Source organism: Epinephelus lanceolatus, chromosome 19, assembly GCF_041903045.1.
Source record: "Epinephelus lanceolatus isolate andai-2023 chromosome 19, ASM4190304v1, whole genome shotgun sequence".
Lineage (NCBI taxonomy): Eukaryota > Metazoa > Chordata > Actinopteri > Perciformes > Serranidae > Epinephelus > Epinephelus lanceolatus.
In genome coordinates this window covers 13,707,239-13,829,134 of record NC_135752.1, presented here as the reverse complement: position 1 = coordinate 13,829,134, position 121,896 = coordinate 13,707,239, and the positions used below count along the sequence as shown (strand labels likewise).

The 121,896-nt window shown below is 42.0% G+C and overlaps 8 protein-coding genes, 1 long non-coding RNA gene and 2 other non-coding genes across 18 annotated transcripts in view; 7 read left to right on the top strand and 4 right to left on the bottom strand.

Moving 5' to 3' along the window:
- Nucleotides 1-263: 263 nt before the first annotated feature.
- Nucleotides 264-20,817, bottom strand: st8sia5 (ST8 alpha-N-acetyl-neuraminide alpha-2,8-sialyltransferase 5). Of its 4 annotated transcripts, none has more exons than XM_033646040.2 (9): nt 19,891-20,817; nt 13,776-13,883; nt 13,361-13,447; nt 8,614-8,706; nt 6,544-6,630; nt 4,353-4,497; nt 4,091-4,203; nt 2,649-2,741; nt 264-2,535 (listed from the first exon to the last, which is right to left on the bottom strand). In XM_033646040.2, the coding sequence occupies exons 1-9, from the start codon at nt 20,034-20,036 to the stop codon at nt 2,073-2,075; spliced, it is 1,335 nt and encodes a 444-aa protein (XP_033501931.1). In that variant the 5' UTR covers nt 20,037-20,817; the 3' UTR covers nt 264-2,072. The 4 variants fall into 4 exon arrangements, with proteins under 4 accessions (XP_033501931.1, XP_033501930.1, XP_033501932.1 ...); XM_033646039.2 differs by having other exon boundaries at nt 6,544-6,702; nt 19,891-20,811; XM_033646041.2 differs by lacking the exon at nt 13,361-13,447 and having other exon boundaries at nt 6,544-6,702; nt 19,891-20,810.
- A 2,822-nt stretch (nt 20,818-23,639) lies between these two features.
- On the top strand, nt 23,640-27,867 carry rpl37 (ribosomal protein L37). The gene is made up of 4 exons (XM_033647720.2): nt 23,640-23,780; nt 24,551-24,686; nt 25,459-25,543; nt 27,757-27,867. The coding sequence occupies exons 1-4, from the start codon at nt 23,778-23,780 to the stop codon at nt 27,824-27,826; spliced, it is 294 nt and encodes a 97-aa protein (XP_033503611.1). The 5' UTR covers nt 23,640-23,777; the 3' UTR covers nt 27,827-27,867.
- Nucleotides 24,401-24,480, top strand: LOC117270254 (small nucleolar RNA SNORD72). The gene has a single exon (XR_004502791.1). It is a non-coding gene; the product is annotated as a small nucleolar RNA SNORD72 (small nucleolar RNA).
- LOC117270253 (small nucleolar RNA SNORD72) lies at nt 26,645-26,724 on the top strand. The gene has a single exon (XR_004502790.2). It is a non-coding gene; the product is annotated as a small nucleolar RNA SNORD72 (small nucleolar RNA).
- Nucleotides 27,868-32,978: 5,111 nt separating the features above from the next.
- Nucleotides 32,979-44,620, top strand: LOC117269916 (prostaglandin G/H synthase 1). Its single transcript, XM_033647279.2, has 11 exons — nt 32,979-33,206; nt 33,292-33,375; nt 36,733-36,849; nt 38,568-38,708; nt 38,799-38,942; nt 39,385-39,566; nt 39,875-39,958; nt 40,262-40,508; nt 42,281-42,567; nt 43,439-43,586; nt 43,881-44,620. Exons 1-11 carry the CDS (start codon nt 33,200-33,202, stop codon nt 44,234-44,236), a joined length of 1,797 nt encoding a protein of 598 aa, XP_033503170.2. The 5' UTR covers nt 32,979-33,199; the 3' UTR covers nt 44,237-44,620.
- Nucleotides 44,621-46,628: 2,008 nt separating this feature from the next.
- On the top strand, nt 46,629-50,204 carry pdcl (phosducin-like). The gene is made up of 4 exons (XM_078161944.1): nt 46,629-46,767; nt 47,942-48,139; nt 48,252-48,433; nt 49,102-50,204. Exons 2-4 carry the CDS (start codon nt 47,965-47,967, stop codon nt 49,663-49,665), a joined length of 921 nt encoding a protein of 306 aa, XP_078018070.1. The 5' UTR covers nt 46,629-46,767; nt 47,942-47,964; the 3' UTR covers nt 49,666-50,204.
- Nucleotides 50,205-51,185: 981 nt separating this feature from the next.
- LOC144458752 (uncharacterized) lies at nt 51,186-54,238 on the bottom strand. The gene is made up of 3 exons (XR_013488138.1): nt 54,027-54,238; nt 53,475-53,543; nt 51,186-52,122 (listed from the first exon to the last, which is right to left on the bottom strand). It is a non-coding gene; the product is annotated as an uncharacterized LOC144458752 (long non-coding RNA).
- Nucleotides 54,239-55,305: 1,067 nt separating this feature from the next.
- rpl28 (ribosomal protein L28) lies at nt 55,306-57,838 on the bottom strand. Its single transcript, XM_033646369.2, has 5 exons — nt 57,787-57,838; nt 57,171-57,258; nt 56,304-56,427; nt 55,581-55,699; nt 55,306-55,445 (listed from the first exon to the last, which is right to left on the bottom strand). Exons 2-5 carry the CDS (start codon nt 57,249-57,251, stop codon nt 55,356-55,358), a joined length of 414 nt encoding a protein of 137 aa, XP_033502260.1. The 5' UTR covers nt 57,252-57,258; nt 57,787-57,838; the 3' UTR covers nt 55,306-55,355.
- A 246-nt stretch (nt 57,839-58,084) lies between these two features.
- On the top strand, nt 58,085-60,564 carry LOC117269477 (uncharacterized). Its single transcript, XM_033646494.2, has 6 exons — nt 58,085-58,502; nt 58,613-58,727; nt 59,026-59,138; nt 59,352-59,451; nt 59,580-59,701; nt 59,803-60,564. The coding sequence occupies exons 1-6, from the start codon at nt 58,412-58,414 to the stop codon at nt 59,925-59,927; spliced, it is 666 nt and encodes a 221-aa protein (XP_033502385.1). The 5' UTR covers nt 58,085-58,411; the 3' UTR covers nt 59,928-60,564.
- A 1,326-nt stretch (nt 60,565-61,890) lies between these two features.
- sec16a (SEC16 homolog A, endoplasmic reticulum export factor) lies at nt 61,891-81,312 on the bottom strand. 5 transcript variants are annotated; one of them, XM_033646569.2, is made up of 32 exons: nt 81,234-81,312; nt 77,213-79,510; nt 76,079-76,609; nt 75,802-75,953; nt 75,463-75,551; nt 75,157-75,280; nt 74,682-74,874; nt 72,816-72,999; nt 72,517-72,659; nt 72,112-72,173; nt 71,655-71,793; nt 71,311-71,553; nt 71,130-71,227; nt 70,932-71,013; nt 70,675-70,792; nt 70,455-70,566; nt 70,227-70,332; nt 69,474-69,614; nt 69,259-69,372; nt 68,735-68,936; nt 68,141-68,631; nt 67,936-67,983; nt 67,522-67,686; nt 67,337-67,429; nt 67,142-67,198; nt 66,911-67,031; nt 66,580-66,717; nt 66,316-66,398; nt 65,880-65,951; nt 65,393-65,452; nt 63,447-63,515; nt 63,145-63,358 (listed from the first exon to the last, which is right to left on the bottom strand). In XM_033646569.2, the coding sequence occupies exons 2-32, from the start codon at nt 79,433-79,435 to the stop codon at nt 63,284-63,286; spliced, it is 6,528 nt and encodes a 2,175-aa protein (XP_033502460.1). In that variant the 5' UTR covers nt 79,436-79,510; nt 81,234-81,312; the 3' UTR covers nt 63,145-63,283. The 5 variants fall into 5 exon arrangements, with proteins under 5 accessions (XP_033502458.1, XP_033502460.1, XP_033502455.1 ...); XM_033646567.1 differs by having other exon boundaries at nt 61,891-63,358; nt 65,414-65,452; nt 76,079-79,510; XM_033646564.2 differs by having other exon boundaries at nt 76,079-79,510.
- Nucleotides 81,313-101,551: 20,239 nt separating this feature from the next.
- Nucleotides 101,552-121,896, top strand: part of notch1a (notch receptor 1a) — a 25,205-nt gene continuing 4,860 nt past the window's right edge. Inside the window, exons 1-26 of the mRNA XM_033646753.2 lie at nt 101,552-101,809; nt 102,949-103,030; nt 110,804-111,066; nt 111,152-111,490; nt 112,527-112,649; nt 113,643-113,876; nt 113,982-114,137; nt 114,234-114,419; nt 114,557-114,670; nt 115,293-115,406; nt 115,513-115,746; nt 115,838-115,948; nt 117,164-117,356; nt 117,536-117,681; nt 117,804-117,917; nt 118,491-118,610; nt 118,733-118,885; nt 118,980-119,208; nt 119,305-119,506; nt 119,609-119,762; nt 119,885-120,069; nt 120,202-120,334; nt 120,449-120,706; nt 120,817-120,929; nt 121,033-121,604; nt 121,711-121,896. The exon at nt 121,711-121,896 is cut by the window's right edge and continues 255 nt beyond it. Of these exons, the coding sequence (XP_033502644.1) occupies nt 101,752-101,809; nt 102,949-103,030; nt 110,804-111,066; nt 111,152-111,490; nt 112,527-112,649; nt 113,643-113,876; nt 113,982-114,137; nt 114,234-114,419; nt 114,557-114,670; nt 115,293-115,406; nt 115,513-115,746; nt 115,838-115,948; nt 117,164-117,356; nt 117,536-117,681; nt 117,804-117,917; nt 118,491-118,610; nt 118,733-118,885; nt 118,980-119,208; nt 119,305-119,506; nt 119,609-119,762; nt 119,885-120,069; nt 120,202-120,334; nt 120,449-120,706; nt 120,817-120,929; nt 121,033-121,604; nt 121,711-121,896 (4,772 nt within the window). The 5' untranslated portion in view covers nt 101,552-101,751. The remainder of the gene's footprint in view (nt 101,810-102,948; nt 103,031-110,803; nt 111,067-111,151; nt 111,491-112,526; nt 112,650-113,642; nt 113,877-113,981; nt 114,138-114,233; nt 114,420-114,556; nt 114,671-115,292; nt 115,407-115,512; nt 115,747-115,837; nt 115,949-117,163; nt 117,357-117,535; nt 117,682-117,803; nt 117,918-118,490; nt 118,611-118,732; nt 118,886-118,979; nt 119,209-119,304; nt 119,507-119,608; nt 119,763-119,884; nt 120,070-120,201; nt 120,335-120,448; nt 120,707-120,816; nt 120,930-121,032; nt 121,605-121,710) is intronic.

The window sequence follows — 121,896 nt, the reverse complement described above, 5'->3', positions numbered from 1 at the left end:
TGAGAGGACACTGACACCACTGCTTAATAACTGAGGTGTTGACAGTAGCTTTGCAGAAGAGCTAATTGGAGAAGACAAAGCAGAGGTTAACTGGCCTGAAATAAGACAGTTAAATTAGCATTGTGTGTGCTCTGTGGCCCTTTCTAAATCGGGCAGCATATTAATGACTCATGTTATATGAGGCAAATGTATCTATTATTAAATAAAAATGATTGGATACCTTTGGTACACACACAAAAATAATTCAGCCATAAACATACAAGTGAGAAAATCCAAACAAGTTTATTTACAAACACAATACCAGTATAAAGAATGATCTAGAGTCAGTTAAGAAGCACTGTGTTATATATATATAACCTCCATAAAGTACACAGACCAGTTCCCTTCCTTTTCCATTCTTGATTCAGTTGTGTCTGTGCAACAATTTAGTGGTGGAGCCAAAACATTTTTGGTGTTCATTTGCTGAACTCATATTTCTTGTGCATAAACACAAAGAGTCTGTATAAATGATCAAAGAAACAACATAAATCTTATCAGCAATGATGTCCTTCAAATACAATGGAAATAATGGACACAGCAGAGCATGAACGGAGGAGTGACAAAAAATTCATTTACAGTCTCTTTTGCAGTGTACAACAGCATAAACAGCAGCTTTCCAGTGTGTCAATGCACACTGCCTTCGAGAGTGTTAACTAAATGTTCACAGTTTAAAGGGGAAGGTGAAAGAATACAGTGGTAACAAAAGCACTTCACAAAAAGGGCAGCAACCGTCTTCATACGTGCATCGTCATTCAATGGGGACTGCATCCACTATTATACAATTCAACAAATCCATTCGTCTCTCTGTGAAAAGGTTTGTGTATTTATCTCCAAAAGCACTGTGAGCTCCAGGGGAGGCTTAAGTGTAAACATATTTCAGTGATCATTGAAGCAGGCACACACAAAGCCAAGTATAGACTAAAGTCATGCAGAGCGTTACATGATTATGAATGGAGTTTACAGGGAGTAAGACTTCGCTAATTCCAATAGAATACAAGCTGAGAACCGCACATGAATTCCTACACCTTAGAGAGTCTTAAGTGTCCTTTGATTCGAGAGACAAACTAAGATTTAGTTTGAAATTAATGTATTTGTAGATAAGCAAAACACATGGGTGCATTGCATATCATATCGAGGGGTTTTATTATCTCATAAGGCAGCATGGCTTAAGACATGAATGACAATGAGAGGCTGGGTGGCTCAACAGTACTCTGAGTACTGTATCGCTTTACAAATTGGACGGCCTTGAAAGCCAAAGTTTTGCTCAGGTGGAGTCATTTTAAAATATTTATCTGGCTTTTGTCCAAAATCATGACAAGCCAAAAAAGCAAATGAAAAAGAAAACATCCTTGCCTCGCCTCATACTTTAGGACTTTTAGACGGGAGAAAGTAGGCCACTAAAAACAGGCCATTTCAATGGTGTTTTTAAAATATTCACCCAGTGAATCTGGTGAATAAGAAGTTAATTACAAAAGTAGACAATTGGATGTTACAATTTTTTTCTCCTTTTTCTTCTTAATAACAAGGTTCAGGTTTTGTTTTACACAAACATTAAAAGCTGCCACACCCACAGAGTGTCAAAGATAAAGAGAGAAGAGAGTGGGAATGAGGGGGCACAAAGACACCCACTGCGGCCCGTTTCAGCATAAATATCTGTGCAACGTTGAGTAGAAAACAACACCTCTGTACAGCAGAGCCACTAGAAAACTTCACAGAAACAACATCACTATGAAGACCACTTTTCACATTAAAAACAAGCATCCTATGGTTAAAGAGTGGGAGATAACCATAGTGATCTGATTGGCTAAGTGAACAAATTAAGGTACACATCGAAAAAAGAAGTATGTTGGCAGTCAAAGCAAGCAACCTTCACTGTGTCGTGGAATAAGTGAGAGCAAAGACGTGTGCGCTCTGAAGGCCAACTCTCTTTTTAAATAGGGAGGAAATATTGTTTCATTGACTGAAATAAAACAGGCAAACCTGATTTTAAATAAACTAAAAGATAAACTACACTAAAGCAAAGGAGTGAGGGATCACGTGCACTGCCCCGTGTGTACATTGATGATCCCACGAGTATGCATGTGAATGAAGTTGAAAATTTCGTGAGGCATCGCGTGGAAGCCCGGCCGTGGCTTGACGTTGTCATAGTAATGGTGAGTGATGAAGATGCCAGAGGGGTTCATGGGAAATGCCCAGAAACCATAGAGGTGGACTTCCTCGCACATCTCTAAGGCGGCGGTGACGAGCATTAGGCCGCTGCTGACCCGTTTGGCCCTGACGCCCTGCACTGCCCAGAAACGCTGCACGTTGAGAAGGTACTGCGGGTGGAAGAAGAACACGCCTCTCTGGGAGTCAAAGTCATCCAGCATGTACTTGACTCTGAAAGATACATCGGTGTTGCGGGTGTTGTAAAAGGCGGGAAGCACCACTGAGGAGTTCTCGTAATTCTGGAGGACTTCGTAAAATGGCCGCCGCCATTTCTCCAGCTTCTGAAATCTGCAGAGGAAGCGAAACATGAGATCCTACGAGCCAAAAGAGATGGAGATATAGACAGATAAAGAAAGAAAGAGATAGGCCTGATTTCTCGCTCAGACCCATATTTACAGTACCTCTCTGTAATGATGCTCGGATTTATTGTCACCAGATCTGTTTTAGTGCCAACATCAGCTGAATACTTTTCATTGATGGGTGGTATGTTGCACCTGCAAAAAAGAAAGCACAAGTTCACTGATAAGACATGCTGGTCCGCTGCATAATTGCTCATTCAATGGTTGTGATGAGGAGTTAAGCATCTACAATAAATCAACATTAACTGACTCCTCAACAGCAATTTTCCGATCATAGTTTAGCATCTGTGCCAGAATAGAAAGCTTGGCAGGCATAACAACACTTAGTGGGTTGGGGTTTTGCAACAACCTATTCAGTGCAACACTTGGGTCTCTTTGTGCAAATTAAGTGTTCTCTATTCACATATAAAATGTTGCCCAATCACAGACCAGAGCATTTTAACTACACTGGCTATCCAACTGCCAGATAAATGTTGGCATTGTACGTTTATGTAAACCATGAGTATGTAACATTTGTAATGGATATGTTGAAATTTTACTTTTCTACAACACTGTGGTCAATGTGTGGTTATGTTTAGGCATAAAACACACTTGGTTATGGTTAGGCAAATTTGTATTTTGGCTTGAAATACTCGGTTTTGGTGGCACAATGATGTCTGGAAATGCCGCAGAACACATACACTGCTTTAGCACATGTATGCTTTTTTAAACACGGGAAAACTTTTTAAAAGTAGGTGATGGACTTCTTTCCCATTGCCAGTAGACTAGAGCTGTGTAGACAAGTATACCTTTTTTTCATTTCTGGTGTGTCTCGTTCGACATCATAGACAGGCTGAAAACAGGTTAGTAAACAATAGAAAGCAGCATGGAGGCTACTGAAATTGTTACAGCAGTTAATTCTTTTTTCTATATTTCTTACTTATTGAGTTTCTCTCTCAAAATCACTGCCAACTTAAGCTGGACAATGTTTGAGTGCTGCTTGGTAGGAGATGGACAGTATTTCATGGTGGCCCTTATTTTATCACACTGGCAAATGGGCCAAAATGAGTGCATCCACCCAAATGTTGTATTTCCATGGCTGCTGACTGGGGCTAATTGGAGCTAGAGCCAAAAAATACCTGACTACTGCAGAGTCATTTGTCCAGGGAATGAATGCCAATTGTATCCTTTACCATTAACTATAAAAATCAAATTTTTGTGGGTGTTAATGGGTTTTCATCCAGTGGGTAAGGGGCTAAAATCAGCTTACATACATGTAATCAGAACTACGTACTTTAAAAATGTTAATGTGATACATACGACATGTACAAATGCCCTGTATCTGCTTTTTGCAGAGACGTACAATACCAACATCTTCCTCTGGTGACGGGTCTGAGGAGTAAGTCTTTTTATGTGACTGCATGCTTGGTTGCCACTGACACTAAGTCCCACTTGTATTCGTAGACAACAATAATTAACACTGAATGATTATATCCTGTATATACCTAAACACAAAATCTGCTGAGTCAATTTCCTTTCCACATTTGGTGTTCTTGATGATGCCGCCATTTCCAATAACAGCACATTTCTTGTACTGTGATTTGGAATACGGCATATCCTAGATGACACAGACACGTTTTGTTAGATTCACACAGACAGCATCGCAGGCTCTTGAAATCAAATGGCTCTTATCACCAGGTTAAGTAGCATCAAACCAGTGGTAGAATAACAAAAAACAGTATGGAAAGGTTATGGTTATGAACTCACATCTGGGAACATCTTGAAGACTTCAGTGGTGATGGGAAGAATACCACTGGTGTCCACCTCATACCTCAGCTTGGTCCCTGCAGGAGTGTTCCTCTTGGTGGTGAACAGAAAGGAAGGAGCATTACAGCAGCGAGACAGAGACATCCTTCAGGAGGACACCAAAGAAAAGAAGGAGTTAGTTTCCTTGTAAAAGACTGCATGCCAGAGTCAAAACCATAATTAGCTTTTCCCTTGTGTTGATATTAGCTTTACCTCCTCATTGTTTGGGGTCCCACAGACCCTGCTTCTGTATGTGTAAAAATAGCAATTGCAAAATCAAACATTTTTTTGTGTGAATACATTTTTAATCTTTTCTTGTGATCTTTTTAAAACCAAAACTACAAAGAAGTGTTGTAAAAAAGATTTTTGCCACAAACTGGGCTTTCACATTTAATGAAGTGACAAAAAGCGGAAATGACCATAAAGCATCGTTATTGTACCTAATAAAGAAAGTATTTCATGTTTAATATGTTAGAGGGCTTTGCATGAGCAAGTGCAGATTCATTTGTTTGACAAGACATGTGCAGTATGTCATTGCATAATAATGCTACTTGGGGTGCTTGGGGTGACCCCAGGGGTCTAACTTCCTGTTCAGCTGAGTTGTTATAATACAATATTGGCATTGTACATTTCTGCAAACCATGGATATGTAACATTGGTATGTTTCATACATATCATATCACAATCCTAAAGTGATGTTCAAGAAGTGGAGAGTTTTCCAGCTGTGTTTTTAGCAACAAAAGCAAGTATTTTTAAGGAGAGTTTGGGACATTTCCAGCCATGCTTGTAACAAAAAAAGTGGGCATTTTTTAATGAGAGTTCATGGCATTACCATCAGTGTTTAAAGCAACGATAACCGCCTATTTTTTTAAGGTGTTATTGGATCATCCTTAGCAGGGGTCGTGCTGGTTGTGATGTGGCGTCAACAACCAACAACCAGCAACCAACAAACATGTTTTCCTAACCCTGACTAAAGCCCTTTTTAAATAGGAATTGTGCAAATTTGCAGGAAATCAGTCAATCAGTCTTTTTTTCAGCATTGGCAGTATAAAAACAAAATCGGGGAGTGCGGCAAAATGCCGCCTACCTACTTTTGTTTATACAGAATGTGCCTTTTTCGGGGCAATGGGGGGCGTGAGCAAGTAAGAAAATGTATAGCTCAGCAGTGACGTGGGAGGGAAGCCGCTACTGGTCAGTCCTTTGGTGATTCTCTCTTAAGTCGGTCCGCCCTTCACTGTTCCCGTCATCTGACGGTTAATGACCTCTTCGTTTGCGAGGGCAAGGAGGGCGAGCAATTCCTTGTCTCCCCAGTTGCTCATCTTTACAGTGTCTGTCAGGTTTGCGTTTCCCGCTTGCTACTAGCTGTGCACTAATTCCTGCTATCAGCTGTTTCGTGTTTATCCACCGCCAGTGGCTCGCATGTGCAGCGCCATCAACAGCTCCTCCCACAAGTCATCAACAGTCCCTCCTGTTGTGGAAGGGCGCCTCGGTCTGTTTAAACTAAAAGGGTTCCGCCAATATGTTTACCTTACGAGGCGGAAAATTGGGCACCTCAGATCAACTCACCAATCCGGCTCTGTGTGTCTAAACGCTCGCAACTTGCCGGCAAAACGGCCCAACATTCGCGGAAAATCTGGCAGTGTAAAAGGGGCTTAAGTGTTTTTATGCCTAAACCACATCCATGGTAAATGTACAATGCCACTGAATTGCTCTTTTTGACCTCTGAACAAACTGTTAAAGAACTCTGTTACAGAAATCCAAATAGACTTATACAAGATGTGGTGGGATAGTCTTGTATATGAGGTTCTGTCAACACTAATCACAGATATATAGAGAATATGAAAACTCAAGGTTTTACAACTGTTTCTGACACTTTAATAGAAAACCGCTGAAACATATCCATGTTAAAAATCAAGTAATTCTTAATAAATAAAAAAATCTAAAAGTGATAAGTCAATATTAAGTGTATTTTTGAGCTGTCAAGAACCCCAATGAGTACACAGGTTTAAAGCACCAAAAAACAGAGGCAGTGGGAAAAAAGAGAAATGTTCAATGTGCAGACTGAGAAGTAGTGAAGTCATGTACAAGATTTAAAAAAAAAATCTAGTCATTCATAAGTACATTTCCTCTGCTGAGACTGAGTAATGCTTACTTAAAGTTGCTGGTCTCCTCCTTGTTCTGCTCCCACCTACACACCTGCAGGTTTCTCCATCTCTCAAACAGGTCTGAGGTTTTCACCCTGGCAGACAGGCAGAGAGACTTGTGGAATGAGGAAGGATACCCATGGCCATGTATTTTCCGATTAATGTCTCTACAAGGGTAGTAAATTGAAGAAACACCATAAAAAAGACTCAAAAAGACAAGCAAAGGGGGGGGGGGGGGGGGGGCAGAAAATTGCAGTGGTCACTGTGTGATGGCTCTACTGATGCTACTGGATCTAGACTTCTTAATACGAAGGCAGAGGCTTCATCAAGGATGTCTGTGAATAGCTGTCCTTGAACTGACATTTCCTTTGAGATGATTGGGAGATGGGATTTGCTCTGGGAGGCAGGGTGGCACCATTAGTTTCACTGTCTGGCAGAGTGACAGCAGCTGCTCTCTGCCTCATGGCCCTTCATCAAGCGCCCAGAATGCATTTGACATTAAAGTTTGGCAGCCTGAGGGACACGCACAAAAGGTCACTGGACAATGTTCACATTCATACAACAGGAAATGTACTGCTCAAATTGCAGTGAACACAGCAGGCTCATTGAGGAGGGAAGGCTAATGAATCCATGCATTGGTCTACTCCATAATGTGTCATATATAATGTAATATATATAGGGTGCTGCAGTTAGACTGACAGTAAAAGCACTTTCAGCTGTAAAATATTGGTGATAAAATGGATGTCATGTGGCAAGACTTAGGCATTGTTCTCGCCTTCACTTTGACTTTTGCAGTGGATAAATTGCTGTTTGTTGTTTATTAGATAATCACAGAGTCTCTGCCACTTGATTACTCAATGATTATGATAAAAAGCAGAGTGAAATGATGTTCAAGAGTCATCAAATCCATTCATGGTCACCAATTCAGATGAATCTGCCCAATCTATCTCAATAGCTCTTCAACAGACCTTTTTAACAGGGAGGTCGTTATTGATAAAAACGCATGGAAAATGTTTGCACTGAAGAGGGGACTCTGGCAGACTCTAGAAATGATGAACAATACATTGTGCATCACAAATATTTGTGAGCAGAATGTTTGCTATTACATCAAATCACACTGGATGCTATCGTGTGAAAGTGGAGGTGTAATGGCCCCTTCCCCACTTCCTAATCCCTACATGCCCCCTTGCTCAGACTACACCCATCTTTGAACCTTGCCTTCATTTTGATCTCAACTTTTGTGAGCAAATCTTTCACGATTGCAACGCTATCGTGTTGACAAAATCTGTCCACAGACAGACAGAAAGACAGACAGACAGACAGACAGACAGACATACAAACCAACATATAAACACCTGGCAAAACACATTACTCAAATTGACTTTTGTGGTAGGTTCTCCAGGACCACAATTCAACATGATGACACACACACAGACTCATGAGGTGAAAACAGTACAATCTATCACCACTGGTAAACATCTCTTTTTAGGTTCACAATCGCCATATGTCACCTCAAGAGGTTCGTAGGATAAATTGTAATAACGTTGGTGAGTTTTCACCATCAGGTCAAACGTCAGGTCAAATTTTTAAGCTGTCCAGTAAACTGCTTGTTTCTTGACCAAATACTTGCCAAACAAATGCCATTCCCATCAGCCTCAACTGCACTCTGTTTTGTGCAAATTAGCAAACGTTAGCATGCTCACACGCTAAAATGCATGTTTGCACTGTCATGTGAACATGTTAGCATTCTGACATTAGCATTTAACTCAAGCCTCATAGAGCCGATGGTGAAGCTGTCCTCAGTTGACCCTGCTATATTCTTTATTTTATTCCTTTCTGGACGTTGGAAGAAAATCCTGCAACCTCAAAGTGAACTTAAAAATGTCAACAAGCTAAAACTAAAACGGTGTTTTACAGTTCTCACTGAACACAGACAGTTCACTGTTTCCACAAATCAAGTGGGGGATGTCTTCCTAACTTCTTGACAGGTACTTGAGGATCGCCTGAGGGGGAAAAAGATGTTACTCTAAATAAGGTCGTCCACCGCAGGTGTGGGCTACATCACAAAGAACACTCACATTGTCAAGACTTTGACGTCCATAATCTCCTGTCTGAGCTCCCTGCAAGCAGTGGAGTTGTATTCATATGAGCCATCGTAGTTTTCCAGATACCTGGAGGGATAGACACAGTCATCCTCGGCCTAAACTTCTCCACACACACAAGAGAATCAACACAATTACCAAAAAAAAAACTGTGGAGATAAGAAGCAGTATATAAAACAGTGTGTTGAAAGGACACCATAAAGGAAAAAAGCTCACATTTACTACAAAATGTCTTCATGAATACTAATATATCAGTGTAGCGTTGTGGGATGACAAATGACAGAAGTGATGTAACTGATTTAAGGCGTCACAAACGTGATACTAACATAAGGTTTACTGGACACTTGCACCAGATTTTATTACATCTTAGTCTAAACCAACTAATACACTTACTGAGGAAAAATAATACCTCTCATATTTTCACTTATTTAATGGGTAACGATGAGAACTTGCATGGTTTAAAACCAGTTTGACACTGGCGTTGTGGTTAAAATGTGTATATATGCTGTGTATTAATTCAGAAGAGAAAAAGAGAACAATCAGAATAAGATCAGATAGCAGCATCTGGTTGATGTGAGTGTCTTCTTTGATGTGAAACAGTACAATTATTTATATATTTATATACTTAACTACATAAAAGTAATAATGTGTGTCAGCTGGGCTGGAAATAACGATGTGTCAATACATTGTGCACATAAACACATAACACAGATATTCATGCAAACTTGTAATCATAACATGGAGGCAATTACCAATAGGGTTTTTGTAATTTAATATTTTCAACTAGAGTTAAAGAATCTCATACATCTATCTTACACATATAAAACAATCATTACACTGAAATGGCAACATTAACCAAACAAAAATAATGTCTTCAGCATGGTGGTGTGACTGTGTTTTTGGTGGATTTGTCAAAATGGTCTGCAGAGACAGCTGGAAGGATTCATACTTGATGTTAAATTCATATCAAGGTGTCAGTATGTTGCCATTTATCCGTGCACTGATGCCTCATTTCTTGCAGCATGTTGTATTTACGTGCAATCAGACTGCAGTCTGGATAAAATGTGTGTGTTTCTGTTTTGGGACAGGATGGAGGTGGTGGTTACAATGGAGTTTGAAAGGGGAGAAGGAGGAAACCACCAGTGTAACATTCTTTGTTTCTGTGTTTACAAGATGTGGAAATCATGTTGGGCAGAGGAGATATATGATTTTTCTTATGCTGAAAAGATGAAAAAAAAAGAACAAATATAATTTTCATAACTGCACTTTGAAGAAACAAGCGTAGATGAGATGTAAGTACTTTGTGCACAGAGGGATGTTAGTAAGTTAGCTGTTAATGGAGTGGTTCTGAAATTTGGAATTTCCTTCTGCTTTCAGAGTATTTTAAAGCGAGACTATGTGACTATGTGAAAGAAGAAAGAACCCATTGTTCCTCTTACATATGAAAAGTTGAATTCATAAAATATAAAACACATTCTCCACTTTCTCTAAAATGATCACCTAATGTTGGCTATTGTATGCAAATTAGCATTAACAAGTTTGTTTGCTGACGTTATGAATCCTGTCATTAATTTCCTTCGAGGTCGATGTCGGCTGCGTCCTTTGAAGGCAGCATCAGCCAAACCAAATGGTCTCCAAAATGGGACAGTTTGTAGAGGATTTCCTGGTTGCATCAACAGTTGTTCTCGCCCCAACCAGTTGGTGTTCCTGTTACCTAGCAACCAGCTGCGTTTGACGAAAGAAGGTGTACGCTAATAAGTTAGTTAGCCCTAAATCATGGACCCAGAGACTGTTATTATATATGTTTTTTTTTTTTTTTAAATTTCGTACTTGAGATGATTCATTGCTGGAGACATCGCCGTTTGATATATTTCAGGCTGATGGACCGTTTTCAGGTAAACTTATTAAATTAAGATGGTTTAAGCTCTGTGGTTTTAGCTAATAGTAATGTTATCAACAGTTAACCATTAGCTAGTTAACAACTGTTAGTTTACTTAATATATCATCGTCACCGTTGTGCAATGCGTTTTGGGATAAGCTGGGCCACTAAAGATTCATCCGCTGTGTCCTCCAAATTCTGGGAAAGAAGGCTGGATTTCTGGGGCTGCATTTGAAGGAGCCTTCGAAATGGGACAGCCTTGGTCGTGCAGATGCAACGCAATCAGTCTTCAGATCCAGCCTTCGAAGGCCGCAGCCCCTGAATTGAGATGCAGCTTAAGTACGCTGTAATTTAAACTTCTTTGCACGTGAGTTCCTGTGTGTGTATCCCACTGACAAGCTAATCACAGAAGTGTAAAGCCCACCCCTCAAGTTCCCGCTGCGTTAACACTGTTCGGTAACCGACAAGTTATTGGAAAGTATCCAATTTTGAGAGCTTCTCTGTTTTCACCGGTGCAACATTTGTAGCGCTTGTTTGGCAACCAGGAAACTCGCAGACCAATTACTTGTGTTGGATATCATCTCGAATGAAGCTACTCAGTCAATCAAAGAGATACACACATGGGCGAGACGAGACGAGAGACAATAGTTTGAGAAATAAGTTGGGCCAAGAAAAGTAACACAGAAAAAAGCTTTTAATCAAGAATGGACAGACTCAATGACTTTTACTCATGTTCTTCTTCCAATGGGCAATTGGGGGAGGGGGGCTCACGTATTTCCGTTACGGCACTGCTCGTCTGCCTGACTCATTGATCCATTATCTGTCTGAGGTCTGCAAGTTAGAATCTATGGCCCTGACCATGGCTCTGAAATATCAGTAGTCTGTGTATTGATAAATCAAAGGCGTTGTCTCTGGTGCTAAAGTAGCAGATGGATTTGTAATTTGAGTCCCGCACTTCCATCAGTATTGCCTTGGATCTACATATATATATATTACAATATTCTCTAATGAACTATATAGATGTTAAAAAAAATCAACAAATCGCCTACTGTGTTCTGTTATCTTGTAATCACCACTTGGGGCCACAGTGGCCACTTTTCAGCATGAGTCACATTGTCTCGCTTTGTGTTGATGGATTTAAATTAAATATCTTTCTTTTGGTAGATACTACAGATCAAAAGGTCGTTGGATTTTGTCCAAATTCTGAACACAGTTAAAACTGTTGCATTTATTTTCACCATTGTGTTTCACCAATTGTTTCAACAAAGTGTTTACTTTAAGGGGAATTACACACAAGGGTAAAATAACCACAGAAAGGTACAAGATAAAGTTAAAGCATTACACTAAATAGAAGATAAAATTTAATTACTGTGACCAAAAGTCTTGAAAAGGCCTTTGAAATGTTTTTAACTTGCATGGAAATACAACGTTTCAGCTGTTTATTTCTGCCACACAGGCATGAGGCAATGAACAGGCACTAGAATGTGAGAAACGTGCATTATGTTTTCACATCAGCCAAATGCTTTTGTCCAACGTGTCAATAGTCTCACCCCCAAAGGGTTTCTCTCTTTAGCCCTGATCTATAATTTTCCTTTTAGGTTTGGGCAGAGGGCCACAGGCTGCATTTAAATAAACTTGTTTATATAAATAAAGGTATTGATCCATGCAGCTAATTTTACTTTTAAAGTTTCAAAATATAACCCTTCTGAGGTACATCTGAATCTTGTAAAGCTCTAAATGTCGTGATATGTTTTCAGATTAACCTGTAAAATGCTTCAAGGTTATTGACGAGCTTTGATGCCAAAATGGCAGCGACTGCTGTGTTTGTTAGAATGAATGTTGTTTTTTTGTCTCATTAGATAGAAAGATGGAGTATGGTGTTTTGGACGATGGATAATATTGCAGAATATTACCTGTGGAGGTAAATGAGGCGAGTTTAGAAAGAAATAATAGTAATAAAAGAACACAACAAGCAAATACAATGGAGGGATGCATTAAAGGAACAAGATGCTGGGATGAAATCGTACAAATAAGGAACAATGAAACTGGTTGTCTACATCCACCTGATGATGCAGTGTATTTCTGAGGTTTGACTGAGAGGAGCATCTGTTGAATAGAAAATACCTGACACTTCTGAAAAGGGCTATTCATACTTGTTTTAGCTAAGATGATGAAACCTTTGCAAGTGTTCTCTGTTCAGATCTCAAAAGCAAGACATGTAATTCACTTAATGAGATGAATTTCATCTCATGTGGCATTTTAGGGGTTCATCGTACAATGCTGGTGCAAAAACCAATCCAGAATGAAAAAGACTTACCAGCATTTTACCACAGATACTAACATCTACTGCTCAGTGTGATGAGGATTTGGAGCTTTGGGGAACTAAATCTGGCATGTTCCTGTCTAATTGCAATAAGGAAAGTAAAGTGGAAAAGGGGGTAAGTCCAGGTCGCAGAGAGAGACAATGCAGATGTGAGAAGGGGCGATAGGGGGGAGCAGAGAGAAGTGTCCACACTATGTACATGGCATACACACAGAGCTGTGCAGAACATATGAGACACAGATTGAGGAGGACAAGGCATTCGGAGATGGGTGCTGGATGGGACACAGACGTACGAGGAGAAGCCAGTACATCAACAGGAGACCGTGGTTCAACCAGCTTCTGAAGGGGGGGATGGGGATCTGGGGTCGAGGTGGACGGGATCAGACAACATGCAAGAGCAAATCTGAAGTGCAACCACCACTGAAAAAATATGAGAGTTTATACCTTTCAGAGTAATGAAAAAGAAAGAGGCATTCTTGGGTTTCTGTGAAAGTACTAAAAATGCCTTCAAACTGGCCTACCTTTTTTTTTTCTTCTTAATATCGGCTAGGCAGGGTGTGACTATTACGGAGATCTGTGAATCTGGCTGAAAATTCTGACGGAAACATCTGTCAACATGCAGACAGGTTAAGTTAGAGTTAAATATGTGTCCTGTGACATCACCACCCCCGCTACCTTCCCTAAACCTGCAGATTACAAAACAAGTAGAGCATAAAAAAGTGTACATGTGCTGCAGCTTTGTGTTCTCTCTAAAGCATCTGAGGAGACTGCTGTGCTTTATCAGCGGCCCAGTCCACACATGCAGGGCTGGGTCGTCACTAGGATGGATTTGAAAACTGTTGTGTTCTCTTTCACTCTATCTCTCTCTCGCTCTCTCTCTCACGCACACTCTCTTTTCTCAGAGGTGTTGTGCAGTCAGTCACGCTGGAAAAGTACCTTTTCCTTCCATTTCTGGCAGGCTTCAGAGATCCATCATCCGAGAAATTAACGGGACCGGTCCAATTTCCTGTCTCGTCCCCTTTGAGTCGGCTAAACTGTTGCGCACTAGTAAGAAAATGAATCAGTTTATTTTGGGATTTATTGTCCTTACTGTGCAGATGTCAAACACATACAACCAAGCCCATGTGTTCACTCATAAAATTCAACTGCGCACACACATACACACACACACACACACACATATACATTAAAGGGCAACCAGCTTTTTGGCTCAAGAAAAACAAGTCAAAGTATGACACCAAACATGGTTAGAATGAATTTTTGGTTAATAATGATATCATGGTTTGAATGGTTCATTTATGCCCTGCTGGGCTTTTGCCACTATTCCGAGTGTGATTCAAACATTCACACTCTGCAATATTTGGCCTGCAGGAGTGGTAGACTTTTAGTTCAATGTATTAAAGTCACAGTGATTTAAGGGAGGAACAACAATCATTGCCAGCGCTGCTGTGAATGTCAAATTACTTCTGAGGAAGAGATGCCAACTGAGTTGCCAAGAGCAGATTTCCACGATTTAGACCATATTTTGAGCCAGATATTACTTTTAAAGGCGATTTCTTCAGGGATTATCTCAATTTGCTTTTCAAGACTACAAATTTGCAACACAAATGTGTCCGTGTCTAATAAAAGGCACTACTGGCTGCATTATCAGATATTTTCACTAAAAATATTACAGTGAATTCATCAGAGGAGGCCATTTGGTGCAGGTGCTTCATAGCGCTCTCATAATTAGGATGCTGTGCATTCTGAGTACACCAACTAATTTTAGGGAACGGGGGGGAGCTTGTTTACAGTAATCTACAAAGAGTCTTTTTTTTGGATTTAATCCCCTCACGGGAGAACAAGTGAAGACTTACAATACCAAGGCCTAAAACGTATTTTGTATTTAACAATATCGCTGGGTATATTCTATGCTGTTGACAACAAATCCCATAAAAAGACAAAAACCATGAATGCGTAACTTTCAAATCTCCAGCCTGTCTGTGGCTCTCAGATCCAAGTCCATTAGTTCCTAGTAGACATAAATATATATACTTTTACTCTTTAAAAAACAATCAGCAATTTGCTAAAACAGCTGGATGCTGCACAAAAGCTAACTCAGCTAGCTCACTCAGACGGGACCAAATTGTGTATTTGTTGCAGCCCAGTTGCCAGAAATTAATTGTTGGCATTGTATCTTTCTGCAAACCACAAATGTGTAACATTTGTGTCATCTATACGTATCATATGAATGTTTCTAAAGTGACATAGTTCTGATTACATGTGAGTTGAATTTGTCATTGGGAGGAAGAGGGAATGGCATGACCCCTGGGCAAGATGGCTGCCAAGCAGCAGCCCACTGCTTGAGACCAACAAACAACTAATCCAGTTGTTTTGGCTGGTTTTTAGCCATACATCTGTAACATTTCCAGCCATGATTGTGCCACTAAAACCTATTGTTTTTAGTGAGCCATAAGCAGCATTTCCAGCTGAAATTGTGCCACCAAAAGCAGGTGTTTTTGACAAATCATGGGAGGCTTTTCCAGCAGTGATTATGTATTTGGGTATTTCAAACCCAACAGTCTCTTGCTAATCATAACCAAGTGGTTTCTGTGCGTAAACATAACCACACGCTGATCACAGCATTGTTAAAATGTTAAGTTTCAACATATCCACTACATAATAACAGACAAACATTAAATATACATGGTTTGCAGGAATGTAAAATGCCAACATTTACTCTGCTGATTGTGTGGTTTATTGGGACTATTTTTAGCCAGAGATTTTGTGCATTGGCTAGTATCTAAAGCACCAGGATTCGACTCAAATAAAAGTCATCATAATGAGATAAAATGTCACCATGCACAACTGTGTTGCTCATTTTGTGTATTTTTATCCATTTTTTGGACAACAGTGGAGGTCTATGGATCAGAGGAATAAGCGATCCTTGGTTTTTGGTACACCTGCAATCAATTCATCTTTGGATTTGGTCTTTTCATGTTATTTGTTGATGATAAATATCCTTTGAAATTCCACAGTTCTTTAATTATGAACAGATTATTCACATACCATACATCCAAACATCAGTGGGTGTATAATTTCTCCTATCACCAACTGATTATTATGCAAGTATTCATGTGTGACTCATTTCTGAGAGTGCTCCGTGGGTGTTGTGCTAAATTCAGCAGGGAAACTGAACCCAAAGAGCCTTTCTGGGTGCATTATGTGATTGAGCGTTCATCACCGGGAACTCATGTCAGTACTGATCTGCAGGCGCATTCTCTTAGTGCCACTTCAACTCCTCAGTAACACTCTGTAACCGGCTGCAGAGAAAGAACACGCTGAAATCAGAAACATGTCTGTGCCTAAAAGAGGACAGCTGTTATGCAGAAAAGCAGATCAAACCAGCACAATGTAGTCACATATACCATGAATCATAATCATCAACAAAACTTTACTTAGCCTGTTCAACCTTGATTTGATCAGTATCACATATACAGTACTGATATTTTTTAATATGCGGTCGCCAATAAAACCCAATCAATCTTATGTGACCACCTCTTACTCACTGATCAATCCAGTGCGTTCAGTCCAAACATTAAGAGTCCATTTATCTCCCATTAACTCAATTATGAGCACAGACAGTAATCTAAGCATCGGACGAACAACAAGCACAAGTTGTTCTGTGGCACTAATGTGCTCTGATTCTGCCCTTGAGCGTTGATAATGGGACTTGAAAGCAGGAAGGACTTTTATACTATTGGATTTTGTGACTTGGCTGGCTTTTAGGCAAGGCCTGGCACAATGACTGAGATGACCATTTATTATGTCCTTGGGTATTTCCTGTAACAACTTAGGGCTCCTTAAGTTGGGTACTTAATTGTCTTTGGCAAAACAGAAAACTTAATGCTGTTATTTATGAAAGCAGATGTGATGTCCTCTGGATCTCTGTCTTGTTTCCTCTCTGCACTTTTAACAGGGAACCACTCTTGTAAATGGTGTAGGAGCTGTGTCCTCTAAATTATGAACTAGCAGTTCTATGTGCTGCTATGTGTTAGAATCAATAAATTCTCATATAGCTCTGCAAAAACACAGAAAGCTGCTCAGAATCAGGGGGATACAATGCAAACACATAATACATCGAGAAGGGCTCATAAACAGAGTCAGTATTTGCTGTAAACAGGCTTGTAGCACAAAATTCTGGACCTTGTACATATTCATTCTCTATGGGCCTCTCCGTGCATCTGCAGCTATTCATCTGAGTATGTTATTTATCAAATACCAAATATTTGCTGGTTTCAGCATCTAAAAACATTAAGATTTCTGCTTTTCTTTGTTTTGTAAAGCCCAGTTCAGACCAAAGATTGGCAATGAGATGAAACTGTTGTAGAATGTTGCGGGAAAAAGTTGCAGCGATGTGGACTGGCTCAGCTCGACTCAAGCTGGCTGAAGGTGTCGCCTGCGACTCAACTTGTCAAATTGTCCTGGCTTGATTTAGAACATAAAGCACGTCACCTGTTTCAACAACCATTTGGCTTGTGGCGAAGTCAGCTGGTCAAGTCAGGTACAAACTGTCAGAAAATGGCGTGTTCGCTTGCTGTGGCATTCTCTAACAACAGCTTTCTGTCCCCGCTGAGTCCGTCTCACTTAGATCAGCAGCATCCCCGACCTCACGGTGTAGTGGTGATGCTGCTGGCTGTATGTACGCATTTCAAACTCAAAAAGAACTCTTACAGAGTACAGGAAGTCAATTCTATGTAGATGATAGGCCGTCTTGTCCAGTTTCATTGGTGCAAAGTGGCAAGTTTTCAGAATGTTGCAGACCGATGCATTGCAAGTACTTGCGAGTTTCAACACATCTTGTTATGAATCTTTGGTCTGAACTGGGCTTTAAGGTGTAGTGTGTAGGATTCAGTGGCATATTTTTGTTTGGTTTAGTTTTTGTGCAGTCACCTTGACCTGTGGGAAAGCTGTGACGGACATTTAAACCTATTTTTCTAATGTTTTAGAGATATAGAATTAACTGACAGTCTAGATACCTATTTGTTGCAGTTGCAAAGCCACTAATTTTCGGATGGTTACTAACCAGCCTGGGGCCTTTGGTGCTGCTCCTTCTAGCTGAGAGTATTTTTAGAGATTGCCCTCTTCAAGTCAAATAGAGTTGAAAGTTAATATGTCTTCCTTCACAGAAGTGTGTCACTCACTGAGATCATTTAATGAGCTTCCCTCTTGAATCTGCACTGCCATTTTACAATCCTGCATTCACCGCTTCTTCATCTTAATGTGAGTGAAGGCAGGCAGCGAGCTGATTCATGTGACTCAATGGCCAGAATTATTAAGTACAAGAATGTTCATGACTTAGTTTGACATTAACGGATCTCTTCATACATTTAGAGGAGAGCCCGTTGCCCTTTGGTCATGTGTGGTGAGCTGGTTAAGGTTGATAAAGCTGTTACTCCCAATTTAAGCACCCAAATGTCTCCTCTGCTGCGGTTTGAGCCTATAGATGCCTCTGGTAATTTACAGAGATATTTTTGTCTGTGATGCCCTGAAACACAAGTGCAAGACAAACACCCTGCCAGCATGTTGTCATGCTTGTTTTTCACAGGAAACCAGGCTGGGTGTGGTCGAACCCATGTGGACAACAACTTCTGGTTGATTACGCTTGGAGAGATGTCATAAGATGACGTCTTCTCCCTCTCTCTCTCTGCATCACCCCCCACACACATCCATGCAAACACAGCCATCACATCACTCCCTCTCAGTCTCTCACTTTCATCGTCTCCTTCCTCTCCCCCCCCCCCCCACACTTGCACTGAGGTGTGTGTGCAGACAGACTGTAGCAAAATGGCTGCCGCTGCATGAGCCCACTGGTTTCTGTTGTGTGGCTTGTTCCCCTCTATCTCCTAAGAGGGGGACAGGTGAAGAAAAGGTGTGTGTGTCTGGTCTGAATTCATGCATCTCACACCGCAGAGGTTGGGATGCCATGAATCCACATTGAGCATCATCAGACCAGCCCAGCAGGGTGGCGGGGAAGGGGGGTTAGCTGTGGGGTGGGGGGCGTTCAGATTGCAGCACATGCTGTATATGTTTGCTTTAACATACAGTATATGTGCTGTCTGTTAAATATCTGGAGGTGGGGATAAAGTTTTCAGATTGTTCCTTCTGTTTGGAGTGAGATTTGGTGTTCTTTGTGAGATTTTCTTTTACCACCTTGAGATAAAACATCCCGGCTTCTCAGCATCTGCTCGTCTCACACTGAAATTTGTCTCAGAATCTAAAGATAAGGGGCCTGCAATTTGGTAGATAAATTGGTCTTTAAATGGGGGTGGATGAGTGCAAAAGTGGACTTCCAACCAGCTCAAGAACCTTATGAAGGAGACATATACTGTTGCAGAGGTATTATAAAACATGGCTCTGCAGTGGCTGTGTGTGTACCGAATGCAGCCTGGTACAAATGATTTATTTAACAGGGACCAATAAGAAATACACATCATCTTTATCATGTTGATATCTGTAATCATCATCATCAGCTCCAATAGCTTTCAGTTGCATTCTGATAATCTGATGCCGCTGTAAGATGTAGGCTACGACCAGTCAAGAAGGCTGAAGCGTAAAAATCAAATAAAGATCTTTGGAAGAAAAAAAAAAGAAAGGGAAAACATTACCATACACAGCTGGAGCACTGTGTATGGTATGAATGTGATGCTTCGTTCTCAGAAAATATATAAAAAATAAATCCAATGGAAATTGTTTCTATGCCACTGGGAAAAAAGATGGATGGTTAATTGCTTTTGTTCTTTCCAGCCATGAAAGCTTGTTTTCCCCCATGCGCCCCTGACATGTAGTTCATCCAGGCTACTCCCATTTACACTGAACAGTTTATCATTTTTATCATTCATTACTTATGGTTTTCATCATTCAATTCATCACTGAGCATTAACACAAAGCAGCTATGAAGGCATGCTTTTTAAAGCTGGGTATTATCCTTACAGTGTTGTTATTAACAGCAAGGCCTGCGCTCTAATTGCCTTTGGGTAACGACGACCAAACAGAGATAATCCACACTTACCTCTTAATGTAGTTTTTCCCATAGAGAATCTGTTGCAATAGTGTGACGAGTCCAAATGCGCAAATAAATATAAAGCAAAGAGATCTATTGCCGAGTATATCTTTACCCGACGATGGGTCGGCGTATCCCATTCTTCGGCGCAGCATCCAGGGCTGACAGTGACACCCGGTTAGGTGTCTCTCTCCGCTGCATTCAGGACCAGGAGCTCAGGGGTCTTGTACCCGCTGGACAGGACATTGTCCATCACCTTTCTAGTCTATCTTACTGCTCTCATACCGCAGCATCATTGCTGTTGGGTGATAAGCATCTCAATGTACCGCCAGTTGCGACCTCAATTGTGTCCAATTCGACAAAATAAATTCTCTATATTTGTATATTTTGCAAATGGACGGGTGTAAAGACATTAAATCTTATCTTGATTTGTATCGGGTACCGTGCGCAAACTGGTCTCGACGAGGTGCAGTCGCTCGGTCGGATGTGAGCAATGCAGATGATCCAAAAACGCGCTCAGAAGGTTATTTGTCTGGAATTAATCCCGAAATGATAAATAAAAATAATGCAAATGCGTTGATGCCAAGCGCAATTTTTCTCCCTTTAGCTTAGTGATGCGAGCAGGGGAAAGAAAAAACATTCTCCATGCTTCATCTCAAATCTGAGCGTGACTGAAATGTTAAAGGAGGAGGATGCGCCTTTTCTCAGTCCGGCAGCCGGGGGCGCGCCGCGTTACATTCAGATGCTCCTCGCTCACAACCCAAGGTCATGGTCTCATTTACACGGATGCACCCGTGCTCTCAGAATAGCCTAAATATAAATCCACCTCATTCACCTGATCCCATTAGGCTGTTAAAATGTACCTGCCACTAAACTGTACATCATCTAAAAAGTCTTTCAGGCTGATGCTGCTGCAGCACTACTGTAGGGGAGAGCGGTGTCGGCTGGGACAGGAGGGCAGTTGGGACAGGGTCTTCTTAGCAAGTTAGAAAACAACTATGCCCATATTCAGCCACACCCTATTTACTTTACCTCAGTGGAGTGGAGACCTTTTACAATTCCTATTTATTTACAATGTGAAAGCGTGAAAATAAATTTGTGGTTCTTTGTTATTTTCATCCACAATACTGTTTTTAGTAATGCCACACACACACACACACACACACACACACACAAAGATATTGTTAGAATGCTGATTTTTGGGGGGGCTGATCAGTTGATGCTTGTGTTTGCTGTCTGAATTTTTGTTGGTAGCCAGCACTGGAGTCCAAAGTGTGTCTGCTCTCTCCCTACATCCTGGTGCAGTTGGGACAGTATTGGTTATAGTTCCTACCTTGTTACAAATCAATAAAAAAGTAGATGAAAACAAGACAAAGGCTTGTCACTGAGTGTATTAAAAAATGCATAGACTTCATTTAGGCCCACATTTCAACCCCTGAGCATATTTTCATGTGTTGGATTCATCTATTAAACTCTCAGCTAAATAACATATCTCAGTAATTTATCTTTAATATTTTTGTTTTTCTCAAAGAAACACATTGTTAATATAATGTGTTCAAACTTAAAATTTAGGCTGCTTTTTTACCGATTTACATGTCATCCCAACCATCCCGAGAAGGTGAAATTTGGGGGAAATGCACTGGTAAAACAAATGTGCCTTTCTCATTTGTGTTGGGCTGTGATAACTGATAGATTGTTAGTAGAAACCTGTATCTGTTCAGGGATCAAACTATTTTCCATTTCTGTTCAAGAAGTCTGTGAGCAATGGAGGGTTATTTTGTGTCGATATAAAAACTTCCCACTCTCCCCTATATATTACCCTTGATTCTATATGCTTATATAAGTGAAAGACTAGACAAACAATTTTCTTAATGATACCTCTTCTCTTTCTAATCTAATGGCTATTTGAGTTTCACTGTCTCCTGCCCACTGTTTTAGGGCCCTTAAAGCTTGACAGCAACAATGTGGCTAAACCCTGGCACCATGACAGCGGCACCTCCTCAGGGCCAAACTCCTGACAGAAGTCAGATCTTTACAGCACTGCTGCTGATAATTGTGTTAGTCCCATTGATTTCTGCCAGTGTCCACTATGACAGCTGTTTGAATGTGTCATCAAAGTCCATCTGGTGCAGTCTGGGCTGCTTCAGCAGTGTGCATTAACACCGTTACAAGCAGCAGAGTCGTAGGTGTGTGTGAAAGAAGAAATACCTGATAAAGATTTATTCAGTCTTAATGGTGTCAGACTCTTCAAAATGGGGAATGTGGGAGGATTTCTGCCCCGCACTTTAAGAAGTTATCAGTGAGTGCTTTTGCAAATCTGTTAAGCCTGCTACTTATAATGACACATACTGTACAAGGGACACACCATTTTACTTTCAGTAATCCACATCACTGAACCATCTAGAGATCAGATGACAACACTAAAATTTGAATTCCTATAAATATATATATTTTTACATTTAACCATTAAATTAATTTATTTCCTGTCACTCAGCCTATCTGGGTCGAAGTCATGGAGGCAGCAGGCTATAAGCAAAGAAGGCAGACATACTTTTGTGAAGCCACGGCCCTCAGGACCTGAGGCAGTCCCAGGCCAGACTGTCGTCCCTCCAGCATGTTCAGGGTCTGCCCGAGGGCTCCTCCTAGTTGGATATGCAGAGAATATCTCTAAAAGGAAGCATGCAAGAGACTTCCACCCACTCCTCTCAACACGAATTAGAGCGATCCCAGACACCCCGCTGAGGAAGCTAATCTATATTCTGTCTTGTATTCACAGTCTTATTCTGTATGTCACTATGATCCAGTCATCACAGGTTTGGAACATATCCATGGCTGAATTAACCTGCCAGGCAATGGGGGGTGCACTATGCTGCCTAATATAGTAAGTTAGTTTCAAATACAGTCAAGTGCAGTTCACAAAGCTGACAACACATTGCAGCATTGACCTAACACAAAAGCTTCATACAGGTTATATGATGGCAACTGAGCCATCTCCATGACAATTACTTAAGATGTGAAATACAACTAAAAGCCCCAGAAAAAGCTAGACTTTGAGTTAAGATCATTTTGTCTGACTCAATTATATTTTGCCCAATGCCATAGAAGTAGCCTACTCTTACAGGCCTATGCTAGAACACCCTACCACCTGGGTTCCAGTTTGTTGTGTCAATTAGTTTGTTTTAATTTGATTTAACAAAGATTTCAATTATGCAAATAAAAGCACACTATCAAATAAAACAAAACTATTTTGACATCAAGAGTACATGATACTGTGGGCCCATACTTAGCTGCACAACATTAATCCACCTTTAAATCCTATGCTCCATTTTACACCAATGAACAAACCAGCGTACTTGAACCCATTCAGTTTGGTCAGCAACATTATGCAAGAATGACAGCGGCAATCCACCATATTCTTGGTAAGCCTTCCATGGCTTGACCCTTGACCTTTATTAGGGCATACCTGTTCACAAATGATCAACTATCTTTTAAAATATTTTTAATATATAAAGTTTTACACTAAGTTGTTCATATCTGTTTTTAGTTTTGTTCAACATTATTTTAATATGTAGTGAGTTTCAGTGTAGCAGTATTTTTCTGTTGTTTTTTTTTCTTCTTTTATTTCTATTTGTATTAATTGTCTGCCTCATGAGCAACAGAATCCCTAACATAAATTATTGGGCGTTTTGATAACATTGTATTATGAAGTTTTTTGTTTGTTTGTTTAAATACGTCAAAAACAGGCTCGGGCAGGTAAAAAAGAACGTTTATTTTAGCTTGTTAGCCAAATGCTACATGGGGTCACATTTCTGTGTTACACAGGAAGCAGCGCGGATGTGATTTGATGCCGCACAGGCTCTTCTTCCGGTCTCTTTTCCCTTAGCCCCCGGACGAAAATGGTAAGCTGAAACGCTGGCAGACAAAAATCTTTGAACATCTGCTCAATGTGCCGTTTATCTGACACGGACTGTTGTTGTTTCGATGTCGGATAAATAACCTAACAGTTTGGGTAAAGTATTTTTGAGATGAGGTTTCATTTTAATAAAATTATCGCTGTTCCTGTCGCACTTCTCCAGCATTTCTTTGCTGCTCATAGCATTGAGGTTCAGGGTTCAGAATGGGCCTAATTTAACCGAGAGGACACCAGAGAGCCGTAAAACTACGCCGAATATCTTCGGTTATACCCGTTAGATTACTATGAATTCAGTAGTGTTACTATTCATCTTGTAAAGGTAATGGAAGAAAGCTATATGGCTTTCTAGCTTCTCCATAGCGGTTAGCATAATCGGCTAGTCACTTCGGGTAGCAATGAATGTGCTTCATGTGTACACACTGTCAGCATTAGACTCAGAAGAAAGACATGTAAACGCTTTTTTGTAGCTGAACAAGGAGAACCGAACGAGATTTTAGCTTCTGAAGCTTCATATTAATTTGTTTGTAGTATTGCCAATACTGAGGCTGCGTTTGAGTGTTGTTGCGACCATTACAATCAGCATCAGGTGTGATTGCTGCCACGCGAGTCTTGTCAGTGATGTTTTCAAACACAAATGTCTGAACATATGAATTACTGTGATTCTTATTTCTGTGCTGAGACAAGACTGCCTGAGCATTAACCTGCTTGGAAGTCTTTGAGAACTGTGCCTGACTCCCTAATGTTCTTACACCTCAGACGAAGGGAACTTCATCTTTCGGTAAGCGCCGGAACAAGACGCACACCCTGTGCCGTCGTTGTGGGTCCAAGGCCTACCATCTGCAGAAGTCCTCCTGTGGCAAGTGTGGCTACCCCGAGAAGCGCAAGAGAAAGTGTAAGTCTAATATGTTTAATAAAGAGACTATTCTTTTACTCATAACAGAGTAAATGTGCTGTTGAGTCCAAAATGGGCAGGTGAATATGCAGGTGACTGTCTTCGGTACTTGTGTAACAGGTACAAGTCATGTTTTGACTGTCAGTGTTACAGTCCACATGGACTTAGTTTTTATGTGGTGCCCCAACATAATAAGTTTTGCAGTTGGAGCTTACACTAGCTAAAGTATTTCTTTCATTGTTCTTTGTGTTGCACAATGTGAGAAATTATCATCATTCTCCTCAGATATAATGTCCAGACAGCAGCAGTCATTTATTGTTAATTGTCATCAAGAGGAACATAGTTGATAAGATTTATCATTTCACCAGGGATAGACGTTAATTTTTTAAGCCTTGCCCCTAAAGTTTGGGCCAAAGTGTGTTTTTAATGGCTTGAATGTAAATTTGTGTAAAAAGATACAGCCTGCGTTAAAAAGGCATTTTAATGCAACTGAGCACAGCCTTCCTTAACTGTGACACTTAAGTAAATGAAAAGACGAACAGAATAAACAAATATCTTTCAGAAATGTGGTATACTCAGAGATGGATGCTAATGTTGTTAAAACTGGCCCCACATGCCCCTAAATTTGGTGGCCGCATAGTAACTGTAAGTGTTCACGGGCCACTGGGCCATGGCTAACATGGTTAATGTTGATAATTCAGTGTTATGTTGTCCAGCTCAACACTGATGTGAATGACCATGCTGCTTTGATGCATACTGTTTGTTTTTATAGACAACTGGAGCGCTAAGGCCAAGAGGAGGAACACCACTGGAACTGGCCGTCTGAGACACCTGAAGGTCGTCTACCGCAGATTCAGGTAAGATCTTAAGATGCGTGTATATAATATACTCCGTTGTGATAACACAGAGCAGAACTTGAGTGTTTCTTGAGGAGTTGATGATAGTGTTGGTTTTGCTATGAACACCTGTTTGCTGTCTGTGCTACAGTTCATTGTTGTGCTTTTATGTCAGAAAGGCATCAGTAATAAAAATGTAATGGCATCTTGATGGCCTGTACTCCCTTCTTGGAATATGTCAGCACAGCTTAATAGTTAGTAACAGTAGTAACAGTTAATAGCAATGTTTGTAGTTCAAGTTGATAGATCAACATCATTTACTATAATCACGTTCACTTGAGTGCAGACAGTGTTTATGGTGTATTAAGTTATAGGAGTGATTAAATGCGAACACATTTTCATTTTGATCTATGAGTTAATCCAGTGTTTCGAACTCTAAGCAAGATTCCAGCATCTTACTTTCCACTGTAAAGAGGAAGCTGATGTTGGCTAGTTTTCATATTGATTTCAAGCAGTGATATGAAATAGTAAATGTTAGATAAGCATGCTTATAAGAAATGACACATTATATCAACATATTTTGATCAGTGTTGTTGACATTGCATCATGAAAAGTGTTGTATCTGCAAACAAACATTAATGTAAACAATTTTAAACAAATGTTTACAAAAGCCACAAGACCCATTTCATGACTGAGCTGTTGTGATAGTTGAACTGAATGTACCTAACGGCTTTCACTGGGAGACTATAAACATGAAGCTGTAAACTAAATATCTGTGGTAACGTGTCCTGTCAACATTTTAAGTGTGCCAAAAATAGACAGTTTTTTTCCCCTTTAAATTTTCCTTATTTTTGCAGCGGGAAACTGTAGACTCCACAGATCCATTCCCACCTCCACTCAGCAGAAAGCGAGAGAAAAAGACTATCTGTAATGTTCCTCCAGTGGCAGGGGGGGTCTGCTGTACTTGGTGAACAGCATAGTTTTTTCACAGCATGTTATTTGCTGGCTGTGTTGTCACATCAGGCATACCACAAACTAGAGAACATTTGGCAGAGAAATGTTGGCCACAGTGAGAGTCTGTTGGCAACCTGTCTTTGGTCCTGTTACAAGACTTGTCAGTGGTGCTTACCAGTGATGGTGGAAAAAAAAATGTCTGAACAAATGAATTCAGTATGATATCAGTGTTTTCTCTGAGGTAAGCATCATTGGCAAGATGAGATCAGAGACATTAGAGTGAATTCTCTGTGAGCCCAGATGGTGTTTCTTAAAGTTTTTTTTTTCTTTTTTTTTTCTTTTTTTTTTTTTTTGGCCATTTTGCCTTTTAATGGAGAGGACAGAGAAGCGTGAAGGGGGAGAGAGAGAGGGGGGATGACATGCAGCAAAGGGCCACAGGCTGGATTCAAACCCAGGCCGCTTGTATATGGGGCGGCTGTTTTACCACTAAGCCACCGACGCCCCGGTGTTTCTTAAAGTTGAGCATTGAGAAGGCTCCAGGTGTCTCAAGCAAAGCAAACAACCTTTAAAATATAAATCATGTTAATCACCTTTTTAGTAGTTTAATTAGTTGGCATACTGTAGGTTTTACTTTGATGGCAAGTATCCCCCCATGCAAAACAAACCTATATAGTTTAGTCTTTGTTAATATTAATACTGCCCCTGTTTTCATTTAGCCTAGCTGTGCCAGTTCCAGCAGCCTGGTGTTTATGCAGGCTTGCTGTTTAACTGGGACGCTTGAGTGGAACTGAGCCATTGTTATTAGTTACACCTGTGCTCCACCTGAGACAACAGTGATTTATCAGCACAGTGTGGGCTGTTAACTACATTAATTTTGTGAAAGGTGAATCATTTCTTAAGTTCTTAACCAAAATGACAGTTTGTTTACCAAACGTGACTGTCACTTGTGCATCAGACTTCCTGTTTATCCTTCTGTTTTCAACAAGTCAGTGAGAATTAAATATTTTTTGTTAGGAATTAATCATCAGCTCTCAACAGCTGTGTTTTTTTTTTTTAATAGGTTATGTTGCTAGTTAGCTTAACAGCCTGTAACTACTGTCAGTAGACAAACTGTGGCATTAAGTAAAGCTTTGAGCACATTTTTTAAAAGGCTTATTTATTTTTTTTTTAGGAATATTAATGTGACTTGTGACTCTCAACCAGGGTTTACCTCCATGTTATATCACTTTAATGGTATTTTCCTGCATCGACCTCACCTTTTTGGTTTTTCTGTTTTCCAGGAATGGTTTCAGGGAAGGCACCACCCCCAAACCCAGACGTGCTGCAGTGGCTGCCTCCAGCTCATCTTAAAAGACACATTTTTGGTTAAATAAATGTGATGTTAAACATAAGTTTCAGCCTTGTCTCTTGATCTTTGAGCCTTATTGTCTCACCAGTGATGGCTTAAGTCAGGTCAAGATTGATGTCAACAGATTGAATACACGCACGGTGTTAAGACTTTGTCACTTGGTAATTTTGTGCAAATCTTTAGTAAAGTTTAATTTTTGTCCAAACCAAACACACACCTGAAATAAATGTTTTCAAATCAATGAACTCCTGTTTTAATGTTGGAGGTTTTGTAGCTTCTGGGCTGTTTGAGTTAAAAATTCAAGGTACTTCATCTGGAATGAATGTGTAAACAAATATGCAAAATTAAGATGTAAATGTTGAACCAGTCACATTCAGCTGCACACATGAGGCTGTGAAACTAGACAAATTTTAATTTGCATGACGCCTTTTCAAAAGTCAAATCAATTGGTTTGAATAGTAACGAGCATGCTGAAAAATCTGTTAATCAAAGCGAGCACAATGACAGGCTTCAGGTGTCAAACAGAAACACTTTGCCTTTTAATACTGGAACAAGAATTATTTGGATCCATTCAAAATCAACTGTCCAAACGGCACAAATCACCTGTTCGTACGTCAGAGTTTAGTCAAATGTTCATATGTTATCAAATATCTTGCTCATTAAATACATTAACGCATGCAAGAAAATTTTGTGAATGGCACATTTCACAAATTGCCAAGACTTCCTCAGTGGTATCACACAATGTATTTGATGAAACAGTTTACAGTCATCTTTGTTAATCAAATATATTGTTTAATGACTAAAATGGCTCTTTGCTTTTATCTCCTGCTACTGGCAAACCCTGGTAAAATAACATCCATAGAGATATATTTTTGCAGTCTAGTGTTTTTGGAGTAAATGCGTAAAACCAAATTTACTTGAGATGACCAAAAAAATGGTTTTAGTACCAGACTTGAGACCTGAACATCTTATTCACATGCTGACGATTGATTTAGACCAAGCCATATATTGAGAGAAAGATCATCGAAACATGTTATATTTTATTTATTTATTTTTTATTTGATAGGGATGATGCAGTTAAACATAATTCCAATACAGAGTATGGGACTGATGTGGTGCACAGAGAGTTTATAGCTATTGCTTATTTTAAACTCTTGTCCTTAGTTGGGCTTTTACATATAGACCTAAAATGATATTAAAAATATACAGTTTAAAACATCATGCAAACATGATACAGTAAGTATGGAAGGCACAATAAAATACATGAACCACAATCTACACGCTACAGTACACCAAAACACTAATACCCCTTAAAAGTTTGAGTGCATTTAGCTAAGAGTGGATACAGCTCTGGTTTGCTTTTAGACAGCATTTGACCTTTAAACACAACAGCATCAAGACCCAGAGGACTCTGCCCTGCTGTGACTGCAGACTGAGGGGAGTCTGAATCAAGGAGCCTGCAACATACAGACACTTGAAGGGCCTCAGCACAAATTTGTGACTGAACGGACCTACCACGCACAAGCCCAGGGGCCCAAAGTGTCAGATACAGAAACTTTAATAGGACCTTAGCATGGATGGATTACTGAACGGGCTTACCAGGTACAAGCACAGGGACCCAAAGTGTCAGGGGCCACCTTCACCTGCAAAATATCATTCAAAAAGACAGGTACCAAAATGGAAGAGACTCAAAATTATCACAAAGGGAGACAAAACAACTACGAAGAGATGCAAAGAGACACAAAAATACATTAACCACAAAAAGGGGCACAAAAGGACTACAACGAGATTCAAAATGGCCATTGACAGACAAAAAACAACTACAAAGAGACTTAAAATGACTGCAATGAGACAAAACCTTCGAGAGATGTGTATCGACTCCAAAGAAACGCAAAACAACAACAAAAAAGGCTTAACGACTATAAAGCCTGTTTGTCTCGCTCCCTTGTCGGAGAGGTGGTGGGGGCTTTTGCATGTCTGTACCCAGGGGCCCATTGTTTCATAATCCACCCAGTGGCCTCAGGTGAACTGTCAAGCTGATCCGAACTTCTGGCAAGCTTCTTTTCTTAGAAAATAAGTGCAGCTGGAAGATGAACTGCAATCTGCAGCTTTAAAGGTAGAGCCACAGTTTTCCAAACAACTTTAACCACAAAACAAGTCTAAATATTTAGCAGGAGCCCAAACAATATTGAGATTTCTTAGATGACGACTGGAAGAAAGTCTGTTTACAAATGAGTCAAACAGTGCCATGGTGAAGGGGACCAGCAGTCAAAGGTGGTGGAAATGTTTGCCTGTGGGAATTTGGGGGATCAACTCCACATTGACAAAAGAAAAGTAAAGCTTTATGCTGCGGAGGCCTGACATTGTTGAGGCAGGAGATTAATTTCCCAGCAGGATAGAGACCCTTAACGTGCATCAAAGAAGAGCACAGAGACATTTGAGTCTTTGAAATATCCACATCCTGAGACCTGTTCTAAGACTTTGTGAAAAGTTTTGTTCTAAAGCACAGCAGGTAACAGTTAAGTCTTTTTCAATAAACTGGAAGAATATATTAAGCTGTGTTTTTCTCATTTCCCCGCAGTACCTGCCTCTGCACTGTCAACACATGTGGCTGGTTTATCTGTTGGTGCATCTGGCAAGTCTAACATGATCTGCAACCTGACGCTGCAGAGGCAGAGTGTGGCGTCAATCGCAGATAAGCCTGAGAGCATTTCACAGCAACAGTATTTCTCAACATGAATCTTGGTACTGCCGCAGGTTTTCTCCTCCGCACTGCCAAGATGCTTTCCACCCCTGTGATATACTGTTGTTGTTTTTACTTTGTAAAGCTGCACGTCTGCCAGTTTCACTATTTTTTTCAGCCTTACATGTACATTTTTTGTCTCCAGTTCTTTAACATAATTTAATTTACACATACTATATGTTTCCCTGTTTGCAGTATGCGTACCCAGTTTTGCATGCGCCCTTAACCTTATGTTGAGGAAGCATTTTACAGCACAAACACCCAAATATTGCAGAATGAGACTACTACTACAAAGCAACACCACCTCCTCTAGGCTTTCTTTACTCCAGGTTCAGAGTTGTTATCATTTCATTGTAACATCCACGGAGTCCTGACCGACCTCCTCTGCTCTGACCTTGTGACCTGTGCTGGTGCTGTTTCCTCCTATGTAAACTCAGTGTCTAAAGTAACCAGCATGGAAAATACCAGGACCCTGAAACTGAAGCAGCTAAATGGAATTCAGCCATTATACATTTTATACTATTTACAGCTATGCGTTCCCTGCTGCAAAAAGTCAAAATATCTTTCCTGGAAAATGAATATGTTGTATAAAAAATTCAACTTATTGAGCCGAGAATGTTTTTTATTGTTTACTTCATAAGATACTGCATAGTTTAGCTCCCCCACCCCTTCAACAAATGATTCAGTTCATGGTGACATAAGACAAACAGGATCATCAGCAAGGGGAGACTGTTATATAAATATTGCTCAACAAAATTTGCGCCAACTGCTTTTTCGATTACAGCAACCACATTGGAATTCTTTCCCTATTAGAAAGTGTATTACATTTACTTGAAAAGTCATGGTTAGAAATGATAGAAATACAGACAGTCCTAATGACATTAAAATCTGATATGTCTCTCTTTAAGGGGCAGTTCACCTTGAATCAATTTTTTTTCCCTCCTACCTGTAGTGCTGTTTATCAGTGTAGATTGTTTTGGTGTGAGTTGCAGAGTCTTGGAGATATCAACCATAGAGATGTCTGCCTTCTCTTTAATATAATGGAACTAGACATCACTCAGCTTGTGGTGCTCAAAGCACCATAACATAAATTTGAAAAACTCTACAGCAATGTCTCTTTCCAGGAATCATGACCCAGTTACTCAAGATAATCCACAGACCTTGTTGTGAGCAGTTTCATGTAGAGCTATTTTCTTGCTACTGAACTACACTCATCAACCATATTGCTGCATTTAAGGAGGCATCAATTTACTGCTAGCTCACACCTAGCACCACTGGGCTAGCTAACGTTACAGCTCAGCTGAGAACAACGCCATTAATGTTTACATTTTGTGCTGTCAAGAGCACGAGCCTCTCATCCATAAGTAAATGCACACTTCCTTCTGCATGGTGATACAGTTGTCAGGTGCAGTTCAGTTGACTGAAAATATTTCTCTTTATGAAACTGTTCACAACGAGGTCTGTGCATACTGAACTACACCTGCCAGCCATGTCATCAAACAGGTGGTACTGCTAACTCATCTAACATCACTAAGCTAGCAAATGTTACAGCTCAGCTGAGAAGGACACCATTAATGTTTACATCTCATGCTCTCTTGAGCACAAGCCTCTTGTCCATGAGTAGATGCACGTTTCCTTCTGCGTGGTGATACTATTGGCAGATGTAGTTTGGTAGAAAGAAAATAGTTCCTACATGAAATTGCTCACAACAAGGTCTGTGGATTATCTTGAGTAACCAGGTCATGATTTCTGGGAAGAGACATTGCTGTTGAGTTTTTCAAATATATTATTTTGGCACTTTGAGCACCACAAGCAGAGTGCCATCTAGTTCTATTATATTGGAGAGAAGGCAGACATCTCTACGACCGATATCTCCAACACTCAGCAACTCACACCAAAACATTCTAGACTGATGAATAGCACTACGGTTAAGAGGGACAATATGTATTTTTTATTTTGGGGTGAACTATCCCTTTAATGTATATGCACTAATGTGTCCTACAGGTGTATTTATTAATGTTAAATGTACAATTTCCATGTTGTTTTAATGAGCATTCTGTACAAGCCCAGGGGAAGCAGATGAAAATATGTATTGTGCTATATCTGCTGCAATATATTTATTGCACACTGTCCCTGTTTTAAACAAACCAATATATGAAATTAATTAAATAGTATTTTCTATGCTGGCTGTGGCTTGTAGGCTATGCTTTCATCCTATCCCATAATCTCCTCCAAAATGTATGTCCTGTCAAAGTCATTAGGTAGTCAAGGGAAGGAGACATGTATAAAGCACGCAGTTGCAGTGAGGCCTGTGCGCCAGCAGGGGGCGATAAAGAAGTGTAAGCCGCCCCGCACTGGGCTGAAGCCTCCGTCCCACTTTCCCTTTTCTCCGTATGACAGCAGGTAAAGGCGCAGTGCGGCGGAGCTGCAGCACCCACACACACACACACACACACACACAGGAGTTAACCTGTTGGACTGCTGCTTATGCTGCTCTCATACTCCCCCTCTGTGTCTGTCAGCAGCTGCCTCTCCCCCTCACAACTCTCTGAACCTGCCCTGGATGTTTCTCTACACTCTTCTCACAGTTTTATGAGTTGGAATGAAATTCTCCTGAACTGAGGCTGCTGTAATGAGATGTAAGTACGTCTTATTGTTGCTTGTGTTGCTGCTTTACCTTTCCCTTCCTCAAACACAGATTGATTTCAGACTGTTTTTCTACAGCCTCTGTCCTAGGATCAGTTTGCGCTCTGCTCTTGCTGTTGCGGGAGCCTGCATGCCGCGGAGATGAGGTTACCTCCAACACAGGTAAGTGAGAGGTCAGCGGGGTTGGACAGGGTGTTATGCTTGCATTGTGATATGTGTTAGTCTGGGTGTTTGTTTTAGAGGCTGACTGGTCATATGCAGGAAACATATGTTTAACACGGTGTGAATCAATGTGCGTGCCAGCGTGTGTTTTCCTGAGGTTTTATCAGAACCCCGGGATAAGCTGTCTGTAGGTCTTCAGACATTCCGGTAACCCTGATAACAAAGACAGGTCCTGACAGGCCTGATCCTGGTACAGTAATATAATCCATCAACTGAAGAGTCACTGCCAAGAAAAATAATATGACACCTTATTTTTCTTTTTGTTCCTTCTCAAATTAATAACAATATGGAAAAGGTAGCATCCTAATTGTGGATTTTTCATATTCATATTAAAGGGATAGTTCGGATTTTTTTTGAAGTGGGGTTGTATGAGTCACTTATCCATAGTCAATATATAACATATACTATATTTCTGTCTGCATGCCCCCAGTTTGGAGAAGCAGCAGGAGTACTGACACAAAACTACTGCTGCGGAGGGGTCCACGACAAAATTTATTTTAGCCCCTTAAAAAAAATCGCAAACAGTTTAAGTGTTTGCTATATTGGGAGTATTTGTTCTGCTTTACCTTGCCGTCAGACAGACAGTTTCAATTGGCAAGCTATTCATTGCGCCAGTTCCCCATCTGTGCTACCAGATCCCATTGACAAAAACAGTAATTTTAGCTTGCTGAACATATGTGCTACTGGTTACCACTGCCTCAATCAGTTAGTTAGTTTCTGTTATTGTGTGACTTTGGGGAAACTGAGTGAACACTTTTAAACGCCAAAGTCACACAGTAACACAAACAAACTAACTGTTCAAGGCAGCTTTAGACCAGCAGCTCCTGTGTTCTGCAATGTTAAATCACTGTTTTTCCTAATGGAGTCTGGCTTTGAAGGTAATGATATAATGGCTTCAGATCCTCATTGGAAATTGCTGTCTGAAGGCAAGGTAAAGCAGTGAAAATATTCTCAGTATAGCATACACTTAATCTCATACTGATTTTGTAGGACTTTGTCAGGTGGCGAAAATGTGTTTTGTTACTGACTACTCCACAGCAGTACATGGTTTAGCTTCTTTTTTCTGACTCCTTTTCATGCCAGCTGAGATCTGCTGTATGTAATACACTACGGGTAACTACACTTCAAAAAATCTGAACTATGCCTTTAACTTGTTTAACATCAAATGAAAGGATTATTTGCTCTCCTAGTTCCCTGAAAGATACGGTTTCAAGACTCAGCACTGACAGACTCATGCCCCTGGATGGATGCATGTACTTCTCCCCAGACAGACTTTTCCTGCCTGACCTGTTGGCCCTATGCCAAACATGTAGCCCCCACAGGCCAGGCAGGAAGCTTGGCACATTATATCATCCTGCCCTCAGGCCAACTGTATCAGCTCTCATACACGTCAACAAAAAGTCAACAAACACCTTTTTCCTGTCTTTTGTTTTTTTTATGTACTGCCAAGCCTTACAATTTCTGAATGAGATGCTGTGTCATTGTTGCACTCGAGGGTTCAGAGACAGATTGAGTCACGGGAGGGAAAACGTTTTACATGTAAATTGTTGAGGCAGTGATTCATTCAAATTTATGGTGCAATACTTGAATTTTCCTGTTACGTGTGAGGTTTGAGGTAAGTGTGACCTGTGAAATCACGTAAGGCACATGTAGTTTACATAGCAGTCAGATGAGGTGGCTGAGATGTTGGGTGTGCTGCCAGGAGACAGGGATGGGGGCTGCGTGGGCAGGGAGAGGCATGTTTTTGCATGTGCGGGTAAGTGTATATAATGTCAGAAGAGCTTGCCCTTTACCTGGATATTTTATAGTTTACCATGCGGTTCACATAACATGCTTATCTGTATATCTATAATATTATGAACATGTAGTAATCCGTGCGTAAATTGTAGGATAAAAGAATGTGTGATGTAAACAGCCTTATCTGTCATCATGCTGTAATTTACGAGATTTAATTTCTCGTACTAAAACCCGCATATGTGCTTGTTTTATCTTGTCAATGCGTCTGTTAGACAACACCCTCCCCCCCGTCCTCCCTCTGGTTCTCTGTGCAAGAACAAAGGCCTTTTCAGCCAAAAGTTTTCTTTTCCCACATTTACCACATCATTTACAGATAGTCATAGTCCAGTCTTTGTTACATCTGTGTCGTTGTAAATTTGGGTTTAACATTCCATTTTAAAGGAACATTTCACCCAAAAATACATTTTTTTGGATTACATGTAGCACTATTTATCAGTGTACATTGTTTTGGTGTGAGTTGCCAAGTGTTGGAGATATCAGCTGTACAGATGTTTGCCTTCTCTCAAATATAATAGAACTAGATGGCACTCAGCTTGTGGTGCTCAAAGCACCAAAAAAGTACATTTGAAAAACTCATCAGCAATGTCTCTTTCCAGTAATCATGACCACATTACTTAAGATTATCCACAGACCTTGTTGTGAGCAGTTTCATGCAGGAACTATTTTCTTTCTACCAAACTACACCTACCAATTGTATCGTAGCTCAGAAGGAAGTGTGCATCTACTCACGGACAAGAGGCTCGTGCTTGTGACAGCGTGAGATGTAAACATTGGCGTCCACCTCATTTGAGCTGTAACGTTAGCTAGCTCTGTGGTGCTCGGTCGAAAGAAAATACTTCCTACATGAGACTGCTCACAATATGGAGTGTGAATTTTCTTGAGTAAACGGGTCATGATTTATGGAAAGACACTTTACTGTTGAGTTTTGCAAATGTATTGTTTTTTGGCGCTTTGAGCACCACAAGCTGAGTGATGTCTAGTTTCGTTATATTAAAAAGAAGGCAGACATCTCTATGGCTGATATCTCCAAGACTCTGCAACTCACACCAAAACAATCTACACTGATAAATAGCACTACAGGTAAGAGGAAAAATATGTATTTTTGATTTTGGGGTGAACTGTCCCTTTAAGAATTCCAGATTTTATATTATTTTTTCTCTTAAATAGTTTAACATTTTGGGATATAGGTTTATTTGATTTCTGACTGAGAAGATCTGTCGATTAAATATCAGTCTACAGATAGCAGCCAATTGCTGCCGGAAACAGGGGAATAAAGATAACCAAATGTTTTTCCCCTGGACTCTATGTCAACCAGGCACAAGGGGTGATCCAATCTTTGCTACGACAGATGTTTTTGGGTAGGAACTAAATCACCGTGCAGGAAGTAACCGTGTCAAGTCAATATTTGATCTCACAATGTCACGGCGTCATATATACAGTACGTTTATGTAAGTGTTTCTCACCAGTTTTGACATGAGCTGCTCTTCTTGTTTTCCACAGTGAACCCATGCTGTTATTTACCCTGTCAGCACTGGGGTGTGTGTGTAAGGTATGGCGAGGACAAGTATGAGTGTGACTGCACTCGTACCGGCTACAGCGGAGAAAACTGCACTGTCCGTGAGTCCATTTATCCACATGAGACCAGTTCTCATATCCTCCCTCATTATTGCAGTTTCAAAGAATTTGAAATATTCTGTTATTCTCTCGTACATGGACGGAAGGGATTAGATGGTGGGCTCATGAAAAAGGCTGTTTCATGTTGTTGTCAAGTCAGGAAATAGTGTAACACAACTCCTGGCTCAGAGAGTTAGGACTTCTCGTCTAGACCCAAATATTTGGAAAAATTGAAGGAACAGGAGCAAATGCCAGAAAGACACCAGCTGCGTCAAAGCTGCTTCAGCTGATCTCATTACTGAACCACCAACTAACTCTGCTGCTCTGCTTCTCATTAACAAGGAAACCTCACACATTGTAGTCCCTAATCGGATGTGATGTATTTGGCTGACAGTTATGTAGTTGCATCACGCTCAAAATAACAATTAACCATCGCTTTGATTGTGTAGAGAGAAAAAAGACAGCGAGTGGAGGGGGAAGGGGAGGGAAAGGAAAGCAAAGTCAAACAGTAAATGGGGAAATGGGATTGAATGATAACATTTACCTAAAATAATACTTTTGTTTCCTACTTACGGTACAGTAGCCACACATGAAATTCATGTTACACAAACAGAATTAACTTAGAAACAGCTTTACGGAGCTTCGGGATTTTAGAAACACTGAGGTTGTGAATCAAGCTCCCCAAACAGCAGACAGACAAAGTCTAGCTGGTGACTAGCAGACTAGCTGGTGAACACAGTGGAGTATTTAGCAGCTAAAGAGCCAGATGTTTCCCTCAAGAGTTGGTAGAGACCAAAAACAGAGCTTAAAGGGACAGTTTACGCCAAAATAAAAAGTACATATATTTCCTCTTACCTGCTGAGCTGTTTATCAGTGTAGATTGTTTTGGTGTAAGTTGCAGAGTGTTGGAGATATAGGATAAAGAGATGTCTGCCTTCTCTCCATTATAATGGAACAAGAAGTCACACGGCCTGTGGTGCCACAAGTGCAAAAAAAAGTACATTTGAAACAAAATGAAAAGTAGTGTCTCTTTCTAGAAATCATGACCTGGTTATTCAAGATAATCCACAGACCTTGTTGTGAGCAGTTTCATGTAGGAACTATTTTCTCTCTAGCGAACTTCACCCACCAACCATATTACCGCTCAGAAGGAACTATGCATCTGCTCATGGACAAGAGGCTTGTGCTTGTGACAGTGTGAGATGTAAACATTAATGGCGTCCTCCTTGGCTGTGCTTTAACGATACCTAGCTCAGTGGTGCTGAACTAGCAGTAGATGCAGTGTTGATATGGTCAGCAGGTGTAGTTTGGTACAAAGAAAACATGAAACTGCTCACAACAAGGTCTGTGGATTATCTTCAGTATCCTGGTCATGATTTCTGAAAAGAGACTTGAAGTAATAAAGCAAGGCCTTTATCATATCAGTTAATATTGATCTTTAATGGAGCCAGCTGTATCACAAAGATATTAAAACTGATCAGACTAAAATGCCATTTTGTGTAACTTCATTCACTGAGTTGCAGAGCAAGTCAGAGATGTGGGTGGTTATTCAGAGGTCTGGAATCATGCTGTAACACCAAGGCCAAGACTGCTGAGTGTCCTCATGAACTGTGACATAATGACTTTGTTATCCATGTGCAAATTTCCACTTTGAATTCCAAGCCTCTTCGACTTCCCGTAAGAACAAGATTGTGTTTTTTTCATTTGTCCTCCCACCACAGCGGAGTTTTGGACCAGGGTGCGTCAGTTCCTCAAACCCAGCCCAGATGTGGTGCATTACATTCTCACTCATTTCCACTGGCTCTGGGATATCATCAACTGCACCTTCCTACGGGACGTCCTAATGCGGGTGGTTCTAACAGGTCCAGAGTCAGATGTTCATTCACTAAAATAATAAGAATTCATGACTGTCATATTTTCAATGCATCTAATAACTGTTTTCTAATTAACAGTGAGGTCCAACTTAATACCCAGCCCTCCAACCTACAACTCAAAATATAGCTACCTCAGCTGGGAGTCCTACTATAATCTGAGCTACTACACTCGGCTGCTGCCCCCAGTGCCAGAGGACTGCCCCACACCTCTGGGGGTCAAAGGTCAGTCACTCACTTATGTTTTATCTAGGTATTGATAAATGTGTGGTTTCGATATCTGTACCAAAACCTATGTATTGTATTTACCTAAAATAAGTAAGTACCCTAAAAACCTAAACTGAAATGTGGTACTTGGGTAAATGTACTTTCCACCACTGCATATTTTTTACATTATATTTCATTAAGAGGTGCAAAAATGTGACAGCATCCGTAATATCTAACGCAGAACATGTCTTTTTCCCAGTGTTGTTCCAGCTCAAGTCAAACAGTTCACCACAGAGATATGCGTGCAGATTATTGACCTTGGACAGTTCAGAATTGCAGCGATGTGTTAACTCTATCAGTGCGATGTTCACAGATGCTCTATTTCGGTATTATGACTAGAGGCGGGGTGTATCTGTGTTTTGCCCTGTGCTGCGTTTGACACTGTGGTGTTTCTCTTCAGGCATGGCTGGGCTGCCTGACCCTGAGCTGCTGGTTGAGAGGCTGCTGAAGAGGAGGACGTTCAGGCCCGACCCCCAGGGCACCAATCTCATGTTCGCCTTCTTCGCACAGCACTTCACCCACCAGTTCTTTAAGACCTACAATCGCATGGGTGTGGGCTTCACTAAGGCTCTAGCGCATGGGGTTAGTCCAGTTAAAGCTTTTGTCCATATATATAGGGATAGCAGACTTTATTTGAAAAGCACTTGTCTTGCTTGAGAATTCCTTGAATAAGACGTTGGGGGTTGTGGTTGCTTTGGGGAATTTATATTTTTAAGTGAGGCGATCAGGTCAAGGACAGAGAGACAATGATTTCAGTGTTGCTGCAGTAGAAAAAGCCTCCCACAGTTTGGCTACAATTATATTTTGTTTTTGTCGTTTAACAACTTTGCTTTCTTGCTTTGCTCTCATTCTCTCACTCCATGTTTTGTCCTGTCCCATGACACATGCAGGTGGATGCAGGGCACATTTATGGAGACAACCTGGAACGTCAGCTCCAACTCAGGCTTCACAAAGACGGAAAACTCAAGTATCAGGTGAAAGAATCAAATCTGTGAATAGAGGAAACATGATGCACAACGACGAATCTCAACATGCTGATCAAGATTGGAATGTTTAATTTATATTCCAAAAGTAAATCACCATTGTGTTGTTTCCAGTCAAATCTGTTGCTCACTAGCAGTACTGTCAATAATTTATCATTTCACTTCATCTGCTGTAGAGCTTTTTTGACATAACATGTTGCTGCAGGAATGTGAAGTGTGGTATACTGTCAGATAAAGTGGAGAGGTTTGTATTGAGTTTAATGCATATTCATTAATTACTGTTTTTCCCATTAGTTAGTTGATGGAGAGATGTACCCTCCAACTGTAGCTGAGGCACCCATTAGGATGAGCTACCCTCCTGGGATCCCTCCTGAGGCTCAGATGGCTATTGGTCAGGAAGTGTTTGGACTCCTCCCTGGTTTGGGGATGTATGCCACGCTCTGGCTGAGGGAGCATAACCGAGTTTGTGACATCCTGAAGGCAGAGCATCCCACCTGGGACGATGAGCAGCTTTTCCAGACCGCACGCTTCATTATCATTGGTGAGCTGGACAGAAATTTAAAGGAATAGGAACATTTTGGGAAATAACTTGACTAGATGAAAAGATAGATACCACTCCCATGTCTGTGTGGTAAATATAAGGCAACCGCCAGCAGCTGGTTAGTGTAGCTTAGCACAAAGACTGGAAGCAGGGGGAAACAGCTAGCTTTTCCTCTGTCTAAAGCTCACAAATTAAAACCTTATGTCTCATTTGTTGCTGGACTATTTCTCGTCCAACTTCTTGTCTTACTTTCTGGAATCTCTTGTGGTTGCTGGTTTCTTCCTAGTGCCAGCAAGTCTCCGGGAAAGCACTCCACTCTGCTAAGAAATAGTCTAGCATATTACCCCTGTACTTTACTGTAACTTTTTCACTTTGGCTGTTGCACAAATTAAACAAGATATAACATGTTCACAGATGAGCCTCACAGGGCTGGTAGGCAAATATATTTTACATTTAGCTGGAGCCAGACAAACTGTTCTCCCAGTTTTCAAATTTTATGCTAAGCTAAGCTAACCGACCCCTGACTGTCGGTTTATATTTGACTAGTCTCACATGGCCACACTTACCTCCTGCTGTGCCAGATCTGAGGAATGGCTGAAGTCATCATAACTTCATTCAAAGGGGAAAAAACATACTAGATTGTTTGTATTTCTTGGAACCAATCACAGTCACCTTGGGTGGCACTAAGCCCTTGATGTTCTGATGGTGCCCTTGCAAAAAAATGTTGGTAGGGAACTTGTTTTAGTGGTTAAGTGAGCAGTAGCAATAAAATAGCTAAATCTCTGCCAGAGGAAATACCACAGTCCACGGCAGGGGTGGCCAACCTGCGCAATTTAACATCTTCTAATGTTTTATGTCATAAAACATTAGAAGATGTTAAATTGTGCAGGTTACTAGCTCTGAGGTTGTTTCAGACACACTGTAACAAAGTGTGGAGATAGATCTTGCCATGCAAGACTTGTTTCATGTGGTAAATAGTAAATGGACCTGTACTTGTATAGCGCCTTTCTAGTCATCCAACCTCAAAGCGCTTTTTACACGAGTCACATTCATCCATTCACACACACATGCACACACTGGTGGCCGAGGCTGCCATACAAGGTGTCACCTGCTACTCAGTTTAAACACCCTCACACACCGATGGAAGCATCATCGGGAGCAGTTTGGGGTTCAGTAACTTGCTCAGGGATACTTCAACATGCAGACTGGAGGAGCCGGGGATCAAACCGCTAATCTTCTGATTGGTGGACTTTTTCGTACTTGAATAAAAAGGCATCAAAATAGAGATTGTTTATTTAAAAAAAAAAAAAAAAAAATCCAGAGGATCCCCCAGACCCCCCGACAGAGTCCCACATGTCCTCAAATCCTAGGAACTCCCTTGTATACATCTAACCTCTGCTTGGCTGCTGCGACTGGCCCCTGGCCTCCTGTCATTTGCAAAAGTGGCCCCTGGGCAAAGCAAGTTAGGTATCCCTGACATCCTGTGAGCCAGACTAATATCTGGCATGATATGAGAGTGGTGTTTATCTTCTCATTAAACTATCCATTAATGCATTTACATTTTTTTATATTCTTCTTTTTTGTTCTGTTTGTCTCATGCTGGTGTACTTGATGTTTGATGTCAATCGTTAAGATGTCAGCAACCCCACCCCCACTCCCGCCCACACATAAACTTAAGGATGATAACTTTACTAACGTCAACTTGGAGCTGTTCAGTCATGGCTCAGTAAGTATCGGGAAGGGTGACTTAATCATAATCTGTCTGCCCTCAGGTGAGACAATAAAAATCGTCATAGAGGAGTATGTGCAGCACCTCAGCGGATACCTGCTGCAGCTGAAGTTTGATCCCACTCTGCTGTTTAACTCCAACTTCCAGTACGGAAACCGCATCGCTCTGGAGTTCAGCCAGCTCTACCACTGGCACCCCTTGATGCCGGACACCTTCCTTATAAACGGAGATGAACTGTCGTACACGCAGTTCCTCTTCAACACTTCTGTTCTCACACACTACGGCATTGAGAAGTTGGTGGACGCCTTCTCTCGGCAAATGGCTGGCCAGGTAACAGATCACAGATAGTGCAACATCAGAAACATGAAGAAATAATTACATTAAATCTAGTACAGTTGTTTGGAAGTTCCCATAGTTACAACTAACTCTTAGTTAGGGATATATGGGATATAATCTGCAGTGTTGCTGGCTTCAAGTATCCATGTAGTGGTTTTTGGCATTCACACTTCATGTCTGTATCAAATAACACGTAAAAATCAAGGAAAATCCTTCTTACAGGATACCAACTTTTAAAATCACAGATTTGAAGTGTGCATATGTGAAAATGGGTTATGTCATTTCGACATACATTTTAATGTTTGCTTTATGCATGTTTCATGTTGAACATTTAAAGACATGATGCATGATGTGTGTATTGACTCACTCAGAGGTAATCCCTCTCAATCATCACTTATGACCCCACTCTCTGTGTGTGGCAGTGTATTTATCTGCGGAGACTCTGCCATGTGCCTGTATTGTTTTCCTCTTACTTTCTGTGCTCAGGATGTTTATGGGCGTGTGCCCTCACAGTGCTTTGAGGTGAAGTCAGGGCTTTATAAAAAGGTAGTGGCCAGGTGCCAGAGCGTAAGCAGCAGGCATCTAAGAGATACAGCGCCAAAAAACACAAATAGAGCGAGAAGAAATGCCAAAAGAGAGTGAATCTTGGGTTGGCTTGTGATTTAACTTTTACAGGCGAGTGTGTGCACAAACAGTAACCACCAAATGTGCATAGCATACCTTTGAATATTTTAATTATGTATTAATCTTCCATTTAAAACATTCTAAATAAACGCAGCGTCTCACTGATTTTAAAATCACCATTCATTTTGTATTTTGAATAATGTCTATATTAGATATTTAATTGTCAAATCTTTGTCAACAGATTGGTGGTGGTCATAACATCAACGCTGTGGTGACCAAAGTGGCTGTGGGGACCATAAAGGAGTCCCGCCAACTCCGCTTGCAGCCCTTTAACGAGTACAGGAAGCGCTTTAACCTCAAGCCATACACATCGTTCAGACAATTCACTGGTAAGAAAAGCAGGTCTGTGTAGAGACCACACAACATGACGTGCAATTCAAAGCATGCAATTTTCAACTTTTACAAGCTCACATTCTTGAAATTAATGGCTTCCTTAAAGGCATTTTCTCACAGACTGTTATTGATTGCTATTAGGATGTTTTCCATTGCCATCCCCTGAAGGTTAGCAATGGATACCTAGTGTCATGCTACAGGCATGGCTAACCGGTTATAGCTTAGACCTTAACGCATTGTATTGTGGATACTTTTATTAACTGTGCAATACTCGTGATGTCCTTTTGCAGATAATGAGGAGATAGCGCGTGAGCTTGAAGAAATGTACGGTGACATTGATGCTCTTGAGTTTTATCCTGCTCTGATGCTGGAGAAAACACGACAGGGGGCCATATTTGGAGAGAGCATGGTGGAGATGGGTGCCCCCTTCTCCCTTAAAGGCCTACTGGGAAACCCCATATGTTCTCCAGAGTACTGGAAACCCAGCACCTTTGGCGGTAAAGTGGGCTTTGACATAGTGAACTCTGCCACACTGAAGAAGCTGGTCTGTCTGAACACCAGGACGTGTCCTTATGTGGCGTTTAGAGTACCAAAAGAGGAGCACAGAGGGAACGATGACAGTGCAGTAAGGACCGATGAGCTCTGAGTCTTTGCAGACGCCAGGTGGTTGTGATTTGAGCTCACTATATGAAGGTAAAAGAGGCAGCTGCTAAGAAAACAAACACGTGCTGAAGATGCCCGTGTGGAGAACACACAGTAAAGGTTGTTTGAACAGCACTGGAGAATCATACAGGACTCAGGGCTCAGTATGAAAACCTGTCTCTTCCTTAACCTGCTCACACTCTAACACATGAACACATCAGTGAGAACATTAACATTACATTGTTTTGTTAAATGCTTTGTGCCTGAAGACAAATGCAGTCATGTTCACTGTCCAGTAAAATAAAGTATGTACTGTCTGTAGATTTATTTTGAAAGAAGTGATTGCAATATAATATAACCATTAATTAAAATAAAACTATAGACACTGTGTGGGTTATTGTCCATTAATTTAAAATTTTAGTGATTAAAATCTTTGTTTTGACTTTCCACTGTTCTATACCTCTACATTCCCACTTCCACCTCTCACCCACTGCTTCTGGTGACTCCTGTTTCTTTTGGCTTGAAGCTGAATACTGATGGGAACACAAGAAAGACTCAGCCCACAGCAGGGTGTAGGTTTTCACAGTTAAACTTTTTACAGCAAGGTTTTTAAAGACATAAAGGTGAAGCCTGGTTACCTTGTGTTTTAGAACTTTTGGGTATATCAGGATACATGTGATTAAGCATGTGATGGACCAGCCAGAAAATACACATAAATCCACAGACACCTTTTAACAAGATCTTACAAGGTCTTACATGTGTGCTGTCTTTGCAGATTATTTACAAAATGTAGTCACTGGTATTAACAAAAGGGAGAGTGACTGTCTAATTATATAATTGGTATCATGGTACCTTTTGTTGAAAATATGTAATGTAACATAATAAGTCAAAATGTTTCACTTGGCAACTCAGCCTGTCAGCAGCGGATGTAACAGTTGTAGTACAAGTAGTACTAAGCATTATGTAATAGTCATGTTGTCCTCTAGTGGTGAAGGTGGGAACTGCATAATAACGCCTCCAGCATCTTCCGACGTTTTATACATCAGTGGGAGGAACCCGGATAAACCGTGGTGTCGTGTTGCCTTAAAGTACTCTCAGTAAAGTACAGCTTTACACCACGACCACCTCATAACCCTATCTATTCAGTTCAATGGGCTTTATTGGCATTACATTTAACATGTGTTGCCAAAGCACAAATACAATTAAAAGGCAGTAATTAAAATTTACAACTGATTACACATTTGACAAGAGGCAACAGAGCACAATAGGTAATTAGATAAGCAAAATAGAGAAATATATATATACATACATATATATATATATATATATATATATATATATATATATATATATATATATACACACACATATATACATATACATATATATATATATATATATATATATATATATATATATATATATATATATACACAGTACAGGCCAAAAGTTTGGACACACCTTCTCATTCAATGCGTTTTCTTTATTTTCATGACTATTTGTATTGTAAAATAAAGAAAACGCATTGAATGAGAAGGTGTGTCCAAACTTTTGGCCTGTACTGTGTCCAAACTTTTGGCCTGTACTGTGTATATATATATGTATATATATATACAGTACAGGCCAAAAGTTTGGACACACCTTCTCATTCAATGCGTTTTCTTTATTTTACAATACAAATAGTCATGAAAATAAAGAAAACGCATTGAATGAGAAGGTGTGTCCAAACTTTTGGCCTGTACTGTGTATATATATATATATATATATATATATATATATGTGTATATATATATATATATATATATATATATGTGTATATATATATATATATATATATGTGTATATATATATATATATATATATATGTATATATATATATATGTGTGTATATATATATATATATATATATATATATATATATATATATATATGTGTATGTATGTGTATATGTGTATATAGACATATACACATTCATATGTCACATGTCTCATATATGTTTGCCTATAAACACGTTTTATGTGTTTGTTTATCACCTTTTAAAGTGTACCATGAGGAAAAAAGACATACAGACCAGTACCACACGTACATAATGAGGATGTTCATTAAGAATCAATTAACAGTACATTGAGCTTGTACTTCTACTCACCACAACAAAAGGAGACAAAATAAGAATCAGCAGAAAACAAACAAAAAAGAACGACAAAAAGACAAATAAACAAAGCAAAAAAAAAAAAAAACTCGCATGGCCACACCCTCCACCTCAACAATTAATTTGGTTGCAATATCTGAAAACTTAAGATTCTAGATGTGGTTTAGTTGTTATGATACTAACTAAAAAAATTGAGTGCAAATGTTAGCCACTGATTATTGACGCTTTGCGCTTGCACTTCATAATTACGACATTTTCGGGAACTTTGAAGGCATCATATTCCGGGAGAGTGGTTTGCGACAGCTGAGCTAACGTTAGCAGATTAGCTGGAGTGAGTGGTGGGAGCTGGTGGTATCTTACTAACGTGACCTGGTCATACACTCGAGGTAAGATCGAAATTAGCTATTCATAGATGATTGATATTTTTATCCTCTTGTAGCGGTATATACCGAATAGGAAGTATAGTCAGTCTACACTCGGTTTATGTTTAGCTAACTTAATGTTTACTGGTGGACACAGGAAGTCCGTGGAAGAGAGGCTAGCTCCGCTGGCTAACGCTCACCTAGCTCACTTTCACAGACACTAGCTGCACATACCGGTTTAGCCCGTGTCCTACTTAATAATGAAGCTAATTGGATTGTCGCTATCCTCTTTCCACAAGCGCTTAGATAGTTAATGAAATAACAATAACAGTTCAGAGCTTGCTAACGATGGCTAGCTGAGTTAGCTATGGTAACGTTAGCTGTCACTTCTCCAGGGATTCACAGACAGTTTGGTTAGCAAGGTGTTGGCTGTAGGCCTTCGCTCCTACTGTTAACATATATTGAAGACATGTTATTCATAGGCGGTGGAAAGATATTGTCATGTATCGTCACATAATGGCCACAGTATTAGACAAAGGAGCTGTAGTCTGGCATTATATTGTTGTCCATGTTGGTGCCTGACCACTGTCAAAAGTGACTGAGAGGGATTTATCCGTGGTGTCTGCCTCCTTGTCTCTCCATCTGCGTACACGAGCTGGCTTACGTACGGCTCAGTGCATCATTAAAAGCCTCCCAGGCAGCCCAAGTGTTGTTGACACACTTAATATAAGCTATGTATAGTGTAGATGTCCTATTTTTGAAATGAGCCCTTTCAGTCCGACCTGTGACAGCTTGGATGGCCGTCAGTCTGGATTATTCTGCTCCACTGATTTAATGTGATCTGCCGTAGTGTTGTGTGATAATACTGTTATTAATCTGGAGAGGTTTTTGTCAATGAGGCTTTGAATATAAAGCAAATGATGGCAGTGTTGTGTTACTGCCAACTGCAATGCTTATACAAATTATCAGTCAAATGACCCAACAAAATGGAGGTTAGCGTGCTTATTCAAATACAGTCTGTGAATTTAAGACTGGGTCATATAGACTTACCCTCTGCATACAGCTCAAAGATCAAGGATGAGCGCTGTCATCTTAATAATGATCCCATTTCATATGAAAGCATTCATCAGGGCATTGCGTTTTGTACAAAGTTGTATCAGTGAGTTGCACCGATGCCTTATCTAACTGTTGGCCTCAGGTGAGCCATTGTCAGCCGTTGTCATGACGACTCTGGATGACAAGATTCTGGGAGAGAAGCTGCAGTACTACTACAGCAGCAGTGAGGACGAAGGTAGTGACAACGAGGATGAGGAAGGGGAGAACAAAACCATCCGGAATGCTGACGTCAATGAGCCTGAGATAGACTACAGTGCCGATGGAAGTGCTGTCAACACAGGTACCAATACAAGCAAACACACATTAAGTAAAATACTGTCCTAATAAGAAGACTGTGAGTACATTTGTTTAGGAATCACAATGACAGTGACACTGGCTATTCTCTCTTTTAGGACCAAAGGGTGTCATCAATGACTGGAGGAAGTACAAGCAGCTGGAGGTGGAGCAGAAACAAGAGCAGAAGAAAGAGATGGAAAGACTGATCAAGAAGCTGTCGATGACCTGCCGCTCTGACCTCGACACGGAAAAAGACAAAGAGAAACAGAAAGAGCTGCAGGAAAAAATCAAAGGCAAAGTAAGTTTGACACACTTTTTCAACTTGCACTTATGCACCCGTCAAATATCTGACACATAGACATACTATCTTGTGTCCTAAAAACAAGTTTATCCAATTCATAGAGTTATAATTTGCCAATTTAGAACAGTTAAACAGTCCAGGATAAAGATTGGATTCATCAAAGTATCTGTTAAAGAAGTGGAGACTGTGAGAGAGAGTTTTATTTGTTAAATGGCAATTCACTTTCTTATGGGTTTTGTTTTGGGTTATTTCTTGGCTGGGACCGGTGACTTCCTTGAGTCTCTGCTGGTTGCGTGACAGTCGGTCCTGGCCGGGAAATAGTTCAACACATAACCCATGTAAAATGGTGAATTGGCTTTTTTATGCTTTTGTTCTGATAAAACAAACAAGATATAATATGTTATGTAGTGAGCTTTGGATGTCTTTATAGGTGGATTTTGTTACCTTTGGATGGAGCTACCGTAGGCACGCTGTTTTCCCCCATTTCCAGTCTTTGTGCTAAGCAAAGCTAATCATCATCTGGGTGTAGAGTCAAATTTACGGCACACTTTTTAGAACAGAATCATTCTGCAAACCTAATTCTTGGCAAGAAAGCACATTTCTTAAAACATTACATAGTTCCTTTTACTAACTTTATGCATTTTTTGTCTTTGTCTACTCTAAAGATGACCATGCAAGAATACAACATGCTCCAGGAAGAAGAGGATGACGAAGACTTCCTCCAGCATTACCGCATGCAGCGCATTGAAGAGATGCGGCGCCAGCTCTGCCGCGGCAAACGCTTTGCACAGGTCTATGAGCTCAATAGCGGAGAGGACTTCCTTGAGGCTTTGGACAAGGAGGACAAAAGCACACTGGTCATGATCCACATCTACGAGCCGGACATCCCTGGCTGTGAGGCCATGAGCGGCAGCCTCATGTGTCTGGCTCAGGAATACCCGCTTGTCAAGTTCTGCAGCGTACGCAGCTCGGCCATCAGCACCAGTGCACTGTTCAGAGACAGCGCTCTGCCCGCTCTGCTTGTTTACAAAGGAGGAGACCTGATCGGCAACTTTGTGAGAGTCACAGACCAGCTCGGGGAAGACTTCTTTGCTGTAGATGTGGAGGCCCTGCTGCAGGAGTACGGCATGCTGCCTGACAAGGCCCCCATCGTCCCGAAGACGGTTCGCAATGGAGCCATCATTCAGAACACTGTGAGTGATGAGGACTCCGACCTTGATATAGACTAGAGCCATAATATCTAACATGCACCATATGCTTTGGAAACACGCAAACACAGTCTGCATGGACTATAGACGATTTTTATGTATGTGGACCCCCGAAGTGATGACGGACTGAGCCAGGATTGCCATGTTAACTACTCACACAGCAACATACAACCAGCAGTGATGCATAACCAAAAGTAAATGCACACAAAACATCACAGCTCAGTGAGTTTCATAATGACATCGATCCAAGGTAAACATAAGTTGTAATGATTAAAGTAAATTCTAGCCATTATTAATATCAAGGACCTGTTATACTCAGTGAGAATGATTTAGATGTTAGGTTCTAAGTGTTTTGTTTGAGCTGTGACTGTTGACTATTTATTCGTTGTGTTTAAACACATTCCTTGTTTTGTTTCACGTGCATTAAATGTGTCTTAAATGTGTTTCACTCTGTAGAGTACAAATCCTGCAGCCCAAACTGACTTTTAGTTAATTTTATAACTTTTATATGTCCTGTACCATTTCAGATAGTGGGAAAATAAAGAAATGTTTGGACTCACTGCCTGTTGTATTTTCTCTTCCAAGGTAGGGATGATAGATGATGAAGTAAGAAGGAGGATCTCAGAAATATTAAAGCACTACTCAATACTTTAATGGTAACAGTGGATTGATTGATTAAAGCCCTCTACATACTCCGCAAGAACAGAGAAATTTGTTCTTTTTTCATACTTCAAGAGAAACTCAAGTGCAGAACTCCTGGGAAGTCCTCATAGGCCCCTCCCACTGCCGCATACGTCACACACGCTTTTCTGCATTAACAACGGCCACTTCAAATTTCTGACCAATCACACAATAGTTCCCGGACACCACGCAAGAAAAAAGTTCTGCCCAGATGATGTGTCAAGAACAAGCTGCAAGAACTTCCAAACCAGGGCTGCAAGAAAAAAAAATGACAACGTTCTTTTCTTGCAGCCCTGTGAGAGAACAAATTTCTTTGTCCTTGTGGAGTATGTGAAGGCCTTTAGACTAATGTGAAAGGAGTCGCTCATGTTCATGAACCCACAGTCCCCAGCTCTGCATTTACCATCACCTCCACTGAGCATTTTAGCTTCTTAAAGCTCATTGTTTTGGTTTTCTGCTCTCATCTCATTTCCAGCCGAGTTTTCAGCCAAAAAAGCAAACAAACACTACCTGCACAGCACCGAACAGCAGACAGGCAAAGTTAGAAACTAGCTGGTGAACATAGTGGAACATTTACCAGCTACAGAGCCAGATATTTGCCTCAGGAGCAAAGCTAAGAATATTTTTTTGTTGGGTGGCTGGAAACACAACTCTAAATGAGTGCCCATGTTGCTGCGTCTGTGCTAGATGTTTACACGCAACTTCTTGCTGACACATTCACCATAAAAACTTTATAAGGTTATAACTGTCAGTGCTTTGTTTACAGCTCCTTCTGCTGTCCCCCATCAGCCAAAGACAGTAAATGAATTAAGCTTAAATGTTCATTTTTCATGTGATGTGTGTGATCAAAGTTTAAACACATTTGGGCTGCATTATATTAGTAGCCATTTATTGTATTCACAGATCAGCACAGATTAATACAAATATTTACATATTTAATACTGGTGTAATTAATGTTAACTGCTGAGACAGAGCCCTCCTTAAGGTTATTGGCTAAACCTGTGCTTTTTACAAGTAAAAATGTCTGCTGTGAAAAAAGGTCTATACCCATGATTATTTTCAAGGAATCCAAACTATTGTATGTTTCTCAGTGTTTATAGCTGAACAGTTAAAATAAGAAGTCATAATTATGTAAAAAATAATAGTAAAAATAACAGTTTTATTTGTTTATATCTAAAAATTTGGACAAAATTACATTTTTTAGTCCACTGAGGAGCCAAAATTTGAGTAGATTATGTAATTAATCTATTCTAATTACTATTATATCAACAAAAAGGTGATCAAGTTACCCACATAACCACAGTGGAAGTAATAAGAGGAGTCACCAGTTTTAACCTGCTGTAATTCAGCTTCCTCTGATGAAACACCAGCATCGACAGGCTCCTTTCCAGTTAAATAAATCCTGCAGATGTTATTCATCTAACACAGATTGTGGATAGGTTGACTCATCCAGTCCTTTCCACTTAATGATCACTCTCGGGGCTAGAGCTAATCGCTGGAATCATATCAAATGCCACTACTGCAAATTACACAGCATAGTGCGCACTCATCGCCATTGACCACAAGATAATAACTTTGTATGAAAAACTGGGCGACACCACAGCAGATAAAGTTCTGTGTAGCTGTTCAGTGGACACCAGGCTAATGTAGCCTAGAAATATCTCATCAGCAGCAGAGTGAGGCAGGATAACGTCAGCAGCAGGAGGGTTGTTTCTTCATGGAGGGGAACAGCTGAGTCATGTAGGTCATGTCCACAAAAAGCATGCTCCAACAGAAGGTGGGTTTCTGCACTGATGCCTGCCAGGAGGAGAAATATAATCAGGCCATATCGTGCATTTAGCTCCTTTAAAGGGACAGTTCAACCCAAAATAAAAAATACACATTTTTTTCTTTTACCTGTGGTGCTACTTATGAATCTAAATTGTTCTTGTGTGAGTTGCTGAGTGTTGGAGATATCGGCTGAAGAGATGTCTACCTTCTATCTAATATAATGGAACTAGATGGCACTCGGCTTGTGGTGCTCAAAGCGCCAAAAAATACATTTGAAAAACTCAAGTCTTTCCACAAATCATGACCTGGTTACTCAAGATAACCCACAGACCTTGTTGTGAGCAGTTTCATGTAGGAACTATTTTTTTCTGCCGACCTTTTTCACAGCAGACATTTTGTCTTGTCACAGCAGGAAAATCACAGGTGAAACTGATAACATTAGCAATGGCTCAATTCCATTAAGTGTGCCAGTAAGCTATTTCAGTGAGCCTACATGCACGATACCAGGTCCTCCCCTAAATGGAATACACCTGTGCTTTTCTGCTGTGAAAAAGGCCAGTCACCGTGTCGAAAGAAGTATGCATCAACCACTAGCTCACCTAGCATCACTGTGCTAGCTAACGTCACAGCTCAGGACACCACTGTTTACATCTCACCCTGTCAAGAGCCTGAGCTTCTCCTCCATGAGTAGATGCACACTTCCTTCAGCTTGGAAATACGATTGGTGGGTGTAGTTTGGTAGAATAAAATAGTTCCTACATGAAACTGCTCACAGCAAAGTCTGTGGATTATCTTGAGTAACCGGGTCATGATTTCTGGAAAGAGACATTCCTGTTTGCTTTTTTCAAATGTATCTTTTGGTGCTTTGAGCGCCACAAGCTGAGTGCCATCTAGTTCCATTATATTGGATAGAAGGCAGACATCTCTACAGCCGATATCTCCAACACTCTGCAACTCACACAAGAACAATTTAGATTCATAAGTAGCACCACAGGTAAGAGGAAAAAATGTGTATTTTTTATTTTGGGGTGAACTGTCCCTTTAAAGGAGCTAAATGCACGATATGGCCTGACAGGCTTGATAAACAGCACTACAGGTAAGAGAAAAAATATGTATTTTTCATATTGAGATGAACTGTCCCTTTAATCTATCATTTGTGTGCTGCTAGCAGGCTCATTTGTGGCAGAGTTGATTAACATTTCATTATCCCTCTGGTGCTACGTGACCTGTGAGCCTATCTGCAGCCTGCATGAGCCCTGAAATCGATACCAACTAATGGTATGGGCTCTGACACAACTTGCACGCTCGATACAGTAAATCTGTTTGGAGCTTTGAAATGTTTTGGTCAGCTGAAGAGACAAGCGTGACATGATACACACCATGTTGTGACCATTCATCCCACAGATGCTGGATATCCTCATTGTGATGTCCGTGGTGTTCATGGTGATCTGGGTATGGATTAATCATAACACAAATATCATGAACAAATTATTAGTCCTCCGGGTGAGGTCAAATAACTAGAATGAGAAAGCTACATGAGAACATAAATGAATAAAGACAGCATGGAGAGGATTAAGAGAAACAGACAGGACACAAACAGGAAATGAGAGTAAGGGAAATGAAAGGAAAGCAGGCGGCTGTTTTGACCTTGGGGACTGAAAAAACATAACATTTCATAAAACTAATATGCATTCCAATAGTGATCCCACAATGCGCCAGAGAGCATATATTACAGACCCTGTGTCTTCAGAATAAATTCTGCAGAACCAGAAAATAAACTGCTGTTTTTCAGTTTAATTTAAAGGTTTTTTTTTGCACATTCTCATGCCATGTGTGTACTAGTGTGCAATGACAATGCAATAATCAGAATAAGAGACAAAAATATGAAGGACAAACATTGAAAGAAAAAACATGTAAAGAAAACTCAGTACCATTCGAGTGATGCCACAGCATCCGTTTGAGTTCCCTGAGGGCTTGGGTGAGGTTCTCCAGCTGGTCATGAAGGTGAATATTCTCCTCTATCAGTGCATGAATGGTATCCTGCAGCTCAAAGCTCCGACCTTGCAGGACCAGCAGAGCCAAGGGCATGCACAGAAGCACTGGCCTTAGTCCCCTCATGGCAACCACAGCTCGCAGCCTCTCTACCACATCTTCACAGAGCCATCCCTCCCGTAGGCACGTCCCAATCCCGTGTCACTTCAATCAGAGATGATTGGTGCAGTATACTTTACAAGCTTAAACTCACGGGGAGGCGACAGCAGTTTGTTCTGTCTTTCAAAAGCCATGAGTGGAAAGCTGCCAGTGGGGCTGCTTCAAAATCTATCCAATGTTTCCACATCAGTGATCACTATGACTAAAGCAGCAGAAGAGTCCCTATTTGCTCCAGTATAATCTACAAATGAAAATTATGTTTAACTTGTGCAGTGTTAAAAATAAATATGCGCTCAGATCTTCAGGAATTCATATAAAATAGAGTCCAAAAATTTGGGTGGAAAGGGAAGCAACATGCCAGTTGGGTGCATTAATAATCAATGCAGACAGCCTCCTGGTGTTTGATTAGCTGCAGCTCATTTATGCCACATGTACAGCATGCACATCATCACTGAGCAACAGAGCAGTGAGGTCAAGGGGATGGTACAATTTCTTTGCTGTAGCTTCATTACCTAGTTATGTGGATGTCAACTAAACTTTACCAGCCTCCAGAGGTTGGTCTGGTAAACAGATATTTTGGCAGAGGGTGCAACAAGCTAAGTGCCCACTTACTGACCTATTTCTAGCCACGACAGCTAAACTACCTACGTCAGGTTTTAGGATGTTTAGTGCACAGGAAATACCATGACTCAAGAACAAGTCAACAAAGTTATTACTAACATTTAGCAACCTACAGAAACATCAGGTTGCTCAGCTTACAAGACATTTCCTGCACGTTCAAATGCTGTCTTTTGTACAATATATCCACATTGCCATGGGTGAGAAAACGATCAAGCTGGACGGACTTACCAATGCTTCTAAACCCTGACTTAACCCTTCATTGATCAGATTGTGGCTCATCTTTCCAGGAGGTTTTGCTCATTTACAGTCTACCAACAGAAATGATGGTATGACAGTGACGTTTAAGTTGGGATTCATTTATATTCACAATATCCTGCATATTAGAAACTACAGATATAATCAGGCTCCAGGTGCAAGTCAAGACTCAGGACAATGTGGTGTTTTTTTCCCAAACAAGAAGCTTTTATTTATTTATCATGTGTATCAGTTTATGCTGTCTTGGCAGCCCTGGTGCGCTTCTTCTTGACCACAACAGGCTTCTGGCTCTTCAGAATGGCACTGGCACGACGCAGGGCAGCCTGGGAAAACAAATCAGACGTACATTATGTTCCTGAAAGCTTTGAAATGCAAACTACAAATATAAAGGGCCGTAACATAAAACTATGGTAACAACATTTAAAATTTAGCTGTCTAAAATCACAGATTAAGCTCACCATGCGCAGGTCCTTCCTGTACTTGTTCTTGCTGATGATGTGCCTCAGGCTGTTGAGGGTGGCACGAGAGTTCTTGTTGATGGTGATCTTCTCGTATGAGCTGGCAGGTTTGTGCTGGCCTGTTTAACACGGAAACATTCCAAAATTACCACATTAGCAATTACGAGCCAAAAACACAACCTGCGACCACAAAAAGTCTGAGGCTATGTCAACTTGCTACATCTTTCTGAAAGTGCAATGCTCATATTTCTTGCACTGATAGCTCAGTGCATGTTAGCCTATTCCAGGAATCCACTCTGACTACAGAGAAAGATATATTGGACACTTATTTTAATCCATGCAAATAACTACAACCTCCTGAAACTGCTTATTAGCCATTTTTAATCTCAGCAAGTCACAGCGTGAGCAATTATACTACAATAAATTTGTATTAACTGGAGGTAAGCACACTTGATTTAAGGAAGCATCAGTAGATCACAAAAACAGTAGCTGCTTTCCCTTAAAATCCCACCCATGAATGAAAAATCCTTTCAACAAATATGTCAGTTTTTCATGTTAAAAAAGTGTTTTGCTGACATTCATTAAGAACAGTTGGCAGATTGTACAATGTACATGTACAGCTTTTTTTGCATTTAATTATCAAAAGACCAATATTCCATGCAGTTAATCACTTGTTTTACAGACAGGAAGTAGTCGAAGATGAAAACCATGTCGCATGTTTACCTGCACGCTTCTTCAGCACGACGACGACTCCCTTGCCATCGGCAGCTGGCTGCACACCTACAGTCTTCTTGTGCACCAAACCATTGAAGCGGAAAGAGTTCCTGGACTTCAAGTTGTTGGGCTCCTGTCACATAAATGGATTTAATGTAGATAAACCACTGGACAGCATGTGTTGTCACAGTTGACAGTAAATTCAAAAACTGAAAATTAAATATTTATTTCACCACCAAGACCAGTCCCATCATATTCTGTCAGCAACAGAATCCACCCTGTGCACTTACAGTGTACCGACAGTATTACAGTAATATGTTAGCTTTGCTGTTAAGTGTGCAAGAAAACAAAGTGCAATGTAGGAGACAATGCAATGTGAGTGCTTTGGACATCAATTAAATTTAAAAGAAATTTTCAAAATCTTCCTCAAACAGTTTTCTGGCTGAGCTACTAACTACCTATGTATATGGCAGTGTTGGCCAACAGCAAGTTCAAAAATTGCTTTCTGAATGTTTTAATTACATGGCACCTTTCTGCCTTGCCAGATTAAGTGCTTTACAGTTTGCCTCTCACTCACTCATTCACACACACATTCATAGACCAAGGATGGTGGAGCTCCTTTGCAAGGCGCCATCAGGAGGAACATGGGGTTCAGTATCTTGCTCAAGAATACTTCAACATTCGGACAGGAGTCAGGAATCAAACTGCCAACTTTGTGACAAAAGGATGACTTCCTCTACCTCCTACGCCACATGATTTTTGAGAACACCTAATTGTGATCACATCACACACTCAAAACCCTTGTAGCACTCATGTAACGTGAAGTCAGGTCTGTCAGTCAGGTGGTCTGAGCAGAGAGGCAGGCAGTGTACTCACAGTGCTGTAGGTCTGTCCGTTCCTCTTGATGAGGAAGCTGGAGCAGTTCCTGATGACCATCCACTGCAAATGGGACGACATGATGTACCTGGACAAAACGAGACAAAATGTTACTGAATAAATTTACAAATCCAAGTCAAAGCAACATTAAAAGCGGCAATACATACAGACACTGCTGACAACTGACAGGCGTCATTTCTGTCGGCTATTTTCTTAGCAACTAACTTTAGCTCAACGTGACCACTTGCTTTCACAACTTTAGATTATCTATTTGGTTTAATGGCCAATGTCAAAATAATGTAACACGAAAAACATGTATTTTACGTCTTATCCCAAGAAAACACTGCGCTGTTGTTAGACTGAAACACAGTTTGCTAAAGTTAGCTCCATAGCTCAGCTCAATGGACTGAAGGAGCACGATGAGGCCTAACCCGGACGACGTGCTCACAAATATATCTTTCCATTTTTACACTATACTTGGACATTTACCGTCACAGCGGGTCTTTAACAATAAACACAACAATAATACCTGACTTTCTGACGCTTAATACTAATGGGGAGACACAATAAATACACTTTAGTTAGCGGCTTTTAGCTGCCGAGGCGACCACGTTACCTTTTAGCGGAGGAAGAGGACCGGAGAGACCGGAAACCGCTCTACGGAACCTCTGTCACAGATCATTGCGCACATACGGCTACTTTCTCAAACAATATTTAGCATAAAACACACGCTTTAAAACGTTTAACATTTACATAAAATCACAATTATTGTTAAAGTTGTGGTGTCGTTAGTATTTTGACGCTATGCCATATTTTTGAACGGCATATTATTGAGAACTAGTTTTCCGCAAGCTCAGCGGAGGGACACGTCCTCAGCGCACTCTGTAAAAGCCAACGTCATTAATGTGCGCCTCGTGTTTACAGACAGCCGTCATAAATTCAATTTCCAGATGTCAGCTGCTTTAATATTAAGCACGGGGGTTATAGTTTGGATTATAATATGAGTCCGTGTGGGGGGGAAAGCACAGAATAAATAAGACGAATCTTTTAGTAAAAATTAACATTATATGACGCAGATTTTATGAAGTATTTTGTGGATGTCTGAATGTTGATGTGATTGGAAGAAGCTGTGGACTAAAAAGTTGTCAGAGGTAAAATCTTCTGTAAAACGGCACATTATAAAGTTACAGCGCGGTGTAACATGGCACCTGCAAGCAGTGATTTAATGTGAAAAGTCAAATATGGACGAAGAAGAAGATCTGGAGACACTTGGTGAGAAACTGTACACTCTGATTTACCCCAAACACAAAGAGAATGCTGGAAAACTCACAGGTGAGATGACTTACTATGACTCACTTTGATGGTTTTGTAACATTGTTAAACATATTTGCATAATAATAACTGACATAAAATCACAGTTTCCAAGCCTGTGTGTGTCCCAGGTATGTTGCTGGAGCTGCCAGGTCCTGTGCTGAGTCAGATGCTGCAGGATGAAGCCACGCTGACTGCTGCTGTGGAGAAGGCCCTCAGAGCCCTGCAGCTGGCACAGGATCCCAGGTACAGCAGCAGACCTGATCTCCTTCTCTCCATCATCATGAACATGCTGGTCTTAAAATGTGGGTTCTCATAAATCCTCTGAGCCTAAAACATTCCCAGCAGAGGACTGAGGTAGTGTTCAGATGCAGAAAGGCATATTTAATGTAACAAACACTATTACACCATCAAATTGTCTGAGGACATGTCTTTACAGGGGTGGTTTTGCCTATTAATGCAACATCAGCTATTTACAACCAAATTTCAGTGTATTTTTTTTGGGAAGGACTGTGCATTCTCATGTCACTGCACCTCTTTGCAGCAAGGTAACATGTAAGGACGAGGATGACGCATCTGTGTCCTCTGACTCTCTGGGGGAGCAGCTGTTTGACCTGGTGGATGTTTACAACACAGGCCACTCGCAGAAAATCACAGGTAAGCAACCAGTCCTGTGACTCAGCAAACACTTGATATAATGCAGCAAAATACCACCTAGACATGAAGCAACATCAGCATGTGCCGAAGTAAAGCCTTTGAGCTGCTAGCATGGCTTGGACTCTTAGTTTCACTATCATGTATACACCAAAAAAAAAATTACGAGCAACTAGTGTGTAATGCATCAAAGCAGGATTTGCTGTTCTTCAACAGGAATGCTTCTGGAGCAGCACAAAGAGGTCGTGTTAAACCTTCTTTCAGATCCAAAACTGCTGGAAGAGCAGGTGAACTTCGCCCTGAAGACTCTCAAGGAGTATGTGCTTCATTATTGTTACTTGTAATTTAATCTAAAAAATAAAACATTACAAAAGAACAAATATTTATTAAGAAATTACAGTTAAAGCACTTGTTTGAATGAATGTTCCTGCTGCTTCTCTTCAGACAGAACATGGAGGAGACAGACATTAGTGACATGTCGGATGCTGATGACACAGAGAGGCTGGGAGAGAAGATCTTCTCACTGGTCGAGGAGCTGGATCCACTTCATGCAAATGATATTACAGGTGACATGACAGTGCATCTTTGGAAGTTAATCATTTTATGGATAAAGACTAAATGTTTATAACACTAATGATATTTTGGTTTTGTACATCTATGTGTGCAGGTATGCTGCTGGAGATGGACCCAGCTGCTCTCCAACAGCTGCTCAGTGACCACTCGATGCTGGAGGTTGCTGTTCAGAAAGCACAAGCAGCGCTGGACACTCAGAATCAAACTCTCTCTACTTGAAGAGAAGAGGACAGGAACTATTTGCACACAGAATGAGACATTAACAAATAAATGACTTTGATGAGTTCAGATAACATAATGTTGGGAAGAGCTGGCACATTACTCCAGGAGATCATGGTAATACAAATTACTTATATAAGTAGCTACCTTTGTTTTATACTGACTGTTGGAAGGTCTACATTTGACTGGACTTACTGTAAATAATTAAACAGTCTAATGAGCCTTTTCTTAGTTGAAAGTAAGCTGATATTGCCCCTTTTTTAGCAGAGGTGCTCAATTTGCTAGTACAATATCATCTTTCTCAGATCAGTGGACTGAACACGTGCAAGTGCCAGTGTCGCTTGATGAAAATGTTTGTAAAAAGAGAGGATTTAATTGTAAGGCTGTAAAATATGTGCTTATTTGATATAAGTGTTGCCAACGGTCATGCTATGACAATTTATTAGATTTTGTTTTTGTACTGTACATAACGATGTAACTGTGAGATGGTGAAATGTCTTTGCTAACAGAAATACAGCAGATTGTATAAAACTAAGGATGCTGCAAATTTTTAGCCATGCACACGACATGGCTCTGTGGATGTCAGTTGTGATCTGACAGTCCATCACTTTGGTCCTCATTGAAATGTCTTACCAGGGTCACACTGGTGCATTTGCATGTATATTAGGTAGAAATTAAATGCAAACCTGACTGTAAATCCCCTTCATCACCATCCCAATGCTCCACAACATTTCACCTACCTCCTGATATCCGAACCTCTAATATGCTGTGGAACAAAATGTCTTAGCATAGCCTGTGTTCCCTTGCTAGCAGTTCATTTCTTGTTAGATCTCTGTCAGCTAATAATGTCTTTGTCATTCACTGTCATTGATCATATTTTCATCACATTTGCATTACGAGTTATGTGCAAATGTGGCAGCTCCACTGGTTTTGTTTTCCTTAGGTACACATGCTTGCCAGAACGGTTCCTACAGCTTAAGCCACATTAGATTTAAGACCCTCGGAGTGATATTTAAGACCAGTTTTACATTTTAGGGTCAATTAAAGGTTAATTTAGGGTCAGGGACAAATGTTTACTGTAACAAATAACATTACTTTTCTGATCTAGTTGAAAAGTTAGATGATCTACTTCAAATGCTGAAAAAATATTAATACTTTTGAGTGGAACACAAAGAAAACAATGAACATATTATCTTATAAAAGTATTTGGTTTGCTTCAAAAAAAGCGTGTTCATTTTACCTTTGATTAGAATTATTTTAAGATTTAACAATATAAGAAAAAACATTCATAATGTCCTACTTCCCATGTCTTACCATTTCAAAGACTTTTGAAAGATTGATTTAAGACATTGTAATACAAATTAAGGCCTTATTTATAGATAAGGAATTTAATGCCTTGTAAGGCTTTTTAAGATCAGCCGGAATACTGCAAAAAGTCAAGCATTCAATATTTAGGACAAATCTAAAAAGTGTCTGCACATCATTAAAAAGTCTTAAATTCAGTTTTATAAATATTAGGCCTTTAAAGTCATTAATATAGTCACCAATTTGAATTTGAGGCCACAAACATTTAATCTTATTTAACTGATCAATCTTTTATCTTTATCAAAATAAGTCGAGCTCTTGTCTGAAAGTCCACATCTCTGATGTTAGATATCTTTGAACCTACCACTGAACCTACTACTGGCTTTTTACTTTATACTTGTTGGCAAAATATGGATTAACCTACCTCACTCTATTAACCATATTACTGCACAGGAACACATATTTACAGATATATACATATATGCAAAGATTGAGTAAGAAAGATTTGTCCAAAAATCACTCTTACATTCAGTTAAAAATTACCTTTTTAAAAAAGCATTAAAGGTAAGTGTCTGATACCTGTGGATACCCTGATTTAATATTTGAGTGACCTTATTTGAAAAACAAAACTCTAATGAATGAAACCAACAGACATCTCTTTCAAAGTGCTACAGAGCGCAAAAAATAACTTTATTACCATTTTGTTTCCACCTTTTGTATTTACCGTCTTATGTTAAGATTTTTTACATGAGGAATTTTAAAACACTGGGGGAAACAACTCCTCCTCTGAAACAAAAGGGGACCTTTAAAAATCATAATGTGATGTCTACAAAACCACTGAATCAAAAACATTCGGGATAAAACACGGCTGAATTAAAAATTATATCAGTAAATTAAAATGACAAGGAAGTATTTAGAGTACAATTAACTCTCATTTCACAATTTAGATAAAGATTTATTTGTCTGCAGAAGCGGCCAATACAAACAATCAGAATATGAATCCATGTCATCTCTGGTGAATCATAAATGCATTTTCTTCAAAGCTAATCAGGAAAAATTAGTTGCTCTTCACACACACGCACACACACACACCTTTATGCCTACAGCTCATAAATACAATCAATCTGATATACAAATATTTGGATAGATTTATTTTTAGCGACATTTAAGACGCTGTTTTAATTCCAATTCCTACCCCTCGCTTCAGTAATGCTGTCACGTTTCTCGGAGGAGAAACCGAAGCCTGACTCGGACGAATGACCCTGACACATCTTTAAAATCAAGAGTTGTTGATGGGCAGGAGGACATTTAAATAAATATCTGAAACGGGCTGCACCCTGACACTGCGGGCTCTCTCCAACCCTCAGGTTGTGAGTGTCTCTCCTGTGTCATCCAATGACTGAGGAAAAGCAAACAACACAGCAGACGATGCATTATTGACACGATTCATTCTCACGCAAAATGCCATCTCCAGTTGACAGAAGAACACTGAAGAGCTACAAATGAACGTACAAGTCGACAGTATGAAATTAAAAAGGTGCCACTTTCTTTCTATCCATCCATCTCACATACAATCAGTCAAACACAGACATGAGGACTTCAGACGCAAACCTAAAACACAATCTGGGATGATCAGTCTGTTAACAGTGTTAGATTTGAGGGGAAGCTGGACAGCTGGGAGGAGCGACACATTTATTGTCCATGAACACGTAGTTTGTTTGTGAAAACTTTACGTGTGTGTGTGTGTATGTTAACACCATTACACAACTGTCTGTTTTCTGTTTGGATGCAGGAAAAAAGCCCTTCAAGAAAACACAGTCCTTGTTAAAAATGTACCAGTGATGATTACTGAACCAAGGAGGAAGATGATAGAGTGGTTAAGCTGTTGACAAAGATCGACATGATGGAGACTGTGATTATGCTCTTGTTAGGTGCGGGCAAAAAGAAGGGTCCTTTAGGCAGAGATCAGTATGTCCATGTGCTTGATTTCCTTCCAGGTAGGATATCACTCTATCCAACAAGTCTGTTTACACAATCTCTCTGCAAGATGTTTATTTCATCACTGGGTACTGACGCTGACCGCCCAAGCGTCCAGGGCGGTGTCCACCTCCTGATGGTGCACTTGTCTGGGGAAAGAGGTGAAAACAACAGTGAGGAAGAAGCATTATGAAGTGAAAAGGAACACAAAACAGAGAGTTTTTTAAAAATCCTCACCTGTGCAAACTGTGCAGGGTTATAAAAGGTGACGCCTCCGGTGGGTGGAGCTCCCTGGGCAGGATGACTCTGCAAGGAACAGAGTCATTACAGTGTGTGCAGTGTTTCTATTCCACCACTATTATGGGCAGAGGTGCCACGCAAGGGTTTGGCAACATTATAAAACAGAGGGCAAAGAAAAGTGATGGCGAGGAAGACTGGGATCAACAGTGAGGCAACATTACAAACCACTGTTTCACTTATTTTAGTAACCATGCAAGCTTTAGGATGACTTATCAAAGCTGTGTGTCCCAATGACAACAAGCAGTCTCCAGCATGCTTCACTCTGATCTGTGGCTCAAAATTACCCAGCGACTTAGATAGGAGATGTTTCACTACTGTAGTATATAAACAAGACTTAAAGGAATACTTCAGAGCCCAAATGACCATTTGTTTATCAGTAACTCACCCTGTGTTACACTGAATTTGTGAAGAAGACTTTATTTTTCTTACTTGCCTCCACAAAGAACACGGAATCCGAAAAACCGAAAAAATGCTCAATGAATGAAGTCTCATTTAGTCATAAGCTCAGTACTTCCCAAACAGACAGTCTTTGTTGACAGGGAACTGAACTGAAAGTGAAACTTATCTATGCTCTCTTCAAAGCCAGACTCAACTGACAAAAACAGTAATTTTACCTCGCTGAACATGAGAGCTGCCGGTCTACTGCTGCCTTCATTGGTTGTTTGTTTGTATTATTGTGTGACTTTGCTGAATCAGAACTATTTTCTTAAACACCAAAGTCACACAACAACATAAACAAACTAACTGATCAAGGCAGTCGTAGACCAGCAGCTCCTGTGTTGAGCAAAGTAAAATTACTGTTTTTGTCAGTGGAGTCTGGCTTTGAAGTGAGTATTGATTAAGTTTAATTTTTTGTTTCAGTTCCTATTTGGAAAGATGTGTCTGTTTGGAAAGTACTGAACATACAACTGGCTAAATGAGACTTGGATTATACTGCACGAATTGTGTGACAGTTTATCAATAACTGTTCTGTTAGAATTCTGTTGCTGTTAGATGCGGTCGCCTTTGACTTCAACTGATCAAGAAATTTCAGTTTCAGAATTCTTCGTCTACCAGAGGCATGATGGGAAAACGTTTTTTACAAATTCAGTGTAACACAGGGTGAGTAACTGATTATACAAATGGTCCTTTGGGGGAGTGAAGTATTCCTTAAAGAGTCTACAGCCACGTTAGCAGCTCTGTGACGCTGTACTTGGGTACATCTTTGCTTTGAACTCAATGCTAACATGTTCACAGTGACAAGCAGGGGTTGGTTACTCTGTTCACATGTTAGCATGCTAACATTTGCTAATCAGCACCAAACTCAAAGTACAGCTGAGGCTGATGGAAATATCTGTCCATAAAATTTTGATGACAGTGGTAGATGGAAAGTGAAGGGATCACCAGAGTTGTTGGAATTCATCCTGAGGGGACATGAATGTCTGAACCAAATTTTAATGCATATTTCAATAAAAGTACAAAAAAATTCAACCTCATTTTTGTGTGTGAGCAGGATTGATTTTCAGACGACCATGAATGTCTGTACAAAAACTTAATGGTAATTCTTCCAATAGTTGTTGAGGTATTTCAGTCTGGACCATAGTGGTGGAGCAATTAACCATCCACAGAGTCACGCTGCTAGCAGGGCTAAAAATAAGGAACTTTACTGTCATCACTAGTGACAAGATTTTTTTGACCATTTGCTGGGTTTGGTTGACCATAACAGATGCAGAGTTAAGTCAGACATGCTGGAAACAGCAGGTTGGCGAGCAGGCGGGTTCCTGGGTTAGATGGGCAGTGAAGCTTCAGGTGCAAATGGTGAGGCGTGCTACTAGTGATGTGGTGAGCTAGGTGGTCGGCAGACAGGGGTGAGAGTGGACCCTTTGAGGCCCAGCTAGAGGTACCTGGTTTAAATGCTGACTCACTTCGCGTGATAAAGAACTCATTGAGCTAGAACGTGAGAGCTAAAGACAGCAGGAGGGAAATAAACAGTAGACAACAAAAACACAAACCCAGATTAATAATCTTCCATGCACTGGATTAGATCTGTTTCCACTATCCACCAGTTCAGAATGAAAATAAATAAAATCAGCGTTAGAAAATGATGATTCTTGAACAACGCACATGGAGAGAATTTGATTAAAACAGCAAATGGAACACAGACAGATTTTACATTTTATCAAGGCTGTGCATTTAGCATGATTATGGGGAAAGATTTTAAACTGACATGCATGCATTCCCACGTTCTTTCACCCTCTCACATTAACTCAGGTTCATACAAATAAGCACACTGCACGCACTGGCTGTTAGGGTGTCGGGCATCATGATTCAGTGGTGGCATGATGGTACTATGGTGCTACAGGAGCAGCTGACAGGAGAAATTTGTCTTACCTCCCCGGACTGTGAGCCATCAGGCACGGGAGGACCTTCTGGGGCAGGTGGTAACAACGTGGGGTTGAACATCTGAACAGATTGAAGTGAAACAGAAGGGAATCTGGATGAGTAGAGCTTCAGATTTGGACGTATGTTGACTTGTTAAATAAACCCTGATCTGCCATCTTGACACGTTATAAAGGCTCTCTTGCATGGTTTGAATCTTAGGTGCTATCTGAAGACGACAGCTCTTTAACATATCCCTGTGTAGAAAGTTCAGCATTTGGGGAAACAATCTTTATGCTTTCTTGCAGAGAGCTGGATGAGAAGATTGATGCACCATTCATGTCTGTGTCAGAACTTAAAGCTATTGCCAGCAGCCTGCTTACTTAGCTTAGCATGGAAAAAGCCTAGCTGGTGACAAAATCCACCTAACAGCATGTCAAACAGATACCTGTGGAGCAGCGCTTGTGTTTGGTGAATTCTGCTCCTGATTTCCTCCTTCACAGCCCTCCAGAGGTTGTTGATCGTCAGGAGCTACAACAGGGATACAGAAAAATATTTTATTAAATTGTACAGTGACTCCTCCTTTGAATATAAAACAAAAACCATCTGCAACCACCAGGTGCCCCTTGTTTGAGACTGTACTGTTACACATAGAAATTAAGACATCTTATTTTACGCCTATTATTTAACAGAACTGAAACATGACACTCACCTGAACTAGGCACAAATAGGTTAGCGGGCATTGGCATTGGTGCCAAAGGAGCGAAGATGTCTGCAGGAGCGGGGGCTAATCCGCCTGGTTTAGAGATTCTACTAGGATTAAGAACATCCACATATCTGCTCTTCGTGCCTAAAAAGAAAGAGACACATATAAGTGTCAAGAAACAGCGGAAATAGGTGCGTGCACTGATTGACTCATTTGTCAGACAATTATTATATGTGGTGTCAACTTGCAACTTGCAATTCAGCAGTCAAAGGTATAATGCAAGGTCGAGCATGGCGTTCGTGAATCCTAACGCAACAGCAAATAACTCTCATCTCACCTGCTCTCCTGGAGAACATGTTGACAGGAGGACCGCCACTCGGGGGTGAGGCAGGCCCTCCGGGGCCAGGCATCTGAGGCATCTTGGGGAAGCCAGAGGGAGGCGGTGGAGGGGGCTTACTCTAAAAGACAACCATAAAATCAAAACGGGTTTATCGCTAAGCTTTTAACAAAACCAGTCCATTTAAAAAATATCAATCTGTCTTGTTGGAAAATAAACAACATTACAGACCTCCTCTTCAGGCTCGTTCAAGTCGACCCATTTCTGCTTGTTTTCATCCCAAACAATCTGAAAACAAACAACAGAGCATAACTTATTAGTTCTGGTCATATGAAAAAGCACATAAACAAAATCTGTGCCAAAATGTGAAACTGAATACAAAGGAATGCTTCAATAAGTCCTGCACATCTAACAGCTCTAACTCACAGATTTGTTATTGTCATCTGGCAAGTGTGCCTCATTCTTCCTCCTCCAGGGCCACTTTATCCAGCTACTACCTCCACCACCACCACCACCACCCTGTGTAACAGAAAGGACATGGCACTGATCACTAATGAACGCTTCAGAAGCACTGACTGAGGGTCTGAACGGTCATGTGTGTGAATATGAACCTTTTTCGGGGAGTCTTTCTTGACTTTCTTGGCCTCTTCTCTGCTGGGCTGTTCAGGAATTGAAGGCGGAGGTGGAGAGGCCTGCATGGCAGCCGAGTTGCTCCGCTCTCTTCCGCCAGAGTGAGTGGAAGATTCAGAAGTGGTGCGGGAGCGACGTCCTGAAACCTGTAGACGGAGAATAATATGTATGTACACCTTTCTTTTGAGCCCTGTGTCCAAAGAGCTTGTTTTGAGGGTGCCATGTAAAACCACAATTTGCTGTGCAGCCATATATACTTTTGTGGACACATGAGCAACCTGCTCCATTTCCTTTCTGAGAACAAGTGCAAATACAAACAAGCACTGAAAAGATTAAACTGAAAAACCCTCAGGCATAAAGTATTTTAGCAGTTTATATGTGACACACAAACTCACCATATGCATTGAGGATTGTGAAGTAGTCCTTGATCTCCTCCCAGCACCCTGCAACGGCAGGAAAAACAACATATTTTCAGTAGCAGTTACTATTTACTCAACACAAAGGCAAGCACACTTATATAGACAGAGAACTGCAATGTTGCTGAAAGAAAGAAGAATAAGGATATTTTATTTTTCAATATTCAGACAGCCAGATACTCACCAATTGAGCCATGTGGTCATACAGGTCTGGCGTGAAGGAGCCACTGGGTGGGGAGGATGACATTGGTTGAGCAGGGTGCATCTCTGGTGGGGCGTGGGACATCTGCTCCACATGTGGCATGTGCCCGGGAGAAGGGGGCATATGCTGGGGAATATGCTGAGGCATGTGCTGAGGCATCTGGAGTGGCGGGGGGTTGATTCGTACAGGCGAATGCGGCACCTGAGTGGGGGACATGTGTGGTGACATTTGGCCCACTTGAGGAGGTGGGGGACACTGCTGCTGATGGGACTGATGGGCTCCAGGGAACATATCTATCTGCTCAGACTGAGGCTGGAAGGGAGGATGGGCGAAGCCAGGATCCTGTGGAGGGTAGCCTGAGATGGGCATCTGGCCTGGTGGTCCACTGGGGGGTACTGGGTAGAACTGGGGCACGTCATTGGGGGATAAAGGCTGAGGTGGGGCCATCCCATCTTGGAGGATAGAGGTGGGAGCTGAGAGACAACAGAAGAGTTGAGATCTGATGCATTTTGTATCTGGCTCACCTCTCTAGTAAACAGAGGTTAAAGAACCACAAATACATTTATACACACACACCTGGAGGCATCAGCTGTACTCCCTGCGGTGGAGGCCCAGGCAGTAATGAGCTCATTAGTGGGTTGTCAGGGGTGGGGCCATCCAACTCCACAGGCATGCTGTAAGGTTCAGGCGGACTGGGCTCGTCTGACTCAGAACTGGGGCTGCTGCAGTCGAACTGTGCAGGAGTTGCTCTGTCTTCATTGCATGTAAACTCCCCTGTCTAAAAAAACCCAAACAAATAAAAACAAAAGGACATTCAACATTTGATTGATACATGAGAACAACTTACAAAGACAATTCAAATACCATTAATGTTGAAACTCTACAACCTCTACATCGAATACAATGCCTGAGTTTTCAAATACAGATTCATTCATGCCACATGTGCCCAGCTTTGGTTACAATCAATCCAAGTAGCACATTATTGGAAGTGCCTACACTCAAAAAAAAAACCCTCCAAAAACAAAATGCTTCATTTTGAATATCCTTTGTGTAAATAAAAATTAGTACAATTAACAACAAACACTGTTCCGCCCTCTCACCCTTATCTGTCTATCCAGCTGTCTGAGGTGGATCAACCATTCAGGCTCATTGAACAACTCCTGCTCCGGCTTCTCCTTCAGTTGGGGATCGAAGAATCGCAGCTTTTCCGACATCTGTCAACATACAGCATGAATAACATTTGTTAGAATGCTGAAAGTGGTATCTGAACAGAGGAGGTACAGGGGAAAGGACAAGAAGGAGAGAGAGTGCATACCTGTATAATCTGGCTTATGAACACAGGAGAGTAGTAGGAAGGCTGCATGAGGACATTCCTAGAGATAACTTCACAGTAGTTGAAGGCCTGAGCGCTCAGGCCTGCTTCAGCCAAGCGGCATGCATAGATCAACTTGAACACCTTATAAGAGAACACAAAGAACAAAGGACAGTGTTAGACCTCAGTAATATAATGTTACATACATGTGCTATGCCATACAGGTAGGGAAATGCAAACTATTCTTCAGAAGTGTGCAACAACTATAGTCATTTATTGTTTTTTAGGACACCTCTATGAGAGATAAACTGTGTATTTGTTTTCATTCATTTATCAGTAGGGCTGGGTATTGGTACTGGACACCTTTAAGGTATCAACCAAAATAATTCACTGCTCAGTACTTCTCCAGTCAAACAATACATGACTACAAAAAATGACCTTTGTATGGTTTTGCCTGCAGCCAATCGCCACAACCATTCTTCATTTAAATGCAATGCGTATTTGGATAACTACCACCGCATCTACAACCCATACAGTGTGTGGTGTGTTGAAGTCAAGCGTGGTGTATTTGATGGAGTCTGCAGTTCAGCGCACTGAGATGTCACCAAAATGTTCACAGTACAATAAAGTACAATAAAGAAGCTATCAAATGCAGTTCTCTCTTGGTACTGGTTTCTTCAAGGGTGCTAGTATTGGTATTATTACTGATATCATGACTTATTGTCAGTAAATACCCAAAAAAAAAAAAAAATCTACCTGGAAATTGGGCAGTGAGCACGGCTGGGAGCCCAGTGATTGAGCATACTCATAGGCCTCAGTCCTCTGGATTGCTTCATTGGACGCAAATTGGTAGAAGGGAAAACTAGAGTAAAAAGATAAAGATAAGATTATATGTAAGGCATATTATGTGCAAACTGTATTGTGGGATATAATGCTCATTTACAACGGTGTGTGTGTGTGTGTGTTCCTGCCTCTGTCTCTAACCTGTGATTGGAGCCAATCAGAACCATCTTGGTGCTCTTCTTTGTGTAAACTCCCAGACCAACTTGGGCCATCAAGTAGCAGAAGTGTGCGGCATCAATCAGCCCCTTGGAAGCTGCAACGACACAAAAAGTGTGCAGACAGAACGTGAGGTAATATGTTTGTTATGGTGAAGCATGCAACAACGTTTTTTGTTGAGACTGCCTTTTTGATTATATCGTACCAAGAGTGTCACCCATGGTGGTGATTGTGCGAGTATCCAGATCCAGAGTGTGTGTGAGGTTAGACAACACCATGGCCAGGTGAGGGCGCCAGTCACCCCACTTCTCCTCGCCACAGCACTATATTAAAAAAAAAGTAAATATCTCAAGTGAAGTGGTAATAAAAACACACCTGCAAAACACTATCTATGCAACTCCTTAAGAATAACTGTGAAAAAAAGCGAGGGGTTAACTGAAGGGGGTTTGACGTAATACTTACAGTGGCTGATGCAGGCATCCTCCCTGACATCAGCTGGTACACCGTCTGCAGAGGGTCATTGATTGGCAAACTGTTGGCAAACCTAAACAACAAAGATAGACAAATTAATGGTACCTCTGTGAATCTGTAAAAACATTCACAGAATAAAGATGCAGTCAAGTTTATGAGTCACAACCTTTTATGTCAGTGGTGCTTTACCTTGTCATGACACGTGCATGTGTTCTGTTGTCCATCTTACTAGCCAACAGCAGGGCATGTCCCCAGAGACCTCCCTTCATAGCTGCTTCGAGTGCATCCTATTTCACAGACGAAGACATTTCAGATTTCACAGGATACTAGTTAAATGACTCTACAACAGTTAAAGAGGGTATTTCTTTACCTTCTTGCGGCCAAACAGTAACAGCTCCCTGAAGCGTTCTGTTTCCTTGCCAAGGTTCTCTGGTACAGTCATGAAAGTGTCCGATAGCAGGGACAGTGGTCCAGCTCCCGGCTCTTCCTCAGCTCGTGCCAGTGGCTCATTGTTAAAATCAATCAAGTTGGCTTCATTAGGACTTTTGCCGGGAAGCCAGACAGAACGATGCTCCTTCAGCAAGAGGTCAGCGATGTCCGTGCCGACCACGGTCTTTAGAAACAAAGTATGGCAATGAGACAGTTGTTTCAGGCAAGTATGTCAAGTTACATTCCTACTTTGACAAATTCCAAGTTCTGTTCACATAGTCTTACCCCGTTCTGTCTACAGAGTAGCATGATGAATTCCCAAAGCAGGCGCGCAGAGTCCCTGTCCAACAGGTTGTTGTCACGAGAACACTCCAGCGCTTTGTTCTGGGAGAACTTTATCACATCCACTTTATGAGTCTCCTCCCTGATGGACAGGACACAAGAAGTGCAACGGGTTAGCAACAAGTATTGTCTGTGTAGCCAAAGCCCAAGAAAAGAAACTAGATGTTCTTGACCTGTTCATTAGTTTTACATGTTTAGTGGGAATCAATGGGCTGCGGGCTGAGACACAGAGGTGAGGGAAGTCGTGAAGTACTAAGAGACAGAATAATGCATTGTTGATTTTGGTGTTTTCATGAGACTTGTTAACGAAATCAAAAATATATAACTTTGCTAGGCTTGTCCTTTGAATGTCAGTGACTCAAAGCCATGCGTGATGGACAATAAGGGCAAATGCACTTACTTAACAAGAGGTCCTGGAAAAGCTCGTAGCTCTGTCTGATCCGGGGTATCCTGCAGCATCGTCTGTAAATACAGATATGGTTCAGAGGAAATGTACATCTATCATGTTCTAATTTTTTCCTGTCAGGTTAAGCAACATGTCTCACATATTCTCAAGAGCCTAAAGAAGCAGTCAGGGTGCTAAATTTTACTGTAAAGCAACTGGTTACATAGTTTTCAGTTCCTTGTTCCTTTTAACTATTGCACTAGTCTTTATGTGTGAGGGAATGGTGGAAATAGTGTAAGAGTAAAATAAAGACCCTATACTTAGATCCCTTCCTGTTGTCATTAGGTCTTCATGAAAAAAACGCAATGGACCAAAACTTCCTACATTAAGGTACTGGAATACAATCTTTTATAAAAGTACCTCCATGCTGTGGATATCAACGAGAGCAGGCTGTCCAGCTGAGGGGAGATTGGGCAGAACTTGGACCAGATGACCACCAGGTCCGAAGCGGGCACAGCGGTGGGGTATGGTGAACTTCTCTGGGGTTGCAGGACGAGGAGGAGCTACACGGAAGAAATCAGTAAGACCAAGAGCAGGTGGGCATAGGAAGGAACCAACATAATATTCAAAGTCTTCTGCCTACACGCTGGTCTAATCTGTTGGTATTTTTGAAGCATTACCAATCACTAAAAATAACAACTTTAGCATTGTGTACTTACGTTGCTCAGGGGCGATCCAGGTGCTCTCTGTGGGGTACTCAGAGGGATAGAGGTACTGGCTGTAGTTCTGGGCGGCATCGGCCTGGTTTGGGTACTGTCCATAGGAGTAGTCCACAGCCAAAGTGGATGATGTGGTGTCATAGACTGCTGACACTATATCAGGCTGGCTTCTGTATACCTGGCTCTGCAGGGCGGGAAGACAAACAGAGTTAATTATCAAATGGGAAGACAAATAAAACAAGCAAACACCCACATACTGTAAGTTGCACACATATTCAAGAGCAAAAAACAGTTAAGAAGATTCAAAACAACTTTAAGGTGAGCAGAGTTAGCCATTTGTTAAGTATGACACCAAAAACATTTTTGATTTCAGATGAGCTGCCAGGTCGATATCTGTGCTGCTGATAGTTACTGGGATGATGCTGCAAACTTTATGCAAGTCACAATAGTGTAAGTGTGGAGTAAATAGTGCAGTCCTAATAAGCATTTAGAATGAGAGCAGACAGTTAGTCTCAAATATCAGCACATACTTCTCACTCGAGGTGTCATGAGACTTACATAACCAGAATTACCGCCTTGCAGTTGTATGCCTCTGCCAGTCAAGTTGGAGTTTACATCCATGTCTTTCCAGACTCACATGTGGCCAAGACAAAGCTTCAAATATGGATGTTGCTGCAAAGAAGCTACAAATTCTAAAACGTGCTTCACACACATCTTCGACCTGGCAGCACAGAGGATCTACACAATCAGTACAGTTTCAAGGTGAGTACCAAAGATTACTGACACCAGTCCAGAATCTGACCAAATGTCTTCCCTTCTGTTCATGTGTTATGACTTGTAATAGCCAAAAAATGTTTTTGCAGAACATTATGATGTCACAGTGAAGATGAGCTTTTGAGCTTGGTCCAAAAATGTGTTTCATGAGGTCACAGAGACCTTGACGTTTGACCTTCAACCATGAAAATGTAATCAGTTCATCCTCGAGTTCAAGTGGACATTTGTGCAAAATTTGATGACATTTCCCGAAAGCATTCTTGAAATGTTCACAATAATGGTGGGACTAATAGATAAACGCATGACCCCAAAACGCGATGCCTTGGTCCACAGCTGTCGCAGAGGCATAATAAAAACCTGATGTAGCCATTATCAGCTATCCCACTTACTTGCATATAAACTGTTTCTACAGAGGTGACACAGGTCATCCTAAAATTGTCAAAGAACTGTTGAATAAAGCAGCTGAGAACCAGGAATGATCATCCGACTGCTGCAAAGCATAGCTAACAGTAAAGAGAAGATGCTTCAGGGGATGTCACGAGAAACCAACCACTATCTGAATGTTGGCTTCATCCTTTATAAGTGATAAACCACAACAGAAGAACATCCCTTAAAGCAATAGTTCCAGGTTTTAGAAAAATCACTTATTTGATTGCTTGCAGAGAACTAGATAAGAAGGTCAGTATCACTCTGACATCTATGAATATGATTTTAAGAAGCCATTTCCCACTGTTTCTAGTCTATATGCTAAGGGAAGCTAACCAGCTGTTGGCTGTAGCTACATAATTAGTGATTCAATCTTCTAAATCTCTTCAACTCTCTGCAAAAAAAAAGTAAGCCTTCAGTACTGTAGGAAAAGATGTATCCGAGTTGCTCTAGTGGCTAGAGCTTGCTATGAGTGCAGGAACCCCACACCAAATGTTAAACACATTCCTGTTTTCTTTCCAGCTAATTTTGGATGTAAAGAAACATTAAGTACACCTTACAGATGATACAACAAGTGGCTCAGCCTTTGAGCCCCTGTATTGTATTATAGCAACAGGTAAAAAAAAAAAAACAGCCAACACATACAAGAAAAATCTGCACATGTACCTGTTGTGATCGTGAGCTGAAGCTGCTTCGTCTGCTGTGGTGGCTGTGGGAGCTGTGCACGCTGTGTGCCGACTGCTCGCTGTGGACGCTGCGTCTGTCAAAGTCGTCGCCGTCTCCACGTCGCCGGTAATCTTCATCAAAACTGGCATCATAGCCAGGATAGTACCGCCACTGATCATCATAGCCCTCTTTCCTGTGGGTAAAGTTTACGGCATTACATTTTCATGAGGCAATTTGGCAAAACTACGTGCAACAATGTAGTCGATGAAAAGTCATAAATGTAACAAGCAAATCAGAAGTAAATCTTAACGAGGCTTCTGTTTTAAATCTACTGAATCAATTTTCCATCAGTCACAAATAAATCGACAAAAAATATACACCATTAACAGCTACAACACTTTCTTACACAGCTCCATCTATTACCATGTATGAATAAATGTAATTCACATGGACACAAATGGCTTTCTTTGCATACCTGGCAGGATACGGCTGTTGATTATAGTAGCTGTCTCTGCCTCTGTAGCCATCATCATAACTAGTCCAGTAGGACTGATCATAGTATCCTCTGTAGCGCGGGTCATACTGTCCGTAATTGTATGCTTCAGATAGAAAATATGGAGAGGAGTAGCATTAGATTCATATCAAAAATCATTATAAATGCAGGAAGACTGTGTTTTGTGAACTAATTATATTACAACAAATGCAGTGAGGAAGAAGAAGGGGATCATGCATGATATTCATTCTAGTAAGCAATCACAGCTTTTAACTCTGTGGCTCATACCTCCATAATCATAGTGCTTGGCGTAATCTGCATAATAATCATTGTAGGCACTTCGGTTTGCTCTCTGGTACTCATCAGGATAGCCTTGCCTGTGGGAGAAAGCAAGGAGAAGGTGAGATTTACAGGTCAAGTGCCATAACCATCTAAATATTTACTTAACACACACGTATCCGGAACAAAACCAAACTCGCCGAGAGGGATTCCTTCCCTAGTTTTCAATATTCTCTTAATTAAGTAAGACACTTTGTAAATTGCACAAATAAATGAACAACAAAATAAAAAAGTGCTCACTTGGCATGAGGTACATGCCACAGAGGACAGAGAAACACTTTCACACACCTGGATGAGGGCCTGTCAGAGTACTGACTGGCTCTGGAGCTGGGTCGTTCTGGCTGAGGCTCTCTGTACTGGTAGTTTGGATCACGATACCCTGCGGACTGTCCTTCATATCTACCATACCAAGGATCTCCTCTACCTCTGTATGGACCATCCTAAAAGATAAAAGCAACAAGGGACTTTCTGGTCAAATTCTTACATTTCATGGCAGCAGTTGCTCATGCAGGTTCTTCCTGCGCATTCTGCAAGCTAGCATAAAAGAAAAGGATTTTCCACATACTTGATAATAGTGCTGTGCTCTGGGATCCCCAGGTGGAGGTGGGTACTGGCCAGGAGGATAAGCTGCTCTGCTATCTGGGTATTCTCCATAATTACCATAATAGCCACCATACATCTGCCCAGGCACTGCAGGAGGAGGCCCATAGCCTTGCTGGCTGCCTGCAGAGGAGGGTGGTCGAGGTGGCTCTGCAGGAGCTGGCTGGGGAGCTCCTGTAGGTACAGGTCCTCGAGGCCCTGGAGGGTATCCAGCAGGGGGAGGAGGGGCACTCCCTGCAGCAGGCCCCTGTGCTGGAGGTGGATACTGGTCACGGGGAGGTTGTGCTCCACTTGCTGGAACAGGAGGAGCATCATTTTGTCCCTGCGGTGCAGCTTGAGAATCAGATGTTTTAGGAGGTTCAGCCGCTGCTGGCGGCTGGGTGTTTGCAGCTGCTTGGGAGGATGCTGGTGGTACCTGTGGGGTAGATGAAGAGGCCGGGGTCTGGACAAGGACATTCCCTATCGCTCTTCCCCCCTGCTGAGCATCTTTGGTGACCTGTAGGTAAAATCCATTACTAGACTGTGGAGACTCGTGCAGAGAAGAAGGGTGGCCAGATGCTTGGTTTTGGGCTTGTGATTGGTGCATAGAAAAATCAAGCAGTTCATAATTTGATGGCTGATTATGATTAGAGACAGGAGCAGTCAGAGAAGCCTGTGGATTAACACCGATAGCAGAGTGGCTGTCTCCAACCAATGATTGGCCCCTTGAAAGAGGAGGGCGGACTGGCTGAGACTGCGGCGGAGCTGTGGGGTCTGATGTTGCCGCTTCTATGTTGTCACGGGTCAGATTGAGCGGGCCTTGGTTAGAGGCTGACGAACTGAAGCTTACAGGTCCAGGGGGAAAAACTGGATTCTGATTAGAGTTTACTGAAGGCGGTTGGGAAGTACTGGCACCCTGTCCCTGTGCGAGTGATCTCACAGGGGGGGTAGTTTCCCTAAGGCTACTTTGACTGGGTGCTTGAGCAGGGGTGCTGGGGGGAATCACACTGTAATTAGATACTGGCGGGGCAATTAAAACAGGCTGGTGGAGCGAGTCAGACACAAGAAGAGACGCATAGCCCAGGTTGCCTTGAGAGTCAGTTGGCTCTGCCTCACTCACCTGTGGTGGGTTCTCTAGGTTCTCTGAGTGCTGCTGTGAAGTTGGCTGGACTCTCTGGGAGGGCTGCAAGTCCAGTGGGGCATCCTCTGGGGGTTGGATGACATCAGCACTAGGCTCTCGTAAAGGGGCAAGAACTGTCGGGGCAGCAGGGGCTAGGAGAATGTTAGCGCCCAAGCTAGGAGGATCATGCTGTGCCCACAGAGTAGTGGCAGGGCTCTCACAGGGTCGACTGGCCCCAAAAGCACGGGATGAAGGTCGAGAGTGGGAATGAACCACTGGGTGTGGTAGATGAGGAACACCACCTCCCACCCCAGCAGGCAAGGGGTGTCCTGGGCCATAAATATTTTCCATATTATCTGGTGGCTGCTCCAGGTTGCCAGGTGTAGAATCTACACCCCCTTCCGCTACCATTTTAGCCCTATCGACCTCAGCAGGACGCACTCCAACCCCATGTGAGCGCACAGGTTCAAAAGAGCTGTTAGCACTGGCCTGAAAGATACCAGTTGGTTTGGGAGGGCTAGGTGTGGGAGGCCAAGTCTGCTCCATGGGGCTCTGTTGTGCACCCATATCTCCAGCTGGAGAAGTGTCAATCTGCTCAAAGTAGCCTCCAGTGGCAGCAGACAGGTTAGCATCATCAGTGAGACGAGGACTCTCCTGCTGAATAAAGGTACCTACTACTCCATGATGTCGACGAGTGCCACTTCCACTTCCATGGCTCATATTGCTATAGTTGGATGACACACTGGCAGATCTAATTGGTCTTGGAACAGAATCTGGAGTCTCCAGGTTAGGCCCGGTTTCATACTGGTCTACTCCATGGGCTGGAGTGGCAGCAAGGCTGCCGCGGGTTTCACTGGGTAATACTTCCAGGTTCGGGACACACTCTAAATTCTCCACATGGTCGTACTGTGAATCAGGGGGCTTCTGGGTACTTCCCTGTGGCGCATGGTTGCCATCATTCATGTACGGTAGGTGTGAATGATCTTGCGGAGAGAGGCCTTGGTAATCCAAAGGTGCATCTGCAAGGCCACTGTGGGCCTGTGGGTTACTGTGATGCTGAAAAGATCCAGGAATACCATTCACTGCTTTATTTCTCTCTCCTGCCAGTGTTTCTTCATTTTCCACATCATTGTCTTTGAAGAACATTGACAGTGTACCAGACTCCTGAGAGTATGGGACTGGGGCAGGAGCAGAACTAGGCCCAGGACCAGTGTTGGACGCATGCTGAGATCCAGTAGAGTCAGGCCCGGGCTGAGGATGGGCCACGCTGGTCCCCATTTGGTGGTAGCCTGAGTCCTGTGGAGGTTGGTTGAACCACGAGTCCTGTGGGGCAGAGCTCTGACTGAAGTAGCTCTGGAAGTGAGAATTATGCTGCTGGGGTGCATTTGGGTCAGGCCATTGAGAGCTAGGGGCCTGTACAGGATTGTGGAGAGGAGGTGGTGCCTGATTCTGGGGGTGTCCAGGTTGTGTTGGAGGAGTGGGGGTGTTCTGATGGGGTGATGGGGTGTGGGAGGGGTACATCTGGGTCTGCGTAGGTAAATTAAAAGTTTGTGATGGAGGGTCACTAGTAGGCTGGAAATAGTTCTGAACTGAAGGAGGGCGACTTCCGTGATCAGGGGCCCACTGGGAATAGGAGGTGGCGGGAGGCACAGGCTGGAAGGGCACAGGCTGGGGAGGTGGATGTCCTTGAAATTCCTGGTTAAAAGGTGTCTGACCCGCTGCTGGGGCAGAGGCCACAGGTGGTGGCTCTGGGGCCATGGATGGTGTCTGTTCTGTTGAATTAAAATAGCCCTGTTCACTATGTGAGGATGTATATCCTGCTGGACTGGGTGCTGGGTAAACACCAGGAGATGCTGTACTGTGAGGGTTGAACAATGTCACCCCTGGCAGAGAGGATGGTGGGGGACCAGTGGGAGCAGCTGGGACGTCCTCCTGTGTCTGTGGTTGCGGAGGCAGCCCTGAGCCAGCTTGAGAGTACATGGTGTTTGGTGGGGCTTGCATTGGTGGAGGGTTGCTGTTGGGTATTGTTGGGAGACCACCTGCAGCCATAGGGGGAGGAGCTCTGACAAAAGCAAAAGGGTCCGTCATGGGTTGAGTAGCCGGTGGCATTGCGGCAGTAGCCGCTGCTGTATGTTTGTGAGGCCTGGTCCTGCGGAACATATTGGGCCCAGAAGGAGGTGGGCCAGAGGCTCCTGGGGGTCCAGTCCGAGGAGGGGGCTGCATGGTTGCAGAGCTAGCAGGTGCGAGGACCACGTCACTCTAGTAGATGTTCACTGAAGAAACCAAAGTCAGGCAAAGCTGAACAGAGGAAAGGAAAGAGGGAGTGGTTAACAAAAAGCTACTCATGCCTCCGATGGGCTTTACCACACCTATGTTTGTGTAATGGTCTATGATCCTTTAAACGCACAGTAGGCTACAACGTGGCAATTTCTACATCAGTTTAAGGATGTTATGACAAATAATAAAGCAAGTGACCAATTGTACTAAATGCCAAGTCTGACTACATCACACACTCTTAGTATAATGGTTTTACTTTAATATCTTGGTGCTCTACTCAATTAGAGGAAAAATGAGCATACAAATAGATGCAAACATTTATTTTATTCTGTGGGATTGAAACATGTCACATATGAGAAGAAAATATCTATTACATGGTAATCAAATTGCTTAAGGGGAAAAATCAAAACAAAATTCTTAAGGTAATATCACTGAAACAAGACAAGCTGCTGAGTAAGGTCATTTTTCACTAGTAGAGGAAAATCAAAAATCCTTAATCTAAAAAAGCACCTACTATAGATTACACACAGCTTTTGCCAGAAGGTCATTTTGAATCTGGTGTCTTCTAAAAACTATTGACAAATAGTATGGTGCCATTGCAGTTAAAGTTATATATTGGTTGGGTCAGATGAGAACAGTTAATCTGGTAAAACAAAGCGAAAGCTGATTTTAAGATTGCACTTCCCAAACAGGAACTCGTTGATGTAGCTAACGGTTAATGAGCAAAATGTCAACCAAGTCCTGCTGCTAACTAACTAAGCTACATTTGTGCAGCTCTATTGCTTTTGTTGGTAACGTTAGTTGTTGTCGTGACACTTTAATAAAGACGCCGCAAACACAAATCAGAAGATCGTAAAACCACTATCTATGTCCGGATTGTGTTATTATACCGATCGGATACAAAACGTTACTTGTGCATCTGTCAGGAGGAAGTTCAAGGGAGCTAGCACGGGCTGACATTGAGCATTTGAAAAGATTTAAAGGGAAATCAACAACAAAAAGAGTTAACCTAACGTTAGCAGGAAAGTAGTCATGGCCAGATCCGCTCTAAAACATAATCCCGGATCTTTCAAGTGCCCCTGGTTATCAATTGACTCAGAGCCGTTGCAAGCTAACGTTAGCGCCGACGACGAGCCAACTCACCGACAGTCAACATGAAACAAAACAAAGTTAGCTGCTGATACATAACGTTACGCTATCTACTTCTGATCATTAAACACACTTGTTGAACTCTAACCAGTAGCTTACACGTTTCGTTGTGACACGGCATTAAATTAACGTAACGTTACACATTAAGCTGCCTATGAGGAAAGGTCCAGAGTGCTTGGCTCAACAGCTAACGGTAAGGCTAACGTTACATTGCTCCAACGTTACATGTCCTGAACGCCATACCCAGCAAAACACTGCCATGTAAAGTCGCCTGTCGTCTAAAGACTGTCCGAAAACGAATAATTTATCATTTCTGTACATATTTCACACTGACAGAGGCAAACGCCGAGCAGTTACAGGTCGCTGACCACTCGTCGAGCATAATTTAACAGGTTCACTGCCTGGTCAGTTAGCATTAGCATCGGTGCTTAGTTAGCATCAGTTGCTAACTAGCCTAAGCTAACTACAGGGGTAACAGTTGAATATCTGCCACAGACACCAGATCGAAAAGTTCAGCGTAAAGCATCGTGAATGATAGTATATATTTACTCTTACCCGATGTCGGAAATGTGTACAAATATAAATATATTCTTACAAATGTGCAGGACAGTGAGTCTGACACACCGCCACCATCTTCAATGAACACATCCTACTAGTCTACGTGTACAAGCAGCGTCACGGGCCAAACAACGGTTGCGTCACCACAGGGCGGGGCCTGTTAAAGGTAAGTTCCGTTTATTTATCTAAATGAATTTATCTGCAACCAAGAATTGACTGGCATGCAGTTTTATGCTAAAGTCATGCCAGTACCTGTGTTGCTGCAAATGGATATGTCCCTCTTACGGTATGTCAGGCACACTGGAATTCAAATGGAAACCAGTATCGGAATTCTGATAAAGAATTGAGTAAAGGGGGATGGGACATTAAAGCTATTGACAGCAGGTGCTAACAATCAGGCGTGGCCCCATAGAAACCGATGTATGGTATAAATGATACTTTGTAAATAATGTAAAGGGCACTGAGAGCTACAGAACAGTTAAAAGGCAAATATCCACAGTCTTGACCCTTGCTGTTCTAAAGACGTGGATATGTATGTGAACTGCATGCCAAAAAATTCTCCATGCCTGAAGGGTTTTCCACAGTGAAATGCTCAGGCAGCTTTAATATTTCATGGGCACGTGTTACTGTAGGACCTTTCTGATCCAACTGAGCTAAATTCAAGTGTTGAAATGGCTAAAAATATAGATAAATAACAAATAAAACGAGTTTAAAAAATACCTGCATCAGTGTATGTAAATGAAACATCCTTGCAAAATCAATTGAACAGTTTCCATATAGTGCAAATCAAAGTGATATAGTAGATACAGTATTTCTTAAATATATATGTATATAAAAATGTTATATTCATGCATAATAATACATTATAGAATAATCTGTACAAATGATATACATATAATAACAATATTAACTTTATTAACACGAAGAATAACAGAACACAACAAAACAAACTTCGACATTATATTTGAGAATAGTACAGAAATCACATCAATGAACATTAGAAAGTTAAGATTTATGTGTACATGCAACAGACCATGGTATGCCGTTTATGCAGATAGGACCCAGCAACTATTAAAGACTGCAGGCATTGTAGGTATGACATTCATCCACTGTGGGGCGCTATGGTGTCATAAATATATTATCCACTACCTCACTACAGGAAAGCCATGTTAACCACGTTGATGAAAGAAAAAAGGTTTTTTTTTAATCATTGTTCTTTTTAATAGTTCTGATTCACTGTGAATCAGTGTCATGCAACTAGATTAGACTAGACCAGCGGTTCTCAACCAGGGGTCCGGGGACTTCCAGAGGTCCTTGAGGGAGTTCCAAGGGGTCCCTAGAAAGATGTAGCCTGGCAAGACCATCCTGATGGCGTGAGCTCAGCATTCTCTTTTGCTCTTAGTATCAGTCTGAACTTGGTGCCACCCCGTCTTGTATCCAGAAATCAATATCCAATCGAGCGAACCAGGGATCTGCCCTAACTCCAATGTTAGTAGAGTAAACACAGCAATAAGTGGAGTTGTTGCAGAAAGAGAGTCGATAACAACAATAGACAAGGACAAGACCTCCATAGAGGAAAATGCATTTTTGCTGTGCTTCCAAATGGATTTGGCAAAAGCTTGATTAATCAACGGGCTCCGGTGGTGATGAAGAAGATGTTCTCTGATGTTTTGTTACGCTAAATGACTGAAGGAGTTTGTCTGTTAAGGCAAGTACTCCAGCCCACTGAAAGTGTTTGGGGCAGCACCAAGTTCAGACTGATACAGAGATCAAATCAGAATGTTAAGCTCATGTTATCAGGATGGTCTTTACAGACTGAGAAAAAAGGGTAACCATTTATTATCACAATTTAATTCACTAGAAGTGAGCTGAATGTGAGCAGTAGTCATAAGAGTGACTGTTCTTTTCAAAGGTTTCATTGTTCTACAGTTATCTTCTCAGCTGTAGTTGAAAACAATAGAAGTCTGGTCTTAATCTTATCTAATAACCAAAATCTTTTCAGATGGAGGTTGCTGAAGCAAAATTGTACCAAATGGGCATCTGTATCTTAATGTGTATCATTTAAGGAGTTCTTGACCTGAAAAAGGTTGAGAACCATTTGACCATCAAAAAATGTCATGTTTTGGCAAGTTCAGAGTAGACACTTTTTAGTTTAGGCATGCTGATGACGACTAAAACAACAGGCTTACAGAGATATATCATTCACTTTTCTTGAATGTATGAGTAAATGAAAATGAAGGCGTGGTTACAAATACAGATGTTTTGGGTATCTGTGACTGCTTTTATTTAAGTATTGTGACTTTGGTATTGTTGGTACTTTGGTAGCCACAATGCTTTGGTATTCATGAAACAGTATATGCTGTAATATGTCATTCTTTACATATTCTATATATAATAAATGTGTTCCTCCTTAGTGATAGTGATTAATTATTTAACAATTTCCATTAGACATGGACAACGGTAGTCTCCATTTGAAAATTCATCAAGGTCCTTAACCTGTTTCAAAAGTAACAGAAAAATCCAAAGAGATAAGTCAAATATAGAGAAACCACGCACTCTCAGTGCAGAGTTCAAACACCCACGATACTCTTAGATTTATTTCTTGTTCTCACGCCTCCTTTTTTTTGTACTTTCGCTCAGACTTGTCAACCGAAACCTACCCTCCCACTAGACTGTGTCTGGAGACTACGGGCCACGGGGCAGGTTGAAACAGACCCTCACGTTTACACCTTAAACCCCTGGCTGGTTCCTCTCTGTGCAGGATGAGTGTGTTGAATAATCCTGAGCTCTTAAAGCTTGTAGCTGCTGCTGATGTAACAACATGTCAAAATGTGGAATAGTTTATCTCATAACTGAATGAATATTTTATGATTCCTATTGATGTAAGTTCATTCATTCATTCATCTTCTAACCGCTTCACCCTCTTGAGGGTCGCGGGGGGGAGGCTGGAGCCTATCTCAGCTGACATCGGGCGAGAGGCAGGGTACACCCTGGACAGGTCGCCAGACTATCGCAGGGCTGACACATAGAGACAAACAACCATTCATGCTCACATTCACCCCTACGGACAATTTAGAGTTATCAGTTAACCTAGTCCCCAATCTGCATGTCTTAATGTCTTTGGACTGTGGGAGGAAGCCGGAGTGCCCGGAGAGAACCCACGCTGACACGGGGAGAACATGCAAACTCCGCACAGAAGGGCTCCCACACCCGGGATCGAACCGGCAACCCTCTTGCTGTGAGGCGACAGTGCTAACCACCACATCACCGTGCCGCCATTGATGTAAGTTGATATAAAATAATTTTAACACAGGATTGATTGACAATCATAAGACATACAGTCACAATTATAACCCACAACTACATTATATTGTGTTACAAATGTTTATATAGTGCTTAAAAAAAGCAGAGGGGCAGATACACTAAAATAAAGTGTGGTTACACAAGTCAGGATGTAACTCAAGTTGCTTTTCAGGGTTACATGAGGGCGCAGTATGTACACACTCGGTTTCTCACACCTACCCGCTACAGTGCACAGCATCTGCTCCCCCACCTATAGATGCACACCACAACCACACACCTCACTCTCCCTCACTTCATGTTTCATCTTCCCCTGGCTCAGTTTGCGACAGTTACTCCAATACATTGGCCAGTCTTTGTCCTCAGAGACTCTGCCTACCCTGTCATTAAGGTCGTGTTTATATGAAAGCCAGGAGAGTGGTTAATATTTGGTTAACCACCATCTAAACTCCTGATAAGCCCCCCGAATATCAACCTGAGCTCTGTGGTTTTGTTAATAGCACAGGGTCTCCCCTGAACAACATCCCTAGAGTGAGTTCATCCTTGCTGAGGCACGTATATGCTCGTAATCAGCTGTCACATTTGGCAGGTGTGTGTGATAACTGAGATAGGAGCTCAGCAGAGAGATAATTTTTTGAATAGTCAGAGGAGGGGATAACAAATATTTAGGTCTGGAGTCCCATTATTTTTTGTCTTTCTCACACACACACACACACACACACAGTTGTGGTTAATAGAGTGATCGGAAAGATTATATGGGCAGGTGTGGGCCTGGTTTTGCACTGCAGGATGCGAAGATTAGGACGATGATGGAACACCTCCAGTCAGAGACGCTCTCACAGTCACATCTCTTTATGATAAACCAGTGTTCAAGTTGCTGCCATGAGAAACCCACCCCTGTCATACTGCTGCATTATTGTTTGCATCAGTGCAGTCTTTTAGAGGGAAGCAGACTTAGGCTTAAGATGATACATGATACTCAACACAATATTGTATGTTCAGCATGGCTATTTTAAACTTACCCCCAGAAGAGCAGTGGTGGAAGAAGTATTCAGATAGTCTGTTTTTGGATAACAACACTGCAAATGTACTTAATTACAAGAAAAAGCCCTGCACATGAAATTAGTCTTACTTGACACTACTTACTTACTTGCCACTTACTTGAATGAGAATAATATGATTTAATTGTGCAGCTCTTTTTGACTTTCTAAAAGCCATTGAACTGAAGGGACCAAATCCTGTTAGTGAAAGTAATCATTTCGCAGGAGTTGTAATGCTCAAAAAATGAGTGCTCAACCACTGATCTACAGACGTCTCTTTCACAATGAGGAAAAGTATTTTGGGCCCCATGGCATCACGTGATGGACCCTGACATTGTAATTCCACATTTGGCCACTGTGTAAAATTGACTTCAGAGCCTGGCACTGTTCGAGGTGGCCTCGCGTCATATTACCTCTTCACATAAAGTGAAGAGCCTGGTTTCTATTCACTCTGAATTTTGTCTGGATTCTGGTTCCGGTCTAGAGAGCGGATGCCGAATTCACCAAATTCACCAAAGTAAAAGTGTTCACCAAAGTAAAACTTTAAATTCTGGCGCACCATCGATTTTGGGTGATGAGGGGTGTAAGAAAATCGATTAACTTAATGGCTTGGGGCTTTTCTTGTAAATTATATTCTTTAAATTAAAGTTTCACCGCATTTTTATTAGCTTGGTGCTTTTATTTTGACGGAAAGGCGCATCCATCGAATTCCGGATCCTGTCTCACTCGCCCTGGTTCCGGTTCCTTACCAAAACGGCCACTAACGGCCCCAGACTAGTTCGAGGGGGCTTGCTTCCAGTGAGTTCCATGTGTTGTTTCTACATTAGCCCAAAATGGACAAACCGAACATTAGCCTTAATAAGGGCCATTCTTGTTTTCACATTCTTTTTTTGCACCTGACACCATAGTCATCCTACACACTTTGTACATGGGAGAAGTTTCAGTTGGTTGCAATGTTGCAACCTCACCACTAGATGCCACTAAATCCTCCAAACTAGACCTTTAAAAGTACCAAACATAAAATAACACCTGATGCAGAATGGTCCCTGTCAAAAGACTATTATTATATTTTTGAATCACTATAATGGTGCCTTGACATGTAAGCAGTTCTTTAAAGTTGTAGCAGGTCAAGGTGGAGCTCATTGTAACTGAGTTATAGTCTATAACAGTGCATCACATTTTATGAATGTCTCATGTTTTGGATGGAAAAACTTAGTAACATAATAGAGTAAAAAGTACTATTGAAGTAATAACTTAATAATATTAGTAATATTTTTCTCTGAAATGTAGAGGAGTAGAAAGTAAAGTAGCATTAAATGGAAAGGAGACAATCAAAAATTAAAAATCTTGTCTAAGCTATGCCCATTAGGGCTCTTGTCCCGTGAGAGCCCACGTCACGATTCTCATATTACCTTGTTAATAAAGACAGCAAAACAGTTCATAGCTTCGGAGTTTTAATGTTCTTTAATAATTAGCTGCATTGATTAATGTCAAGTGGAAACAAATGGTAATGTGTCAGAAACACTGACTTTTTTTCCCACTTTACATTTTGACTGAAGCAGCAGCAAAAGCTGTCACCAGTAACATTTAAGGAAACCATTTACCCAACATGTACAACACAGGGCTGGCTCACCTGGATCAAATACAGTCATTATCAAGGCGATTAAATACACTGTTCCACATAAAGGATGCTAATCTGTCAGTGAACCAGAGGAAATGGTCAGACAGCAGTGAGCAGGCTGTGCTGCCTCCATGCTCTTGAAAACACAGCCAGATGGTGGCGTCATTGCTCAGGTGATTTATCATAACACAATGGTGAATTCAGCTGACATGACGCATGAGAAGTACTGGAATAAAATGTGACATGTTGAAAGTGGTGATTCAGAATTAGTTTTGCCTTTGAAGATGACCTAATTAATTTTAAAATTCTAAGAGAGAGGAGTTCAAGATTGGTAAGAAGTTTGTTAATCAGATTAATTGTTCATTTGTTGATCCAGTAAGTTCCTGTTTTTTTGTGTGTGTATGTGCTTTACTGGGTGCATATGTTCAGAAAAAGAGGTAGTGAGAGTGAAGTGAAATGAAATGACAGATTGAAAGACACTTATTAGATTACTCTAACGGTCCTGTATCACATTTAACCATCAGTAAGGGCTGGATGCAATTATCACATTATAAAATTAGGTCTAATTTTGTTTTCATGTTGATTAAAGTGAGAGTTATGGGAGGAGACGATGGAGGTGGAAAGTAATGTTTTTACAAGTGGAGGATGGGTTGTTTTACAAGCGAGGCTGTGCAGACATCACATCTGTTCCTGCCACTCCCCAGCGGGCCTGAGAGCATGGGAACCTTCAGCAGCTCCAAAGGCTGCAACAGGCTTCACAGAGTGGACTTCATTTATCAATTAAAATGGATCAAGAAGCCATACATGGCTCTGAATGCACTGTATTTGAGGATGGGGGAAGGATGGATAGTAAGCAGAGTTCCACCCATCATCCAGTTGAGAGATAAAATAAACACTGCATGATTAGTCTTTGGGTATGGCAATGAAAATAAAAGCATCTGTCATCAGTATGTCATGTATGCGATGTGTTCTGTCTGTGTCAATACATGCAATAAAAGTATCCCTTGAATCTGGGGCTTCCTGTCTGCGGCTTGTGGCGTGCACAGTGCTCAGTTTGCCAAAGGGGGTTTTGAGTTTCCCTCACTGTCTTATCCTTCGTCGGCCCCCCAGAATGGTGGCCAGCGCACTTTAATAAGCCATTTCACAGGGGTCAATTCTCCTTTCTCCACGGCGTCAGCTGGGTCGCCCCATTCACCCTCTTCACCCCTTCCTTACCCAGGCTCCCCCATTGGCATGTGTTCAGCCCAGCGTTGTTTACTGGAAGGGGCATTTAGAGGGGTTAGCATTTCACCATGGCAGCTGTTGGCACCATGTGCCTCCCCCGCGGACGGCTGGCCGACGGCACGCAGGCCACTGCTTCACACACCCTCCAGCATCCCCCTGAGGACTCTCCCCTCCTTCCTCTCACCCCTTGCTTGGCCTTGGTTGAAACCAGTAGCCTCAATTGGATATCATATACCAGTTTAATGTGAAGACACAGTTTGGCCGTTAATTGATGGCTCCTGGTTGGTACTCAGTCTGCAGCCAACGTAGCTTGAGCTTGAAAGAACAAAATCAGTGTCAGCAAGGAGCCTCCACTTTCTGTATATACATCTGACATGTACATGTCATTCTAGCACGACAGCTCATATCATGTCTGTCATAAGCAGGATTAACAGCTCCTGTCGCGGCATTTTCCATGTCACCTCTCTCACTGAATGGCCTGACAACTGTAACGACCACCAGGGCTCATGGAGATATCCAATGTGAAGCTTCAGCTCCAGATTGCATACGTTGACCTCTGTTTTTTAGCATGTATGTATAAAAAGAACTGGATACAGGATAGCAGGGCCCTATTCCTTACTTTTAAAGTTGCTCAATTTTGAATGAAACCAAAAAAGTCTGACTTCTGTGTGTGAAATTACCCAGATCTTCTGCTCTGCTTCCGCATTTTTGGGCCCACAGGGCAGGCACACTAGAGACGTCCACTGGCCGAGAGGCTATGTTCCAGTTTGGCTTTCTGCTAACTTGAATGGGGATAAAATGATTTATTGTTGCAGCTCTTCAGGACTTTTGAAATGTTATTGGACCAGATGGATCAAAACCCAATAATGAAATGAGTCATTTCACGGGAGTTGTCGGTGAAGATTGCGTTTCTTGAAGACAGGAGCTGTGACGCTCAAAAAACAAAAAAAAGAATCCACATATTTACAGACGTCTCTTTCATAATGTAAGTCTATAGGAAGAAGTCTTTTTGGGCCACATAGCATCATGTAATGCACCCAGAAGTTGTAATTCCACGGTTTGGCCACTATATCAAATTGGCTTCGAAGACTGGCACTGTTCCTTGGAGCCTGGTTTTAGCCATGATAGTAGCATGGTTCTATGAATAGCAACGTAGGTCTGTCCATCAGTCCGTCTCTTTGGTCCAGACTAAAATATCTTAACAACTGTTAGATGGATTGCCATGACATTTGTACAAACATTCATAGTCCCCAGAGGATTAATCTGTACTTTGGGTCAGTGGTTCCTAACCTTTCTCAAGTCAAGAACACCTAAATCGATACACCATAGGTCAAAAACTCCTATTTAATAAGTTTTTACTTCAGGGACCTCCATCTGAAAAGATGTTGGTTTTTAGATATGAATAAGACCAAAACTCTGTAGCTGTCAACTGAGGAGATAACCATGGAGGAAGTGAAATCTATGATCAGAATAGCCACTAATGACTCTTATTGTCATTGGATTCACTTCTGTAGTGAATTTAATAGTAAAACTAAACTATTCCTCATCTTCTGTGGAACCCCTGAAACTCTCTCAAGGACACCTTGGGGTCCCTGTCCCCCTGGTTTAGAACTACAGATTTTGGCGATCCCCTGAGTATTCTTCTAGTGCCACTGGCAGGCTGACATTTTTTGTTTTTAGTGACGAGTCTCCACAGCTAGTGTCCTAATGACATAGGTGACCCCCTGACTTTTCCTGTAGTGCCCAGCAAAAGTTAACATTCTAACACGCTAAACTAAGATGTGCTACCATTAAGCTCCAAGCGCCACTGTGTGAAAGTACAGCAAAGCAGAGCATGTCTGTCGACTTTTTTAGGAATAAGAGAGAGACGGGATAAGATCCAGATAACAACAGGGGAATGAAAGAACTGTGAAAAGTTAAGCACAAAATGTGGGCTGATGATAAGATGAGAATGAAGGTACAGGCAAGATGAGTGGAGAGAGTGAGGTAATAAGCCGCTTTGTGAAGATGTAGAGTGGAAGGAGGAAACTATGTGACTTATCTCTCTGGCATTTAGTTATGCGAATCAGAGGTGGCTCGCTAAGCAGCCAATAAACCAGTCAGCAATTTCTGTCGGACTAGTTGTCGCCTTCTACCGCTATTCAAGGTGACATCCAAGAGAGGCACACAAACAATTCTCTTAAATATAAACCCACTTAAAGACATACCCTGAGATCCTAACATGTTAGCGTCTTCATACGCCTGGAACCAGCCCATCATTACTATATCACTGTGATTGGCAGATGGCTGTGTTTTCGAGAGACAGGGGAAATTGTGAATGTTGGTAATCTCATCTACCCCGCCCCAGAGAGTCTAGTGAGTCTTGGGAGAGAGCTGTAGAGAAGCAAGGTCAGGGTGACAGTTGTCAGAGCCCTATCCATACCATTTGGATGGAAAGTGATACCACAGACAGCTGAGGCAGCTTCTGTCACTCTCAGGGTTAATTTGGAGCGTCTTAACATTCACTTTGCTCTGGCCGGATTTGTAATGAACGTGGAACTGGGGGGTAAATGGAAATCTCAGCATCTGTGTCTCCTTACCTCTCCCCCTGCTCTCCGTCACACACATACACCAAATTACAGTCAACATCTCGAGGCCACGGAGCAGATTCTTGAGGTTCTTTTGTAACCACAGAGTCATGCGGTACCCATAACTCTTTCAATCACACTCACTGTGGAAAGGCCTGTCACCCTCCTGCATACATCCCGCCGCACCCACGCACTCCTGGGGCCCCGGATCGTGAGTCCCTGAATGAATGTTTTCCTCCTTCACCACAGTCAGGCTGCATATTAGGAGGTCCCTAAAATAATCAGCAGGGGAAATGGGAGGAGGCTCTCTGGACACCAGATATTCAATCTCTAAATGGGACTAAACAAGTTCCACACACACCCTCAGCGCCAGCATGCGAATTCAAGGAGGTATAAAGGGGATGGATGGTGCAGCAGTGATAATGGGGGATGCTAATGGGGGATGCTACATAATATGTAGCGTACAGTGTGAATACTGTTTCCCTGAAGAGGATGTTCTCTTTGTTATAAACAAAATCACATGTTTCATTTTCATCACTTTGAAGAACTGAACACAAAAGGAAACCAATATTACTCTGTCGGTTGACTTTTCGTCTGCTGACACAGAGAGGTTGATCTTTCTGTTTAAAGGGGAACTCCACCTTTGTTAGACATCCATCTGTTTACAGGTCTTAAGGAGTACTACTGCATATGTGAAAAAGTTGTCTAAAGCCTTTTGTGTCTCCAGAGGTACATGCACAAAGTCATATAAATATCCTCTAGTGATGTCAGTGCTGGTTGAGGAAAGAGCCTACAACTTTGGTTCTAGAAGGCCCTTGAATGTTTTTTTTGAAAAGCCCCAAATTCATGCTATTCCCTAAAGACATCTAATATAAGGAGTATCTATTCTTCTGTTGACCTAATATTCAGTTCAGAGTATTAAAGATCAAATTTACTTGGCATTGCACATGGTATCACAATGATGAAGATAGTAGGGGAATAATTAGGTTTTTTTTTTGGAGACTATCATGTTTTTCCAAAATGATGTTCAGATTTTTAGGCATTCTATCATGTCAAATGGCATATAGCTGCTGTAAATGGGAAAAAAATCTCACTGAGGGAGCATGTTCCTAGACCCCTTAAGTTTGGACAGAGATCCAAATGTTCTCAACGTCTGACTCCACCCCTTCTGATTAGACCTCTGTTGCCATTTCCTCATCTCTGCCTGACGTTAGCCACTTGAAGATACATTAACCACTACTAGCATGACACACCCGAATCTCTAACCAAACTGATAGTGATAGAGTTGTTTTGTGGGTAATGTAGGCGCCAGGTTTCGACAAAAAAGAGGAATGCAATGAATCAAGAAGATGATATCTGTTGTTCTGCTGCATCCAATCTGATGCTTTTTTATAAATTGTCCATCTTGAGTCCGACAGTGTTACTGACTAAAATGTCTTGACAGTACGATACAAATATTGACTGTGCCCAGAGAATGAATCTTCATATCTATGGGATTGGCACATTTTTTTCAGGCATTCATGGTTCCCAGACAGTGTATCCTGATGACTTGGGTGATTCTTTGATGCCACTATGAGTTTGACCATATTGGGTTTATGGGAAATGTCTCAACTACAAGTGGGTGGATTGGCATGAAACTCAGTACAGCCATTGAAGTGAGGATAAACAACCATGGTTAACCATGGTGATCCTCAGTGTTTCATCTCGTCATCAGGTCAAAATGTGTCCAGTACTTTGGTTTATGACCAAATACCTGCAAAAATAATCATCAGCCTCATCTGTGCTCTGTCTTTGGTAGACGTAAATATGGTTAACATGTTACCTGTTTACATCAGTATATTAGCATTGCTATTGTGGTTATTTTGCATGCCATGTTAGTACATAGCTCAAATCAGAGCTATCATTTCTGATGTGTCTTTTGCCATCCTTCCTATCTGCATTACATAATAAAACTGCAGTCACCAAGTGAACTGCCAAGATCTAAGAAAGAGACAACATTAAAAAGAAACATGAGCAGTCAGACAATCATACAGAATTCAAGCAAATCCCTATGTTAGCCAAACTAGGCTTTGACAAACAAGAAACAAAGGTGAACTGTAAAATTATCACCCAGGATGTACTGGTTCAAGTGCCCACTGCACTTGCCATATGTGCAATAAGGGACATTAATGATGTTTAAGATACATTCACTTTCAGTTTTACCTTAAATAAAGTACTTATTGTACTTACAATACAATACAATAAAGTACAAATCTGGCTAAACTGTTGTCTTGTTCACAGTCTGTCTGATCATTTCTTGCCCTCTTAAACATTGTTATTTGCTCTGTCACTGTGTTCCGAGATCTAATCATTGACTCCGGTGAGTACAAAGTTATCTTAACTAACAGAAATGATTGCCAAAAACACCAACTCACATTGTAATAACCCAGAATTATCCTTTAGTGATGGCATTTACAATCCTCTGTGGGCCGACACAGCATGAAACCTTCCTTTGTACCCCCCAAAATTTGGCCTGCTCTCAAAGAGAGAGGGAGAAAGCCCACTGGCATCCATTAGTGTCCATTAGCTCCAACATGGGTGATGTACGCAAAAGAGGGACATCATTATTCACTGTCATTTTTCTTTAAAGTGTCGGAAGAACACCACCATCCCGTTAGTTATGACAGAAAGCTAACACACAGTCCAGCTGTTTTGTATTTCCTGCTCTCTAGTCTCACTTGTGCATGTATTTATTCCTAAATTCACAATTACATGTTTGCAGAAAACACACTTAATAATGTTAACACAAGCTACAGGTGCTGGTCCCTGAACCCCACATGTTGTTGGAGCCACAGGCAGAGGAAGAATAATGGTGGTGGTGGAGCGGAGGGAGGGGGGGAGTTGAATCTAAAGTCTTTCTCTCTGCTTGCCTCCTGTTTACATTCCACCCCCCCAAAGCCCCTAACCAGAGCTCCAGCGCCTAATCTCATCAGAAAGTTCCCCGGCTGAACAAATATCTCCTCTCATAGTGAATATTCTCACTCTTTGTGTTCACACACACACACAGACACACACGCACACACAGCTTCCAGACACACTGTTAGTTTTCCTAGCTGTGTCTTGTCTTTGATCCCTTTGCTAGATTGAGACTTTTGGTTTACCTCCTCTCTCTGCTGCGGACTGGCAGCACGTCAGCAGGAAATGAGTGTGGAGGTCACATTCTCACCTCCCTCTTTTATTTTCTCTTTTGTTTCACTCGTCTGTCTCTCGCTCCCTCTTTCTCTTCATTTCTCTTACGTGAAGGACACAAGTCAGACCCAGTTACAGGCTGGCTGCGCTAGCGGGGATCAGGGTTTTGTGTGATGGGTTGCGGGGGCCCTGTGGGTTCAGCGGGATAACGAATATCTTTGTTCCAGTGTTGCAGCATTTGGCTGGCAGGAGAGACACACACCGACACACTGGCCAGAGAGAGACCTTGAGGCAGGACGGGGAGGTGGATATGAAAGGCTGGGTGGACAGACAGACAGGGATGGCTGTGGGCCTCCGACTGTGCGACCCTGACCCGTTCGTGCAGCTATTATGGATCGGATCAGTGGGCCTGTAAAGGCCAACTGTGTGGCCTGCTGCACTGCTCCAGTCTTCAGCCAAAACCAGCCAATGTTCCTGTCTGAAGGCTTTCAACGTCTGCTTAGTGGGGCAGCAAATCTAATTTATGTTCTTTTTTGGTGATTTGCTCATACAGTTCATTTCTGTGTTTGGGGTGTGTGTGATTGTCGGTGGTGGAAAATAACTAAGTACATTTGTACTCAACTTGAGTATTTCCATATTATGCACTATAACTACGTCTCAGAGGCAAATATTGTACTTTCAGCTTCACTACATTTGTCTGACAGCTGTAACTGTTCAGATCACAACTTCTCCAGTCCTTCCTGTCCATGTATCTGCAAATTTGGTGATTCTGAATTTAACTTTTTCTGATAAACTCAGGGATGAAGTGTTCCTCAGTGGGTTGAGAGAATTCTCCTACCTACCTCTTTAATGTCTTGCGTAGGATTTAGTGGCAGCAAGCAGTGAGGTTGCAGCAACCAACAGAAACTTCTCCCTTGTGCAAAGCATGTAGAAGAACATGGTGGCTGTGGCAAAAATGCAAAGACACAGATGGCCTTATCTGGAGCCAGCGTTTCGCTTGCCCATTCTGGGTCACTGAAGAACAACACAGCAGATTCTGTTGAAGAGGATCCGCTCTGTATTTAGATATAAACGTCTCATTGTTAAGTAATGAAAACACAATGTTCAGGTGATTATACACTAATGAAAACATAATTATGAATATTATCTTAATTTCTGCCAACATATCCCCCTAAATCCTACACATCTGGATCTTTAAGCTCAATAAAGCATTTAAAAATCCCCTTGAATTAGCTGAAAAATGCATCATCACAAAAGTAAAAACAGCTGTTGCTCTAAGCTCATGAAAACTTTATTCTTTACAGACATCGTTCAGAGACACATGATGCATTGCTGTAGATTAAGCGAGCCAACGCTAAACACATGCCTACGTAAAATGCAACATACACGCCAATGCACCACTTATATTAATCCAGAAACATCATATATACTAGTAAAACATTATAGGGACCTTTTGTTTGCATCGTGAATTATCTTTACTTTTGATTCTTTAAGCACACTTTGCTGATAATACTTTGACTAAAGTCGAGTTTTGAATGCAGAACTTTTCCTTTGAGTGAGATATTTTGTGTGGTACTGTTACAATAATTTAAGTAAAACATCTCAATACTTCTTCCACCACTTGTGATGGTGTTTCTGCAGTTGTCCTTTCTCTCACAAAGTTGTGAATGAGAACCCATTTCCTGCACTGTTCTCACTCTGAGCTATATAGGTGGGGGAGGGACACCCCCAAAAAACAACAACAACAAAAAAATGCCTTTGTCGTGTGTGTGTGTGTGTGTGTGTGTGTAGGTGTATGCCTTGTCTAGGACAGCACGGAGCCAGGCCCTTCCTGCGTTCCATTGTTCCTTCGACAAACACAGATACATGCACAAGCAAGCACGTTCATGTTACTAATAGTTAAAATGATATTATAGCATATAACAACATAAAAGATCAAGCTCTCATCATTAAAACATTTTTTATTATTATTCTGTTTGCAGATATAACATTATAAATGTTACCAACATTCATCAGTGAAAAATGGGTCCTGCTGTATTCTCATACTGTCACCTTGAAGATAAACTCTGTCTTCATGTGCTGACCTGCCATCAGGGATTAGTTGAACAGCACATGTGGCAAAGTGCTCAATCTGTGATACTCTTTTCTCATTATTATCATCAGTGTCTGGGCATGTTTGACATTAGCGTGACTTACATACATACGTATGTGAGGCGCGTCTAAAAACTGAATGTGACGACCATTGGAGGAAGGTGATAATTGGGACACCTGAGGACCTCACTTCTCTGATCCAGGGCCGTATACTCCAGAGAGAGAACAAACAGAGGCTCCGCCACCACAGCAGGGGGGGTCAATGTTCCTCTTGATAAACTGATGTGCTTCTCCAATCACTTATCTTCAAATAACCAACAGAGGGGTTGTTTTCCAACAAACAGCAGCCAATTCAGTCCAAGCTCTTTAGTAAATATTGGGCTATCAGATTGGCAGAGACAAAGGTGAGAAGTAGCAGCAGATTAGGCACAAAGCCCTTCTTTAATCTGAGCAATGCTGTAGAAGAGGCATTGTGTTTTGGTTGCAAATTGTTTTAATGGGTTTTTAAATTATTAGTGAATTGTAAGACCTTTAATTTGGAAAATCAGTCGCTGTTAGAAAACCTGCAACTTCTGCAACCAAAGCAACACTTGAACACTATCATTCAAAGGCGGGATGGACACAAAATTTGTGTTTTTCAGAGGAGTAAAGTCACATAAATCGCACACCTAATGAAAATTTAAGGTACCAGTACATTATGCAAGCATACTGATAACATCCTGGATGCAAAGGGAAATTTATCTTAAAAAATAAGTGATTTTATTGTGTCGTCTTCATTTCTGTAAATCTACAGAGTCCAGCATATGTTGAATGTGTTTATGTATGATTAACTTGTTTTAACAATGCTGTTTAGAGTAATATAGCATAAGAGTATTATAGCGTAATGCCATGGACAGTTCTCATATGATATCAAAATTAAATATGTAAATGGTTGTAATGATAAAGCTCCTTTGCTATTTCCCCTATGTCATATCTCAGTATTTGTATCCCTATAATTAAAGTGCATCAACCTTTCAGTTAACTTGGTAAACCCCAGTAAACACAAATAAACAACATACTATTGTAATAACATCAAAATGTTGCCACACACATATCAAACCAAGTCAGATTTGTGTTGTCAAAGATTTCTGGTATAAATTAGGAAGTTTGATGCATTAGACTTAATGTTAAAATTTCTAGATTAATATAAAAATCTGAAAAATCTGAAAAAACAATAATCAAAGTATCAAAAATAATTTTAATGCAAATGCATATGTTCTAAATATTGAGGGGGATGCGTCAACTGTGTCCCTCCTGAAGTAAAAAAAAAGGATTTTTTTTTAAATTTTGTTTTGATTAATTAAAATATTCAATTGAAGAAAATTATGTTTAATTGATCATTTTATTGAAAGCCTTATTTAAACATTGCTGCAGATAGAATTATCATCAGAAAGGTAACATTTTTAACAGGTAGATATCACCATGAAACTTCCCCGGTTGATTACTTACATTAAGGCAATTATTTTTTCTGTGACCTGAAAATGTATATTTAAATATGCAAATGATGCATTATCGAATTAAAAATATATTGATTTGCATACATTTCTAGTAGAGAAATCTCAACATAAAGCCAGGTTCAAAATTATTGTTTCTTTTTTTTTGTCATAGACCTATTAGAGTCAAAGAGGGAATTTAGATACCTTTTTTTAATCACCCCATAAATCTAAAAACACTGTCAACAGCCATAAAAAGCATAAAACATTTCTGTTTAAAGGAATAAAATGTAATATAAATCAGGATATGTATAACCTATGAATAAACCCCTCTGTAAAAACCTTCAGAATGCAGAGAGGAATACAACTAGAAAGTCTGGTGTGTAAGTGCTACTGCCGTTGATATTTTTGGCTCAGAGTATGAGAAAAATGACATTTAAAGAAATGTGATGTTAAATTCCATACATTTTTAGACAAATATAAGACAATGTGGTATAAATATAAATTGATAAATATCACCATGACACTTTCTCAGTTGATTACTTTCATCGAGAGAATTATTTTGTTTTTTAAAATGTATGTTTAAACATGTAAGTAAGGCATTATCTAATTAAATATGGGATTTTTTGGATACTTTTCCCGAACACAAGTAACATAAACACCTAACTGTGTTTTCTGGATGCTTTCTTTCCACTAGTAATAAAAAATAATAATAACCTTAAATCTTAAAACTGACCAGTGCATGAAACAACTTCATTTTCACCTGGGTATCTCACCTTAAACAATATTTTCTGGACACTAAATAACACTGTTCAATGACTGCTTTGTCCAGCTATGCGCTCTGTGTCATGGTGCTTTTTTGAGACTTTTGGGTGTGAACCAAGAATAATATCTCCAGCTCCGGTCAGTCTTTGAGGTCTGATAGTGGAATGACATCATGTAATCCTTGTCAAGGGGAGCTACTTTTTATCTCAACCTCTGGCCTCACTCCATTCCTCACCCAGAGGAGGAAGGAAGGGAGCCTGAGTTAAAGGAACTACAATGTGCTCCAGGTCTGAGCAGCCAGGGTTCAAACTGCAGAGGGCAGTCGTATTTATATTTAATCTCAAAGAAATTACTGTGTTGTCTTGCACTTTGCATCAACCTCTCCGGGTGTGTTTCTATATTCAGCTTTGATAGAGTTTGTTTTCCGAGCTTTGGGTCTTCCCCTCTCCAACCTTGTGAATCCATCGCAGAGCATTTTCTCATGGCCTTAAATTTTTCCCCCCAAAACAAATAAGTATCTCAAGTCAGAGAGAGTTTCACAAGCAAAAACACAAGCTCTGATTTCATGACAGATAACTAGGATCATCACGCTCTGCCAGCACTTCTGACAAATCAGCACTTTCTGATTTAAAAGACCAAACCACACCTTTCCACAAGCATTGAGGATGCAGGAGGGCATGTGGTAACAGCAGGCATGGCTTGAGCTGAGTGTGTGCCTGACAGATTTGACGTTTCTCACGGTGGGTCAGGTGTTTCCCTCCTATCACCCTACATGCCCATACACATCTCTTTTAGTCATAGATCCAACACTTCACATTTACTTTTCGGTTATGCCATAAATTTGTAGCTGATTGCTCCCACTCCCTCTTTTCTTCCTGGTGTTTCCCACACTACATGCACCTCATGAGACCTAGCCCCTTTTGGCGTCAATCCATTTGGCAGTCTCACCAACAGAAGGACCAGCATGTGCGTGGGCTTCATAATAAAATAATCTTTGCCCTGGGGTGCTGAAACTCTGCAGCTACTCCCTGACAGTTTCACTTGCCCTGAGAGAGAGAAAAAAACCTGGCACAGACATGCGTTCAGTGTGTCTGTCAAATACTGTATGTCGTAACTGAAATGCTAAGTAACACCATGTTATGCTTGTGGAAATACTTTACAAGAAAGATTACAAAATTTAATGTGTCTTGAAGTTTCTGCGGAACAAGGATCCATGCAGGAAGCTGTTGTGTGAGAACGAAACTCCTACATCCTTATTTTTTAGTAGATTAAGACTTTGTGGTTTTGAGTCCAATACCAAAATTCAAGCTGGCTTCCTCAGTCATACCTTTATCTGGTTTTACATTAAATAATATTTTGTGTTTCTCTCATGTCAGCAGTGGAAGAACTATTCAGATCTATTACTCAAGCAAAAGTGGCAATACAACAATGTTAAAATACTGCATACAAGTAAAGGCCCTGCATTTTAATTCAAGTAAAAGTACAAATGTATTATCAGCAAAATTTACCTGACGTATCAATACTAATGCTGTAACTGAGCAAGAACATTTTTAATGTTGTATGTAGTTGTAATTGAGCTCATTTAACTAGCCTACCTCATACACTGATGGGTAGTTGAATCTGAAGGGGCATAATTTATAGGTTGATCATATATTTTTGAGGTACCTAAGCTGTCAAATTAATGTGTAGGAGTAAGACGACACTCTCTGAAATGTTGTAGAATAGAAATAAAGTAGACCAAAATGGAAATTATCTATTAAAGTAAGCAGAGTACATCTAGATTGTGCTCAAGCACAGTGCTTGAGTAAATGTACTTTAAAGGAATACTTCACCCACAAAATGATCATTTATATATCAGTTATTAATGTCATGTTACCCTGGATTGTGGAGAAAAACTTTGTCTTGAATGCCTCTGATGGACGAAGAATCCAAAAACGGCAAATACTTTTAATAAACTGAAGTAAATGGGGTCCACGTCTACCAGCAGTAAAACTATATAACAACATCTGTTTTTACAGTCTCTTACACAGGTTTCACTACAGGCAGATTCACTTCCTACTGGGGCGAGGAAATAAAACCTGAACAGCCAATCAGAGTGATCTCTCTCACTGACAAGCTCCACCGCCAATTCAACATGCTCAATCGGCCAAAAAGCCGCCGATGCCGAAGTACCAATGGTGCAGGACACACTGCAAAAACTAGGCCGACAGACGCTCACCGACGGCTCGACTTTGGTCGACGGCCGACCGTCGGCTTGGTGTGTCAGGGCCTTAAAAGTGAAACTTACCTGTGCTTTCACTTTTAGCCCTGTTTTTGGATTCTTCGTTGACCAGAGGTGTGCAATAAAAAAAGTTTTCTTTGGGAACTCAGGGTAACATAGCATAAATAACTGATGTCATTTTTTATTGTGGGGTATTCCTTTGGTGTTAAAAGTGTTCAGATCCTTAACTTATTAAGATAGTGAAAATAGCAACACTACAATCTAAAAGTACTTTGTTTCATGTCCTACATTGAAAATATTGCTTAAAAGTACATAAGTATTGATGGCAAAAATGACTATATGTATCAAATGTAAAATTATTGCATGTAGGAAAATGCCTCATGAGAGTTATTGCATATTATTAGGTGTTTTAGTACTAATGAATTAATGTTAAATTAACATTTTGCCTTATTTGTTCAATATGGAGCTAGTTTTAAGCACTCAAGATGCTATTAAATCTTTAACAATGCTTCATATTTCATATGATTACTTACTAAATTGTAAAGTAGTGTATTTATAGCTGTCAGAGAAAGAAGTGTTGTGGGGCAAACGTGCAATATTCCCCTCTGAAATGTTGAAGAATACAGAGATAAGAGCAGAGAATTGAAATAATGAAGTAGGCCTACCTCTAATTTGTACGAAACAGAAGGATAAAGTACTCAAGTAAATGTATTTAGTTATTTTCCACCACTGTCTGATGATAATAACTTCACAATTGGACAGTGAGGGGGAATGACTATGTGTTCCTCCTGCGTGAGTAGAGAGAGGCTTTTATTTGGCCTGAGGAGGAGGGGGGGGGGGGGGGCAGGGGGAGGAACTTGCAGAGTTGCCTGCAGATTTCATTGAGAACTCGGAAAGCACCAGGTTAACATCTATGAGCTGAGTCCTCTTGAAGACTTTTTCTCTCTTTCCTCTCACTGTTGGATTTATCTTTTTTTTTCCACGAGGATATTTATTTCAAGCCAACATCTGGAGTGTAACCCAAACTGCGGATCTATGCCAACCCTACGTGGGAGTCAACGACATTTGTGAAGTTGAACAGGAGGAATGTATCGTTTCTTTGTGAAACTAACATTTCTGATTCCTGCAATCGTCATCTCACAAGGTAAAACGCCTCTAAAATGATTTGTGTTGCAGAGAGTCGGGCTGCAGAGCATGACACAGTCAGTCAGGAAGGAAACTCGAAGAATTGAAATTTGACTTTGATGAAGTTAGTAAATTTATGGTTGTAGTCATCTGATCAGCACTGTGGGGTTTTTTAACTGCTGTAGGAGTTTGAGCTGACGACTGGAAACTGATGAAATCTAATAAATCCCTCAGAAACCTTTATTGAGTTACTTTAAGAGCCTTTCTCGGTCGTGGGAATGAATTCACTACAAGTGCAGGAGCCAAATGTGCGGTGCGCTTGGCTGCTGACTTCCCCTGTGTGTGTACGCATGTGAAAGTTATTTTACACAAGTTAACTGTTTGCTTTGTCTGCACAGGCAGTCATACTGTTTGGCACTTTAAATACAACAATTAGTTGTAATTAAAAGACTTATTAAGTTGACCAAAAGGGTTAAATTTCTCTTTTAAATTTTCAGTCTTGTCACTTTATTTACTTATATAGTTTTATTTAAAAATATTTGGTTGCAGGTCTTAAATTGTTCTGAGAACCGGTTTTAAATAACATGCGAGATAATGGAAGCGGGTGCGTGTGTTGGGCCGGGGGACGCGGTGGGAGGGGGGCACCTTTTGTCTGCATGTGTGGGAGAGTGTTGTGAGTGAGGGGGGTGGAGGAGGTGCTGTTATTCCCGTCTGCCGGTAAACAATGCCCGAGGAGAGTGTTTTATGGCTCGTGCTGGACTCTGATTTCTTTTGTTGCGCATGCTGAGCCCCGCAGCTGCTGCGCTTTCCCCGCAAAAGCGTGCGCCCCCCCCCCCCCCCCCCCCCCCCCGCACCACGCGCTCTGGCCTCACCGGTGTCCACAACAAGGGCTTCCCAATATCCCCCACGGACAACTGTGTAACAAATCGATTCAAAGATTAGGATGTGCACGCGCATGTGTACATTAAAAAAATCCAGTGAATAAAGATGTATTAAAGAATTCACTGATGAATAATTTCCCACTTATAATTCCAACTCTGCCTAATCCTATCCTATCCTTGTTAATCCTAATAGCTAGTTTAACGGTGCAGGTTTTACACATGCTGTTTGCCTCCTCAGCTCATGATGTGTTTTAATATTTTTTTGTGCACTCAACAGGTCTAAAATGCTCCCTGCCCACTGAATCATGCCTGAATGGAGGAAGATGTGAAGCCACCTCTAATGGAAATGGAGAATGCAAGTAAGTAAAGAGACTAAAAAGCAGCAGCAGCTTGATGCAACAGATGTTTTCACTGCAGACCACCTCAGAATAATAGCATTTCCTGTTATCTTTTTGTGCTATGTGAGTGGATTTGGTGCAGCCTTAGAAGTGCAGTGTGGTGTAATTTTTGGTACTTGAAAGTGCTTTTTGGTTGGAAAGAAAAAAAGGGGCCACATATTCCCCCCTTTCATTCCAGCCTTTGAGCGGGCCCCGTGCCCAGCAACCAGAGGCCCTCGAGTTTCTTCTGGGCTGGTGTGCTCCTGTACCGCTCCGGGAGCCGCATTGCTCTTGTGAGGGCTGCACACATTCCCGAAAAAGAAAAGAGTTTTAAGAAGTGAAGGAATAAAAAAAGAGAGAGTGCAGTTCCCGAGAGGTGAGAGAAGGGGTAGCTGGACAAAAGCCCACCCCTCCTCAATCAGTAGGCCCGTTAATGAATGCAAGACCCCTTCAGCAGCAAAGTGAGAGGACGCGTCCAGTCCTAAATCTTGTTTTTCTGCCCTTTCATGGGCGACAGCTGGGGCTCGCCCGCCGCCCGTCACCCATTGTCCTGCAGTCAGAATAATGCTGTGTGACTAATCTGAGTGGGGCTTCCCATCATGCCACAGCCACCCCAAACACCACAACACACACCAAAACCCCTGCCACAACCCCCACCCCCCTCTCCAAAAGGCTTGTCTCCTGCTTTCTGAATGGACCCCTCCATCTCCATCTCCACCCCCCAACCTTACCCGCTTGTGATCTCCATTAGAAAGCCAGATGGCTGTGAAATGTAATTGGATTGGATGTCAAGAGAGTGAGATTAATTGGAATAAAGTGCAGAAATTTGAAGGCAAACAAGTGGGAACAGACAGAGAGGCAGATTGCGTGCTATTTGTTTAGGCTATGGATCGGTGTTAATAGTTTGTGGGTGAGACATTTGATATGCCAACATTCCCTTCAGCTGACCTACATGTAAGTCTGTGAGCTTCCTGATTCACCTAGAATGATCTTGTGCAAGAAGACAAAAGAGGATCTTAGTTTTTATAGTTTTTAGGTTTTACTCTCTGAGGAGACAAAAGCTTTTTTTTTTAACTATGTTAAAATGTTTATGGTGATTTCCAGTTGTGGCTTCATATTTAACTGTGAAGACGCTCAGGGGTGGCCTGGTTTACCCTCAGGGCATGTGGTCATGGCAGGCGCTTCTCAGCTCTGCAGGGACAAGGGGGAGCTATTGAAGAACCCACGCTGCTAGCCCAGGGCCACCAATTCACAACCTGCACACTCCACACACACACACACACACACAGACCCCCGCACGTGTGCACACAGAAACTCCCTCCACCCTCCTCCTCCACAAAGCTGTTATTGTGGTCTCCATCTCTGCTCGGCCCAATTAAAAACAGACAGGATAAGAGCATCACTTCACCCACCCTCGCCCGCTCTTCCTCCTTGCTTTTCCTCCCATTAATCATTCATCCCTGCCAAGCCGAGCAGCCATCAGTCACGGGGTGCACTGAGGATTCAGTCAGCGCTCAGGGGTCAGAGTGTAGCGTCTATTACCAAGAGGGCTTCCAATACTTTTATACTTTTTACCATCATTGTTTGGATTCTGTGCCACGTTAACTGGCAGGTTTACTTAGGAGTTGTGGGCTGACATAAGTGGAAAGTCCAGCTGAGGAAACTGATGTTTTGCTCACCGGTTGGAAAGAAGTATAAGCTGGCAGTGTGATGACACAGTGCCCCAAATTCAGACTCAGGTTGAGTTTCATGAGGTTAAGTTCTCGTCACGCAATGTTAAATGGAAGGTGAATTGCTAAAATGCTTTTAAACCCACATATGCAGATCATGAAGTTACCGATTAGTCATGCTGCACACTGAGGTTTTGCTGCAGCAGTGTATCAAAGCATGTGGTGACACAGATTTTAAGTGGTATGGTAGATTTAAATCCTCTTTCAGCACAGTTCCCAAGCGTGTGAGAACAGAGAGTGAAATCACATGCTGGCATAGAGAACAAGGTTAGGCTTGGTGTAAACTGTTGTAATCAGATGTCTTACGGATGGGTTTAGTGGGATTATGATCGTGTCGAGACAAAACTGGAATCCCACTGCCCCGTCCTGCAGAAAGGATGTTTTCTGTCCTTCCTGATTCTAAAAAGAGTCATCCTTAATTTAAATCTTTCCAATGCAGATCCCCCCCCCAAAACAGGAACTTGCTTGTGTCCTGTTTATTACATGGATGCGTATTTATCTCCTTGAGGTTGAGGGGACTAACCTGTAAGCATCCCAGAAAGGCAGAGAGTAGAAATAATAGGCATGTGGGGATTTCATTAAAAAGAGGTTTTAGGTTGTAAAACAAAGCTAAGTTATAATCTCCCATGAATTATGTAGCTCATTATCATACAACCATAACAAAAATCATAGATGAGACCTCCATTCTGCCTTTGGACAAACATCATGGCGTCTTTTTTAATCCGTAGAACTTAGATGTGGAATAGAAATTTTGTTTGTTTGATTGAAGACATCAACAATTATCTTCTTTTCATGTTTCTCCTTATGTGCAACGTTATACTTCTTTTTAAGGTTGCCATGCTTTGATTGTGAAAATCACATTTGCTCCACAGATTAATTTGTCATAATAAAAAGTTCTCAGTTTGGGGAAAATCAGAATCAGGTCTAGACTCACTTCAGTTTGTGGTGGTACTAGACACACGGAAACAACGAGACACTGTAATGGGGAAGCACTCGGTCATGATTCTGTGAACCAAAAGGTTATCTTAAGGTCTGGGGCTTCCTGTTCCCATGCAGCTGTAGTCATCGTGTTATGTAGGCTGCTTAAAAACATGCAAGGGCACAGCGTTGTGTGAGTCAAATTTAGTTTCCATCTGTGAGACAGTGACGAGGGCACAGCAAGGTTAAAAGGTTGTCGCTCCTAACCCTGCCTTTGCATGGCTGACTTGAGTGTCGATGCTGCTTTGCTGAAATAGACACTGTTTTTGGTCTGAGGTGAGTGTTAATAATAAACCCTGAAAACATCTCAACTGTCTCGCTGCATGTCTCAAATACTGCAAGACGTCTGACAGAAATAGGGTCAGAAAATTGAAAGTCTTTAGTGGTCAGTGCAGTCAGACCTCTGTGACCTTGCACAGAGCTGTCTGGTATTGCGTATTGATGATAAAATGTCTCACCCGTAGAGACTGTCTAGAGTGAGCAGCCCAGCTCTGCTAAAAGACGTCCCACTCTCCCTCAAGAAGGAATGTCGCTCTTCATTTGTCCTCCTATAGGATTACTGAGCAGGTCTCTGTTAAGGCTCAGCTCCATGAGGGCTTAAGAGAATCAGGTGCATGGCTGGGTCAAGTGTGCCTGTTGGTGTGGGGCTTTTATTGGGGTTTAAGCACTAAGGCTGCCACTCCCCTGGTTGGGCCCATTCCCTAGATGCCAGGGCCCCCCGATACAGCAGTGAATGCTGTTGGAGGGACGCAGTGTTTTAACTTAACGTTGATTTTGAGTTAAAGAACAAAAAGCTACTGCGGAGAAAACCTTCGATACGTAGACACATATTTCCCCCTCATTTAGCGTTAGCAGCCGGGGCCCCTGAGTAGACTGGGCAGTGATGAGGATCCTGTGAGTCTGGAGATCCTCAGAGCGGAGCCATCAAAGCTGTGCTGTCACAGCACAGAGATAAGACACTATTTGGCTGTAGTGGGTGCTGACAGTTCACATGCACCAACATAGGCTGTCAAATGTAGAAACACCAAGACTTCTGGCAGGTCAGTGTTGCACCACAGGACATGTTTTAGATGCTTATGTGTATGTAGGCAGTCACGAAAATTCCATTATGTACTTATCAAGATCAGCAAAAATGATCAAGGTCTTGTCCATATATCGTACAATAATGCCCCTGTATTCATATGTGTTTGTTTACATGACAGTGTAACCACCATTTTAGCAGCTAACAGCAGGGGTTTCCTGACCATTATAAGACACAGAAGCAGGGCCCCAGCAGTTTTTTTTTCACAGCAGCTTAGTTGAATGAACAGAAAGAAACTATGCTGAGACAAGTTTTGCTGTCATTTTTGGTCAAATTAAAAGTTTATTGCTCTTTGACAGGGTGTACCTGCATTAGTATGCTATTATATTGTCATTATATAAGTAGACAATTACTTAATTACATCTAAAAGAGGAAATGTTATCAAGTATTTACTGCTTATTATATTCAAAGGAGAACTTAAAATATCAGTAAACTCTCACAAATCCTAAAGCTGGAGTGCTAAAATTCTAATTTTTTACATCATAGGATATAAAGTGTTGAACTGCTCAATAGACAATGATTTGGCAAAGGTGTTATAGCTGACACTGAGAGCACCCAGGGGGATGTCCTGAATACGTGGGTACTTTTTCTGGTTCAGAGCTGAGAGCACTATAGAAATAGAATAGAATGAAGCTCGTTTGGTTATTAAAACAGGAAACAAACAAAATCAGGCTCTCATTCATTGTCAGTGGAGCAAACTTTATACCCTGTGACATCACAAGTTTGAGGCCTACATCTCTGGTTTCTGGCTTTGGGAGAGAAAGTAGCTCATGATCACAAACACTGATTGAACTTTCCTAGGCCATGGAAATAACATGTTGGAATTCCTAATTCAGGTGGTGTTCCACATTAATGTCACCATGTTACAAATTACGAGAGACAAAAAAGACTGTGAAGAACTGTGGATGCTGCGGTTGGTGTTAGGTACCAACCTGATTAGTGGTAACCTGAGTACTGGCCTCTGGAGACTGGAGGTACTTAAGCAGATGTGTTGTCACTGATAACCATCATATGCAGTGCGGTGGCAGGCAGGTGCTTTTCCTTGTTTGGCCGTGAGGTGGGATGTCTCTGTGAGTCTGCCATCAGTAGAGCAAAATCTATCACTCACTCTCACAGAGACGCCGCTGAAGTTATGACCTGGGTGTTTGTTAACTGGTATTTTGTGCGTGAAAGTGATCTTGTGGTCATTAGTGAAGCAGGTGCTCAGTTCTTGTCACTGTGGCTGACCCTCATAAATCTCCCCTCTTCAGTCCTTTTAGAGAATGAGACAGGAAATGACTTAATCAATAACAAAATTATCTCTTTATGAGCTTTCTTTCTTTGAACTCTTATTACTTGTAGAGCATTTTTATTTTGAATTCCACTAAGAAAACACAATATTTGAAATTCATACTTTTCCTGTACTGTTTAACTTTATACTGTTATGAAAATACACCTTGAAAGACAGAACTTTTCTTAAGAATTTGCTCACTTGCTTGAACAATTCACATGTATGCAGCCACTGTGCATGTGTTTATTTACAGTGTTCATCTGCCTCTGCAGTATTAAAACCACTGATCCTTGCAAAGTGCACATCAGTCTTTGTGGTGGCAGTTCAGAGCTCTCTAGGTCGCTACATTTCTCATTTCCTCTAGCAGAGCTCCACTGCTCTGTTCTTGGTCTTACGAACAGATGTGGGCCGTGGGGGTCAGATCTTGGCTAATGATTAGACACATCCATGAGAACATCAGACAAAATTAATGAGGAGGAGAGGGCAGAAACAAATGGCCACTCAAAAAGAAAAAAGAGAGGAGTGAGTGTTAAAGAGGAGAAAGATGACGATCTTGTACTTTCAATCACATCATAAAGCAAAACCAAGAGTGTAGAACTTACTCACACACATAATTACTGTATGCCACCCTCAGTCATTTACATAAGATTTTCCACAGCGGTGGCATTTCCAGCTCACAGTGGGGCTGTTTTTTTGACGGAGGATAAAGTCACCCCCAGAGTGGCAGATGGTAGATCAGGCCCAGCGGGAGTGAAGAGAGAGGGGAGAGAAGGCAAAGAGGCCGTCCCACAGTCACAAAAGTGTTTGGGGTCAGAGGTCGGGGAAGCATCTGCTCTGGCCTGAGGGGACATTGCATCGCCGGGAGAGACCTGTTGCCGTGGTGTGTGCTGCTTTAGCTTTTCAGCGTGTGGGTGGATCTTTATCTGTGACTGGGCTGACTTTGGGACAAAGGGGATCTATTACAGTTAGTTAGCGTGGGATGACACACACGAGTGCACACACACCATTAATAATAACATCTGTTTTATCAGTCTTTACCGAAACTGAGGATTTTATATGGAAACAGTGAATCGCTCAGTGATTATTCAGTGTTTTTTTAAGACAAAGTGCAGTGGGAAACAGGGAAACTTCAAAGCTGCCACAAATGCTTTTACAATCTTCTGCCAATTGCAACTGTCTGGGCTCCCTGTGGGGCTCATGGCACTGTTAAAAACTCCCCTGATTGGTCTCACCTAACTAAGTCAACAAGGGAGTTTTCAACAGTCCCATGTGACATAAGGGGAACGCTGTAAAAAGCAAACTGCTGGGAGCTGTAAAAAAAAATCCACACAGGAGAGAAACGAGAAAACAAAGCAATGAAAATATGAGCTGAAACAGACACATGCTGGAGACCGGAGGGATACAGGATTCAGTATCAGGGTAGAAAAACAAGGAAATCAAAAGAGGAACAGGTAAGGAAGAGAGGAATTAAGAATGAGTGCGGTGGTTGAGAAGGTGGGGGCGAAGAGACAGAAGTTGCAACAGCTGACTTCACATGGGTTCTTTATGTCCCTGGAGAAGAGGTTGGCTTGTCAGCACCCCCCATCTGACAAGGGGACAGAGGGGAGGGAGGGAGGAGGGATAAGCAGGGGGGGAGGAGGAGGAGCCCTGTCCAACAGCTGCCTTCATTAACATGCGCACCTGCTCCCTGTGGAGATACTCGGAGGCCAACAGATGCCCTCCCTTACACATAAACATTCACACGCTCATATGCACAGCTACACACTCCCACACAAGCCCCAATTCAAACATAAACACTTTTTTTTTGCTGACTTTAAATGCTCCTGCACGTGACAGACAGGACTTTGCTGGTAGGTACATGCTGCATATCAGATGATGGCTGAGCAGCAGGGGTGTAAGTTTTGTTTCAAGACTGGGGGTTGTAACCCAGGAAGTTTTGAGCATTAAAACAAGTAATTTCCTGCTTTGGTGAATTTTTCTGCACCAATTTTTGCCCCTTCAGCATCAATTTATGGTGGAGTGTTTTAATTTTATCAAAATAAAAGTCCTCTGCTACTACCATGTTTTTATTGGTTGGGACAAATGTACACGTTCTTAATATTGAGAGGGCCGTGACCCCTGCATCCGACCCAAAATCTGGAGATTAATATTGGTGAATTCCTTGTAGGTTTTTTTAGGAAGGAGGCCACATTACTACCCTGACACTACATCTTCTCTTTAGTCAATTTAAGTTATGTGACTGTAGCAGCATGCATCCTCAGTCTGGATGTTTGGGAGGGAACCCAGGGGCTTAGGGCCTGAATGCAGTGCTTCATATAGGACACCCAGAGCCGGCTCAGTCCCCTTGATCTCTACAGTCATTCAGGATGAGTGTGGACAGCATGGGGGTCAAAGGTAGATGGGAACGGGCTGCTATGGCCCGACTATTTAGTGGTGTCTGTTGTCCCGGCAGAATGTGTTTTCAAGGTTCTGAGGGAGTCTAATCCAGAGAGACACACTAGAACAACATTCTGTCCCTGTCCGGCTGCAGTGGGACTTTCCTGGGCGGGAAACTTTTAGTCCCTCTTCACTACTCCCTCCTCCCACTGCACCCTTATTTCCCCTTTTGTTCAGATAATTGCTCCCATGAATTAAACAAAAAAAAGATCCTGTTTTCTAATCATCACTGCTTCCCCCTTCCCCCTGTCTCCTCCCAGGTGTCCCAGTGACTATGTAGGCAATCGGTGCCAGTATCCAAGCCCCTGCAGCCCATCACCCTGCCGCAATGGTGGCGAGTGCCGGGCTGTTTCCCATGGCAACACATTTGATTTCCGCTGCGTGTGCCGCCTGGGTTTCACTGACCGGCTCTGCCTGACCCCCACCAACCACGCCTGCATGAGCTCCCCCTGTCGCAATGGAGGAACATGTGATCTCATTACCCTCTCTGCTTTCCGCTGCCGCTGCCCACCTGGCTGGTCAGGTATGTAGATATAATGTTATGACATACTTTTATTTTGACCTCTCCTTTCACCATGAACCATAATGATTAATATTTTATTTTAAAGGTAAAACCTGCCAGCTCGCCAACCCATGTGCTTCCAATCCCTGCGCAAATGGCGGTCAGTGCTCAGCCTTCGATTCCACCTACATCTGCACTTGCCCGCCTGCCTTCCATGGTCAAACCTGCAAGCAAGATGTCAACGAGTGCGCCCAGACTCCCTCTCCCTGTCTCAATGATGGTGTGTGTGTGAACGAGGTGGGCTCATACAACTGCCGCTGTCCTCAAGAGTACACTGGCCAACACTGTGAGACCCCCTACTTGCCATGCAGCCCCTCACCATGCCAGAATGGAGGCACCTGTGTCCAGAAGGGAGACACCACCTACGACTGTAGCTGCCTGCCAGGTAACACACAAACATATATCTACACATAAATGAGCAGAAAAACATTTTTTATGTTGACATATGGAGTTGCATATGGGTAGTGCTGCAACAAAACCCACACTTCTGTTTTCCTATTACATCAGTTGACCTAAAAACCAGCCTGTTGTTGTAGTAATGTCTGATCGAGTGGAATGGGTAGTCTCTGGTTCCCCTCCTCCCATCTCTCCCTGCCAGCCTCCACTGGCAGGATGCAGTCACACAGACGTTTCCTTCTGATAATCACCAGCAAGCCCCCACAACACCAGGCGTACACACATACAACGTATAGATATACACAACCTATTCATGAGGTCACACACACACAAAAAAAAAATCCCTCTTGTTTTTCTGTTAAATACAGCCAGTCTGTTTGGCGTCTTCATTGTGTTGGCACCCAAAGCTGTTGCAGAGTTGTGTAAAACTTTGGTTAATTTTGAGCATATGTGGTTACTGCTGCTAGAGGCGGGACTGCAGCTGTGAAGAATTTATCCTCTCCAAAACCCATCGTACTAAGCGCATTTCTATTTCTCTGAAAGGTTCATTATGTGGTCATCATGTAAGCTTTTAGCCGTCTGTGTTATTGACTGACTGAGTGCTCATGACCAGCACGGAGCAAGTTGTTTAGATATGCAGATGAATGAGGGATATTGTGGGGTTGTGTGTTAAAGTTTAACCCATGCTGTGTGTCTCTCGTGGGTGTCCGTGCTGGAATGCGGCGAGATAGCGAAGCTGCACGGGCACCTGCAGAGCTGCGAGTCAATAGTTAATCAGAGTATCGTTGCTGTAAAACACCCACTCAATCCTTTGATGTTTGAGGAGGATACAAGTCGCTCTATCATCTGCAGGGCATTAAAACAATCTGCCACGAGGATATAGAGAGCTTATCTCTCTCTTAAGTGCACACTGATAACAAGAGGAATAAAGTGTCTAACCAAGAGCAAATGTTGCGAGATCTATTTCTATGTATTTGTTACTCTCCACTTTTTTTTAACACCTTCCTTGTTCTCTCCCTGTTTAGGCTTCACCGGTCAGCACTGTGAGCATAACATCGATGATTGTCCAGGCCACGGCTGCCAGAATGGTGGTGTGTGTGTGGATGGTGTGAATACCTATAACTGCCAGTGCCCACCTCATTACACAGGTGACCTTTTGCTTTAAGTTTTTTTTTTTTTTTGTTGTAACTAATACTTCACCACCAAAGAGATGATTTGTATGTCAATTACTTATCCTGTATTACATTGAATTCATAAAGAAAATGATGTTTTTCTTGCATGCCTCTGGTAAAGAAAGAAAATATAAAAAAGAAAGAAAAATTCCTAATTGATTGGAGTAAAAGGGGTCCGTGTTTATGAATAGTAAAAGTATATATCAAAACATCTGTTTACAAACTCACAGTACTAGTGCAGTATATTCCAAGTCTCATTTATCCAGTAGTATGCTCAGTACTTCCGGAACAGACTGACAGGAGCAGATGGAAAGTGAAACTTAACTAGGCTCTCTTCAAAGCCAGACTCCATTGGAAAAAGCAGAAGTTTTACCTCGCTGAACACAGGAGCTCCTGGTTTACCACTGCCCCAATCACTTAGATTGCTTGTGCTATTGTGTGACTTTGGTGTTCTAAAGGGGTTGTTCGGATTCACCAAATTCACACAATAACACAAACATACTACAGATGGAGGCAGCAGTAGTCCAGCAGCTCCTGTGTTCAGTGAGGTAAAATTACTGTTTTTGTCAATGGAGTCTGGCTTTGAGGAGAGCATAGACAAGTTTCACTTTTAGTTCAGTTCCCCATCAAAAAGAGCTGTTTTTTGGTTAAGTATTGAGCACATGACTGCATAAATGAGACTTGGATTATACTGCATGAGTTGCGTGACAGTTTGCAAACAGATGTTTTGATATAGTTTTGCTGTTGTTAAACATGGACCCCTATGACTTCAGTTCATAAAAAAATCATCAGTTTTTGAATTCTTCATTTACCAGAGGCATGCAAGAAAAACAATGTTCTCTTTACAAACTCAGTGTAACAGGGGGTGAGTAATTGATATACAAATGGTCTTTTAAATCACAAAAGTTCAGAAAAAAAAACATTTACAAACTTCCCCTCACACTGTCTTTTTTAAAATATGTGTTTCAGGTCAATATTGCACAGAAAATGTGGACGAGTGTGAGCTGATGCCCAACGCATGCCAGAATGGAGGGACGTGCCATGACACTCACGGCAGCTACCACTGCGTCTGTGTCAATGGGTGGACAGGTGACGACTGCAGCGAGAACATCGACGACTGTGCCAGCGCTGCTTGTTACCATGGCGCTACCTGCCATGACCGCGTGGCCTCCTTCTTCTGCGAGTGTCCTCATGGGCGCACAGGTACGACTATCCATGGCTAATCCAGACACACAGATTTTAATCCTGATGAAATAATTTAACATAATGATACAGTTTAATGAGAATATGTTCTTGTGGTGCTCACAGGTTTGCTGTGCCACCTTGATGACGCCTGCATCAGCAATCCATGTCAAAAGGGCTCCAACTGTGACACCAATCCAGTCAATGGCAAAGCGATCTGCACCTGTCCCCCAGGTTATACCGGGTCAGCCTGCAACCTGGATATTGACGAGTGCTCCCTTGGTAAATTATAAAGTCAACTGTCTCTTCTGGTATAGTTTAGACATTATTATGCTTAAAATATCAGATGTATGACAACTTGTATGTTAAATATTGTAGGTGCCAACCCTTGTGAACACGGCGGTCGCTGCCTCAACACCAAAGGCTCTTTCCAGTGCAAGTGTCTTCAGGGGTATGAAGGACCTCGCTGTGAAATGGACGTCAACGAATGCATGTCTAATCCTTGCCACAATGATGCCACCTGCCTGGATCAGATTGGAGGGTTCCACTGCATCTGCATGCCAGGTAAGAGTATTGGAGAGAAAAGCGGGAAATGCATGAATTTTAGTCATTTTGAACCATTATTAAACCCTGGAACAAAGGGTAAGAAAAGAAAACATGATTTGACTGATAACTCTCCTTATGTGTCTGTGGGTCTTCAGGATATGAGGGTGTCTTCTGCCACATCAACACAGATGAGTGTGCCAGCCAACCTTGTCTCAACAATGGCAAGTGCATCGACAAGATCAACTCCTTCCACTGCGAGTGCCCTAAAGGTGAGAAAATGTCAGGGAATGTGTAAGATGATAGAGTTAATGGAGTAAAAGAAACAGGTTCTGGGATCCCTTGGGTGTCTTTTTTTAGTCAGACAATGAGGGCAGAGAAGAGGCTATAAAGAGTGGATCATTAACTTGGCTAGCAATGAGTATAGCACGCCATATATGGTTCACAGGTTGAATGTAAATGATTTACTTCCTCTAATAGTGTCACTGAAGGGTTTTCGGGTGAACAGAGCAGAGCAGATCAGATTGCAGGAACATTAACATATTTGGCGGGCATGAGAGTTTGTGTTAGAGCTTAGCGCCAAACTTGGGGGAGGGCGGGATTGGTTTATGGCCGGTGAGCTGGAGGCCATTGTGTTGTGGTTTGAAAGAAAGATTGAACTGCACAGTAAGAGCCGAGGAGGAGGAGGAGGAGGGGGTGGATGGAGTGTTGTGGAATGGTTCGTTAAGACCTGCAGTGTCCTGCAGACCTACTTCAGATGCAAGTTAGTTTTTCTCCTCTCCATTGTTGCGTTACACACACAGTAGTTATGACTTACAGAATATAACTTTATGTTTCAAACATTTAAGCAATAATCTGAAGTTTAATTTTGCAATTTGATCGATGCATATGCAGGTTTTTCGGGGAGTCTGTGTCAGGTGGACATTGACGAGTGTGCCAGCACCCCCTGCAAGAATGGAGCTAAGTGTACTGATGGTCCCAACAAGTACACCTGCGAATGTGCTGAAGGTAAAACTAAGATTTTTTTTTGCAAATTTCTTCCATTTTTTCTAGTATCTCTCCCAGTGAACATTGCCATTATTCTATTAAGTACTTACTCTCTTTTCCTTTGCAGGTTACACAGGGCAGCACTGTGAGACTGACATCAACGAGTGCTACTCTGACCCCTGCCACTACGGCACCTGTAAGGATGGCCTAGCTTCCTTTACCTGCTACTGCCGCCCTGGCTACACTGGCCGCCTATGTGAGACCAACATCAACGAGTGTCTAAGCCAGCCCTGCAAGAATGGTGGCACCTGCCAGGACAGGGAGAACACATATATCTGTGCTTGCCCCAAAGGCACTGCAGGTAAGACTCTCAACATCTTCATTCAGATTCTTGCTGTTAAATTTTTGAGATGTTCCTGATATCCTTTGCTTACACATGCTCTAATCGACAGGTTTCAATTGTGAGGTGAACCTGGACGACTGTAAGAGCAAACCCTGCGACTACGGGAGGTGCATCGACAAAATCAACGGCTACGAGTGTGCATGTGAGCCCGGCTACACAGGTGAGCACTGGGTGGAGTTTACAGGTGCAGGGGGGTGGTCCCCTGAGCTTTGGGAGGGGCAGGTAGGACAGGTGGCTGGCGGGCCCACTCCTGCGGAACAATGGTGTCAGATTGCCTGTGTGGGATGGAGCGGGGGAGGATAGAGAAAGGAACACAGTCCCCAACCTGATACACACAAAACACATGCACACAAAGCGCTAACTTTGTTTGCCATTTGAAAAGCTTGTGACATTGAGCCTGGAAAGAGTCTGTAAGGTGATACTTTAAAAGGAAAGGAGGCTGGCCTTTAATCACATGTCTGATGTTTAGTAACTGCGTGACAAATCCCATAAATATCCCAAGTGTTTTCCCCTCGCTTACTTCACTGGCACATGTCCACCTGTAATGCACCAGTGTCTAAAACTTTGGTGACAGTCTAATCCCAACAAGTGCACCACTCTTCCTCCCTTTCATGGCCCAGCAGAGCCGGTCCTGACTGGTAGTGGCTGCGTGATTATGCTAGAAGGCTTCTGTGCATCCCTCCTCCTCTTCCTCCCCTCCATCTTTTTGTGCTGACGGGGTGAGTGTGGAGGGCACGGCGGGACTGAGACACAGAGGGACAGAGGACTATTGTAACTGAAGATCAGGCAGTTGGGCCCTCCCCTCCTGATTGATGAAGAGTAGAGGAGGAGGGAGCCGGGTAGGGGATCAGAGGGGGGTTTAATTGTTACTCGGCCGTGTGTGAAATGGGTCTGGCCTTCTGTCCCTGTAAACAGCTCTGGGTGAGGTTCGTTCTCCCTGGATGGGGCGGGGGGTGGGGTGCTGTGTGTGTGTGAATAGGGAGAGTACTGCAGCCCCCCCCCCCACCTCCTGGCAGCACCTCCCCCGCTCAGATCCAGCTGAAACCCTCCTTCTGCCTATTCAACAGGGCCCCCATTCAATCAATGGCAGAGAGGCAAAAGGGCCTCCAGGGGCCGCCAGGCTAGGCACACATTGGAGCTGCTACAGCTTCTGCCTGTTGAATGTTTAGGGGGTCTTTGGTGTTAGTTCTCTCTATTGTCCAAATGCCACACAGCGCACCTCTGGCTAGCAGCTTATAAGGCCTCAAAGAATCCCATACCAGAGAGCAAAGTGTCCAGCTGTGGGGCGTTCCTAATGGCCAGTGAAGATATTCATCAATTTAATCTTTCAAAGGGAATATGTGCTGCATTGTCCTAAAATCTCATTGTTTTTCAGGATCAATGTGCAACATCAACATCGATGAGTGTGCCATCAACCCCTGTCACAATGGAGGCACATGCGTCGATGGCATCAACAGCTTTACCTGCCTGTGCCCAGAGGGCTACAACGACGCCACCTGTTTGTCTCAGGTGGACGAGTGTGGCAGCAACCCCTGCATCCACGGCCGATGCCAGGACCTCATCAATGGGTGAGCACATATCCAACTTTAACATGAATGAGCTAGGGCTGACCAATTAGTTAATTAATTCAGTATTTTTTTCAGAGTAGTTCAGCCCCAGCTTGAGCAGGAAAGAAAAGTCACACAAATATAGCTCATTAAATAATAAAAGAAAAACCACTGACCTGACATTTTTCTTTGCACTGAAGCTACAAATGTACCTGTGACTCTGGCTGGAGCGGCCCCAACTGTGACATCAACAACAACGAGTGTGAGTCCAACCCATGCATGAACGGGGGAACCTGCAAGGACATGACCAGCGGATACCACTGCACATGCAGAGCCGGCTTCACTGGTCAGTTCTAACTCTCATGACATCTTGTCACTCCCTGACTTTTCCCTTGCTCACTGAGAGTTAGTGTGTGCCCTGTGAGTCCACATCTAACCCCAGTGTGCTCTCAAATCCTGCCACTGTAGGACCTAACTGCCAAACTAACATCAACGAGTGTGCCTCCAACCCTTGCCTGAACCAGGGCACGTGCATCGATGATGTGGCTGGATACAAGTGCAACTGTTTGCTGCCCTACACTGGTATGACACGTAGCTGCTTATTTTTCACACTGCTATCTAGGCTGTTTGATTTAGTTAGCTGTTTGCACAGGTCTGAAAATGAAAAGACAATCTTCCGCTTTCCACACAAGAGACTCCTATCTTGTGTTGTTTTAGAAAACATCACCCAATGGCCACAAACAGGGATGTCTGTTTTTGGCATCTCTGTGTGGAAAGATCTGCTTGTCTGCTTTGCGGGGATAACAGTATGTGTGTGTGTTTTGGAATAACATGCCACAGTGGCTAATATAAGCCAGAGAGCTGAAGCCTGCTCCTAGCCCTATTCCCACTTCCGCCACGTCCTGTTTCCTGTCTGTGATCGCACAATAGCAGGAAACAGGAAGGCCCTTCCTGTTTGGCTAAGTCATCATGGAAATGGATAAGGAAGTGGGATAGAAACTGGGATTTAGAAATTGATGTCACTCTTCAAAATGAACTCTTTTACAGAGAAACTATGATTTAATATTGTGACTTGGTATTTATTTGAGTTTGAGGCAGTGGTTCCATTTTATCAGTGCAATGCAAACACTGATGTTTTCTTTTCTCTGCCTCCAGGTGAAAACTGTGAGACCCTGCTGGCGCCCTGCAGCCCCAGGCCCTGTAAGAACGGTGGAGTATGTAAGGAGGCTGAAGACTACCAGAGCTTCTCCTGCATCTGCCCTGAAGGATGGCAAGGTATCTATCCACCCATCCATTTCTGTCCCACCTGTTTGTAGTTATCAACTACAGCTTTAACCCACACACCCACTGGACAATGTGATTAACTGTTCTTAAACTATCTTTCTCTTCTCCTCAAGGTCAAACATGTGAGATTGATATCAACGAATGTGTGAAGAGCCCATGCCGCAATGGTGCCATCTGCCATAACACCATGGGTGCCTACCAGTGCAAATGTCAGCCAGGTTACACGGGCCAGAAGTGTGAGACCGACACTGATGACTGCAAACCAAGTAAGGAACAGATCAGCGCCGTTGCAAGTTCTCATGTTCTCTACGATTCAAAACAAGAAAATGGTTATATAATTTCCTCTTTTCTGTGTTTCAGATCCCTGCAGTAACGGCGGTCTGTGCCGCGATGGCATCAACACTTTTACGTGTACCTGTCTGCCCGGGTTTCGAGGCGGCCGATGTGAGCAGGACATAAATGAGTGTGAGAGCAACCCCTGCAGGAATGGCGCCAACTGCACCGACTGTGTCAACAGCTACACCTGCACCTGCCCTCCTGGCTTCAGCGGCATCAACTGTGAGATCAACACCAACGACTGCACTGACAGGTAGCTGACCCTGTTCAAATGTTGTCTGTACTTATTTAACCTGCACAAAGCAAGTCTAGCAATATCTAATAATGTTTTTATCTTGTGTTTCTTCAGCTCTTGCTTCAATGGTGGCACCTGCGTGGATGGAATTAATGCCTTCACCTGCCTGTGTCTACCTGGATTCACTGGGAGCTACTGCCAGTATGATATCAATGAGTGCGACTCCAAACCGTGCCTCAACGGAGGCTCTTGTCTCGACAGTTATGGGACGTACAAGTGCACATGTCCTCATGGCTACATGGGAGTCAATTGTCAGGTAGGGGGACATTTTTTAATCATCAAGGCTATTTGTATAGCTCATGCATTGCCTCCATTCATATAGACTATTAAGTATTTTCTCTCTTTGTGTCCCTGTTAGAATCTTGTGCGCTGGTGTGATTCATCCCCCTGTAAAAATGGAGGTTCATGCTGGCAGCAGGGAGCCTCCTACACCTGCCAGTGTCAGACTGGATGGACTGGTCTCTATTGTGACATCCCCAGTGTGTCTTGTGAGGTCGCAGCCAAACAGCAAGGTACGTCAACCTGCTGAAAGTTATTTTCTACCATGTGATATAACTTTTATATAAAACTTTTTAAATCTGCAAGTCCTGTGTGTGATTTGACCTTTCTGTAACTCCTTTCTCATTGACTCCAGGGGTGGAGGTGGCACACCTGTGCAGGAACTCAGGCCAGTGTCTGGATGCTGGAAACACACATTACTGCCGCTGCCAGGCTGGCTACACTGGGAGCTACTGCCAGGAACAAGTGGATGAGTGCTCACCCAATCCTTGCCAGAATGGAGCCTCCTGTACTGATTATCTGGGAGGCTACAGCTGTGAGGTAGGTTGATTTAAATTTAACTTTGAAAAGTACTTTATTGGACAGTTGAAAGTTATTGTAGAAAGTGTAATAATAAAAAACAAAAAACAAAGATAAGTAATTCCTATAATGATTTTTTTCTCTCTCTCACAGTGTGTCCCCGGCTACCACGGCGTGAACTGCTCCAAAGAGATCAATGAATGTCAGTCACAGCCGTGTCAGAATGGAGGCACATGCATTGACCTCATCAACACATACAAGTGCTCCTGTCCGAGAGGAACACAAGGTATATACCTGCAGAGCACATTCAAAGTCATACATCGGCAAAAAAATAATTTCACTAACAAATAAATCCACAAAAATGAGGATGTGGTCTAACCAAGCTTTCTGTTTCCCGTAGGTGTCCACTGTGAGATTAATGTGGATGACTGCACGCCCTCCAGCGACCCACTAACCAATGAGCCCAAGTGCTTTAACAACGGCAAGTGTGTGGACCGCATTGGAGGTTACCAGTGTGTGTGCCCGGCAGGCTATGTAGGCGAGCGCTGTGAAGGTGACGTCAACGAGTGTTTGTCAGGCCCCTGTGACCCCATAGGGTCCTACAACTGCATTCAGCTCACTAACAGCTACCGCTGCGAGTGCCACACTGGATATACAGGTATTGATGTGCATCCAGCAGCACATACCAACATATCACAACTGCAATATGTCTGTGCGCGGTGTCTACATGGTGTGCAAATGGTGACACATTTTGCTTTTGTCCTCCAGGCCAGCGTTGTGACAAAGTGTTTGACGGCTGTAAAGGAAGACCCTGCAAAAACGGAGGGTCATGCGCTGTTGCCAGTAACACACCTCATGGTTTCATCTGCAAATGTCCACCTGTGAGTACAGCTGTGTGATACACTTCCCTCTTTAACTTTTACTCTCTTTTTTCCCCAAGTGCAGTATAATGATTATAACCTCTATCATCTTCTGTCTCTCCAGGGCTTCACCGGCTCCTCTTGCGAGTATGATTCTCGCTCCTGCGGGAGTCTGAATTGCAGGAACGGAGGTACTTGTGTGTCAGGACACCTTGGCCCACGCTGCCTGTGTCCACCAACCTTCACTGGGCCCGAGTGCCAGACCCCCACTGACAGCCTCTGCATCTCCAACCCCTGCTACAATGGTGGCACGTGCCAGATCACCACAGACGTGCCTTTCTTCCAGTGCAGCTGTCCTAGCAACTTCAATGGCCTGCTGTGCCACATCCTAGACTATTCCTTTGTTGGGGGGTTTGGCCGCGACATCACTCCGCCTCCGGAAGTGGAGGTGAGCTGCGAGATTCCTCAGTGTGACGAGTGGGCCGGGAACCACATCTGTGACTCGCTGTGCAACAACCATGCCTGTGGCTGGGATGGGGGAGACTGCTCGCTTAATTTTGATGACCCTTGGCAGAACTGCTCTGCGGCATTGCAGTGCTGGCGCTACTTTAACGATGGGAAGTGTGATGGCCAGTGCAACAGCCCTGGGTGTCTCTATGATGGCTTTGATTGTCAGGGACAGGAAGGACAATGCAAGTAAGTCTAAAACAATAACAATGCTTGTGTATCATAAAAATATTTTGGGATTTGTCTTATATTTTGTATGTTAGAATACTTACCCAGTCTCCTGCTTTTCCTCCAGCCCGCTGTATGACCAGTACTGTAAAGACCACTATGCTGACGGTCACTGTGACCAGGGCTGCAACAATGCTGAATGTGAATGGGACGGCCTGGACTGCGCCAACAACATGCCAGAGAAGCTGGCAGACGGGCACTTAGTCCTGGTGGTCCATATTCCCCCGGAGCAGCTTAAAAATCGTTCTTCAGC

Coding starts and splice junctions, on each gene's coding strand:
- st8sia5 (XM_033646039.2), bottom strand. CDS start 20,036: ATGCTGCGCCGAAGAATGGGATACGCCGACCCATCGTCGGGTAAAGAT. Junction 13,448..13,775: donor GCCAGAAATGGAAGGAAAAG/GTACTTTTCCAG, acceptor GCATGTTGACAG/ATGTTTCCGTCAGAATTTTC. Junction 6,703..8,613: donor GACGTCAAAGTCTTGACAAT/GTGAGTGTTCTT, acceptor CTACCCTTGTAG/AGACATTAATCGGAAAATAC.
- rpl28 (XM_033646369.2), bottom strand. CDS start 57,251: ATGTCGTCCCATTTGCAGTGGATGGTCATCAGGAACTGCTCCAGCTTC. Junction 56,428..57,170: donor ACGGACAGACCTACAGCACT/GTGAGTACACTG, acceptor TTTATGTGACAG/GAGCCCAACAACTTGAAGTC. Junction 55,700..56,303: donor CGTGCTGAAGAAGCGTGCAG/GTAAACATGCGA, acceptor CGTGTTAAACAG/GCCAGCACAAACCTGCCAGC.
- pdcl (XM_078161944.1), top strand. CDS start 47,965: ATGACGACTCTGGATGACAAGATTCTGGGAGAGAAGCTGCAGTACTAC. Junction 48,140..48,251: donor TGGAAGTGCTGTCAACACAG/GTACCAATACAA, acceptor TCTCTCTTTTAG/GACCAAAGGGTGTCATCAAT. Junction 48,434..49,101: donor AGGAAAAAATCAAAGGCAAA/GTAAGTTTGACA, acceptor TCTACTCTAAAG/ATGACCATGCAAGAATACAA.
- LOC117269916 (XM_033647279.2), top strand. Junction 36,850..38,567: donor CGGAGAAAACTGCACTGTCC/GTGAGTCCATTT, acceptor CTCCCACCACAG/CGGAGTTTTGGACCAGGGTG. Junction 39,959..40,261: donor ACGGAAAACTCAAGTATCAG/GTGAAAGAATCA, acceptor TTTTCCCATTAG/TTAGTTGATGGAGAGATGTA.
- rpl37 (XM_033647720.2), top strand. Junction 24,687..25,458: donor CGAGAAGCGCAAGAGAAAGT/GTAAGTCTAATA, acceptor TTGTTTTTATAG/ACAACTGGAGCGCTAAGGCC. Junction 25,544..27,756: donor GTCGTCTACCGCAGATTCAG/GTAAGATCTTAA, acceptor TCTGTTTTCCAG/GAATGGTTTCAGGGAAGGCA.
- LOC117269477 (XM_033646494.2), top strand. CDS start 58,412: ATGGACGAAGAAGAAGATCTGGAGACACTTGGTGAGAAACTGTACACT. Junction 59,139..59,351: donor CCACTCGCAGAAAATCACAG/GTAAGCAACCAG, acceptor GTTCTTCAACAG/GAATGCTTCTGGAGCAGCAC. Junction 59,452..59,579: donor GCCCTGAAGACTCTCAAGGA/GTATGTGCTTCA, acceptor GCTTCTCTTCAG/ACAGAACATGGAGGAGACAG.
- sec16a (XM_033646564.2), bottom strand. CDS start 79,435: ATGCAGCCCCCTCCTCGGACTGGACCCCCAGGAGCCTCTGGCCCACCT. Junction 75,552..75,801: donor TCTGACAGGCCCTCATCCAG/GTGTGTGAAAGT, acceptor TTTCTCCCACAG/GCAAGGCTATCCTGATGAGT. Junction 66,718..66,910: donor CATGTTCTCCAGGAGAGCAG/GTGAGATGAGAG, acceptor CTTTCTTTTTAG/GCACGAAGAGCAGATATGTG.